Genomic DNA, 115,000 nt, shown 5'->3' on the forward strand with positions numbered 1-115,000 from the left:
AAATTGACATTAATTAAATCTTAATAATCTGTTGTCATTTCTGATATTTGGGATTTGGATTTAATGTAAGTAGAGCATTACAAACATTACAAACTAAGCTTATTAGATTCAAATAAGGTAGTGTAAAACCATTGTGAAACATCAATATCTGTGCATTGTCTATTAATAAAAAGGTTTTTACACTACTAGTACAGTATATAGTTTACCACGCTACTTTGAATATTCAATTGAGGTAAAGCTGGCTTTATATTCACACATTCAGACTTTCTTCTTAATAATATACAGTAGTTTCAGAAATCTGCAAATTCTAAATTGATAGTCGTTGGCTGCTAATATGATTTCTCTAAGTACAACATTGTTCAGTCAATTAAATAGTGCTGATGTTGTTTTGAAGTCACACTTGAATGCGATTTCAGACCCAATATTCAAAGTAGCATTGTAAACATAGGGACAGTGTCACAAGTTGACGAATATGCAAATATAAAAACAACTTCACCTCAATGAATATTCGGTCTGAATAGCATGTAAGTTTGACTTCAAAACAACATTAGCACTATTTAATTGACAGTGAACAATGGTATACTTTAATAGTTGGACATTCTAAAACGCTTAACGTGAAAAAAAAAAAAACTTAACAGGGCTTAATAAACCTAAACATCAACCATATAAAGCCAAATATCTGTAATTTTATCAACTTTACTTGTAATTAACACTAACTGTAAAACGAGTAGGCCCGAATTCCATAAATAAAGTGAAAAACATTACATGAAGTGTTTTCTCCCCATTGAAGTCCATTATAAAGAAAAAGCTTAACGTGGCTTAAATGTACCTTAACAACAAGCAGGGAAAATTTCTAATTTCTATCAAACACTGTGTTTTCTGCATAGTTGTAAGGCTTGAGACTTGATTTCTTAACATTATGCTCACCAACAGGGAAACATCGGAAGACGATTCTGGAGGAAAGTTCCCTCATGACGGGTGTTGTAAAATGGGAGAAGAAGTGATGACTCTTCAAATGCTCCCTGCAGATGCTAAATCAGAGAAAATACAGTAATATTCACTTTTTAATCAAAGTCTGTTAAGAGTAGCACTGCTCGACATTGGAAAATAACTGACTTAATATATTTTGTTTTACTTAAGTGATTTCTTTAAAAATGTCACATTTTTTTTCATGCAACATATATAGCAACAGGAGCAGAACTCCACAAGATGACTGTTATTTCAAGAGTTCACACTTAGCTGATGATTAATTATAAAGCTTGTTTGGCATGCTGTCCCGGGAGAGAGCCCTGAGCTCATAAGATCCTCGAGCCCGGGGCTCCCTCCCGTTGCAAGGCGAGAGGGGAGTTTGAGCTCAGGTAGATCTCGAGAACTCCCCCGCTGTAATAACCAATGAACAGCCAGTGATTGCTCTTGAGAGATAACCATTTACTAGGAGCATGTCTATAGTGCCGGTTTGGATTAGTCAATTAACTTATGTTGCATGTTTTTTGGACGGTGGGAGGAAACCGAGAAACCCGGGGGAAACCCACGTGAGCACGGGGAGAAAATGTAAACTCCGCTCAGAAATGAGAAATGTCTGCTGGTGTGGTAAAGCCTAGAACCAGAGACATTCTTGCTGTGAGGCAACAGTGCTAAGCACTGGGCCACCGTGTCACACATCTAGAAAAAAAGGAGGAGTAGGGGTGGATGGGGGGATTCTTCAAAACGAAGATAGTGGTGGTACGTTACCCAATGTATTTTAGTAGCTTAGGAGTTGTCTGATTGGTGCATTGAGAATTGGATAATTCAGATCCAGCCGCTAGCAATCATAAGCACGTGATCCTCTCGAAATTAGTTTATAACTAAACTTCACTTCATGATTTAACACTGATGGAATAATTTTGTAAGGGAGCGCATTTGCATAAAATCATTGGAGGACTGGAGATTTGGCAGTCTGTGAGCACGAGAGGCGGTGGACCAAGGGGAGGCAGAACACCTTTCTCCTGGCTGTGGTATAGCTAGCTCACAAACTGCCAGAATGATAGTATCCCCAGCATTCCCAACTCCCAGGCCTGATAGGGGTTGTTGAGTCCAGTGTTGAAGGCCTCCTTCAAGGTCATAAATTCAAGCCCCTCTGCTGCGTAGACAAACTGGTAGGCAAACTCCTTGATTGAAGATTCCCCTTGACAAGGTCTAAGTAGTTTGCCCAAACGCTACTGCTGGCATGCAGAGGGGCGAGAACTGGGAGATGGGAAAAGGAAGATACCCATTTGGCTGCTGAGTCCTGTTGGCCAATTTGTACAGTCACAGTTGTAGGTGGGGAAAGGACGAGGACTCAAATGCAGAACTAAAATGTGTATTTATTAAATAATAAAAGGAGGGTAAGACAACTACAGGTGTCAAAACAAAAAGAACACTAAACAGGTTGATCAACTACAGTAACTACGATAAACATTACACAACACAAAACTACACAATACTAAACTACACTACACAAAACTACACTAAACTACACTCCACAAAACTACACAACACTATACTACACTACACAAACTACACTACACAAAACTAAACTACACAAAACTACACTACACAAAACTACACAACACTAAACTACAATAAACTGCAGTACACTAAACTACACAAAACCACACAACACTAAACTACACTACAATAAACTACACTACACAAAACTACACTAAACTACACAAAACTACACTACACTAAACTACACAAAACTACACTACACAAAACTACACAACACTAAACTACAATAAACTACAGTACACTAAACTACACTACACAAAACCACACTACACAAAACAACACTACACTAAACTACACTACAGTAAACTACACTACAGTAAACTACATTACACAAAACAACACAACACTAAACTACACTACAGTAAACTACACTACAGTAAACTACATTGCACAAAACTACACAACACAAAAATACACTACACAAAACTACACAACACTAAACTACACTACACAAAACTACACTACACAAAACTACACAACACTAAACTACACTACACAAAACTACACTACACAAAACTAAACTACACTAAACTACACTACAATAAACTACACTACACAAAACTACACAACACTAAACTACACTACACAAAACTACACTACACAAAACTACACAACACTAAACTACACTACAATAAACTACACTACACAAAACTACACTACACTAAACTACACTACACTACACAAAACTACACTAAACTACACTACACAAAACTACACTAAACTACACTACACAAAACTACACAACACTAAACTACACTAAACTACTGTACACTAAACTACACTACACAAAACTACACAACAATAAACTACACTTCAATAAACTACACTACACAAAACTACACTACACTACACAAAACTACACAACAATAAACTACACTTCAATAAACTACACTACACAAAACTACACTACACTACACAAAACTACACAAAAATAAACTACACTTCAATAAACTACACTACACAAAACTACACTACAGTAAACTACACTACAGTAAACTACACTACACTAAACTACACAAACCTACACTACACTAAACTGCACAAAACTACACTAAACTACACTACACAACACTAAACTACACAAAACCACTAAACTACACAACACTAAACTACACTAAACAAAACCACAAAACTAAACTACACAAAACTAAACTACACTAAACTACACAAAACCACAAAACTACACTAAACTACACTACACAAAACTACACAACACTAAAATACACTACACTAAACTACACAACACCAAACTACACTAAACTACCTTAAACTACACAATACTAAACTACACTACACAAAACTACACTCCACAAAGCTACACAACACTAAACTACACTACACAAACTACACTACACAACACTAATCTACAATACACAAAACTACACTAAACTACACAAAACTACACTAAACTACACTACACAACACTAAACTACACTAAACTACACAAAACCACTAAACTACACAACACTAAACTACACTAAACAAAACCACAAAACTAAACTACACAAAACTAAACTACACTAAACTACACTACACAAACTACACTACACAACACTAAACTACACTACACAAAACTACACTACACTAAACTACATTAAACTACACTAAACTACACTACACAACACTAAACTACACTAAACTACACAAAACCACTAAACTACACAACACTAAACTACACTAAACAAAACCACAAAACTAAACTACACAAAACTAAACTACACTAAACTACACTACACAAACTACACTACACAACACTAAACTACACTACACAAAACTACACTACACTAAACTACATTAAACTACACTAAACTACACTACACTAAACTACACTAAACTACACAAAACCACTAAACTACACAACACTAAACTACACTAAACAAAACCACAAAACTAAACTACACAAAACGAAACTACACTAAACTACACAAAACCACAAAACTACACAAACTACACTAAACTACACAAAACTACACAAAACTAAACTACACTACACTAAACTACACAAAACTACACTACACTAAACTACACAACACAAAACTACACTACACAAAACTACACTACCCTAAACTACAGTACTCCACATTAAACTAAACTAGAGTACACAAAAAATGAGAATTGCTTTATTCCTGCTGAATATCAGCAAGTTTCTCCTTTAGCTTGTGCATGGCAGCCGGATAAAGATGACTTAAAGATTCCAAAGAAGTTTTGGAGAGAACAGCGACATCCACATAGTTAGCGGCGATGGCGGTGTCATGGCGGGTGTGTTCTATTACAATGCGGTCACCAAAAGCTGCTCCGCGAGACAGCCGCTGATAGACCTCATGACCTCTGGTGTCCAGGCACAGATTAACTTTGCCAATCAAAAGGAAGTAGATTTCAGTGCCGCTGTCTCCCTTTCTGTAAATGCATTCTCCTTAAAAAACAAAACAAAAGGAATCAATAAGCAACACTGTGTTTTCAGAAGAGTTGTAAGGCTTGATACGTGATTTCTTAACATTATGCTCACCAACAGGGAAACATCGGAAGGTGATTCTCACGGACAGTTCCCTCATAACGGGAATAGTAAAATGGGAGAAGAAGTGATGACTCTTCAAATGCTCCCCACAGATACTAAATCAGAGAAAATACAGTAATATTCACTTTTTAATCAAAGTCTGTTAAGAGTAGGACTGCACGATGTTGGAAAATAACTGATATTGTTTTTACTTAAGGCTGCATGGTGGCCCAGTGGCTAGCACGTTCGCCTCACAGCAAGAAGGTTGCTGATTCGAGGCTCAGCTGGGTCAGTTGACGTTTCTGTGTGGAGTTTGCATGTTCTCCCTGTGTTTGCGTGGGTTTCCTCCGGGTGCTTCGGTTTCCCCCACAAGTCCAAAGACATGTGGTGTAGGTGACTTGGGTAAGCTAAAATTGTCCGTGGTGTATGTGTGTGAATGAGTGTGTATGAATGTTTCCAAGTGATGGGTTGAAGCTGGAAGGGCATCCGCTGCGTACAATATATGCTAGATCAGTTGGTGGTTCATTCCGCTGTGGTACAAAAGGGACTAAGCCAAAAAGAAAATTAATGAATGAATGTTTCTACTTAAGTGATTTTTTAAAAAATGTCTTGTTTTTTCTGCAACATATATAACGATATGAGCAGAATTCCACAAGATGACTGTTATTTCACGATATAACACTGATCATTTTATAGGGGAGGGCATTTGCATAAAATATTCAAAACTACCCAAAAATATGTATTCATTCATTTTCCTTTGGCTTAGTGTCTATTTCAGAGGTCGCCACAGCGGAATGAACCACCAACTATTCCAGCATATGCTTTATGCAGTGGATGCCCTTCCAGTCGCAACCCAGTACTGGGAAACACCCATACACTCTCAACATTCACATACATACTCATAGACTACGGCCAATTTAGTTTACTCAATTCACCTATAGCACATGTGTTTGGACTGAGGAGGAAATCGTAGCATCCGGAGCAAACCCACGCCAACACGGCAAGAACATGCAAACTCCACACAGAAATGCCAACTGGTCCAGCCGGGACTTGAATCAGTTACCTTTTTGCTGTGAGGCAACAGTGCTAACCACTTAGCCACTGTGATTGGACGGGTCCTGGCCCGATTGGGCAGCTTTACGTGGACATAGGAAAATTAAGACCTGTTTAAAATTATTTACCTACAATACAATATTTCAGTAAATTTAAGACTTTTTAGGGACTAAAATTTTAGTTTTGCAATTTCAGACATTTTAAGACATCCCTACTCGCACATCCATTGCAAAATACTGGTGAATTCTGACATTATTAACAAGATATAAAATAAAAGGTGCTTGTAATTGTAAATGTTTTAGAACATCCAATTGAGTTGCCATTGGGAGAAATGGCTAGGAGTAACAAACGGTAGAGAACATTCATGACTAGTGAACATGTTCATGACTATACATAAAAAGAAGAAGAATATAATAATAAAATATCAATTTGCAACATCAAACAGAAGAACAAACAGTTTTTAACGTCTAAAAATCAATAGAAGTGAAAGAGACAGGAAGTCAAACAGTTTTTAACGTCTAAAAATCAATGCAAGAGAATGAGACAGGAAGTCAAACTGTTTTTTAACGTCTAAAAATCAATGCAAGAGAATGAGACAGGAAGTCAAACTGTTTTTAACATCTAAAAATCAATGCAAGAGAATGAGACAGGAAGTCAAACTGTTTTTAACATCTAAAAATCAATAGAAGTGAATGAGACAGGAAGTCAAGTCCTAGATTCTAATGGTTATGCCTGCTCGTACTTTAAGAATGCATTCAAAACCTCAAGAAAACAGCCCAAAAACCAAGGTAGGCTTGTTTACCTCATCAAAACGTCCATTTTCAAACAGCGCGGGACACCTCTGAACAATTCCTCGGTGCAAATCCCCTTGTTGCGGTTCCACTGATAGTTGTAAAAATGTGACACACGACTTTGTAATTGGCGTGGGATTCCTTCATGCTTCATGTACTCCAGAATGGTCTAGGAATAACAAGATCAGTCAATCATTACTAGAGTAAAAGTACACACTTAAAAGTAGTTCTGAAAGATGCGGGGCTTACAATTACCTGCAGTTTCGCCTCAAAGGCTACTTGTAGTGTGTTCTTGTTGGTTTGAGTAGCAATGAGAAGTCCCATTTTGTAAATCACTTGTATTTTGGACAGAATCATTATGACAGTACACGCCGTCACTTCTCCGAGGTTTAGAGACAATATATCACCGAAGCCGACTGTAGTGTATATCTGTACTATCCAATAAACAGCATATCTGTACATTTCAGTGAAGTCAGTGATCTCTGGAAAAGAATTTCAAAAGGGTTACTGAAATTACCATCATGACTGTAACAGTATGGAGACACAATTTACTGCAGACTCTTAAAACTCATCCTCAGGTCATTCTAAACCCATGAAAAACATTCATCTTTTGAAAGAAATATGAGAGATTTTTGTCCATCCAGTAAAAATCTATTCACTCAAGATTCTGCTGCTTCAAGACATTCATAAACAGATCAAAATATAAACCCTTAAGTGTTGAAGAGAGTGTTGAGGAGACACAATCACTATACCATCAACAGATTGAACTCTTTCATTTAGGCCCAGTTTACACTGTCAGGCCTAGATGCCCAATTCCGATTTGTTATATCTATATCTATATCTATAACCTATATCTGATTTCTGATTTTTGCATGTCCGTTTACATGTTCTTTTAAAAGTGATCGATATCCGATTCAGGTGTTTACGCTTGGTATTCAATTTACGACGTCGCGCATGCGTAAAGGCGGGTTCTTACATCGGTGCCACACTAGCCACAATGGAAGAAATTGTCTTGATTTTAGCTCTGCGAAAGATGCAAAGTTTGCCCAACTTTAAAATTATTTTGAGGTGGAGGAGAAAAAGGGACTTCATTGCAGCTTGCGCCTGGGGCATATATATGTGTCCTCCACCCTTTAGAGGAATTTGTGGGTACGAGAGAGGTCTCAGGTCTGGTGGGAGCAAATTGTGGCGACTGACCACTTTCCTCCTCCCTGTTTCCTCTGTTGTTGTTTACCACATCAGCGTCTCCACACACGCTCTTCCTTCTACGTCACCAAACAGCTGAGAAGTACCAAATTTTTGCAAGTTTAATGACGTACAAAATGGAATGCCTCTATACATTTGATCTGCCTGTTTACATGAAAGTCACATTGTCATATATCCAATTCATCAGATTTTTTCCACTTATGAAGGAGGCCTTAATATCCGAATGCATACGCTTTTTTTTTCATGTTTACACGGTCATAGAACAGATCCAATCTGTCACATATGACCAAAAAATCGGAATTGGGTCACATTTACTGTCAGTGTAAACGAGGGATATAAACACTGATAAGCATAAAAGGTTTACTACATTCACATTGTTGCTGTAACTCTTTGAAAAACTGTACAAAAGCACACACATCCCTCTTAACTGGGTGCTCAGCCAAAAAACGCAAAAGGTGCAAATTATATATTCAACAAATTCGGCAAAACCAAAGCTCCAAAAATGCAAAATGAATTAAAGTTATTAAACCATTTTAATTCCTCATGCTTTGACTCCAAAAAAATTTGTTTTTTCTCCCCTCACCTATTTCAGCAATCCAAGACATGACTCCATAAATCTCAACGAAAGAAACGCAAAGCATCGCTGCACAGTGGATAAAGAGGACAGAGTGGACAAAGAACTTGATCATCCTGATGCACAGAAGACTGAAATCACAAACAAAAAGACACATTTTACATTGTTCTGCAAATGAACACCTCAGTTCTTGAAATACATACGAGCAATTCCATGCAAATGCCAACCAAAGTTTTCACCAAAATAGAGAAACCGTTTCTACATTTTTTGTGTAAGCAAGTATTTTCCAGTACTTTAAAAATACTCAAAAATGTATCTGTCAGTGTTTTCAAACTATTATATTTGATTTCAAGAGTTCACACTTAGCTGATAATCAATAAAGCGTATTTGGCATGCTGTCCCGGGAGAGAGCCCTGAGCTCGTGATATCCTCGAGCCCGGGGCTCCCTCCCGTTAGAAGGGCGAGAGCGGAGTTCGAGCTCAGGTAGGTCTCGAGGACTCCCCTGCTTGTCGCCGCATGAGAAGTGTAAACTAGTGTTGTTTTCGGTGATAATTTGGTTTAGTTAATTGGCTATAGTTTATGTTTTTGGACGATGGGAGGAAACCGGGGGACCCGGGGGAAACCCACGTGAACACAGGGAGAACATGTAAACTCCACACAGAAACACCAACCAGCCCGATAGGAGGTTGGACCAGCGGTGTTCTTGCTGTGAGGCAACAGTGCTAGCCACTGGGCCACCGTGTCGCCCTATCGGAAAAAGGGGGAGGAAGTAGGGGTGGAAGGGGGGGAAGCTTCAGACGAAGATAACTGGAGTGAAAAACTCTGGTGGTTTATAATGCCTCCATAATCATCTACTGGGTCAGATTACGGAGCTAATGAAGAGCCAGCCGTGTTGATCATAAGCACGTGATCCTCTCGAAATTAGTTTATAAATAAACCACACTTAGCAAAGTCACACAAGTGGCAATGTCACATCTGTCACATCCATAACGGAAAAGTGTCACATCCATAACAAAGCTTTTCCTTCATAAATGCAAAAATGTCAAATAAAATCAAATCAATCATGTTTGTTCTATAGAGAGCTAATACTTATTCTTTAGATTGTCATTATTTATTTTGGGTTGTGCAGTTTAATTTACAGAATCTCTACACGTTAGGTTGTATACTGAAACTCATTCATTCATTTTCTTTTCAGCTTAGTCCCTTTTTTAATCTGGGGTCGCCACACTGGAATGAACCGCCAACTTATCCAGTATATGTTTTACGCAGTGGATGCCCTTCCAGCTGCAACCCATCTCTGGGAAACATCCACACATTCATTCACACTTATACACTACGGACAATTTTAGCTTACCCAAGTCACCTGTACCACATGTCTTTGGATTGTGGGGGAAAGCGGAGCACCTGGAGAAAACCCACGCGAACGCGGGGAGAACATGCAAACTTCACACAGAAATGCCAACTGATTTAGCCGAGGCTCAAACAAGCGACCTTCTTGCTGTGAGGCAACAGCACTACCTACTGCGCCACCGCGTCGCCTTTTTTTCCTCATTTAAAATATTTTTTTTTACAGATGGATATTTTTCTGCTCCTGTAACTCTGTGGTTGGTTGTTTTGGAAAATATAAACAGATGTTTCCATTTAATGTTAACATATACTTTCTATGTGAATTTACCTTTTGAGTTTTACTTCAAATGTCACATCAATAACGTTGGAATTGCTCATACACATTTTCAGTAAATGTAAGTAACATTCGATTTAAATGAAGTTAATTACAGCACTAAAAGACATACTTAGATGTGATTGATTGCTCTTCCTTCCACATAAACACTAAAAGTGAAATTATCCGTGGCAGGTGAGCAATACGGGCATAGATGACCATAACGGGCAGGAATAAGGGAGAATCCATTTCCACCAGACGAACAATTAGTAGTCCAAACGGAAATGCACAGGCCATGTCAAAGACAAATCCGAATTTTCTTGTCAGGTAGCTACGGGATGTTGATTTGTAGTCTGAAGCAAATGCTCTGTGGTCATCATAAGTAGAAATGTGGAACTTCAGGAAGATCTGAAAGAATATATCAGCATGGTATTGAATAGGCAGAATAATGCATCGGCCTAGCCCTAAAGTGCGGGAGTACCCCTGAGTTGCATGTAAATCAGTGAAATTCTTTAGCTTACCTCAAACATCTGAAAGACTTGAATGCACGTTGTAAGTAAGAGCAAATACATATTTACGTTATGCACAGAAGACTGCAGAGAAAGAGAGACAACAGAAAGCCAGCGATTAATGTATAACATGTTTAAAATAAACACCAATTCAAAGATTGAGTGAATAAAGCTCCCTCGGTTAATGTAAACCAAGAGGATGTATTTCCAATCGAAATTCACTCCATTATAACAAACTCAGTTGCCCTAAAAGTGTTTTGAGCACTTCAAGGGTTAGTTCATCCAAAAAAATTAATTCTGTAATCATATCTTCAGTGTTCAACGTAAGACAAAAACGTTTTTGCTGAGTTATCCTTTTAAAATACAGTTGAAAATGTGTGACTTATAATAACTAGAAAAACTGCTGAAATGCACAAGAGATGGATACACACCATTAATGTTATTGCCCAGAAGAGAACTGTGAAGAGTATACAGGCTGTGTACTGATAGACCACTCGAAAACTGTTGTCTGCGTCCATGGTTCTGTTGTTCGCCATTCTGATGAAGTTGAAAATCTTCAGCAAGAACCATATGAGCAATGGTGAGACTCTTGTCCATAATCTAACATGCAAAGGCTGTAAACGGAGTATAGCTCTCTCCTCGTTCTCAGCCATGTGATCCCTGTAGAGCTGTTCCCCTGTAGGAAAGTGAATGATTATCAATAAAAATGCAACCAAGAAAAAGGTGGCGGATGTACAGAGACTGTTCACCTGTTGTGTAAACAGTATAGTGTACTAGCCTCCCTGAGTTATTAGCCCCCCTGTTTATTTTTTACCCCAATTTCTGTTTAACAGAGAGATTTTTTAAACACATCTCCCCTAGAGTTAAACAGTTTCTCATTTTTGTCTTCATGTCTGCAGAAGCACTTATAGCTTAGCTTAGCAATTAGCATAGATCATTGAATTGAATTCGACAATTAGCATCTCGCTTAAAAATGAACAAAGATTTCCACTATTTTTCTTATTAAAAGCTTATTAAACATTTGACACTTCTTGGGGGGGAGGTTTTAAGACACTTTTCAGAGTGCTCAATCCCTGTGCTCTCTGTGCCAAACGCTATTTAGTCCCTAGCCTTGTTCTTATGTTTTCAATGTATTATTATTATTATTTTAAAGTACTTGCTGCATTTAGCTGCTCAAAGCTTTGAACCAAATGAACCAAAATTATTCACTGGTTTGAAGCACTCATAACTGGGCAATGCTAGTCAAAACTTGCTCTCTAGAAATGTATATAGGGGTACGCAATCAGAAAGAGCCTGGGTTGATCTTAAAAAGATGAAAACTATTTTAGTAAAGGTCATGTTGTGTGCCTGATCTTGCTTGAATTAAATGCAGTAGTTTAACATCAAAAAGGACTTCAAGCTGCTTACATCCAGCTCGACGGAAAGTTGTTGGTGCCGAGTCAGGTCTTGCAGGTGTGTTGATCTGATAATCTTCATGCAACAGATCTTTTATCTCATCTGCGGAGCTTTGCATTTGCTCGTGAATGTGGGGGTAATATTTCAAGATTTCATGAAGGCTTTTCTGTGACAGCACATACATCTCACAGTTGGTTGCAGCCCTGAAAGAGAAATTGGAAATGAATAAACCACACAAACAAGCATATTTAGCATTGTCTTAAACCTAGTGTGTCACCAGCCAATTCACAATTAGTAAGAGAGAGTTGAGAGAGTGAGAGGTTTAGTGCACACAAATGCTTGTTCTTAAAACATTGGGTCACAGTTTACAATAAGGTTCTATTAGTTAATGTTAGTTGATGCATTTCCTAACATGAACTAATAATGAACAACGCTTATACAGCATTTATGCATTATTAAAATCCAAATTCATGCTTGCTGACATTAGTTAATGCACTGTGAACTAACCATGAACAACGTTTCTATTAGCTACCATTAATACAGTACAATACATTACAGTAGTAAATGTAGTGTTTGTTCATGTGAGTAAACACATTAACTAACAGTGACTATTATGGCTCGTTTCCACTCACTGGTACGGTATGGTTCGGGTCGGTACGGGTCCCCTTTATCAGGCTTGCGTTTCCACTACCAAGTGTACCCTTTTGGTGGGCGTGGTGTATGACAGAAAGTTTCAGTCGACGTCATTCTCGCTCGAGGAAATGTCTCCAATAAAGCTGTACGGGTCGCTCACATATCATATGAGAAGCACTTCTCAAAACAGATGCTTTACACACATAAATACTTGTGTAGACATGTTTATTACTAACTTTTCTATGAACATGTGTTGATTATAACTGCAGATCAATGACAGTGCAAAATAGCCTACTGTAATGTCTGTAATTATATTAAATAAATAAACAAATGAACATATATAAACATACAGCCCCTTACAGTCTCCGATATGTTACCAAATACAGAAGAACTACACACAGCAGACATTTCATCCGTATTTAGGTTCAAAAACAACACAAAATACAGCCCACAGTCAGTGAAAACCTCTTATCTGTGTCTGTAATCTTCAGCAGCACATGTAGCCTCTGTTAGAGAGTAATTCCATCATTCCCAGTTCATATTAGTCTAAAAGTGAAGATAATAGTTATACATGGCATTTTGTTCATGTTTGCTGAAAAATAATGTGCTCCTTTTTTTCCAGCTTCTCCTTTGCTTTTTCGCGCTTCACTCTCGCGTTTGTCAGTGTCTGACAGGATCGGGTTATCATCATCAGCTCAAGAAGTTTGTTATTTCAGATATAGACGCGCCGCGAACTCAAGGAAGAAAGCGAAACTGCTCGCACTTCAGACTGCCTCGTAAAAAACTGTGAGGCACAGGGTAGATTCTGCTCTACTCCATGATTTTGTGGCTGTTCATCAAGACGACGACAAGGTTTGTTTGAGCCCAGATCGACCATGGCTCGTTATTATATCTATATATAATTCCACTGTAATCTCTCACTGTGTATTTTAAACATGGCAGGTTTTTTGTTTTCATTCTGGCTTGTTGCGGAAGCGAATGACGTATCTCTGTAAACCAATAGCGTTTAGCTGCGTGTCTAGCTCCGCCTTTTGGTACCCTTTCTCGTGTTTGGTACCCTTTCGAAAGGGTGCCGAAAAAGTGGTACGGTACGGTACGGTTCGGTACGCCTTTTGACAGTGGAAACAGCCATAAAAGCGTACCAAACCGAACCGTACCGTACCACTCAGTGGAAACGGACCATTACAAACTTATTGTAAAGGTTTCACAAAAATTGTTCTAAAATTCAGTTTATTTAATACCGATAATTTAAAAAGTATTTTTTTAACTGCTTGAGTTCTTTAACTGTTAAATTGATATTCTTTTTTTCCAATGTGTCTCAAAGTGCTTTTGCCTGTATTTCTGTGCTTTTAGGTGTTCTTGCTTATCAACAAATTCCTTGTGAAAATTGTTTCAGAGTTCCAGAGTTTGTTGTGGATTTCAAGCCAGCAACGCTTAAAGAGCCCCTATTATACATTAAAAAGGGTCATATGCATGCAAGGTCAAAAAAACACTTTCATTGTCTTATAATATGCATTTATTTTTACCTAATTATCGCAGTGACTCCCATATGATTTGTTCAGCAATTCATTCGTTCCCAAACTCCTCCTTAGCACAAAGCTATTCTGCACTGATTGGACCAGTGACAGCCTGTTGTGATTTGTCGACAGCATTTAGCGCGAGACAGAGTGAAATGCCCACCATGGCTTATCAACAATATTGAAGGAGTCAGAGTGCAGAGTATATGTGTAAGCATACCTGACAACAATCCTGTTTTTCCCGGGAGTCTCCCGTATTTCAGACCCATCTCCTGCCACCCTCCCGTTTTGTTATTTATCCCGGAAAACTCCCGTATTTTAAATACATAATTTGCAAGCTAGAGAAAACAAGGAGGCAACTATTTTAGTCGCACTTACTTATACTTGTGAAATGGAGGAAGAAACTGATCCATGTACTGATAAAGTTCTTGCCGAGCTCTAAGTAAGTTTCATACATCAGTAGTCTTTTCTGATCCTTCCTTTAACAAATGCCCGACGAATCCCTTGTTGTAAGTGTGTAGATTGCTGAAGCACTCGTCAGAAAAATGACGGGAACAGCACAAGGCTGGGGCTATAATGCTGAGGTATTTTTGCAAAAATAAACCTCAACCACTGATTCTTCACAGTTTCATCTTTGGGTAGGGAAAATAACAATAACTTTTCCCTCACACTTCCAGTAATATCCAGCTAAGCACAGCGTCTTCGCCACATGATTCAACCGGGATCTGCTACAGTGTTTGTGGGTGGGGCCGCAGGTTTCAATTTTCCCGAGTTTGCACACGCAACAATTGGATGGGGCTTAAGTTTCGTATCGATGTCACGCCGAAACGGCTAAAGACTCATTATCAAGACGATTCATTTGAAGCACTATGAGTCTTTGACTTTTTAGAAATGAATCAATAGTTTTAAACACTGTGTACTTTCAGATTTAAGCCTTTAGCTGGATATTTTACTTTACTTAGATCTGTTACACACTTCATGGAAGGGCATTTAAAAAAAACCATAATAGGGGCTCTTTAAATGTATTAACAACATCTGAGTTATATTATGAGTTATGGCTGTACTAGGTGATAAACAGTTACTTCTATTATTTACAGTATCATGCCAATATCTATCTAACTCCCCAAAATTCATTATACATACCTCATTACATACATGACGTATCATTAAAAAATGCTTACCTTATTGTTGCAGCTCTTGGTTCATGAAACAGCAAACTTCTCTCCCCAAAGTATTGTCCAGCACTTAGTTTGAACAAAACTTTGGATTCGTTGTTTGACAGAACCTCCACTTCTCCCTTCTCGACGAAATACACCTAGAAAATAAAGTGTAATTAAATTTTAAATAGCAATACAAAACATTACATTTATAAGAAACATGTTCTATTGACCTTTCAAACCTATATGTACATTCAGTATTTAAAAAATAAATAAATAAAAATATTTAATTTGTTATATTTGTTATGCATATTGTTTCCAAGTCCTGAATGTATTAAAGTCACTTTAAAGCAAGTCATTTCTCTTAGGCATTCTGCTGAAATGGGGAAACATCAAATTCTCCAAAAGTGTTTGCACAGCTTACGATTCAATTTCATATTTGGAACCGCCAATAAAGTTAAACATCCACTTATTCCATACATTTCTAAATGTCAAAATCACACAAAATCTGGCTTTTTTTTTCCAGGTCACCCAATCTAGTGAGCATTATGCACTTGAAGTGAAAAGAGATCACAACAGCAACCTGTTTAAATGTTACACATTATCATCCTCTGATTAATGCCTCCTCCAATCATGCTGGGGTGTGTTTCCCAAACAATGACGTAACTCGCGGCTGAACTATCATACTATGATGCAACGTTTGGGAAAAGAACGATGTAGTGATCAGTGTTTCCCAAAGCACGTATTTCTCTGTCGCAGATCCGTCGTTTGAACCACGTTAGTTATAACCTAAAACGCCCATAATGATGCTCTAAATAGGGTGGAGTAACAAATTCTTTAGAGAAGAACTCCATAATTTCTTTGTGCAAATTGTATTGTTTTACACAGACACGCATTTAAAATAAAATCATATATTAGTTTTGGTAAAAGCATGGACTCGTTTACCATATTAATTGAAATATATGTAAATGGCACATATAGGGCCTGTGTTTCCTTTACAAATATTATTGAGAACATTATATATTCTGTTCTAAAACAAAATCACTACAAAAGCAAACACGTATTCTAATCTCATATACAGTTGAAGTCAGAATTATTAGCCCCCCTGTTTATTTTTTCCCCCAATTTCTGTTTAACAGAGAGATTTTTTGAACACTTTTTTTAAACATAATAGTTTTAATAACTCATCTCTAATAACTGATTTATTTTATCTTTGCCATGATGACAGTAAATAATATTTGACTAGATTTTTTAAGACACTTTTATACAGCTTAAAGCGACATTTAAAGGCTTAACTAGGTTAATTAGGTTAACTTGGCAGGTTAGGGTAATTAGACAAATTCTTGTTCAACGATGGTTTGTTCTGTAGAGTATTGGAAAAAAATAGCTTAAAGAGGCTAATAATTTTGACCTTAAAATGGATTTTAAAAAATTAAAAACTGCTTTTATTTTAGCAGAAATAAAACAAATAAGACTTTCTCCAAAAGAAAAAAATATTATCATACTGTAAAAATTTCCTTGCTCTGGTAAACATAATTTGGGGAGCTAATAAAACTGACTTCAACTGTATAAATCATATAAAAATACATAACAAGGCTATTTATTAAAAAATTTAATTGAATATTATTTATTAGGAAATGGATAAAATCACACTTTAACAGTAATATTAATAATATTAATGATTATGATTATTATTTAGAAGGATATTGTTTATTTATTTTTTGAAAAGTCTACTTTTACAATTTGACACATGAAATCCACTGCAGAAATGTTCTAACCAACAGGCCCATGTCATATACAGTACAGGTACATTTCTTAATAAATAACCTATACTAAACTATAAATTAAAAGCATTAACGTATGATATGTTTTTTTTTTATTTCACAAGCTTTGAAGACGTAACATAAATTCCACTTTTAAATAATAGGTCACCTATAGCTTTCGCCATGAGGCTGAGTTCAAAATGACATCAATGTTTTCGAAGTGCACTGTGAAGGGAGCACAATTGTAAACATGAAGATCGCTAAAACTGAACTGTAAAAACACTTTAAAAGCAAATTACACCTAAGAGTGATGTTTTTAATGCTTATTTATTTTTAATCATTCCAAGTTTAAATGTCAGAATGTTCTAAATGAATAGGGCATAGGGGGGATAAGTGGGAATAGAACACAGCCAGGAACTATGCTTCTAACTACAGCTCCAAAGGTGTAGTTGCAAGTGTACAAGTTTGCGATGCAGTTTGCGAATGTTCGTTGGAACAATGGATTTGGGAAACGGCAAATCAACAAACTATATTTGTAACAACTGAACTTGCGACCTTAGTTGGCTAACGATGGTTTTGGGAAACGCACCTCAGGTTTTCTGAAATAATTCACAACTTGGTTTTGATGGCAGATCTCCCTAAGAACAGATTCGCTATTTACATAGCTGACTTTGTAAACAGAAAACTGAATCCTTCACCTGTGAGGAAATGAATCTGCTTGTGCACAAGGCTAAAGCATGACCATATATAATAATCATATATAATAATCTTTTCATACTTAAAGATATTTGTGTTGCTGTTGTGCATCCCTGTGCAATTTTGGACCCGCCCATCACTAACGCACTCTTTTAGTAACAAAAAACAACTACACCATTGGCTGTTTCTAGGCCTAACGGTTTGGGCTGCACATTCAGATTTAAGGCACAAGAATAATAATAGCAAGAAAAAAACCTTAACAAATACAATAGAGTTTCACTCAGTGCTGCATGCTTAAACCCCTAATAATAATGATAATAATCACCTCTGATCCACAGTCTCCTTTCTTGTATATGATATCACTGGCTCGGTACAGGCATTGTGAAACTCCTCCCGCTAGCAAGCGAATGAAGCATCCGTCATTTTCTAACTGCTCCAGCCACGTCTTTGGTAATGTCATCTCAAAAACTGGTAACTACAAAATACACATTGCGAGTCTAATTATGACATATAATGATTGATTATGATTACATATCAGTTATAACATATTTAGGGCTTTATTTTAACAATCTAATGGACTATATGCACAGCTAGTGTTTTTCAGCCAATGATAAACTCCCGGTGAAAGGTTAATGTGACTATTTTCAATGCAAATACAATCAGTTAAGTAGACTTAAGCATCCATTTAGTTGTTCAAGCGTAAAATGAGATGAAAGACTGTGTAAACAGAAGTGCCGTCAGTAGCAGCGGGCTAGCGCAGAAACTCCATTAAAAGTACTGGGGTCAAATAAATTTCCATATTTCTAACACATGGCAGGGAAAATTGGAATTTAAAGCAGTGCTTTTTCTGCGACATACTTTATATCGATTAAGGCAGTGAGGACCACTGATTTTTAAAGAAATCAGGTCTAAAGAAATCAGATTTAAAGAAATCAAAATGGTGGAGATTTTGTAATGGCAAGACAGTTCATTGAAAGTGCTTGGGGTGTCTGACTGAAAATTAAAAGTCTGTGTGCATATAGCCCATTGCATGGTCTAAAGTGCACAAAGCAGGTGCAATTGAGGTCCAAATTAGGCGTGGGATAATAACCGTTTTCAAGGTATACCACGGTTTGAAAAAGTCAAGGTTTTAAAACCGCCAAAATTTTCTGCTATACCGTTTCTAAAGTATATGTAAGATTTTTTATTTACTTTTTTTTGTTTTGTTTTTATCTCCAGCAGAAAAGATATCCAAAGATGCCATTTTAAATTGTAAAGAAATCTGTGTTTTTGAAACAAATGAATACAGCAGAAGTCAATGATTCATTTTCATTATTCAGCCTGACAGGTTTACTGTTCCAAAATAGTATAAATGTTTTTCAAAATTAAATATATTGTGTTCAAAGAGGAAAAATGTTTTAGTTTTTTCAGGGTGTCCAGGGGGTCTTAAAAAGTCTTAAAATGTCTTAAATTTCCAAAACTAAATTCATTCATTCATTCATTCATTTTCTTTTCGGCTTAGTCCCTTTGTTAATCTGGGGTCACTACAGCAGAATGAACCGCCACCAAAACTAAATTTAAGCCCTTAAAAAGTATTAAATTCACTGAAATATGCTGTTGTGGGTCTTAAATACTTTTAAATAGGTCTTAATTTTCACAAATTGTCCATGTAAAGCTATGGTCAATCGATAAAATCAACAAATCCATCTAAAGAAACTATTTAGCAGTATGGTTTAATTGTTTTCCTTACATCCTTACAATAACATTTGTTTAAGTTTATTAACTAGAGTTCATTTGTTTAAAACTAACTAAACTAGAGTTTGCTTGTTTTGACTCATTATTTAAAATATGTGGCTAAGAAATGACTGAGTTTTAATTTTAATGGGACATGTAAAAAAAATCCACTGGGTATTACTGAAAATTATTAGCGTTTTGCCATGTGAAAGTCTGAAATTTCATTTATATTGGTCTTTAAAAGTCTTAAATTTGATGTGATGAAACCTGCAGAAGCCCTGTTTTTACCCAGACATTTAAAAAGAATATATTTTAGAGTAGTGATCACAATACCATGAAACCTTGATATTTTTATCCAAGGTTATCATACCGTTAGAATCTTATACCGGCCCATGCCAAGTCCAAATACACTAAGCGTTTTTTTTTTTTTTTTTTTTAATGTAGACAATAATAATCTTTTAAATTTAAACGTGTATGTGTTGCTGCACATGTCTGTGTGTGTAATTAGCAATGTGTATGTGCACCGCCTATAGGCAGATATAACTAATGCTCTCTTAGCAGGGTTCATACACATTTTTACAACTAAAACTCCATGACTTTTCCAAGACTTTTCCAGAATTTTCAAGTACATTTTCATGACGTAATGTTTTATGTAATGTCTACATATACATGGTAAATAATAAGAAAAACAATGATGTTTAAATTTATTACAGCATATGATAAAACACGCAACAATCTATTCTGTTTAAATTTGTTTTTATATCGATGTAAAATTGATTTTGATAATGCTTACACAGCACTAATATTGTAAAAGCATGTTTTTGGCCAATGACAGAAAATAACTAAAGACAACTAAGCTATATTCAAGTTAGTGCTGCACAATATATCGTTTCAGCATCGATATCGCAATGTGTGCATCCGCAATAGTCACATCACAGGATATGCAATGTTGGGATTATAGTTTAATATAGAATTTAATCATAATGGAGTAAAAGTTTATCATCTGCATGCATTTTTAAAGAGATAGTTCACCCAAAAAATACTTACCATTTTCATTACACCCTTCACTTGTTTCAAACATTTATGAGTTTTCTTTTTTAAAATGAACACAAAAAGAATAACATTTTTGAATATAACTCCTATAGCATTGAAACAAGTGAAGTAATTAGTGAATACATTTTAATCTTTGAGTAAACTGTCCCTTTAAGGCCTGTGATTGTGATAACATTTAAATTTTTCAAAATTTAAAACATCCGGCCACAAGAAATTTTTTAGTAACTTTAATAAAGATTAAATAATATACAACTATGCAGTGTTGATTATTTAATATCTGTACCAGCATAGTGAATACTTGAAAACTATAATTCACTTTTTTCTTTTACTATATTTTATTTATCTATGCTTGTAATTTACTTGTTTTATATCATTTGAGATTCACTCCTCTACAAAATCCCCCCAATCAATCCAAATAATGTCAGATATTTTCAACATCCCGCAGCCCTAATTCAAGTATACAGATATTTGTTAAACTAATTTCCTTGACTATTCCAAAACTTTTCCAGACCTGGAACATGCCATGTCAAAATTCCAGGTTTTCCATGACCGTATGAACCCTGTCTTAGACAAGATTTTATCAAAGGCAGTATTTCAATTTCCTCAATATAGCAACATGTCAATAATGCGCCTTAACACACCTCCATTTCAGACCATCACAAAATTGAGCGTGAATGCATTTGCTATTTAAATAACATGGCACAGGACATGAAAATAATACCTGAAACTACAAAAAAACAATCGTGTCATGCTGCATTGAAAAGTTTAAGAAAGATCTAAGAAGCTTATCATTCATTACACTGAGTTTCCCTGCTTTGGTGATTTCCACAGTAGACAGGAGGTTTATCTCAGATTCTTGTGTTGTAGTCCTCTGGATGTTAAGACCAAACACCTACAAAACATATTATATATTATACATAATTAAGGTGCCATTCAACAGTCTTTTTAAAATGGGTAATATAAAGACTATATCTGACCTTGGCTATAAAATCAGCATAAAGAACTGTTGATAAATCACTGACGAGTGAAGAGGGCAAATATTCAGAAAGTTTATCCTGATCGAATCCTCTTGTGCACATCCATCGGAATTTGTAGAATCCGATTACCTGGTTATATAAAGCCCCAGTTAATCTGTGGCTCTTTAAAAAAAAAGGAGAAAAAAAGTTAGTATCATATGAATACCAATATCATAATCACTAAAAATAATATCAGAATCACAATATCAGAATCAAATCATATCTCACTCTGAGGCTATATTGAGTTGTTTAATAAACAGATCATCTGTGAGCCTGATCACAGTAAAAACCAAAATGCTAAAAAAAATCAATGGTGGCCTACCCACAGATTAATGGGAGTATGTTATGAAATATCACACCTGTAAAAGTGCATATACCATTCATTAATTTTCCTTCGGCTTCCTCTCTATTTCAGAGGTTGCCAAAGCGGAATGAACTGCCAACTATTCAAGCATATGTTTTACGCAGCAGATGCCCTTCTAGTCGCAACCCAGTATTGGGAAACATCCATACACACTCATTCACACACACACTCATACACTACGGCCATTTTAGTTTATTCAATTCATTTATAGCGCATTTTTTTGGACTTTGGGGGAAACCGGACCACCTGAGGAAACCCACGCCAACATGGGGAGAACATGCAAACTCCACATAGAAATGCCTCCTGGTACAGCTAGGACTCAAACCAGCAACCTTCTTACTGTGAGGCGACAATGCTAGCCAATGAGCCACCATGCCACAAAAGTGCATACATTTGAAAGTAAAAGCAAACCAGTAAAAAGAGTGTCAAAATAAATGATGTGAATAATATATATATATATATATATATATATATATATATATATATATATATATATATATATATATATATATATATATATATATATATATATAATGTGAATATATATATATAATGTGAATATATATATATAATGTGAATATATATATATATATATATATATATATATATATATATATATATATATATATATATATATATATATATATATATATATATATATATATATATATATATATGGGGGGTATATAAATAATGCATGAATTATGTATTATTACGAACTTATAATTTTTATGAAATACCTTCAGGAATAGTTTCATGCTCTCGGCCTTCTCTGTGTAAGCAGCTCTCAAGGCATCTGTGTTAGCCAGCATACCAGTAACACTGCCTGATAACCAGCCTACAAACATCACCCCTATAAGCATGATGAAAACCAGGCCTGCTCTCTGAAAGATCGCACAAGCAAGTGCAAAACACAAAATCAGTAAATGAGTTCAATGAAAATGGTATAAAATGATTAAAAAAGAACTCATTTAACATTAAAAGCTATATATTCATGCACTACAAGAAGGGCTGGGCGATTTGCCCTAAAATCAAAATCTTGATTAGCTGAACATTTTAACTCGATTATGATTAATGAACGATTATTTTATGTATTGCATTTGTTTTTTTGCTTTTATAGTTTACTGACAAGTTTTGTACAGAAAATGTGCTAACATATTAAAAGTGAGAGACTTCTAAATGAAGGGTGCATTACTTGATTTTAAAATAATTGAAGGAAACACACTATCTATGATTATTCATTGAACATCAACTGAAATTAAACAACTGAAATTAAAACATTGTCTCAAACCAACAGCCACTTTTTTTCTGATGAAAATTGAAAATAAATAACTTTTTATATTATTTATTTATTTAAAAATAAATAATTTTTAATGTTTTTCATATTAAAAGTAGAAAATAAGCAGCATCTCTTCTAAATAAAATAACTCCTGCATATGCTGTAAATAATAGTCTAAACAGTGCATTTCTTGCATCTTCTGAAAACAAATATTTTAATGTAATGGAAAATATGCCATCTTTCAGTCATCACTAATGTAGTGCAAAGTAAGGCTCAAGAATGGGTCCATCGTCGTACTTGACCAGAGTTCAGATGTGGCTGAAAAGCGGCGCAAAAGTATAAATCAGCCTCAGCATTTAAAGGCTGATCTATACATCTGCGTCGAGTGATCGCAGTGACCCACGTGCATTTATTTTTCTTTTTTCGTTTGTGTTGTTCTGCAATAACACTTCAAGAACGCTAGCTGACTGTAGGTTTTTATGTTCCTATGTGTTGAGTTTCTTTGCTGGGGTTTTATTTTTCTGAATGCTAACTTTGTGTACAAGAAGCTAAAACAAGCTCATTCAGTGGCAGGAAGCGCTGGACGTGCAACAACTTTAATTGTAAGGTAAACACAAAACAAAACTTTCCATCTGGAGCTCCTTCACAAGACTTGACACTTGTAAATACTCGCTCCAACGGGCTTGACCATGCTCATCACAGCTACCAAACCGACCAATCACAAAGCTTGTGATTAGTACATATTTTCTTGTACAGAGTTGCACGGCCGGCGTCGGTGTATAAATCAGCCTGGATCACATGACTTCACACGTGATAGCAAGGTAATAGAAAAAAATCGACATAGAAAAATGTAATTATAGTGTATATGTGATTATAGGTTCTGAATGTTGATTTTGATTTACTTTTCAATGAATCGTCCAGCATTAACTAAAATGTAGAATATTAGAAAACCTGCCAAGAACATGTCATGAGCTACAGTTCCATCTTCTTATTTTTATGTGCATTTTGATCAAAATAATTAGGAAAATGTAAAAATAAAAACATATGTGCAAAACTGAGAAGGATAAACTTATGCAGTAAGAAAAAAATAATAATTTACAGAATGAATTCCAGTAAATTCCAGTATAAAAGCTCATATAATGCTAAAAATGGGTGCAATGGACAACATAAATGGACAAACCAGCAGAGTTACCACAATGTTAAACATCTGAAAGTTTGTTTTGGTCATTCTAAAATGCTTCAACCATAGTGTGACTGTCATCACAGTTTTCCAGTGTCATTATATTATCGTTACCTCCAGAACTGCTTTGAGCGTTCACGCTCCCAAAAAGCTCACATGTCCAAAACCACTGTGTGTTCTTTGCAATTCGGTGAGTTTTTAAAAAAAAAGGTCCACAAAGGCTTCTACTACCACAGCAAATTCAGTTTTTCTTTTGATACCAGGTTGCACCAGGTTTTTAGAAAGTGGCAATTTTGTTCTTTTTTACTAATCACTACTTTATATGCAAATCTTTTATGTGATATTCCAGTTTCCTACTTCATCCCAAATTAAAAAAAGAATCTATCATGTGGCTTTTCAATTAATAAACGATCACATTTTTATAATGAACTACAACTTATTTCAACTACCATAAAGTAAACAAGAAAGAAAAAAATGGGTTTGAGAGAGGGATGAATTATTTTATTTAAGAAACCTAAAAATTTGTTCCTTATTCTTTTTTTTTTTTAAATAATCAAATGTAAACAATAATTTTTCTAAATTATGGTTCTCAGGGTTTTAGACACATTTTTAGTGAAATTAATCTCAAATGATAAACATTTAATACTTACTGATGCACTTATAGATGGATGAATGTCTCCAAATCCAACAGTACACAATGTTGAAGTTGCAAAGTAAAGGCTCATTAAATACACCTGCTGGAAAGTAGCAGTGTCTGAAAGGACATATAAAAAAACATATTATTCATTTACATACTGTATGTATGTATATATATATATATATATATATATATATATATATATATCTATCTATCTATCTATCTATCTATCTATCTATCTATCTATCTATCTATCTATCTATCTATCTATCTATCTATCTATCTATATATATATATATATATATATATATATATATATATATATATATATATATATATATATATATATATATATATATATATATATATTTGAAGTCAGAATTATTAGCCCCCCTGTTTATTTTCCCCCCAATTTCTGTTTAACGGAGAGATTTCTTCAACACATTTCTAAACATAAAATGGTTCTTAAAAAATTAAAAACTGCTTTTATTCTAGCCTTATTAAGACAAATAAGACTTTCTCCAGAAGAAAAAATATTATCAGACATACTGTGAAAATTCCCTTGCTCTGTTAAACATCATTTGGGAAATATTTGTAAAAGACAAAAAATTCAGAGGAGGGCAAATAATTTTGACTTCAACTGTATATTTAATAGTCAAAGCTCTGAAGGACAATACATACCAAAGTCAATATTAAACATTGTATCCAAGTGTGTCACCCATGACAGTGGTGTACAGTTGTGCTTAATCTCTGGAAGAAAATAATTAGTTGTGTTCTCATAAAGGCCTATTGCAGGGCATGAACTTGCAAAGAGAATGCAAGTGCAAAAGTTCAGAACAAGAGTAGAATATAAGAACAACTTAAAAGAAGTGATGGTGTTCGTGGCTGCAGCAATGTCAGCCTCCAGGTATGAAATCAGTAAAGGAAGGCGATATAACTGCAAAATATGTGGGATCCTCAGGTATGCATAAAAATGCAGAAATTCATTGCTGACAAGAAATCCATTCTCACTGAACGGTGGAATCACAATCCAACACACAAGTTCCCAGGGAAAGCAGGTTATGAAATCCAGAAGGAACCCGGTTTTGAAGTAATGACATGCTGTTTCCAGGGTGTCAACTTTGAGATCGTTGTCTTTATAGAAAGCAACGTGCATGCGGATGTACATGTCCACCCAACAAAACAATCCAAGTATGTAACAAACGATCCACAGCTCCATTTGGAAGTGTAAAAATGCAAAAAGCAAGGAAGAAGCGATGCTGACAGCAACGGCTATAATGCTTCGGAAAACTTCCCATTTGACATACCATGGACACCACGGCAAAATCGCACTCCTGTAATAAAATTAAAAAATAATCACATTTTAGGAATGAATGTTCAGGATCCTTATAAAATGATGGTGCTTAATAGGCTTGGGCGGTAATACGGTAATATGGTATCCCGCGGGATCTAAAAATAGCAACGGTGTCAGTTTCAATACCAATATACCGTCATAAAAAACAATGCACTTATATAGAAGACAAGTATTAAATATGATTTATTTAATGCCTAAAAATGTGTATGCGTGATTGGCATCACGGGACAGTGTGGAGGAGAGAGCGAGAAGTGAGGTAAGATGGCGAGTTGCGCACCAAGTGACCTGGTCTCGAAAAAGAACACAACATATTTCGGGTTTCGACCGAACGAGAAGGGAGATGTGGTAAATATGAACTAGAGGTCTGCATTCCTGCTGCTGTACAGCGGGACCCGACCAGATTTCTTGCGGTGTAATTTGAACAGGAGCGGGCACTCTAACAATATCGCTCCCAAGCGAGCCGTGTGGATGCCGTTTATGTGTGTGTGTGTATGTGTGTGAATGAGAGAGAGCATGATGCTGTGCGTCCGTTGCTGGCATGGTGCTGTCTATGTATGTGTGTGTGTGTGTCCCGCACAGATCACTAATACGAACAAGACAAACAGGTGACCGCGAACCTAGGGTCGCATATACGGTATTCAGTTTCTGAATGGTTTAGTCACAAGCCAACAGTTTGGTGAAGCTGTCTGAGCTTTACATCATACATTTTTTTATTATCCACAGTAATACCGGATACCGAGGTAAAATAGAAAGGAGGTTTGACGGTATCAAAATTTGGATACGGCCCAAGCCTAGTGCTTAATTTGCAAACGTTCAAATTATATGGTTAACAAAACTGTTGCACATTAAAAATTCAAAGCAAAATAAAACAGATTACATTTTATTCGATTCCTCCCAGATGTGGTCATAATTTGCACAGGGACAGTTTTAACACTGTTAATATATTGTTAAAATATTTACCTCATTAAGAAAACAGACTGAAATATCCTCAAGAAGAAATATACAGCACGCCCCATAACTGTGCTGTAGAGGGAAAAAAGAATACATTTTGATTTACATTCATTTATTTATGTCTACAGATTTTAATATGGGTAGGTCCAGTGCCCGGTTGCATAATTTTCCCTTAAGTATAACACTAAAGAGTTTATTTCATTATACCTAATAGAATAATTTAAGAGTGTTTTGCATATAATCCCTTAAACCGTTTTCTTACAGTTAGATAAGGTAAACCGTTAAATGTTTACGACATCGAAGTTTGTCGTTAAAATATATTGTTTCTATGGACACACTACTCTTATGAAAACATAAACTCAAAACCGTATGAACATGAACAGCAAGAAACACTCACAAGTCATCATAAACAGTGATTTTAATATGCGTGAGACATTAGGCAAGATTGATTGTTGCGCTTGTGTCACAGCAGCTAAAAATTGGCCACAATAATCACAAGTCGCTTGCACTGTGATTATACACAAATATTAGTAAACATTTTACAGCATGGACTCCTGTGAAATCATGTGAACTGCTTTGAAATGTGCATTTTTTATTCAATGTTTGACGTAATATCACCTAAAAAATGAAAAGAGGGGGCAGGACTCACAGTAGGTCCTCCCCTTTTAAAAAACAGCCAATAGTGTTTTGTTTTTATCACAGCTCTGCCAGTGAGAGTGGTTAAGCTCAAGCGCGTCAAATGTGTAGCAAATGAGAAGTGTCATGTTGGGGATGGGGCATGTCAGATACTAGAGAGCATTTGAAACTGAAGTATGTTGTGCACCTCTCTTACACATTGCTTAATACACACAGGATGTACAACAATACGCAAATATCTTTACAAATGAAAAAGAATTAAAGGAATAAAATATTGCAAAAATTATTATTTTCTACATAAATATAAAACCACTACCTCCATGCCTCCTTCATCTCGGGGGTGTTTTCAGTTTTTTCATGACAATTAGCTTTTGTATAATGTTATTATAATTAGTAGTAGTATTTATTATATGTATATTTATATTTGTTTTATTAAAAACAAGCTTAGATTTGCCCACCTGTCAGGTTTTGGACCATATGGGGCATTGCATGTGTATTTGGATATAATTTTTTTGGGGCTCAAACTATTTTTTGACCACACTTCGTTATTACTGTTCATTTATTCGTTTGCTGGAAATTAGAACTGAATTTAGAAATAGTTTTGATACAAATCTTTGCACTTAAATTAATTATGTAGGCTACTGGATGTCTGTGTGTACAATACGTTTCCTTATCTACGAAAGAGAGTGAAAGTGAAAGTAAAGAATGAGGAGGCTCATTCTCTCATTTTCGCACTGCAGATGGTCGGTTTCTCGATAGTGAAACCTTCAGTTTTTCCACTTACAAAGTCCACCATGTAAATAACAATTGTGCCATGGCTCAACGCAACTGACTCTTAAAGGGAAAGGGAGATAAGACTCTGATTGGTTTATTCTCAAAACACACCCATAACTCATTAGGAGAATAAGCTCAACCCTGTTAGACCATGCGCCACAGCGCAAAGTGGATTTTGCCATCCTTAAAATAGCAAAAGTGGATTCTGACACGCCCTTAATGCTATTGCACCATGCACTTTGGATTTGCGCCTAGATAGTCAAAATAGCTCTAGGTGATTTACAGGTCAAAAGAGTACAGAGTAAGGTGTAACTAAATGTAATACTAGAAATTTGTAGTAAATAGAAATGTTAAATTACCAAAATTAAAATCAAGGGTTACAAACTCATCAAACTTTTGCTTCAACTTTTTTAGTTCCTTTACTTAAATACCTTAATTCATTAATTCCTTTAAATCAGGGTTGTCAAACTCAAATAAGGTTTGAGGGATGAATTGAAATCCTCTTGTTCAGATCAAATTTGCTAATCCTCAGTTTACATTAATAACCATACTAAACATGCTTACCTTGGCCTTCGTTGACTGACGTCTTGCATACGGGTCATTTCTTCTTCTGATCCAGCATACATTAGAATGTTACCGAACTTCTCCACACCTAGAAATATATCCATATTTAATTTCTCAGTAGCTGGTTCCTTGCAGTCTTTTTTACACCAAAACCATCACAAATATGCATCATGCTAAATGAAAAAGACATTAATTCAAACTCAATAGTTTGGAGATAGAGAACTTCAATAGGTTTGTGAATGAAACACAGATTGCAGAAAATAATCAAGATGGTCTAAAATTAAAACAAAACTATTCTGCAAAAGAGGATTGTTCATTTTATTGAACATTAACATCTGCCAAATTGAATTGAAATAGGTTTAAGATAAATTGATTTACATTTTTTCTCTGCAAAATAGTTTATTACTATTATCTTAAAAATACAACTTTTGTTTCATCTTTTTTATTAATCAGAGATCAATCTAAAAATATTTTAAAATCTTTCACGTGTGGTATGCTAGACAATTCCATGGTACAGTTCACAATTGACGCAGTGTCAATTACTGGAACGAAATACTCACAGCATTTTGAATTGCTGGAATTTCTACTGCCTTGAAATCTCATTGACGCGCTGTGTGTTGGTGAGTCTTGGACGTCGCTTTGCCTTTCCTGTAGCTTCTTTGCATCATCCACCAATGTCGTGTAGCGTTGTGGATTCGCACAGGAATGCTTAATTTGGCTAGGATTGACAATGCAAACATATTTTTAGCTATATAGAAATATCTATCTAACTTGTCATTTGTTTCTTCTTCGTTTATGAAGAATACCTTTTAAGCCGGGGATGTTTCTCAAGAAGTACTTTGACCTTGTCAAAATCAATAACTACAATTTTACAGCATGTCATAGCACGTACAGTCAGTGTGGCTGGTTTGCCAAACAAAAAACCGGCCTGCAAGAAAAAATAACCATTTAAATTATGTATAAGCTGGGCTATTCAAACCAGAAACCTGACAGTGACAGACTTATATACATGTTGAGACACTGGCTGAAATGCCATTTAACAATTAAAAACTTCCTATAGTATTAGCCCCTGATGCAATGCAAGTGATTGATAGAGAATAACAGAAACATTACCTCTCCAAAAAACATTCCCTTATAATAATGTCCAACAACTTCTGAAAGGTCGTCTTTCAAAATCTAAACAATAGAAGCACAATTGATTAATCAACAGCGATAACGATAAAAAAAAAAACTATTATCAAATCGCTAGGTTATCTTGAGTTCTTCCCAGGTGCTTATAAAGTGTTGCAGAACAGAAATATTTGTTTCAATAATATCAATAAAGCATGTACATCACCTTATTTTTTTTTAATTCCAAGTTGTACATTTATAAAAAGCCACATTACCCATCATATGCTAGGTCATCTTGAAAACAAGTGTAATGGGAGACTTTACATTTAAAACAGTTGAAGTCAGGATTTTTACCCTTAGTTGGCATTTCTGTGTGGAGTTTGCATGTTCTCCCCGTGTTTGCGTGGGTTTCGTCTGGGTGCTCCGGTTTCGCCAAGTCGAAAGACATGCAGTATAGGTGAATTGGGTAAGCTTAATTGTCCGTAGTGTATGTGTGTGAATGAGAGTGTATGGATGTTTCCCAGTGATGGGCTGCAGCTGGAAGGGCATCCGCTATGTAAAACATATGCTGGATAAGTTGCTGGTTTATTTCAATGTGGCGACCCCAGATTAATAAAGGAACTAAACTGAAAAGAAAATTAATAAATGAATGAGGACCCTTTTGAAAGTTTGCTTTCATTTTCAAATCGCTGAAGCACACTTTTACAGTTGTGAAAAGAAACATCCCATTATGTCTCAAGCAGTCTCAAGATCGAACACTTAAAAATGCCTTTTGGGTAAAAAGATGATCGGCCTGATACAGTGTCATAAATGAAATAGGTATATAGTGGTAAGTAAGTGGATTTGCCGCAAATCAACCACTCATGTGCCCTGCAGGTAGGCTAACTGATAATCTTTTAAAAATTAGCAATTTAGGCTATACTGCTATTTGCTCAAGCAAAATTAAACACCAGAAAATATACTGTAGGCCTATTTTAACAGCTAAAATACAGTTAGCATGTCGATTTTATTGACTTGTAAGCTTATGGCCCTAAAAATGAAAATGTAACCTGAAAACAAGTTATTAAAATAGGCTAAATAAATAAATAAAATGACAAAATAGCCCCACTTATGATAGCCTAACATTAATTTTTATTTTTACCTTTAAAACTAAAATAAAAGTTATGCCTATTGAGTTGCGTGTTATCCATGGCAAAATGTAACAAATTTTCAATGTAATAACTGTGAATTTCTTTTTGTTTTTTAAGTAGGTAGACAGACTCTTTGTTTTGCTATAATGTCTTAAAATGTAACTACTATTTTATAAAAATGACATTAGATGATAACAAATTGATGAAGCCTGATGACTCAGTTATGCTGACTCAACTATATTTATTTACCGGTTATATGATTAAAACGCCTCCTCAGTTATGACTTCCTGGCGTCGGGCCTGAAATTCTTTATTGTTTGTAGTGAGAAGAAACAAAAGCGCAAACTGTAGGTGAAAAAAAAAACCTGGCTGGGGAGATGGCGATAATATGGATTATGTGTTCTTCAACGAAAAAAGATCGCAGACACACTACTGTGACGGCATTTATCATAAGAACACAGTTCGTGTTTATAATAATTAATTAATAATTATAAATATATTATAATAATATATTAATAACTCCTCTCTCTTTAGACTCGTAAATATTTAACGGTTTACCCTTATCTAACTGTAAGAAAACTGTTTAAGGGATTATATGCAAAACACCCTTAAAATAATCTATTAGGTATGGGGAAATAAACTCTTTAGTGTTATACTTAAGGGAAAATTACGCAACTGGGCACTGGACCTACCCATATTAAAATCCGTAGACATAAATAAATGAAGGTGATTCATTCAGAATCAACTGTAAATCAAAATGTATTCTTTTTTTCCTCTACAGCTTTAGGTTTTAGAGCTTGTTCTTGTCAGCGCAATATAGGTTTATTGCATATTCGAATCAGATTATGAAGAATGATTAAGAGCTTTTCCTTTATTGCATCCTTTCCACAAGGTATTTTATTTATTCATTTATTCTTTAAAGTGGTGAGGACAATATTAACTGCCGAAAATGTTCCTCCCTTACCACTAACAGATTCGACGTGTTTGCCCATTTAGCACAACAGGGTAGGCGACACCTAATGTAAATATCTATGGACGTCACTTACTACTGCTGGTGGCATGGACAACCATGGTGGCAACTGACCACTGCGATGACGCGGTTGTCACGGTGACCGTCACAGCCCTACTTAAGGGGGCTAATAATATTGACCTTAAAATGGTTAAAAAATTATTAAAAACTGCTTTTATTCTAGCCTAAATAAAACAAATAAGACTGTGGCAATTTCTCCACAAGAAAAAATATTGGCGGAAATACTGTGAAAAATTCCTTGCTCTGTTAAACATTGCTTGTGAAATATTTGAAAAAGAAAAAAAGGAATTCACAGGAGGGCGAATCCTTCTGACTTCAACTGTACGTGCCTACAACTGAGATATAAGATTATAGATTACTCTTAGATATAAGATTATAATGAAACAAACATTATGCTGACCTGACATGTTCCCTGCAGAATGCAAAAGAGCTCTGTGCTGAGAGTGTTACTGTACTGGATGATTTCACCTTCAGGAAATGAGTAAATAACTGAAGTTGAAGCAAGGTCCTGTACAAATGACTGTTCAGCTTCTGAGAAGAACGGAATCTGTAAAAAGTAATTAATGAGCCAGCTCTCATCATTCTGCAAACTTTTACAATTTATTTGGATTTAAGATAAAAAGTTAATGGATTTAAGAAACAAAAGATTTTTAAAAACACTGACCTGTGACAGAAGCTCCCCTCTCTCCGCCATGAGGACACTGTGTTTAAGTTCAATTGGCAAGTCATGCATTAGAAAGGGTCCTCCTGGGTAAGCCGCACCTCTGAATAAAATAATAATAATAATAATAAATTATTTACTGCAATCTACAGTACCTGCCTAACAATTGATTTATCAATTTAATACATTATAACACCCCACTGACACCCTGACTGAAACTAATTAAACATAGTTTGATAAAAAAATTCAAAACAATGGATAGACTGATAAGTATATTATATAGTATAGTAGATACTATACTAGTGTTGGATTACTAAAATGTATTTTTTTTCTTGGTTTTACTGATGCTAGTGACTGTACACATTCTTTAGTCAGTCTCTTCCCAATATGCTAATACGTATTATTTATTGCAATGATTTTTCTAGTTATTAGACATCAAAACTCTGAAACAAAAGCAAATATGGATGGACAAATGGACAAAACAAGATCAAAACATACTGATATTTGGTCCACAGGAGATTCATGTAGTTTTTGACTCTTATCTGTAGGGAAGCTGCGACGCCATGTCGCTCCATAAATTGACGCATTTCAGAAAAAACATTCTGGAAGTTCAACCTGATCAAAAAAAGGTGCATGAAATACTGCTGAATGGCTGAAAATGAATTTGCACATCTCTTTTATTACATTTTTCAGTTAAACAAAAGGAAGAAGATTATTGCTCTGGAAAAATTAAATTTTTTAGAATTTACTCAGAATTTCTGAATAGCAACTCAAGCTATCTGCACATACTTCAATTCTGATAATATCTGTAATGACTGTGTATTTTACTATGCTGAATGAGCTTTTTCAGAATATGTATTGTATAGGGCAGTGTTTCCCAGCCCTGTTCCTGAAGGCACACCAACAGTACACCTTTTCAACATCTCCCTAATCAAACACACCTGAATCAACTCATCAGAACATTAGAAGAGACTCCAAAACCTGAAGTTAATGGGTCAGATAAGGGAGACATAAAATATGTACTGCTGGTGTGCCTCTAGGAACAGGGTTGGGAATTGAGTGAATTCAGGTCAATTGGGGCACTTTTTCCCATTGAGATTGCCAAGGAAAAGTGTCCCAATTGACCTGAAGTCACCCTATATATTGAAAATTAGTAACGTTTTTTAAATACACTTACCTTTTGGCATTTCTGTCAGACACTGTGGCACACATCAGGCCAATAACATAGGTCAAAACCAGCATGCCAATAAGACCAACAATCGCTGCCAAACACTGTTCTATCAAAGAGCCAGGTACAATGTCTCCATATCCTGAAAAATAAATACTGCATCAGGTTTTAGTGCTTTAGTCCACATTGCTTTCTTCTTGGGGGAAAACTTTTAGAAGATAAGTGTACCTAAAATATTTAGTCAGAGAATTGGTGATGAAATATTTCTTTCTAACTTTTGAGTTTAAAGCAATTCGATGCAGTGTCACTTTTATAAACATACAAATGCATATAAAGTCCTTACCAACACTTGTGAAGGTCGTAGTTGTCCAATACAATGTAATTATATAATGTTCGAATGTGGACTGAGTAGGTTTAAGTCCAGCATTCCATGCCCACGATTCCTCTAGACAACTTAAAAGTAAATAAGAGGTTTGAATATCATTGAACTGTTACTAATTTATGGAATAATTGAACTATTGAATTGTACTATTACCTTTTGTTGTCGCAGGCTGACAGGTAAAGCACGCCAGCACAAAAATGCAAACAGAAAAAAAAGACAAAGAGGCATTTTGCTATCCGTTGCTCGTACAGGTTGCTGTACAGGTCACATTCGTTTTGTCTGAAATACAGATAGATCTGAAAACACAAGTTAAAAAAATTCACAATTCAATAAATCACCTGATCTCTAAATCTAACCCATTCATTCAATATATTATCACGACTACAAGTCATCTTTAAGGCACCGCAAGAATCATTTCCATTATTAGCGCTACAGCAATTTAAAATAAATAAATGACTATTTAAAAACATTCAGTATACCCTGCGAATCAAAAGAAGTCTGTTCAGCCTGACTAGGCATGAAACTGTCCAGGGTTCTGTACCGCCGTAGGCAAAAGAAATCAATTCCAAGGGTAACAATGCAAGAACATCGTAGTAAAAGTTCCACGACTTTCGATAGACTTGAAATATCACTGCTAAATCTGTTACATGTCCTGCAAACAAAACAAAAAACATAGTGAGCTTTATGCATCACTCATTAATATTACTATTGACCACATGCATGGAACATTCTTAAGCCAGTAGGAAAAAGTCTGATGAAAGTTTGGTGTGACTGTATCTTCAGTTTCCTGAGGCTTGTTTAACAGCATTTATGGTCTATATGCACAATTGTGTTTGGTGCAGTGCTTTTTGTTTGGCATGTGGACTAGATAAAAGACTAGTTTTAATATTTATTCATTCATTTTCTCTTCAGCTTAGTCCCTTTATTAATCTGGGTCGCCACAGCGGAATGAACCACCAACTTATCCAGCATATGTTTTACGCAGAGGATGCCCTTACAGCTGCAACCCATCACTGGGAAACATCCATACACTCTCATTCACAGCCCCTCTAAGCAAAATGCAAGCAGGTGTCCGTAGCTCCGGTCACGCTCCGCCTCTTTGCCCTTGTTTCGCTCGGTCGGTATGATGATGTGCAAACAAAATGGCGACAGTTGGCCACGCCTTCTTGTAGCTACTTTTGCATTCTTCAGAAACCTATGGGTGACACCACAGATACTACGTACATATCTTTTACAGTCTATGGTTTATACGCATCAAGCTGCTGACCGGAAGTTCAAAGCATCCTCTTTACGCATAATGGGCAATTACAGTAATAATAGGAATTACAGAAAAAGTTTTGTTTTTTTTGGCTTAAAAATGCTTTGATTGCAAAAATAAGAATGAACATAAAACATTACCGTCTTTTGTAAACACATCAGTGCGAAGGTTGACAAATATGTCAACTGCAGCGACAATGTAAATCAGGACTTTGAATACAAAGTAAAAGGCACCCCAGTCTTCAGTGAACAGTCCTTCACAAGCAAGAACAAAAACAGACAGCAAATATCAATCAAAACATTTCAAAACTTTAAGAAACTCTATTTTTTTGAGATGTTAAAGGGATAGTTCAACCAATAATAAAAATTCTATAATCATTTACTCTCCTTCGTGTGGTTTCATGGTTGTAATGAGTTTTAATAAACATATACAGTAGAAGTCAGAATTATTAGCCCCCCTATGAATATTTTTTATTTTTTAAATATTTCCCAAATTATGTTTAACAGAGCAAGGAAATTTTCACAGTATGTCTGATAATATTTTTTCTTATGGAGAAAGTCTTATTTGTTTTATTTCAGCTAGAATAAAAGCAGTTTTTAATTTTTTAAAAGCCATTTTAAGGTCAAAATTATTAGCCCCTTTAAGCTATATATTTTTTCAATAGTCTACAGAACCAGCCATCATTATACAATAACTTGCCTAATTACCATAACCTGCCTAGTTAACCTAATTAACCTAGTTAAGCCTTTAAATGTCACTTTAAGCTGTGTAGAAGTGTCTTGAAAAATACCTAGTAAAATATTATTTACTGTCATCATGGCAAAGATAAAATAAATCAGTTATTAGAAATGAGTTATTAAAACTATTATGTTTAGAAATGTGTTTAAAAAATCTTCTCTCTGTTAAACAGAAAGTGGGGAAAAAAACAGGGGGGCTAATAAATCTGACTTCAACTGTATATACTGTATTTTGAGGAATTCTGATTTCCTTTTTAGGGTAAAATAGCTATGGAATTCAATGGGTAGCATTTTTCAAAATAGTTTACTTTGTGTTCACATTAAAAGAAGAAAGAAACTCAAATATGTTTTACACAAGTGACAGAATACATTTTTGGGTCAACTATTAATTTAAGATATACAGCATATATCGGTTATAGGCTGCTGAAAACAGTAATATGACAAAAAAAAAACATTAATACATATGAATAAATAAATACAATAATAAAACAGTAATTCGTTTATTAGAAAGTGACGCATTTGATCTTAACATCGAGGATTTTGTAAGTGGAAAAACTGAAGGCTTTTAGTTAAACAGACCATCTGCAGCATGAGGATAAAGAATGTTATCTTAAACATTTTTAACATCTTTAACACTATATTTAAAGCTAATATGGCTAGGAACTATACTCTCATTCTGGTGTAATAAGGAAGGAACTTTGCTGCCAGACCATGGTTGCAGCAGGCGCAGTGATTACGCTGGAATGAATACAGCTACTAGCCATATCAGCTTAGAAAATAGCAACTTTTCATTTTCCGTCTGTTTTAGTGCACATTGAAGAGTAACGCTTTCAATAGGTAGAACAATACGAACTCACTGCAATAGGCCAAAAGACCAGCCAATTAATAGATTCATCCCTAATCATCTGAATGCAAATTTTGGACCGCACTTGCTTACAGAGGTCATCTGGACAAGAGTGTCAAGACCTGAAACACCCAGTGAACCCAGGATACATCACTGACAATTGTCTACTTTGCATTTAAGTGTTATTCGAATTAGATAACCCTAAAACTTAGGGCGTATTTACAATAGGTACAGTTGCCTTGAACTGTGCTGAAGCGCTTGTATAGCATAGCATAGTGTGAGTGCACTCTAAAATATTGATACTAAAAAATGATATTTTGATATTAGGAGACCTTTTAAAATCCTAAACTAAAGTCTTTGAGCTTAATATAATACAACAAAATCTGAGAAAAAAGTTTGTTCTACATTGCTAATATTTTAAATATTTTTATGGAAAAAATGCTTAGTTTTTTTAAAATGATTTCAACCTTTCAAAAATCAAAAATCAATGCTTTGAATCTAACCAAAACATACCTTTAGCATCTGCACTGTGAGTGAAAAAAAACACCCACGTCTCCAGAAAAACTGAAACGGTAAGGCACCAGCTAAAAAAATACCTCCAGGTCTTGATAAAAGCACTTTGAGGATGGAAAGTTGTCTTCCAAAAAGACTAAAGAAATTGATACAGTTGGTAAATATTAATCGGCACAAAAATGAAATAGACATGCAAACATGCACAAAACTCACATTCATTGGAGGAATCTGGTTCGATGCATATTCAAATGATGCTGCAAAAATCCTCTGTTCCCTTGGCTAAAACAAAAGTGTTACAGTCATCTAGGACAATTTTCCTATGCATTCTAGGTAATTAACTAAAATAAACACCATTTTAAAAGTATCCAAACCAAACCATTCAGTCACAAACCTGAAGGTTGATCCACTGCTCCCTTTCAAAAGCAACATTTTGTGGGATGGAGGCGAGTCCAAATGTGTACGCTTCTTCTATGGGACACCTTAGGTTTTGAAGACGTGTCTTGGCATCTCCAGAAATCTGAACAGCAGCTTCAGAAAAATATCCAAAACTCTATTAACGCACTATGAATGATTTTTTTCTATAGGAAAAACAAACCATCACAAATAACTAAGCATTTTAAAAAAGTTATTACCTTCAGGGAACTCATCGAAGAGTGAAAGCAAATCCTTGCGCTCCAAAATGGTAATTTCACACAGTGTTGATGCACGGATTGTGACATTTCTAGGAATCTCATACAGCAAATGGACCTGAAAAAGTAAATACAACTGAATTAGGTTTTGGAATCTTCAATAAAAAAGAAAGTGAATAGTAATCAAAGCTTAACAGGAACTCATAACAGAAACTATTGAGGAAATTGTAGATTGAACATGAACAAATGCTTATTATTCTTGATCAGTGCCTCAGCGAGCTCTGTGGGGGGTCGCGTCATATTTTAAAAAGTTTTTAGCAGTGGATAATTAGGAGAATGATCATGTTGGCTTAGCCTGGCTGACCAAAAAATTTGACAAATTTGTAATTCGTCCTCCACAAAAACGACTGATTCACTGATTCGCCTTAAGCAGCTAATACTTATGACCCAAGCACGCTGGACCCAGGTGAAGAAGCTCCAAACATTTCAAGTCGCGGTGCTAGCAATACTGGAAACTCGAAATGCAGGAAACACCAAGATACTTACCTGAACTATGGTTTTATTCAATTTTTATCTAAGCAAAAAGTCCCTGACCCCACTACAGTGTATTATCTGCGGTAAAGTTCTTGCTAATGCATGATGCCATCCAAATTAATAAGACATTTGCAGACGACTCATCCCCAATACCACGACAAGCCCCAGAACATTATTAGGGCAAGGCAAAAGAATTGACACACAACCAAAATAAGATGATGAACGTCACAGCTACTGACAAGAAACCTTTTTAAAAATTGTCAACTAATTGGCAACTAATATAGGGCCAATTTAAAGGTCAAAGGCTTATGTTTTTCAGTTACAAATGGTCTACTGATGTTTTGCTTTTATATTTTACATTAGGCTATTTGTGCATATTTGTATCTAGATATAGTAAAAAAAACATACCGTTTACACTTACATTTACATTACATTTAGTCGTTTAGCAGACGCTTTTATCCAAAGCGACTTACAAATGAGGACAAGGAAGCAATTTACACAACTATAAGAGCAGCAGTGAACAAGTGCTATAGACAAGTTTCATGTGTGTAAAGTCTAAGAAGCAAAGCATTAAAAAATTTTACTTTTTTTTTTTTTGTTTGTTTTTTTTTGGAGAGAGAGTACAGTTAGTGGTATAGCCAGAGAGGCAATCACAGATTAGGAAGGAAAGTGGAGACTAAAAAGTTGAGTTTAGTCGTTTCTTGAAGACAGCAAGTGACTCTGCTGTTCTGATGTAGTTAGGGAGTTCATTCCACCAACTGGGCAGATTGAATGCGAGAGTTCGGGAAAGTGATTTCTTCCCTCTTAGGGATGGAACCTTGAGGCGACGTTCATTCACAGAACGCAAGTTTCTGGAGGGCACATAAATCTGCAGAAATGAGAGCAGATAAGAAGGAGCAAAGCCAGAGGTCGCTTTGTAAGCAAACATCAGAGCTTTGAATTTGATGCGAGCAGCAACTGGCAGCCAGTGCAAACGGGTGAGTAGCGGAGTGACATGTGCTCTTTTGGGTTCATCAAAGACCACTCGTGCTGCTGCATTCTGGAGCAGCTGAAGAGGTTTGATAGAACTAGTAGAGAGTTGCAATAATCCATTTTGGAGAGAACAAGAGCTTGAACAATAAGTTGAGCTGCATGTTCAGATATGAAGGGTCGGACCTTTCTGATGTTATAGAGTGCGAATCCATACATTCGAATCCATAGAATGCGAATCCATAGAGTGCGAATTCATACGTTTGTTTGAAAACAACATTTTTTGTCATCCTTACTGCAAACTTATATGAGTGATAATATCATTAAATGTTGAGGGGGCCTTACAATATTTATTTAGGGAAAAGGGGGTCTCAGACGCTTTGGATGCATCTTGGAGCCCACTTCAAATGTGTTAATGTATAGTCAACTAAAGCCTGTTCACACCAAGCATGGTATAGCAATAAATTCATTTGCATTAACACTGAAAAAGGAAAAAAAATTATAAACTATTTTTTTTAGTTTGAGCTTTTCATTTGGCATCAGTGTGCTATTAGTGCATCTGACCAGTGAATCTTTATTACAAAAATATATTCATCCATTCAAATTAATCTAGCAATCGCAGTCAGTATAGTGGAATAAAAACCATTTTACAGATATTCTATATTCTGTTTATGTTTATTTTGTTCCAAGTGTGTTGCAGTTATAAAATATAGCTTATGTATACAAAACAGTTGATTTGGCTAGTAAAAAGATTGTGAATTATCTTTTTTAATACATAACTAATTCTTGCATCTTTCAATTTATTTCTGATTTAAAGTTGTAGATCAGAGCAACATACCTCTCCAAATAATGTGCCAGGTAGCAGCGTTGCAATCTCAACCTCAGGATTCTGACTGAAAACCTAAAAATCAGAGCAAATGAATTTCAAAACGTCCCGTACTTTAAAACACTAAATAAATTACAGTTATGCTCAAAGACTTGAGTTAGGCATACCTGTACATGGCCGTGCTTAATGTAATACAGGTTTTGATTAATTTCTCCAGCTTTGGCCAAAGTTTGTCCAGGAATGTATGTGTAGGTCTTCAATTTCAGGGACAATGCCATTTTAAAGCCATTTGCTGTGTTTCTGAACAGCTTAGCCTAGAAAAAAAAAATATATATATATATCCTCTTTAAAATATACATTAAATTATTCATTCTTGAGATGTTATCAAGAATAAATGGTTTAAGGCCTCAGCCACTTTATTAATAACTCACTTTTTTAATCAGAGATCTGTAACAGCTACTTGAAATATCTTCACGCAGTACATTTGGAAGATCGTCCATGAGTCCTGTGATGTTGCGGCCCTTCTGATGCAACCAAAGGTAGTAGTAATAGTGGTGCACCATCGTCTGGATTTCCATGGGTAAGTCCATATGCATCTTTGATTAAAAGAGTTCAATTACAGTTTAAATAAACAGTAGACATGACAAATGGATAACAAAAATCTCCTTATTACAAACCATATAATGAAGAACAGCCTCTATTCTATGGTGGAACCTTCCTCTTAGTGAAGCCATGTTGCTTATGACTGTGCTCAAACTAGACATGCTGAATCCGAAGGCCAGCAATCCGAGAAGCATCACAACAGATGCAACTGTGGCCTCTTCTAAATTTGTGGCATGTATATCTCCATAGCTGTTCAATGTAATTTGTTAAACAATATGATAAAAAACAACATTTTATGACCAGCAAATAATATATAAGGCAATGTATTTATCACATATGCGCCAAAATTGTATCTATGCGATAGGAGCATTTGTGCGATTGCAAAATTGTTGCCGTGCGACCTGTTTTGACTGCAGAATGTGCACATGCATGCACAGACTTAGGAGACATTTGGAGACTTAGGAGATTTGAAATATATTAGTTATTTCCCCTCCAATCATCAAGTTACATTTTGGTCATTTTCCCTCTAATAAAATTTGCCCAGAGCCGCACAACATATGACATCTAAATAAGTAAGGGTGCTGTGATTTGTAGCTATATTTAGCACCCCTATACAAGAGAGTGGCATAACAGTGTTTAGTCACGCGGTTGCTTTCGCTTTTACACATGAACATGAAAAAAACTTTCTACTTTTATTAAAATTTAAATGAACAAAGGGAGCCGTGTACATTGCTTTACCAAGGCAACTACTGACGCATTTTGTGTAATGTTCCAAAGAGCTCTGTTGCAGCAGGACAGTGGAAAACTAAATCGTATCCGTGTTGTATGGCCCGGTTTGGCATGGAATGGAATGGTTCAGCATAAATAAGGTCATGAATCTTGGTGTGACTCTGGAGTCAGATATGAGTTTCAACAGTCATGTCAAAGCAGTGAGTAAATCAGCATACTATCATCTCAAACACAAGAATTGCAGGAATTAGATGCTTTGTTTCCAGTGAAGACTTAGAGAAACTTGTTCATGCTTTTATCAGCAGCAGGGCAGATTACTGTAACGGCCTCCTCAGGGGGCTTCCCTAAAAGACAGTCAGACAGTTGCAGCTCATCCAGAACGCTGCGGCCAGAATTCTGACCAGAACCAGGAAATCACAAATACACTGGCTCCCAGTTACATTCAGAAAAGATTTTAAAGTATTATTACTTGTCTATAAATCACTAAATGGCCTAGGATCTCAATACATTTCAGATATGCTCACTGAAAACAAACCTAATAGATCCCTCAGTTCTTTAGGATCATATAAACTAGAAATTCCAAGAGTTCAGTCAAAGCAGGGTGAATCGGCTTCAGTTACTGCACCCCCCGCTGCTGGAATCAGCTTCCAGAAATGATCAGAAGTGCTCCAACATTAGGCACATTCAAATCAAGACTGAAAACACATCTGTTTAGCTGTGCCTTTACTGAATGAGCACTGTGCTACATCCGACAGATCACACTATTATGTCTTTCTTTTCTTCTTAATTCTTTTATAACCAGTTTTAACTCATTTTAATCTGTTTTTATCTGTTTTTAATCTTTTTTATTATTTGTTTTTTATTTTCTTATACTTGTCTCTTTTATTCTTGTTCATGTAAAGCACTTTGAATTGCCAATGTGTATGAAATGTGCTATATAAATAAACTTGCCTTGCCTTGCCTAAAGAACGATTCAGCACGATAGTGGAAATGCGGCTAATGTCTCCTAAATTCGTGCATATGGAGCACATTTTGCTGTGAAAATGAGTCGCACAGAAACAATTTATGCAATACCACAAATGCTCCCAAATACATTTTGATGCAGATTTAATGTAGATATATATTGATGCATGCATATTTTTTTGGTTTGTTAGTTTAGATTAGTGTTGATTCCAAATGCCTTAAATCTGTTTATATAAATCTTTTAGAAAGGGTGCTCTTAATTTTGGGTGGATTTGCCTAAATTTGGCTGGTGCGCCTACATTTTTGAAGTTACGAGCTACCAAGCAAAAAGGATCATTTCGAGCCTTGCATCATGATATTTTGTATCATGTTCAGTAGCAAAAAATTTAATGCATCTTCATAAGGAATGTGTGTGTGTGTGTGTGTGTGTGTGTGTGTGTGTGTGTGTGTGTGTGTGTGTGTGTGTGTGTGTGTGCGTGTACGTGCGTGCGTGCGTGCGTGCGTTTCAGCTCTGCTTTTATATAGGAATAAATGTGGTACTGCAAAATAAAAGATATTTAAAAGAAAGAATTTTTGAACAACATTAAATTATGACCTAAGTCCATTCATCCATTTTAAAAACGTGGCTGCATATATTTTAGTTAGAAATCTTCTTTTTTTCACCGATTTACAGTCAACAAGACGGTATGTAGTGAAACTGCAAATCTTGCAGAGAGAAAACAAACAATTTTAGAAAATATATAAGGAAAAATAGTAAGCACTACTGTGACAAATAGCAATGAGTGTACTTACCCTATGGTGCATAGTGTGATCACCGACCAGTAAACTGAAGTAGCATACCACTCCACATCTGAAATGCCTGTCAGATTGGCTGAAATTAAACACAAAAAATTATTCTGAAACATGCTGTAATACAAGTGTGTTTTAAAACCTAACACACTGCAAAAATAAACCTCTGAAAAGAGAAATAACTTGATTTTTAATTCACCCAATGACTTTAAAGATATAAAGCTTGATCAGGTCAGGTGTACACTAACATAAATGGAACCACTTTAACAACTCAGATCTGTGGAAATAACTAATAGTATTAAACGGCAGTAAATGGTCAAACTGCTTTCTTGACAGTGCCAAAGAACTGATCTGAACACAAATACTCCTACTGCGAAGCCATTTTGTCATTATATATCACAGCCCCACACTGTCTGATGATGCATTGCATGCCTGATGTACATTATTTGAATACAAGAACACAAAAGTGCTTTCTATCAATAAGATTTGAAGGGCTCTAATTTTGTAATTACGAATAAACCAGACCCAAAAATCCTGTTATTTTGGTGCTTTCCTTTGTTGTTATTTCATTTTTATTTAAAATTTCATCATCAGACAGTGTGGGGCTTTGATATATAATGACAAATGTGTTTGGGGTAGTTGTATTTGTATTCAGATCAGTTCTTTGGCGCTGTATTGAAATACCAGGGTATATGCAGGAATCCTAAAAGAAATTTCAATACCTTTTTAGGACTTTTTAAAGACCTTCTTAGAATATTTTAAGACCTCGTCGAAACTTCAAGTTCTAATCAGTATTAAATTTAATTCAATTCACCTTTATTTGTATAGTGCTTTTGCAATGTAAATTGTGTCAAAGCAGCTTCACATAGAAGATCATAGTAAATTGAAACAGTGTAGTCCAGTTTTTTAGTGTTTAAGTTCAGTTCAGATTAGCTCAGTTCAGTGTGGTTTAATAATCACTACTGAAAGTCCAAACACTGAAGAGCAAATCCATCGAGCTCTACAGATCCCGAACCATGCAAGCCAGTGGCGACAGCGGTGAGGAAAAAACTTCACCAATTGGCGAAAGTGAAGTATTAAAAAACCTCGAGAGAAACCAGGCTCAGATGAGCATGACCATTTCTATTATAGCCAAACGTCTTGTGCAGAGCTGCAGTCTAGGCGCCAGAGGCTGGAGAATGCTGACCCTAAGCGAAGACTCGTCTGTCCCTGGAGCGTCACAGGAATCAGTCTGCGAGAACTGCGAGAGTGTGTCTGAGCCTCGGACATTATCAGGAAGGCTATTACAGAGTTTAGGAGCCATAAATGAGAAGGCTCGATCTCCTTTACTCGACTTTGCTATTCTAGGTACTACCAGAAGCCCTGAGTTGAGTCTAGATTATTTAAAGCTTTATAGGTAAGAACCAATATTTTAAAATCAACACGAAACTTAGCAGGCAGCCAGTGTAAGGAGGATAAAATTGAGGTGATATGATCATATTTTCTAGACATGGTAAGAACTCTGACAGCTGCATTTTGTACTAGCTGAAGTTTGTTAATAGAGGATGCTGGGCAGTCAGCAAACAGAGCATTACAGTAATACAGTCTAGAAGTCATAAAAGCATGAACTAGCCTTTCTGCATCTGATATGGATAGCATACTTGGTAACTTAGCAATCTCAGATGAAAGAAGGCAGTTTTTGTGACATGGGAGATATGAATTTCAAAAGTTAAATTGCTGTCTAATATGACACCCAGATCTTTTATAGTAGAGCTAATGCTAATTCTGTATCCTTCTAATTGCAGGTCGAGTTGTGAGATCTGCTGTGTACAGGATTTAGGCCCAATAAGTAATAATTCTGTTTTGTCTGAGTTTAAGAGAAGAAAATTGTTGGTCATCCAGTCCAGTATCAAACCTATAGCTTAATAAACAGTTGCTAATAAACAGTTGCTAATAAACAGTTGTAGTGAAATAAATCAATGGAGCACAACCATGAAACAGAACTCAAATAAGCTCGGAAGAAACAAACCTAGAAAGAATTAATCACGCAGTTGTTTTCAGCCACTGTTTAAACTCGTTTTTTCTCCAACCAGGAGTACGCAAAGTTACATTTTCCCATTTTGCCATCTGTTTAGCTCTATGTTTCGCTGCATGTGGAGAGCGTCACATCATCTTCCACGTTTATCTCAAGTTACATGACATCACCCGGACAGAGGTTCTTGGCTGGAAGCACCCGGCCCGAACCAATCGAGGAAAAAATATATATTATATATTAAATATATTTATGCTTTTTTGGAGTCAAACACATTGGACAATGCTTTAACTAAATTTAAGACCTAGTAAAAACTGGATAAAAACTTTCAATACATTGAGGCCCTTTATTTTCTCATAATTAATTTATCAACTTTTAATACTTTTTAAGACCCCATGGACACCCTGAATACGAAGTTTATGAGCGACTAAAAAATAACATTTTTATAGACCATTTCAATGTGGTCATGTCATCGGCCCATGAACATTTCCCGCTTGTTATTAAACTATTTCATAATTGTAACGAGGCAATTCAATCATGACTTAAATGTTAAAACAGCTATCATAACATTATTTATCAATATGTGGCTAATTTTGGATTCTCAGAAGCTATAGAAATTAAAAATGTAAAACAGGAAATGCGTAGGGACAATTGTTTTTGTTTACATTCCTCAAAATGGTCTATAAAGACAGTGATAATCCAGATGAGAATTTATTTAACAGAAATCAGCTAAAGCTAATAAATCATCCACAAACCGTCTCCAAACACATTCAGAGTGCCCTGACATTTGAGTCGCTTCGCTGATCTTTAAACTCCTGCCAAAATCAACTATAGTTTTCTTTTTGTCCAATGACAGTGACTTGAAGCGAAAGTTGATTGGTTGCATCCACGTGTGGACTGTCCAATGGCATTTTTTAACTCGATTTATTTTCAACTCAAGAAAAGCAAGTGACAAATAGAGAGAAAAAAGCATAAGCCAAATGCCTTTTTAAAAAGCTATTTAAATTGTGCATTTAAATGCATTTAAAATGATCTATAAATAGGCTTTTCTATTGTTTGTATACATTTGATTAATCAGCGTTTAAAAACATGAATTAAATAAACACTGATAAAATTGCCTATTTATTTATACATTTAAAACTTATTTTTTACTTATTTATTAAAACTTATTTATTTGTCCATGTAAATTGTGATTTATTTATACACATTATAAGGCTTCAATTATTAATTTGATAATTGATTTTTCTTTTTATTTCTAAATGGCACTCCATACACAACAAATTGTTTTTTTAATCGCTAAAAATCAATGACAGTGAATAAGACTGACATCTTGAGCCAATAAGATTAAAATAGTAGCACCACTCATATGTGAATGAATAAGGTCAATATTACAATATTGGCATTACAAGAAGATTTTTGACATTGTTTTGGCTCTCAGTGGTGCATGCTGTGCAGTGCTACCCATGGTAAATGCTAAACAATGGCTGCATTTTTATCTAGCCTATCTTGCATTTTTATCTTGTAATCTATGCCTTGAATCTAATGACATTTTTAACCAAAATCTTTCATAGAGCAGTTCTCTCAAAAACAGTGACCACTTATGTGTTATTGGAAAATGAATGAAAAAAAATTACATTCAGAAAGTAGCTGCAACCAGTTGTCGCCTTTAGCGCAAACCTTGCCATGACCTTCATAACCTGCATCACACACCTGATTAAACCTGAAATGACAAGACATCATTACTTTTAGCAATGCAATTTTTGGTCTTTATTTTAAAGTACATTTCACACAATTAACAAACCCTTAACTATTAATTTTACCTCAATAAACTACTAATTAGCTGCTTATTAATAGTTAGTACTGTAGTAGGTAGTAGGTTGGTTTAGGTTTTGGGTAGAATTAGAGATGTAAAATAAGATTGTATTCTGTATGTGCTAATATCTTAATATTAGACAGGTAATTATCCAATATTAAATAGTGTGAATTGTTTCTTAAACTATATATCTTGGAATTAACAATAATAATTGATTGCTATTTTAACATTAAGCGGTAAAAAAAGAGAAGCCTATTTTTCTGTAGAATAAAAATAAAATTGATTCAAGGCCAATGTCTTAGGAAAACACAAATTATAGTGAAAAGGACCCTAATAAGGGTATGACATCTGTCCATTTTTTCAGGCTTACCAAAGACAGGCTGAGAATTGAACAGACAGGGCCATAATGGAAAACATCCTGAATGCAGTGAGTAGGACCTTGTTGGTGTCTGGTTCCTTACTGAAATAGGCTACAAGCAAGAAAAAAAGAACAATTACTTGATGTATCATAGTAACGGTAAATTTTGTAAAAATAATAAAGTCACTTACAAATGATACTAAACAATCTGAACACTCTCAGACATCTACTGGCCTCCAAAAACCTCATATATGAGTGAACATGCTTAAAAGCTTGGAAGGGTAAAACACACAAAAGATCAAATAAAAACCAAGTCCTAAGGTATTTTTTCCAGACTTTTTTGGGGTCTGTAATAACAACCCCGTGGACTTCGTATCCGATGAAAAAGCGCGAAACGATGTTGATGAAAAAGATTACATCCAGAATGTATCTCATGAAGCTGAGCCCTGAGATGTCAGAGTTGAAAAACAGCTGAAAAAAAAAAAACAGGTAAAACTTTAGTTTAGTAACAATTCACAGCATTTACTACTGGCTTTTTACCGGCTTTTCATTATGATATGAATTGTTTATTATACCATATAATATATATATATATATATATATATATATATATATATATATATATATATATATATATATATATATATATATATATATATATATCCCTACCCAATACATAAACTCAACTACTACATAACTACTAATAAGCATCTAATTACTAGTTTATTGAGATAAAAGTCATTGTATTAGTTAATGGTTTATTAATAGAGTGAATTGTACATTGCATGACCAAAAATCAATGGGTGATGTTGTTTAATATGCATTAAGAACTGATTCATTGAGAATCATTCTCTGCATCTTAACACTAGAACCACCACGGGGTAAATTTTACCCTTAAATTTTACCCATAGGTAAGCAAATACTATAAAAGTCAATGGTTACCAGTTTCTAGCATTTCCATTTCCAGTGAATTTTCTTTTGTGTTCAACAGAAGAGAGAAACTCAAAACGGTTTGAACAAGTGGAGGATGAGTAAATGATGACAGAATGTCTTGTATTGCCATCTAGATAATTGTTTCTATAACTGTAATGCCTTAATTACCATGTACAGGATGTTTACTCACAGCACGCTCTGCCAAAAGATTTCCCAACATCAATGAACAAGATACATGGAGTAAACATTACATTTTTACTACATCCTTCAAATAAAAGTCTTACTTCGAACAGACACTCCAATACTGCTGCCAGGCATGTCAAGGAAAAAAATCCATTCCATACGCGAACATTTCGCTGCTTGGGAGAACGAATGGATGCCTCGTCCTTCATTGCTCTGGTGTCTTGCATCTGCAACAAAATTTGACTTAATGAACTATGGGTGATCTATCCCTTTAACTTGCACAAATTGTTTTCTTAAGACTAACAATGTGCGCTATCAAATCAGACAATCAAAATTTTGATTTCATGTGGACTTTAAGAGGAACACTGGCTGCAAACTGCTAAATTATTTAGCTTACATTACCATTAAATCTCTGACATCCTTGATAAGTTCATCAGCATAATGCTAATGAAATATACTTTCCTCTTGGACTGTCTTGAAAAAATAATAATGATTTTGGTTAATGTTAGAACATACACACTCAATCTGAAGGCTAAAGTTTAATCAAACATTACTTCAAAAAAAAAAAAATGGCTAACTGGACTCTGATGTGAAAAAGGTTACAAAAGACTCATCCCTGGCCACCCTTTACCACCGTATTAAAATTAAGTTAATGATGAAAATTGAGGTAAAATAAAAAAAATTTAAATAGTGTATCCTCTCTGCCATCTAGTGGATTTTTTTTAATTACCTATCTTTTTTTGCTGTTTGTACTTGTAATTAGAGGCTTCATATTCTACAGGGTTCACACACATTTTTACTACTAAAATTCCATGACTTTTCCAAGACTTTTCCAGAACTTTCTAGTAAATTTTCATGACCTATTTATTGATGTAATGTCTACGTATACATGGCTAATAATAAAAAAAAACAATGATGTTCAAATTTATTACAGCATATCATAAAACATGCAACAATCTATTTTGTTTAAATTTGTTTTTATATCGATGTAAAATTGATGTTGATAATGCTTAAACAGCACTAATAACGTGAAAGCATTTCAAGGACAGAAAAGAAGTAAAGACAACTAACCTATATTCAAATTAGGGCTGCACAATATATCGTTTCAGCATTGATATTGCAATGTGTGCATCCGCAATAGTCACATCGCAGGAGATGCAATGCTAAATTGGGATTATAATTTAATATGGAGTTTAATCAATGGATTAAAAGTTTATCATCTCCATGCATTTTTAAAGAGATCCCCTAAAACTTACCATTTTCATTACCTACACTTCACTTTTTTTAAATAGAATAAAAAAAGAAGACAATTTAATAACTCCTATTCTACTGAAACAAGTGAAGTGTGAGTAACTAGTGAGTACATTTTAAACTTTGAACGAACTGTTCCTTTAAGGCCTGTGACTGTGTGAATATTTATATTTCAGAGTTTAAAACAACTGGCCACAAGTAATTTTTTTGTAGCTTTAATAAAGATTAAATAATATACAATGAAGACTGTGCAGTGTTGATTCTTCAATATCTGTACCAGAATAGTGAATAATATTATTCGAGATTCACTCCCCTATAACCCCCCCCCACACACACACACACACACCACCACCACACACCCCCAATCAATCCAAATAAACCTGTTAAATCATCTGGTGAACTTGTTTTCACATCGCAATGTGAATATGATATACATCACAGAAATACAAAATATGGTAATATCAGATTTTCCAATATCGTGCAGTCCTCATTCAAGTATACAGATAATTATTAAACTAATTCCCATGACTTTTCCAAAACTTTGTGGGTTTTTCTGTTTTTCCAAAACTTTTCCAGGCCTGGAAAATCCCATGTCAAAATTCCATGACTTTTCCAGGTTTTCGATGGCCGTATGAACCCTGATTCTAGCAAAACTTTAACCATTGTGTCAGGACTGTACTCTGACTTTACACCACAACACAACCGTGGTATATTAATGTATTACTACTAATGTATAATAACTTAATATTAATGTAAATTATCGACTTATAAAATAAAATCCAAGCAGTCTCAATCGCTCAAACATCCAAGCATTTTTTTAAATCAAAACGGACATTCAACGGTATTTCCAGCCTCACGCCATCTTCATGATGTAACTTATTTCACACATATAACACATTTGACGTTACAAAACGTTAAATGCTTTACTAAAGATGTAGTCTAATATGAAATACGGTAACGTAAAAGCTCTAGCAGTTACGGTCACCACCGTTATTTTAATTACGAAAATAATATTGCCGGTGACACATCCGGTCGGTTTTCTAATTTTCAATTTAGTAAACGACACCTTACATACATCTCAGAATCATGTAAAGACAAAATACATGTATATAGCAACGATTGTTATGATAATTTTGATGTATTTTATCAATTTTATTTACCTTGTATGCTCGATAATCATCCACTTCACTTCACCTTCGTCGAAGTTCGTTATGACCTTTTGAGTTTGTTGCCTTTTGAATGCAGAATAAACGTCAGCGCTTCACACACAACAGTGCTCGTAAAAAAATGCAGACGTGTTTATTATTATTTTTTATTTATTTGTTTATTTATTTATTCAAAAGTTTTACTTTATTTTTTTCTTATTCTTTTTATATATATATATATATATATATATATATATATATATATATATATATATATATATATATATATATATATATATATATATATATATATATATATATATATATATATATTTCATTCTCAAAAGTCACCCAGTGATATATTTTTATTCAATTAAAATCTATTCAAGTTTATTTGAATAGCGCTTTTTACAATAATTATTGTTTCAAAGCAGTTTTACAAAATGCACATTATTGCATTACATTCATCCATTCATTCATTTTCTTTTTCAGCTTAGTCGGTTGCCACAGCAGAATGAACCGCCAACTTATCCAGCGTATAGGCTATTGTAAAAAAATGTAGACTTTCACACAATTCATTCATGTTGTCCCAACACAAATCGTTTAAGTTAACTTAACACTTTTAACAAATCTATGTGGATTTAACATAAAAATTAAGTTGTTCCAATGCAATCTCAAGAATTGTGTTGTTTAAGCTCTAATTTTAAATAAGTAGTTTGAACAAGCAAAAAATTATAGATATTTATTGAATGTTTCAGGCAGTTTATGCCCTTCCAGCTACAACCCATCACTGGGAATTATTGCATTACAATCAAACTAAGTTAAGGTTATAATCAAATATATATGTCATAATATACAGGCATCATTAACATTCAGTTTTATAGCATAGATGATGTCTATGTATGTGTACATGTTTAACAAAGTGTATTTGTGTATTATATGTTGTCCTTGAAGTCCTCGATGGTTGGCATCTTCTCTTCCCTGGTCTTGTATCCCATCAATGCCGCTGCAGTCTCTAGAATCCTCAGGATGGGCAAAAATGAAGCGCTATGGTATCAGTATGGTATCATATCCCATATAATTTGTTCAAAAAAAATTGGTGGCCTTGAATTTGTATTAAGATGTATTAATCACTTCTATGTATTAAAAAGTGATTATGATTGTTCAAAATTTCCTTTAAAGCTGTCTAATTTTCATAAGCAAGCACTACTTTTTTGGAAAATTATATTTACCCATAATTTTCCCCCTCATAAATCCACTTTTTGGAATAGGGCTGTTATTATTAACAGAAAATCATTGTTTAAAAGTGACTGGTACAGTTAAGGCATTATATTTATTAATGATTTGTTAGATAAAAATGGACTGCTATCTCATAACAATTAAAAAAAAAATAAATATAGAGTTAGAGTCACAGATAAAGGTTATACTAAAATTTGTGAGGCTATACCTATTGCTTTGTTTAGGTTAATTCAAAGTAATTATTTTGATTCCCCATGTACAAATGTAACTTCTCTTCTGTCTTGAGAAATATCAGGAGTTATTGAATCCTAAGTAGAGGACAAATCTTTTACCTTTTATCTGAAATATCCTGTAGCACCTAAGGTTCAGGAAACTCATTACATAATTTTATTCAGGATATATCCTGTGAATGAGTTTATTTAAAAAAGATTTAACTTTGATGTTGACATGTGTAGCTTCTACTCAAATCTTCCAGAAACACTCGATCACTTTCTTGTGAATTTACTTTTAAATTCTGGTTTGACATCATGATTTCAGTCCCCCCTATTGTTCTAGAAGATATTTTATTTTACAAATGTGATTTACATTTTTCTTTCTCTGATGTTGCGAACTTTATTTTACTAATGGGTAAATATCATATGCATTGTTGTAAATGGAAAAAGTGCAGGCCCTTATTTAGATATTTTCTTTCTGAGGTGTGGAAAGTGGCTCAAGGCTTCAAATACTTCAGAAAGCCAAAATAAAACAACTGTAGCTCTCTGTACTTTATTTTCAGAATATTTATTGTTATAGTGTTTTTTTTCCCTTTGATATGGGTATTTTGTACTGCTCCTTGCTCGTTGTTGCAATTGTAACTATTTTAATTTATTTAATTTATTTCAATGGTAAACATGCCTTGCGATGTTGATTGTTTCCTATTTTATGATGTAAACTTTTTGCAACAATAAAAAAAACTATATTTTAATTGGCTTGAAAATAAGTACGACACTGTTGAAAGTATCAAAGTGCAAGTATGTGGGAATGGTATGGTGATAAGTTGGCAAAAAAGAGGTTGTAAATGACACTAATTCAATCTGAAAAAAAAAAAAAAATCACTATAGTATAGCAGTTCTCTTACTTGACCACTAGGTGAAAATCTTATGCTGTGCTTTGGAAAACTTTACCAGATAGATTCTATGGACGTCTCTATATTAAACAATACATTTAAAATCAGCTGGATTAGACAACTTGTTATCTATTTGAAATATGATTCCTCTTCATATTTTAGTTTGGGTGGTATAAATGGTATTAAATTTTGATATTAACAAAATACCTGTGAAACTTTCATCATTTCACCGTAAAGCTGTTTTAATTTACAAGCACAATTTTTCACCACACCGTTACTTAATTTGGAATAACAAGGACATTTTATAAGAACAAAAATCTTTTTATACATCTGGTTTAAAAATAACATTGCATTGGTAAACCAATTATTTAATTCAGATGGTCTTCTTTTCATACATGAGGAATTCTTGACAAAATATAATTTTCCCATAATACCAAAGGAATTTACAACAGTTTTTGGTGCAATCTCTCCTAAAATACAGTTGAAGTCAGAATTATTCTGGGGCTCCCTGTTTATTTTCCCCCCAATTTCTGTTTAACAGAGAAAAGATTTTTTAACACATTTCTAAACATAATAGTTTTAGTAACTCAACAGATTTATTGTATCTTTGCCATAATGACAGGAAAAATATTTGACTAGATATTTTTCAAGACACTTCTATACAGCGTGATTTAAAGGCTTAACTAGGTAAATTAGGTTAACTAGGCAGGTTAGGGTAATTAGGCAATTTATTGTATAACGATGGTTTCTGTAGACTATCGAAAAAATATATAGCTTAAAGGGGATTATAATTTTGACCTTAAAATGTTTTTTTTTTATGTCAAAATGGCTTTTATTCTAGCCGAAATAAAACAAAAAAGACTTTCTCCAGAAGAAAAAATATTATCAGACATCTGTGAAAATCTCCTTGCTCTGTTAAATATAATTTGGGAAATATATATACGAATTCGTATATATATATATATATATATATATATATATATATATATATATATATATATATATATATATATATATATATATATATATATATATATATATATATACGAAAAAAATCAAAGGGGGCTAACAATTCTTCAGATTAAATTCTGCTAAGATCAGTAACAACATTGTCTGTTTAGCTCATGGAGATCCTCTGGTTTAGCCTGTTAGACAAATGGCTTGCGTGTGGGAGTAAGTTTGCTTTTCGCATTACATCATCACCAACCCTTTCGTTTATTGAGATGCCTCCTGTGCAGCAGTGCTGACACGTTTGCACGATACTGCAACATGACCTACCGTGTTTGTGTTGGCTCAAATTTAAAAAAGGCACTACTCCACTTTCAATTTCACATTCTCTGAATCGGAACTGAACCTTCAGCCACTAATGTAGGCTATATACACTGTCATTCTCTTATAAAAAATATACCCAAACGGGTTTAATGTAATTTATTTATGTAATTACGGTCAAGATGATCTTCTGAAACCTCTTTAAGCCTCCGTAACCCGCATAAAATTACCATAGTAATTTATAGTAAATAGGGTGTGTTTGAACCATTCTACAGTAAAGTACTTGAATTGTGGTAATATACAACTAATATAAACAAATACCTTTACACGTTTTCTCATATTACAGTAAAATACACAACAGATTACATGTAGTAAATATAAAAGTATACTTTTAGTTTTTACTACAGTTACAGTTAATACTATTCATTATGATACACTTTATTATAGTGTGCTTAAAAGACATAGTACAACTTATTACCATAGTAATTTTTCATGTGTGATTTCAAGAGTTCACACTTAGCTGATGATTGGATCTCAGAACTCCCCGTCTGCAGTTAAGGGAACACGTGAGGAAAAAAGGAGGCTAGACAAATGTTTCATTGTTATGCATGATGTATATATTTGGATGGTGGGAGGAAACCGGAGAACCCGGGGAAAACCCACGCGGACAAGGGGAGAACATACAAATTCCTCACAGAAACACCTACCGACCTGGCAGGACCAGGGTTGGCAGTGTTCTTGCTGTGGGGTTAACAGTGCTAACCACTGGGCCTCCGTGCAGCCCGATCTAAAGTGAAGGAGGAGAATGGGGAGGAAGGGGGGTTTCTTCCAAACGAAGATAAAGTGGACTGAAAACTGTGGTTATTTATAGTAGCTTATGGCTCATATGATTGGATGATACTGATTAGCTTAATACGAGACCGGCTGTGATAAATCATAAGCACATGATCCTCTCGAAATTAGTTTATTAATAAACCTCACTTAATGCTTTTATTGAATGGGACGATGAAGCTTTTGACAGAAAAGCACAGGCTATTGTCATCCACCTGTCTGACTATTGATTATATCCGTGTGTCACATTGAGTCAATAATGTTGTTGTGGTTCCCATTTTATGATCCATATCCAACAGATAATGTGACATGTCAGAAATTGTTTCACAAACAGCCTCCACAGTCACCAGATTTCAGATCACCATAAAAAATCCAAAGTTGGTTCTGAATGCAAACTGGGGTCTGACCTGATGCAAGCAAGATGTACCTAATAAAGTGTCCGGAGAGTGTTTTAAAATTACATTTAAACTACAGTATAACTTAACTGTTGTATTTTTACTATCAGAGTAAAGTCAAATATGTGTTGTTTCTGTTTATATTTGAATTAGGATTAAGGTGACACACCCCCTTTTGCCCATGGTTTCACTTTCATTTATTCTTAGGTTGTGAACAGTATCCATCAAGTCCAGTCAAGTAGGATGAGGTTTGAGGAAAGTACCAAGCAACCAAGCTGCAAACCCATTGGATATTCATTCATGGAAACTCCCAGATAACTGATTTAAGATCAACACTTCACCATTCATTCTGATGCACTGCTGAACAGCAAGTTCAGTTTTTCAGTCAAGCATGGGCTTTGAACAAAAAAATATGTTTTGGAGGTTCGGAAAAAAGAAAAAGAATGAGAATGAGAAGAAGTCTTTATTGAAAAGCATAGAGCAAACAGAAGGTAAGATTATTATTTTTAACAGCCACTGGTAGCATGTTATGAAAAGTAGGGTCTTTGCAATGTGTATTGTTTGAAGTTTTGCAACAGTATTTGGCATTATGGCTTAATAAATCATATTAAGTTTAGGATTAAACAGTGATTTTAACAGGATTAAATTTTGGATTGGATTCATTTAACTGCTTTTTGTTCATGTGACATTTTTTGTTTATTAAAATAAAAAAATATAATGCAGTTCCTGCTAACATTGATTTCATATGTTTAATGAACTTTGTTTATTTTACATTTCTAAGAATTAAAAAAGTGAAATTTTTGATTTTATAAAGTAAAAAATATCTAAGTTACACAGTTACTCTGATAGCATGTAATTTATTTTTATTTATTATTATTATTAATATTATTATATATATTTTTTTACCTTTTATGACTGCACAAAGTTACTTGTAAAATGTTATGTGATGCAAATCCTCAGAAAGCTAAATTATATTCATAAATCAATAATGATCTAATTAGTGAAATAATGTTTAGTTTGGGGTGACACAGTGGCTCAGTGGTTAGCACTGTCGCCTCAGAGCAAGAAAGTTGCTGGTTCGAGTCCCAGCTGGGCCTCCCTGTTCTCTCTGTGTTGGCGTCGGTTTTGTCAGGGTGCTCTGGTTTCCCCCAATTAAATAAACTAAATTGACCGTAGTGTATGTGTGTGAATGTGTGTGTATGGGTGTTTCCCAGTACTGGGTTGCGACTGGAAGGAAATCCGCTGAACTTGTCAAACATATGCTGGATAAGTTAGCGGTTCATTCTGCTGTGGCGACCCCTGATGAATAGGGACGAAGGAAAATGAATGAATAAATGTTTGTGAATATAGGCTAAAAAAGTATCAACTTAATGAAAAGTTTAATACATTAATTCATTCATTTTCTTTTTTCGGCCTAGTTCCTTTATTATCTGGGGTCGCCACAGCGGAATGAATCGCCAAATTATCCAGCATATTTTACACAGCGGAAATCCTTTCAGCTGCAACCAATCACTGGGAAACCTCCATACACATCTTACATCTTTTACACTCATACACTACGGACAATTTAGCTTACCCAATTCACCTGTACCGCATGTTTTTGGATTGTGGGAGAAACCGGAGCCAACACGGAGAGAACAAGCCAACTACACACAGAAACGCCAACTGACCCAGCCGGGGCTCGAACCAGCGACCTTCTTGCTGTGAGGCGATTGTGCTACCTAATGTATTAACGTAATAGGAAGACATTTGGTTAGCTTACACTACAAATTTTCAGAACCTACACAACTGAAATGAATGTGAAATTGACATTTCTTGGAATTTGACATCTCTGTATTTTGTCTTTCAATTTATTTTATTTTACCATGTAACAGGAGGACAGGTATTTGAAAACATGTCTGGTGGGTTTCCTGATCTAATAACTGCTGATTCGCTCAATAGCCTCAAAAATATTCTGAGTGAGACGTCAAACCCCGAGAGCATTGACAATGAGGTGGTGGACGGCTTCCCTCAAAAAACCCACTTTGAGGTAATCGATAAATTTGTGGAAAGGAGATTTCCAGTGCTGCCAGAAGAGGGAACCAAAGGATCTCAATTCAAGCAGTTGCGGGAATTTCTGAAGAGCGCAGAGAGCCAGATTTACAATGATGTGCTTCGCTTAACACCCTCTCTGAAGGACACTGTACTGCTGGATCATCTGATAAACAGTTACTTCTGTCTACTATTAACCAAGTTAGACCTCCTCTTAAACCGAAATCTTTCAGGGGAAGAGACGTTCTGGCTTCTTCGGTGGGGAAAGGATGTTTTCTTCAGGTATTAAGCTTGTCATTTAACCCACCTTTGTGCTTTTAATTACCACAAAGCATGACGGAAATATATGCTCGTCTATGTTTCAGTTCAGACTCTACGGTTGACTTCAGAGTTTGTGACCCTCTGCTGTTGACGGGATGGTTTGAGAGAGCAAAAGTGAAACTCCTGCCCGAACTACAGGTTGTTTGCTTCAAATTTTTTTCCAATGTCCTCCCTTAAAAAAAGAAATGTGTGAAATAACAGAAAATGTGTAGGCTACTGGAATCTTTATGCATGTTTTTTTTTTTTTGGTACTGTAATTTATGTGGCCAGCCTAGACAATATATATGATTTCATACTCAAAAAAATATTTTGCAGAAAAATTAAAAGGAACAGTTCACTTTTTTTTTTGGAAATAGGCTCATTTTACAAGTCACCTAGAGTTAAAAAGTTTAGTTTTAGCATTTTTTAAAATCCATTCAGGCAATCTCCGGGTCTGGCGGGCAATTTTAGCGTAGCTTAGCATAAATCATTGATTCGCATTAGACCGTTAGCATCAAAAATTTTTTTTTTTGATAATTAAAAAAAGTTGCTACTTTCTGGTCCTATTAATTAAAAACTTAGCATAAGTAAAATCACTGTGTAATATGATTACTCAGCAGCAAAGTTCTTTTATGCTGGAATGAGAGTATAGTGCCAAGCCATACTTACCTAGAAAATAGTAACTTGTCATTTTCTACAAGATGTAAATACAGGGGTTGGACGATGAAACTGAAATTCCTGTTTTTAGAACACAATAGTTCATTAGTATGGTGTAGGGCCTCCTTTTGCGGCCAGTACAGCATCAGTTCGTCTTGGGAATGACAGATACAAGTCCTGCACAGTGGTCAAAGGGATTTTGAGCCATTTTCTTGCAGAATAGTAGTGTACATGATGTTAGTGGAGGAAGATGTTTCCTGACTCGCTCGTCCAAAACACCCCAAAGTGACTTAATAATATTTAAATCAGGTGAATGTGCAGGCCAGTGAGATTTTAGACTTAACTTTCATGTTGATAAAAACCACTCCAGTTTAGCTGTGTGTATTGGCTGTGTACATTTAATTCTGCTTTGAGTTGAGCAGCTGTGTTGTGTTGTTTTTATTTATTTTTTTAAATACAATCTGGGTAAGCACCCGGACATCCCTTTCAGACAGCTCCTCTTGCATCCATAGTTACTCCTGTTGGATGTGGTTTGTCCTTGCTGCTGGTATGTTGACATTACCCTGGAGTCTGTGGCTCTTGATGCATCACAAAGACTTGCTGTCTTGGTCACAGATGCACCCGAACAGTTTGTCCTCTTTTGAACTCACCCATAATGTTGTGTTCATTTTTAATATTTCAAGAAAACCTGTGCTATTACTCTGCTAATTAAACCTGCACACTCTCTTACTGGTGGAATGTGCGATCAATGAAGATTGACCACCAGGTTGCTCTTATTTAGCCATGAATCATTCAACACTACATTGGCCCACAGTGTTTCAGTGTCATTGTCTAGCCCCTGTACAGAGGAGTCAAAATTTAAATAATGAAATTAACACTCTATTATTTGTGAGATGCTAACAGTCTAATCCAATTCATGGATTTATGCTAAGCTAAGCTAAACGTTTTCTACCTTACCCAGAGATCAGCTGAATGAATTAAAAAATGGTTAAACAACTGTTTAACCGTAGGAAATTTGTAAAATAAACCTATTTGCCCAAAATGGGAGTGTAAAAAACACATGAGCACAAGTTAATGTTAATTAGCACATGTTAGCACATGTTAATTAGCACATGTTAATTAGCAGATATTTTACAGTGTATTTTGCTATCAAATAGGACCCAAGCTACTCCAGCTAAATATCTAGGAAGGACATAATACATGTGTCTCTGTCTCATTTTAATTGCCACAGAATGAAATCTCTAGGTGTCTGCAGAATATCCTGGATTATGATCAGCATAATAGGAATCAAGTGGATGAAGAGACTTTTATCAGGGTGCACTTAGATGTCAGTCAGGTAAAGGAAACAATGTACAATTCTTACATTTTCCTCAGTTATTGAAAATATGAATTTTAATTTTTGATAAATATTGTCCTTTACAGTGTCTCAATGCCGTTATTAAAAATGCTAAAGAATTTAGTGACACACTGATGTGTATGGCACAAAACATCTGTCTTCAAGAGCTTCATCATTTTGTTGGGATGTAAGTGTCTAAAATATGCTCGTCCTCATATTATCAAATGTTGTGCTCTTTTTTACTTACAGTTGAAGTCTGAATTATTAGCCCCCCTTTGTATTTTTCTTCCAATTTCTGTTTAATTAAAAGATTTTTTCAAAATATTTCTAAACATTTCTAATAACAGATTACTTTCTTCTTTGTCATGATGACAGTGCATAATTATTTACCTGATAATTTTCAATAAAGTCAATAAAATGATATTTAAAGGCAAGTTAGGCTAATTAGGTAAATTATTGGTTTGTTTTGTAGACAATCGAAAAAAATGCTTAAGGAGGCTAATCATATTGACTAATATATATATTAAAATGAAAACTGCTTATATTTTAGCCTAAATAAAAAACTGTGAAAATGTCCTTGTTCTGTTAAACCTCATTTGGGAAATATTTAAAAAAGAAAAAACATCCACAAAAGGGCTAATAATTTTGTAACTGTATATTCTAAAATAATTTCAGCGTGTCCGCAGGGTCTTAAAGGGGTTTTAAACCCCTGTCTTTTGGTTCTAGTCTACCTCAGAATTTTTTTCGAGATGGGCGTGGAGCGCTGAGAGCAGAGGGAGGGGTGGACATGACCAGCAGAGCAAGGGAGAAAGAGGGGAGCGAAGAACAACTGTTGTCAGTTGGCTCACAAAATGAGACACAAAGCGTGAGGAGACCCATGATTTTATAGTTTACAGCTTTAAAATGCAAAGAAAATAAACTGTAAGTTAATGCCCTGCTACATTTGTTATTCATAATTTCATATACACATAACCACAATTTGTTATATCATTATAAAGATAATTGTGTTTATATAAACACTATAAATGAGGAGGACTTCTCTCCTCCTCAATCCCCGGGTCTGAATGTAGACACAGTGGATAGCAGTGCAGCAGATCTCTTTCCCTGTCAATTCCAACCATTAACCCTGCCGGTAATCTGGAGGATTTTAACATATGGCGAACACAGCAACACGGATAGGTGATGTGTCTGTATGGTAATGAACTCAACTGATAAAAGACAAAGTCTGCCATTCTCCATTTCTCATACAGCTCTTCCGACAAAAATGCTTGCTGCAAACCAACAGCTTTGCTGTATCTGCCCTGACAGCATCGTGGGGACAAACATTCAACAAACCTCATGAATCATGGAAACAAACACATACAACCCTTTATAAACAGCTAAATACTGCGAGCCGTGCGCGAACGTGGCCTCACCCAGACATTGGGTCACAGCTTGGCAGGTCTGCCTTGAATTGGACATGCTCTCATGAATAATTAAGAATCAGGTTCTTCTCATAAGATAAGAAAACTCTGCTATGAATGATAATGAGAAACTGACGCGTCATCACTTCACTAGCAGTATAGGGTCATATACGTCACCAGTTTTGATCCCGCCCCAAAAATTATTTTAAACCCGTAAGATGAAATCAGCTGATAAAAGCTCAAAATTATCCAGTTTTCCCCACATTTAAAGCAGACAGCTGCTAACTTTGTCTTAACTGATCCTCAACACAGACAAATCTGTTATAATTAAAAAAAAAGTACTCCAGGGTATCTTGAATCTTTAAAAGTCTTATTGTCTTGTTGAAATATTGTCTCGTAGGTCTTAAATCATTGTAAACAGGTCTTAATTTTCCTTTGTTTATGTAAAGCTACCCAATCGATCCAACAAAGATCCAATCACCAACAATACATCTCAATAAAACTTTCAGCAAAACTCTGTTTATAACTAATATTATTTTATTTATTGCTTATTTGACGTAAACATTACAATGACACTGGACAAACCAAATGCATTTCTTCAAGTGATTTAGCAGACTTGATAATTCTCAACACCTTTCCAAGGGTGGCTCGATATAAAATAAAAGCCAAATAAATACATATACACAACATTATACTTATTTACAAAAAATTGCTATAAAGATAAATACAAAAAGCTTTTAAGTTGAAAACAATTTGCATGTGTGGGTCTGCTTGATTTGACACATTATTTAAAATATGTGACCAAAAAATTACTAATTAGAATTAGTTTCTTGATGGAGCAAGTATTTTTTTAGCATGTAGCCCTATATAAGTCTGACATTTCATTCTTGATGGTCTTAAAAAGGCCTTTAAAAGCCTTAAACTTGACTTGGTGAAACCTGCAGAAACCCTGTAATATGAACTTTCACTTCAAAACCAATGTTTATCTTCCTAGGTATGTGCATTCAGAGAAAAAACACATTGAAAAACTGCAACCCCTCAGCACAAAGCACTCTGTACATCTGCTTCGGGTCATCAGCACCTGTAGGCAACTCAGGTCAGTTTAATGTCATAAATGACAATAAACATGTTTACTGTACAATTAACTAGCCACACAACTGTAATTCTGTCATAACACCAGCACATGTATTTATTTTGCTGTAGATTTTTGGCTCCCCAGTTCTATAATCAGGATACAAATAGGAGGGAGGACCTCTTAAGCATCATCTGCATGCTACAGAAGATGGAGGATCAGGTGTTGTCTTTTGTGCAAAAGATGATGAAAGAGTTCGCACAGGTGTTTCATCATATTGTTTTCATTAGTTTAAGCATAGAAAGTTTGGGGATTTCCCAGATTAGTTCTGGTTCAATGCTTGTTGATGTGACTGTTTGTTCATGAGGTTAATGACCTTTTACTGTACATACCTATTAGGTTTTTTGTTTGTTTGTTTTTTTAATATGAAGAAGTTACACTTCACTTTACACTGCAGTATTTAATATGAACTATCAATTAACAGTTCATATAACAAGTTTGCGTTTCAAACTTGATTTAAAAGAAAACATGTATGAATTTACACTAGCCTAGCATAATAATTATGTTGTTTGTTGCCCCTATTTTGCCTTCAGTAATTCAGATTTAATTTTTTCCATATGCCAATTTCGGAGTGTCTGTTTAGGCTGAGTGTATGTAGTGCACCTCATTGAAATAAGCTATTTCAAACTATCAGTGTCTGGTTGACATAGACAACATAAGAGTGCAGCTAACAACAGCGTGGGTGATGTAGCTCATAAAGCGCAGAGCAACATGTTTTGACATGTGGTTGATCATCAACACAGTTCGAATGCACCATCTGCTGAACCTTCTTTTTCACCCCATTACATATCAGATTGGAAATACATTTATTTTTAATAGGATATTTAGTGCATCCAGAAAGTATTCACAGCGCTTCACTTTTTCCACATTTTTTTATGTTACAGCCTTATTTCAAAATGGATTAAATTAATTTATTTCCTCAAAATTCTCCACACAATACCCCATAATGACAATGTGAAAAAAGTTTTTAAAATTGTTGCAAATTTATTAAAAATAAAAAACCTGAAAAATCACATGTACATAAGTATTCACAGCTTTTGCTTGATACTTTGTTGATGCACCTTTGGCAGCAATTACAGCCTCAAGTCTTTTTGAAGATGATGCCACAAGCTTGGCACACCTGTCTTTGGGAATTTTTACCCATTCCTCTTTGCAGTACCTCTCAAGTTCTACCAGGTTGGATGGTAAGCGACAGTGTACAGCCATTTTTAGATCTCTCTAGAGATGTTCAATAGGATTTAGGTCTGGGCTCTGGCTGGGCCACTCAAGGACATTCACCGAGTTGTTGTGAAGCCACTTCGTTGATATTTTGGCGGTGTGCTTGTTCTGCTGGAAGATGAACCGTTGCCCCAGTCTGAGGTCAAGAGCACTCTAAAGCAGGTTTTCATTCAAGAAGTCTCTTTACATTGCTGCATTCATCTTTCCCTCTATCTTGCTTTGTCTTCCAATTCCTGCTGCTGAAAAACATCCCCACAGCATGATGCTGCCACCACCATGCTTCACTTTTAGTCTCATCAGACCAGAGAATTTAGTTTTTTATGGTCTGAGAGTCCTTCAGATGCCTTTTGGCAAATTCCAGGCGGGAGTGGCTTCTGTCTGGCCACTCTACCATACAGGTCTGATTGGTGGATTGCTGCTCAGATGGTTGTTCTTCGGTAAGGTTCTCCTCTCTCCACAAAACAACATCGGGTTATTGATCACCTCCCTGACTAAGGCACTTCTCCCCCGATCACTCAGCTTAGATGGCTGGCCAGCTCTAGGAAGAGTCCTGGTGGTTCTAAACATCTTCCATTTATGGATGATGGAGGCCACTGTGCTCATTGGAACTTTCAGAGCAGCAGAAATTTTTTTGTAACCTTCCTCAGCCTTGTGCCTCGAGATAATCCTGTCTCTGAGGTCTACGGACAACTCCTTTGTCTTCATGCTTGGTTTGTGCTTTGACATGCACTGTCAATCCTGGTACCTTATATAGACAGGTGTATGCCTTTTCAAATCATGTCCAATCAACTGAATTTATCACAGGTGAACTCCAATTAAGCTGCTGAAACATCTCCAGAATAATCAGTGGAAACAGAATGACCTGAGCACAATTTAGAGTTTCATGGCAAAGGCTGTGAATACTGATGTACATGTGATTTTTCAGTTTTTATTTTTATAAATTTACAACAATTTCAAAGAATTTTTTTCGCATTGTCATTATTGGGTATTGTGTGTAGAATTTTGAGGAAATAAATGAATTTAATCCATTTTGGAATAAGGCTGTAACATAAAAAATGTGGAAAAAGTGGAGAGCTATGAACACTTTCCGGATGCACTGTACATATATTCTTATACTGTGTATATATATATATATATATATATATATATATATATATATATATATATATATATATATATATATATATATATATATTACTGAAAACAATTGTTTTTATTATACATGTATATTTTCAGGCCACTTTAAGACGGTATTTCAAACATGGGGATAAGCACATTTATATCTTGACAGAAGAAATCAGAAATCATTGTGCGTCTCTGCCTCAGACTGATGTGGGAAAGGAGATTCAGGAGGTCAGTTCTGTCAAGTCTTCTGTTGTTTCCTCCAAAACAGAAATCATCTTTACATCAATTTTTCACACATATCCTCTGCCTCTCTGTTCTGCTTTTTTTCTGATAGATCTTTGTGAATGTAGTCTATGACTGTGTTTCACGTGTGTATCTTGATTGCCTGATGAGGAGCAAGAGGAAACATCTAGAGAAGAGATGGGGAGATGTTGGAGAAAGGATAAAAGAAGACGCTGCCCATTTTCACACAACATTCACTCAACTGGTAAAAAAATACGTTGTGGTGTTTAGTTAAATTATAGGAACAATCCACTGTTTTTGAAAAAGGCTTATTTTACCAGTCTCCTAGAGTTTGATTCAAGTTGACTTGAATCATTTTTAATCCATTCAGCCTATCTCTTGTTCTGGAGGGGTCACTTTTAGCTTAGCTTAGCATAATGAATTGAATCAGATTTGACCATTAGCATTTTGTTACAAAAATGTAAAAAGAGTTTTGATAATTTTCCTATTTAAAGCTTGAGTCTTCTGTAGTGACATTGTGTAAAAAAATTAAGGGAAAAAGAAAAATTGAAATTTTCTAATATTACTAGAGACTATACCCTTATTTTGGCTTGAATCAAGAAACCCTGCTGCTGTATGGCTGAAAAAAAAAATCATAAAAGTCAACTGTTTAATTTTAGAAGACTTGTAAAATTAGCCTTTTTCAGAAAAGGTGAAGTGTGCCTTTAAAACTGAATGTCTCAAAAGAAGATTTCAAACAGAAGAACTGTTTTGGGCCCCCAATTAATATGTCAGTTAACTGTTCTGAAAATTACCATGTTTTTTTCTTGTAATTTTGCTATAAATTTAACTATACACACAGAGTTATAAAGATATTGTATATATACACTCACCGGCCACTTTATTAGGTCCAATTCGCCTATAGGCATGCTGACTGATTCATCCACATAACAAACATAATACGCCCACAAAATGGCTGTAAGGACATTATTATATTAACATTGCAGTAGATTACTTAGTTATGTTATAGCTTGTATTGTTTAAAATGCACAATTACATTGACATTGTTTTCAGTTTTGTTTTCAACTGTTATGACTTTGCCTCCCAATTATTTTTGTGGCTATAAAAATGTGACTAATAAATGTGATTAATAATTGTCATTCCAGCCAGTAAACTCAAAGTGTATCTATTTACTACAGAATGGCGGTAATGACCAGAACAACCAGCTCCTTCAGAGAATGAGTGACATTTTGTGTTGTGATGATTTAGAAGCACTGAAGCTCGACTGTGGGAGTTTGTTTAAAGACTTCCCTGATGACAGGTAAACTGAGTCATGATGTAGTCATTCTGTTAATGTTTGTGAAAGTATGAGTGATTCTGAATGTTTTGCAGTCAGCAGTTTGTTCCTGGTCTGCTGCGCTGGAAGGGGGCTTTATCAAAGTGGCAGGTGAGGAAAGTGCTGAAAGTTCGGGATCTCGACCTGGATGCAAATTCCAGACGTGTCGCCTGTCATCCTTTGAAGGGCCTGTGCTGTTGTATTTAACAGCAAAAAACACCATCAATCAGAATGATCAAACTGTTTACAAGTGTACAGGGTTCCCGATGCTTATGGACGTTATGGAATATCTTTATTTCTATAGCGCTTTTACAATGTAGATTGTGTCAAAGCAGCTTAACAGAAGTTCTAGTAAATTGAAACTGTGTCATCCAGTTTTCAGAGTTGAAGTTCAGTTTAGTTCAGTTCAGTGTGGTTCAATTTTCACTGCTGAAAGTTGAAACACTGAAGAGCAAATCTATCGATGCGCAGCTCCACTAGTCCCAAACCAAGCAAGCCAGTGGCGACCCTGGCGAGGAACCAAACTTCACCAATTGACGAAAGTGAAGGGAAAAAACCTTGAGATAAACCAGGCTCTGTTGGGAATGACTATTTATATCAAAATATCGTGGAATTCTCAAAGCTCTATTCCAAAAATTGAAAGTAATGGATTTTTTCAAACAATTTTTTTATCTGAGTCATGGAATTTTTTATTTTTTTTATTGTCATGTAAACTTTTTGTCTCCAATTATCAAAATGTTTTTTTTCTAAACCACATTTTTTAATGGATTGTTTCATGCTATTTTTCAGCTTTATTTTATTCCTTGTATGCTCATCGAGTGGCAGTCTTTAAAGTCAGGTGCAGTCTCCAGACTGAATCCGTTAAACAGAAAACCGTGGCTCTCCTTGCTTTCATGCAGATTTAAGCAACTGAGAGTATTTGTTTTACATTTGAGTTAATAACATTTAACATTTAAAAGCAGACATGCTAAGCTTTTAGCAGACTCAAGTGTCAAATTTGTTACATTTTCTGATGCATTTCAGATTGGACCAACACAACGCAGTTCGTAACTTTTTGATTTAGTGGCTACTAAATTGGGCGGGCTTAGAGATTTGGGGGCCCTAAGCAATACCAGTTATGGGGCCCTAGCGTTGAAACTCAGAACATTCTTTTTCTCTATAGATATTTTTTACCCTGTAGATTAGATCAGCCAGTGCTTGTTATCTGACAGCTGTTTCAGCCAGAAAGCAGGATCGCGGAGGTAAAAATTTCAAATTTTTTCCCCCCAAAATTTGCACACTTTACCTGCCTCTATCTCAGCTCTACTCTGATGATCACTGGCAAACCGGCAGTGTCTTTGAACCGCTCACACCTCACGCAGGTGCAGTACGGAAGGAACGTTCCATTATTCATGGGGGCCTCTGTTTTTTAAAAGAGGTAATAACGTTAAAATCCTAAGGGTCATAGACAGATTTTACAACATAGAAAATTTATAAAAGAGCTACAGTTGAAGTCAGAATTATTAGCCCTCTTGAATTATTAGCCCCCATGTTAATTTTTTCGCCCAATTTCTGTTTACGGAGAGCATACTATTTCAACACATTTCTAAACATAATAGTTTTAATAACTCATTTCTAATAACTGATTTATTTTATCTTTGCCATAATGACAGTAAATAATATTTTACTAGATATTTTTCAAGACACTTCTATACAGCTTAAAGTAATTACGTTAATATGGTAATTAGTAATAGGGTAATTACGCAAGTTATTGTATAACAATGGTTTGTTTTGTAGACTATTGAAAAAAAATTAGCTTGAAGGGGCTAATAATTTTGTCCTTAAAATGGTGTTTAAAAAAATTAATAAATTTTATTCTAGCCGAAATAAAACAAATAAGACTTTCTCCAGAAGAAAGAAAAAAATTATCAGACATACTGTGAAAATTCCCTTGCCGTGTTAAACATCATTTGTTAAATATTAAAAAATAAATAAAAAAATTCAAAGGGGTACTAATAATTCTGACTCTAACTGTATATGATTAATTTAGGCTTCTTGGCATTGGTTGGGGCCCCCTAATTCCTCAGGGCCCTAAGCAGCTGCTTACCTGGCTTATTGGTTAAGTCCACCCCTGAGTGGCTAATTTGTATGAATTCATACAATCTCATTCGTACAATTCAGTATGATATGCTTTTCCCTCAATGACAGTTGGGTTTAGGGGCGGGGTTGGGTGCCACGCCTCCTTTTTAAAATGGTAAATTTTTATATAACTGAACTCATACGATTTTGTACGAATTAGCCACTAAACTGTAAAATCTTTACATTTCCTCGTGAGATCAGGCTGGATTGGACTTCAATGAGAGAGCATGATGGCAGACGCACATCCTTATTTAATTCCTTATTTCAACAAAAAAAAATGTTAAACTTTTTTTATTACTAGCTCACACAAATAATAAAAACTCTTTACATTATCTCAGTGTAAAGTTAAAAAGCAATAAAGATATTTTAAAAGAATGCAAGTGTCAATTGACTACCTTCATGTCAAAATGCCTCATATTGGCATCAAAAAACACATCAAAAAGTGATCTCATTACTGTCCTGGAATCAGATTTTGACATGTTTTTTTGAATCCAAAGCCTTTTTGTAGTGATTTTGACATTACGGCAGTTTACATCAGGGGCACCCCCACGGCCACCCCTGTGTAAACTCTGGCCACCCCTGTGGCCACCCCAATATGACTTTGCTGTTGATATTATTAATTTAAATGTACTTGCGTAAATTCACAATATTTCAATACATAGATAAATACATAGCAGCCACTAACTTATTGTGGACTGACTGGTACCACTGATGTAGCTGATTCACTGCCCCTCCCGATCACTGTTGACAGCACGCTCACACCTTCAATAGACAGCAATGGCAATTTAATATTTACCTTAAGGTACATTAATAAAAAAACTGTATCAATAATATTGTGGCTCAAAAAGGAATCTGGATAAATTATATTATTAGAGTCTGTTTAGTGAGTGTGTGTGTGTGTGTGTGTATAGTAATGCCTTTTGTTCATTTGTTTCTTTTATTAATTAATTTATTATTCTCATTAATTTTAGACATGGCACATACTGTATGCTGTACAATAAAAGTATGTGAAGAATCACAGAAAAAATATTCATATATATGAAAAGTGCTTTTAAACTAAATATTAAGTTTTTATTTTATTGAAATTGAATTTATAGTTTTTTTTAGGAATTAATTGCGATATTTTAAGAGTAATTAATTAAATTAATTAAAACCACATTATTTAATTTACCAGAAACAAAAATATAACATTACACTGAATTCATAATTTTTTTGTGTGTGTGCCACCCCAAAATTTGGTGCAGCCTCTTCTGGCACCCTTAAGAACATTTTCTGGGGTCACCACTGGTTTACATGCACTGTAGCAATACAAAATCCAGTGTGCATTTGTCATTTTAAGCTTAAAGATTAATAAAGCCTTCCTTTTATTATAAACAAAGCACTTTACACTTAAAAATATGTTTAACACTTACACGTATTCCAAAAATACAGTTTCTTTTGCACTGACATAAAAAAGGGCTTGTTTCACCTACGTTACAGCCATGTCTCCCTTCAGAACCAAGACCAGTTACTCACTGAAGCTAAGCAAGGCTGAGCCTGTTCAGTGCCTAGATGGGAGACCACATTGGAAAAATAAGTTGCGGTTGGAAGTGGTGTTAGTGAGACCAGCAGGGGGCGCTCAACCTGTGGTCTGTGTAGTACCCAGAATATTGATAGTGACTCTATAGTGCTCTATAGTCTTTTGGATGAGACGTTAAACAGGTCCTGACTCTTAGTGGTCATTAAAAATCCCATGGCACTTCTAGTAAAGAGTAGGGGTGTAACCCTGGTGTCCTGGCCAAATTCCCTCCATCAACCCTTACCGGCCTCCCAATCATCCCCATCCACAGAATTGGCTCTAACACTGTCTCAACACTCCACCAAAATAGCTGGTGTGTGATGCTAGCGCTGTTGTCCTGTGGCTGCTGTCGCATTTTCTAAGTGGATGCTGCACACTGGTGGTGGTGTGGAGAGACCCCCTCCCCCCTCACGTTTGTGAAGCTTTTTGGGTGTATGACCATACATGATAAATACACACATTACATTCACATTGTGGTACAGTAAACATTAGAGAGTTCATTAAGGCTGACATGTCAGGATAATATAAATTCAACGATTGGGGGTCTTCAAAGACTGGCTGTTCAAATAGATGGTATAAACACTAAATGTAAAGATTGGAGATGTATGTAGAGAGCGCTTCACAGCCGCACAAACAGTAAAAGCCTCTTGACACAAAATGACATTCCATTTTTATATTATGCAAAGCACAGCATCGACCTGTTTTTTCCGTGGTGGGGCATGGAAATTCAGCTGTTTGGTCAGTGAAAGTCAGGGAAAAGTAAGGGAATTTAATAGCTGGCTTGGAGTAGGAACCCTCAATAGGATGACGGTTTGAAATCCAGTTAATGTACGAACTTAGTTTATTGTTGTTTATAATTGTTTATATGCCTGTGTTTTTCTATTAGATATTCTAAATACATTTTGACTGATGACCAAATATTTCACTTGAAAAATAGAGCGTAATCTATTTATGAGACAACCGGCGAATGTACTGTTTACATGCACAAGCATTATTGAATCAAGGATCGCTCCGCTGCTTGATTCTAATTGGTTCAGCTGCATTCAAAGACGTTACTAATGACCATATAAACATACACCAGTGACCTCATTACATCAGTATCATTGAGCCAGTCTTAATGTTGTTCCAGAAATGACATATTTCTGCACATTATCTGTGTATTATATACAGTGTATAATGATGCATGAGTCCCTAGTGTTTTGTTGCTTTCATTCCCCTTTAATTCTAACACAGTTCCTCCAGAGAAATGTTTCTTATGTGGACGTTGCACTGGTGTGTGAATGTGTAATCAATTAAAGGGAATGTTATTTGAAAATGTCCAATATTACTGTATGTTCATTATTTGCACAGTTTGATGACACTTAGTGTAATGTAGTTTGCGCTATGCAACAAACCGATTTGCTGTAAAGGTGCACTTATAAAAAAGCAGGTGTATGTATGTGAGAAAATGTTATGTTAATAAATAAAAAGCATGCAAAAGGCTCTGAGTTTCTCATTTATTTGAGCTCCGTCAGACTATAACACCTATTGCTGTTTACATGGGCAGAGATCGTTTATTCTACTGGAAGGATGGGTTTAATGTTTTAACTTTTAAAAAGTAACATTCTTTCATTTTCCTTCGGCTTAGTCCTTAGGTGCTCCAGGATTGGCCAGCCCAGACATGAACATTACTGAGCATGTCTGGGGTAAGATGGAGGAGGAGGCATTGAAAATGAATCAAAAGAATCTTGATGAGCTCTGGGAGTCCTGCAAGAACGCTTTCTTTGTCATTCCAGATGACTTAATTAATGAGTTATTTCAGTCATTGCAGAGATGTATGGATGCAGTCCTCCAAGCTCATGGGAGTCATACACATACATGACTTTATATTCTATCTTGTACATTATTTCTGTTAAGTGACTTTTGCCTAAGCAAAGTCTGACCTTACTGTCCTAATTGAATAATAAAAAATCAAGGCATGATCATATTTTATTTTGGTAAAATAAGCGAAATCTAGAGGCTTTTGACTTTCATATAAGACACATGATACCAAATGATAAACTAGAGGTTAAGTTATTATTTGTTGTTCCTAAAACTTGGATAGGTGACACGTTTTTTTTTATAAGGTAGTGTATACACTACATTATATAATTTCCCTTGCCAAAACATTTTAAATATATGTTAGATATATGTTGTATCTGTGTTTTTGAAACTGAAATTGATTTTTTTAAAATTGAGAATATACTTCTGTTCAACCAAAGTGTATTTTTAAATATATTTTGGTGTGAAGAAATACATTTAGCACCTTACAGTACACTAAAGGTATGCGAGCTGTCACTGGGGTGGTACCTTTTCAAAAGTAACAAATAAAGGGTCCATATTATTTCCTCATAGGTACATATTACAACCTAAAAAGTACAAAATTGTTCCCCTTAAAATTTGCAGGTATTAATATGTACTTTTGAGGGACCAATATGGACCCTTTTAGTACAAATGTGTACCTTTTGAAAAGGTACCACCCCCAGTGACAGCTCGTGTCCCTTTATTTCTGAGAGTGTAGAATGTATATGGAGATCAAAATATCAATGATTTAAAGATATCTAATGGAATTATTATTTAATATTATTAATAATAATAACAACAGTAATGATATGAATCGTATGTATCATCAAAAACAGTTGGGTAGAAATAAAATATATTTCAAATTTTAAAACAATTTCATATTAAAAATTGAAATGTGGTCGTATTTTGTTTATTACCAGTGTGATAATCAGCTGACAGAGAGAGCTGTGAAAAACTTTGTTGCTGAATTACCGCATTGACTTTTTTTTTTAATGTAATTTACATAATTTCAGAGGGGTTTGAGTAGCGAGTAAATGGTGACAATGAGGACATCTAGTGGTGATAATACAAAGGTACTGTTCAACATGTTGGTAAACTCGAATCAGTGTCATTAGACATTAGAACGAGTCATAGCTTAGACTTTATAACCTCACAGGGCCAGATATTATTTTTAGATATAACCTTTATGTGAAATACACATAGAAAATCAAACAAACACATTAAAATAAAAACAGCTTCCACTGTGTTCACTAATAAATTTAGGTCTTAATACAACTTTTATTCAAACAAACGCTTACTAAATATATTCTACTGTTTCAATGCTGTGGTGAAGCTCAACAAAGAACATACTTGCACAACATCTTTAAACACCACATTCCAGGGATTGGCTTGTCGGACCTTCACACAAACTTTTCAAGGGAGGTCACAAGCCAGCACTTTCAGAAAGCCTCACTGTTCACTCAGACACAAGATGTATAAATATCCACAGCACGTCAACAATAAAAAATAGTAGAAAAATTCAGCACAAATCAGACAATGATGCTTTTCTTTTAGGACAGAAAAAAATGATTTCACATTGTGTGAGATACCAAGCATAGCTGCAGACTCTGCTGTTGATTCCTTGATTTGTTAAACTCAAAGCTAATACATTAATCAATGACGTTGTTCCTTTTAGATTTAATTTAGGTTTATTATTGTTTCAAAACAGCTTTACAAACATTATTGCATTACAATAAAATTGCGTTAAAGTTAAACCCAACCGTCATTGGGGGATGAGCAAATCGTACTAAATTGTACGAATTAGATCATACAAAATCATACTCTCCCCTGCACTGTGCACACTCAAGCATCATACTGTTATGTGATGCATGCTAAAAAGAAAGGTCAGTACCTTTTAAAGAATGGGTCTTTAATAAGTTAAAGAATATGTTTAGGAGTTTAGGAGCCATAAATGAGAAGGCTTGACCTCCTTTAGTAGACTCTGCTACTAAAATCAGAAAGTCAGGGGGAAAAAAAAGAACAAAAAGCACCTTGGAAAAAATCAACAGCAGTACAAAATATGAAAAATTCAGTGCAGAAAAGTTAAGCTCATGTGGTGGAAGATGAAACTTGTAGTCCATTATAATATTTTTTTATTTATTTTTTATTTAAAAATTTTTAGGGGTTTTCACCTTTAATGTGATAGGACAGTGAAGGACAGACAGGAAAGCATTGGGAGCAGAGAGAGGGGAAGGATTGGCATGGGACCTCAAGCCGGGAATCAAACTCGAGTTGCTGTGAGCACCTTGGTGCTATATGTCAGTGCACATAACCACTAGGTTATTGGCGCCGACATCATAACATTTATAAAGATATTGCTAGACAAACTGTTTTTTGAAATTATATGAACAGAAACTTAAATAACACCTGTACTGTTTTTGCAACTCACAAACCCCCATGGTAGGTGAACCAGTGAACTTCTGTCTAAAAGTAAACTCATTACGCAATGCGTTTACTCATGTCTTTACTATTCTATAAGATCAATAATATCAGAAAGGAAGTCAGCTCAGCTAACTAGCCAAGTTGTACTGTCAGACAGATAGATAAATGTTTGAATTGGAGTGTGTTTCATTGTTTGCCAGCACTGAGGGTTATACTCTTAGTGTAGGATTGTGGCCGGAAGGGCATACGCTGTGTAAGACATATGCCAGAGTAATAGGCAAATCATTCTACTATAAGCTGAAGTAAAGTGAGTATATATTCAGTAGATATCTTATGTTTTCCCTGTAGTAGCCAGATAATATTAAATGTATAGTAAAGAAAATCAAATACAGGTGGTTCAATGATTAGCATTGTCGCCTCACAGCAAGAAGGTCGTTGGTTCGAGTTTAGGCTGGGTGAGTTGGCATTTCTGTGTGGAGTTTCTTCCTGTGTTTGCATGAGTTTCCTCAGAGTGCTCCGATATCCCCCACAGTCCAAAGACATGCGCTATAGGTGAATTGAATAAACTAAATTGGCTGTAGTGTATGTGTGAGAGTGTATTGGTGTTTCCCAGTATTGGGTTTCAGCTGGAAGGGCATTTGCTGTGTAAAAAATACGATGAATAAGTTGGCGCTTCATTCTGCTTTGGCAACCCCTGAAGGACTAAGCTAAAGGAAAATTAATCAATGAATAAAAATCAAATACAGCTCTGAACTTCACTTTCAGTTATGTTAGCTAAACGGTATGGCTTACTTGGTGAGTTTAAATTAAAATAAACATTTGTAAAATAATATGCCTAACTTCCTTCAATGAAAGCAACAGAAATGGTTAATATTTCTGTACTGTGAGTGGTTTTGTGTGTATATGTAAACTTCCCAGTTCTTACCACACGTTGGTTTGTGGGTTCTTTGATTTGGTTGCAAGGAAGACACCAGCACAGAGCTCTTGCAGCAGGAGAACAGGCAGGTTGGGGAAAAGAATGACAATTTCTAAACAGTAAGGGCCGGAAGGGAGACTGGTGGAGGAATGGGGAACTCAGTAACTAACAAGGTGCCTGAGGCTTGACGCAAAATGACTATATAGGAGCAGGATACAGGAAACAGAGCAGGGACCAACTCTAGATGTGGACACAAAAGACAAAATAGAAGAAAACAGACACCGGGAAGCAAAGTAAACAAATGCATTTAAGTGAAGTTTCATAAACTAATTTTGAGAGGAGCAAGGGATATGATTGACTGCAGCTGGTCTATCATCTGCAATCAGTGATTAGCCTATCAGATTAATCCAAACTTACCATACTGTAAGTAGCCCGGCTAAAACTACTCCTTTATCTTCATTTTCTGAAGAAACCTCTCATCCACCCCATCTCCTCCTTTCTTCCTTCCTTGCTCTCGAGAACTACCTAATGTCGTACTCCCCTTACATGCTCATCGACCAGGCAGGAGTCCTTGGCTCAAATATCTCAGAGCTCAGGGTTCTCTCCAGGGACAGCAATTATTATCAAACAATATCTAAGTGTGAACTCTTGAAAATAGAATAAAAAACGAAACTAGTAAAATGTTAAATGTAAAACGATAGAAACTAGCAATTGTTTAAATAAGACAACAAAGACCAACTAACAGTCATTTTTAACAAGAAATAAACATTCATTCATTCATTTTCCTTCAGTTTAGTCTTTATTTCAGAGGTCGTCGCAGCGGAATAAACAGCCTGATCTCACGAGAAAACGTAAGTATTTTACGTTTTGTCAGTTTAGTGAGTTCAGTCATATGAATTGTACGATTTTAAAAAGAAGGCGTGGCACCTAACCCCACCCCTAAACCCAACTGTCATTGGGGGATGAGTAAATCGTACTAAATTGTACAAATTATATCGTACGAATTCATACGAATTAGCCACTAAATCAAAAAGTTACGAATAGCTGTGAGATTGTGTTGGAATAAACCACCAAGCCTTCTGGCATTCCGGTTTGACATAACGGATGCCCTTTCAGCCGCAACCCAATACTGGGAAACACCTATACACACTCATTCACTATGGCCAATTTAGTTTATTCAATTCACCTATAGCACGTTTTTGGACTGTGGGGAAACCGGAGCACCCGGAGGAAACCAACGCCAACACAGGGAGAACATGCAAACTCCACACAGAAATGCCAACTGGCCAAGCCAGGACTCGAACCAGCTTGTTCTTGCTGTGAGGTGACAGTGAATTACATTTATTGTGCGTGAATTTCATCTTTGGGGTGAACTATCCTCTTAAGTAATCATGTGTTATGATTTGCTTGAGAGCTGCATTTCCCTAAATATGAATCACAAATTGATGTATGTGAAAGTTACACGTCTATTAACATTTAAATAACATGATTTATTACCATCAAGTAATCCAGTGGTGGTGACACAGTGGCGCAGAAGGTAGTGCTTTAATCTCACAACAAGAAGGTCGCTGGTTCGAGCCTCGGCTGGGTCAGTTGGCATATCTGTGTGGAGTTTGCATGTTCTCCCTGCGTTCGCATGGGTTTCTTCCTGGTGCTCCGATTTCCCCCACAGTCCAAAGACATGTGGTACAGGTGAATTGAGTAAGCTAAATTGTCCCTAGTGTATAAGTGTGAATGAGTGTGTATGGATGTTTCCCAGAAATGGGTTGCAGCTTGAAGGGCATTTGCTGTGTAAAAACATATGCTGGATAAGTAGGCGGTTCATTCCGCTGTGGCGACCCCAGATTAATAAAGGGACTAAGCCGAAAAGAAAATGAATGAATGAATGAATAATCCAGGGGTAGGGAACCGATGGCTCGGGAGCAACATATGGCTCTTTGACCAAAAATATGTGGCTCTTCAGCTGTCTACCTTCAGTAAAAAATGATAACTGTCACTTAAAATCCGTTTCCTCTTGAAAACACAATTAAAATGACCCTTTTATTGCATATTTTTACAGCAAAATGAATAAGAATAAGAATAAAATGATGTTTCAAACAATGCGTGTGTGCAGAGCTGTGGATTAACCTGAATCGTGACACCAATAAAGGGCATGCAATTTATATTTCAATATTAACCTTACGCACATAAATTCAAATAATATTCATGAGTGGTGTTGGCAAAAAGAAATAAATTCTGTATATTGTCCTTTCTTAATACATGGACTCAGCATGTGATGCTATATATACAGTTGAAGCCAGAATTATTAGCCCCCCTTTGAATTTTTTAAATGTTTCCCAAATGATGTTTAACAGAGCAAGGAAATTTTCACAGTATGTCTGATAATATTTTTTCTTCTGGAGAAAGTTTTATTTGTTTAATTTCGGCTAGAATTAAAAAACAGTTTTTAATTTTTTAAGCACAAAATTATTAGTCCCTTTAATCTATATATTTTTTCGATAGTCTACAGCAGTGTTTCCCAACCCTGTTCCTGAAGGCACACCAACAGTACACATTTTCAACCTCTCCCTCATCAAACACACCTGAATCAACTTATCATAACATCAGAAGAGACTCCAACACCTGAAGTTAATGGGTCAGAAAAGGGAGACATCCAAAATATGTACTGTTGGTGTGCCTCTAGGAACAGGGTTGGGAAACATTGGTCTACAGAACAAACCATCATTATATAATAACTTGCCTAATTACCCTAATCAGCCTAGTTAACCTAATTAACCTAGTTAAGCCTTTAAATGTCACTTTAAGCTGTATAGAAGTGTTTTGAAAAATATCTAGTAAAGTATTATTTACTGTCATCATGGCAAAGATAAAATAAATCTGTTATTAGAAATGAGTTAATAAAACTATTATGTGTAGAAATGGGTTGAATTTTTTTTTTCTCTGTTAAACAGAAATTGGGTAAGAAAATAAACAGGTGGGCTAATAATTCTGACTTCAACTATATATATGGCTCTTTAAAAAAAAAAAATCAGAAATGGCCCCTGATGTAATCTATAAAAGGCAGCTGTAATCATATTATGAACATTTCAAGATGTAATATACATGCATATAATAATAAAAAATAGAGATAATTAATAATAATAATTAATAAAATAACTGTAAAAATTTAACAAAGTAATTGGAATGATATCAGTTCCTATACTCTAAAATGCATGGTAATCTAAACCCAAGACGAGACCTCAGTTGAAGACAAATTTCCTTTTTGAGTCTTTGAACGTCTATTTATATCCATTACCACTATATTTGTTTAGGTAGTAGTACGTATGTTTGATTGACAGTTAGTTTTCAAGGATATAGGAAGGAGAAGTTAAAACATGTGTACACTGCAACTACATCCTTTGTTCATGTGGAGGATACAGCCTGTCAGGAAATCTTCATTACAAGAGTTCTGCAGGAATTGCACCCATTGTGATGGAAGGTGTGTTTCCTTTGACTACCAGTAACTTGTAGCACCACTTGAACCAATCACACCATATCCTGTTCGCAGACAGCTTTTACAGGCTTTCCCATAATCCAGAGTTTCCCTTCATCACTCATAACCGCAATTCAGATTCACTGGAATTATCTGATATTAATAACATGAGACTATTGCCGTAAATTCCCTGAGGTTTATTTTTCTTGATCACATTACAATGGTATCACAGAGCAGGATATTTTAATAAACAAAAATTGAAGTAAATATACATATATAATTGGTGATTTGCCATTTTTAGTTCCACATAAAAAAACATAAATATTTACAAAAAAGGTACAAGCAATTATACAATAGCAGGCAAACTTACAAAAGCAATGTTTTTTTATGAAGCGCAATTCATTTAATCCTCACAATGGAAAAAAAGCTCCTGCTAAAATCAAGCAAGTCCTGATTTCCACTCATCTCCTCTTGGCTGCAAGCGACACTTTTCAGGATCATCTTCAGGTCTGACGAAGAAAGATTTCCTTTGAGTTTCAGCCAAGCAGAAATATGACGCTCACTGTAAAAAAAAAGATCAGAAATTAGGAAAAATGCAGCATTTCCATGTTTACATACATACACTCACCGGCCACTTTATTAGGTACACCTTACTAGTACCGGGTTGGACCCCCTTTTGCCTTTAGAACTGCTTTAATATTTCATGGCATAGATTCAACAAGGTACTGGAAATATTCCTTAGAGATTTTGGTCCTTATTGACATGATAGCATCACACAGTTGCTACAGATTTGTCAGATGCACATCCATGATGCGAATCTCCTGTTCCACCACATCTTAAAAGGTGCTCTATTGGATTGTGTTCTGGTGACTGTGTCAGGTGTGCCAAGAAAACATCCTCCACACCATTACACCACCACCGCCAGCCTGAACTGTTGATACTAGGCAGGATGGATCCATGCTTTCATGTTGTTGACCCTACCATCTGAATGTCACAGCAGAAATCGAGACTCATCAGACCAGGCAATGTTTATCCAAACTTCTATTGTCCAATTTTGGTGAGCCTGTGCAAATTGCAGCCTCAGTTTTCTGTTCTTAACTGACAGGAGAGGCACCCGGTGTGGTCTTCTGCTGCTGTAGCCCATCTGCCTCAAGGTTGGACGTGTTGTGCGTTCAGAGATGCTCTTCTGCATACCTCAGTTGTAGCAAGTGGTTATTTGACTTACTGTTGCCTTTCTATCAGCTGGAACCAGTCTGCCCATTCTCCTGACCTCTGGCATCAGCAAGGCATTTGCACCCACAGAACTGCCGCTTACTGGATATTTTCTCTTTTTCTGACCATTCTCTGTAAACCCTAGAGATGGTTGTGCGTGAAAATCCCAGTAGATCAGCAGTTTCTGAAATACTCAGACCAGCCCGTCAGGGACCAACAACCATGCCACATTCAAAGTCACTTAAATCACCTTTCTTCCCCATTCTGATGCTCGGTTTGAACTGCAGCAGGTCGTCTTGACCATGTCTACATGCCTAAATACATTACAGTTGCTGTCATGTGATTGGCTGATTATAAATGTTGTGTTAACAAGCAGTTGGACAGGTGTTCCTAATAAAGTAGCCGGTGAGTGTATATACACTGTAAAATATATCTGTAAGTGACCAGTTTTCCATATTTTGTGATTCATGTTTTTATTTTGTATTTTTTTCCAGTCTATTTATGCTTTTGAAACGCTTTTTGGCACCCTGATCTTTTTTCCAATAACTTTTAACCTTAAAAAGTTTGAAAAAGTGACATTTTTAATGGTTTAAATTGATGAATTGTCTGTTGTGGTGTTGTATATTATGATACAAAAACTGCCAGTACATTTTTTGTTATTTTACAGACATGTCTCTACATTGTAAAAAAATTATATGATCGATTAGTCCTGATAGCATATGTTTTTAGGTTAATCATGTTCTAATTTCATTTTATAAGTTACACAAGCTGTTTTACATCAGTTTAACATAGATAAGTTCAATAGACTCATACGGTTGATTTGATTTAGCTTAAAATTTCAAGCCAAGTAGCATTAAGTAGTAAAATGTCAATAAAAGTCCCTTTGATATACTGTAGAGTAGAATTTTTGACAAAAAGTCGACAGAACAGAGATCAAGTTCCCATAACCCAACATAAAATCACTTTGTGAATCAAAAAAATACAGAAACTGTTAACTAACAGATATTTGTTTTACTGTGGCACAACAGAATCTGACATACCTGAGGTCAGGGTAAGCTCTCATCAGATTCACCAGCTCTAACTTCACGCTGTCTGGATCCTGAAGTTTCAGCAGTCCTGCTAACTTTGGAAGAATGTCTTTCAACCAGTCCATGTCTGAACCCTGGAAATAAAGCATTTGAATAATGTCATGATGTAAATGATATATTTGTTTCTTAGGTCATTATTTCTGTAATTTATCAATGCTTAACTGTTATTTTAATGACACATGGCATTTCTAATGCACTTGTTTCTGTGAGTACTTACAGCTGAAGTGAGGAAAGCATGTATGCATTCACTGTTGAAGCAGAGTGCTGATGCTGCCGCCTGTTGCTGTACTTTATTGGAAAGTTTGATCTTTTGCTTCATCATTTTCCGTATATATTCAGCTAGAAACTCCTTATGTATTCCACCCAGCAGCTCCTAATCAACAATTGAACAAACAAATAAATCAATCAACCAACTAATCAATCACTCAATCAATCACTATGAAATGGAGTTAATATTATTATTATTAGCAAATATGTCAACTTTTGTCTGACTAATGCCACAGTCACGTTAGAGTTTGAGCTTGCAAAACTCTGTCATATGGTGCTGCGAAAAGGGGCTGGAAGAAACTAGACGATTAGACATTAAAAGAAGCAAGCTATTGGTCCATATTTTACATTTCTGTACAGAGAGGTCATGTTTTGATCTTCGATTGATCTCATGCAGACACGTGATGCGATTTCACAGGTCAAAGTTCACCAAGCTTGAACTTTGCAATGCAGAGAACTGTGATACTCGTTTCATAAGTTTGCATGTCTGCCGTATGAATCATAGTCTATGGGGAAAATAGTGCAGTGTGACCGCAGCTTTATCCTTACCAAATTGATCAATCAATCAATATGATGAGTTATTATTCAGTAAATATATACATTTTGACTGAATTATACTGATCTCACTCACTTTCTGACTTAAAGAAATCAATCTTTAACCTATTTTTTTTTCATACCTGGCAACATGTTTTGTCCAAGTTGTTGAATTTCTGAATATGTCTGCCCAGCTTTGCAAGCAGCTCCTCACATACGCCTTCGCTGTTCTTGAGCCACTCGTTGGAGCCCACCTTCTTGTACAAGTCCTGCAGGAACAGATTTATTAAAAATATATATATTTAATGTATATAAGATTGCGATGCAGTGGCACAGTAGGTAGTGCTGTCGCCTCACAGCAAGAAGGTCGCTGGTTCAAGCCTCGGCTGAGTCAATTGGTGTTTCTGTGTGGAGTTTGCATGTAGCCCTTTCATATGAACTTGGCTAGTAGTTAATAAACGGTAATACTGCAGCTTATTTATACAATGGAAAAATGCAATGCTGCTCAGATGAGTGTATTTCCTGCCAAAATAAAATCACCTCACAGCAGGTTTTCCTAAACAATAAAAATGCTGTGGTCTTGGATCGAGGCCATTTTAAGCCATAAGTAGCATAATGCAGCTTAATATTTGTCTTGTTTTTAATCAGAGCATGAAAGATTCTAGTTCAAATGACATTTTATGCTAATAGTTTAAAGGTGCCATAGAATGAAAATCTGGATATACCTAGGCAAAGCTGAATGATAAGAGTTTAGTACAACTCCTGTAAAAAAATATAGATTTAAGTTATTTTTTAAGTTTATCTAAGCTTGTTTTATACTATGTGGGACTCTTATTTTGAAAATGACTGTAAGGAAGAGTAAGGGCCACCGAACGCGCATGTATGTTCCAAAAGCGTGAGGCGCACCGCATAGCATTTTTTGTTGACAAGAAAAAAAGAAGCGCGTGCGATTTTTTTTTATGTCAGAGTGTTGCTGTTGATATTAATATAACTTTAATATTTAATAATATTGTGATATTCACGATTTGTGAAGTCATACAGTGCCAGATAACTCAAAACAGCAACCACAAGTCTCTCCTCCATCTTCGAAATTCTCTGTTGTTGTCTTGACTGCACAAACACTGCAGGTGCCTCAACGGAAACCCCGCCTCTGCTTTCATGTGATTGGAGAATGAAAAAGACGCGAGTAATGTAACACGCTTTTTCCGCTTAGAGTTGACTTTTTCCAACTGCAGGTGCACAGAGGCGGTTAAAATGTGAGGCTCGCGGGGCGCATAAGCAGCGCACAAAACGCTCGCAACTGCCTCTCAACGCAAAAAGCCCAGGATCAGGAGCAGTTTTGTGAATGAGGCAGTCGAGCATGACCACAGCTCATCAGAATGCAAAATGTGAGATTTACCAATTTTAAATGTATTTAATTGAACCTTTTGTTGGTTTAATGTGTATATTGTGAAATTTGCTGTACAGTATGTTCGTAATGAGGCAATAGACACATGTGCACAATTGTAATGTGCACATGTAAACTTCTGAATATAAGTCTTAAATGCATGTTTGTGCAGCATGTCAAATCCCTCAGCACTGGGATTTTTCTGAACCAATATGCCACCAAATATATATTTGTTAAAATATTAAAAAATTCAATTAAAGCATGATTATTTTGCAGGTGCGTAGTTTGTATTGTAGGGTACATGTGTATTTTTGTGTGTGCGTCAGACACCAACATGAGCTGCTGGAGCATCAGAGCAGAGCTCATTAATATTCACGATCCTTCCAAATAAGGTCAAAACACAACCATACACTGTATTTATTTATTCATTCATTTTCTTTTCAGCGTAGTCCCTTTATTAATCTGGGGTCGCCACAACGGAATGAACCGCCAACTTATCCAGCATATGTTTTACGCAGCGGATGCCCTTCCAACTGCAACCCATCACTGGGAAACATCCATACTTATTCATTACGGTCAATTTTAGCTGAGGCTTGAACCAGCGACCTCCTTGCTGTGAGGCGAATGTGCTACCCACTGCACCACCGCGTTGCCCACACAGTATTTATTTGTAGTATAAACTGTATTTTACCATAGGACAGTTATGCAGTAGGTTACTGTATTTTAAAGTTGCAATGTGAAAATTACTGTGTATTTTTCAGTAAAGATATACAACGCTGTAATATACAGCAAGTATAGATTCTCTGCCCAAACCAGAGCCCAGACTTAACCTGACACAACCTGCAGCCTTCAATCACTTGTGTGTTTATTTAGTCATTACTTAAGTAGCCTAATTTGGTGAAAAGCTATGCCATAATTAGAAATATTATACGAATATTTTAAAGTTGCACAATTCGCGATGTGCGCAGCAACGCTCTACGTCCAGCCACGCATTTCCTCCTCTGACACACATTCACACCGCATGTATAAGCAGAGCTGAAACGCGTGCACAGCGCATACGTAGAGCAGAAACAGTCCATAAAAATCAGTGGATCTTATCAATGCATTTATTGGGTTAAATTGCTACTTTTTACTGTCATTCAATGTGTTTTTGGTCATTATCAAGGCACTGTCACTTTAATTGAGCGTGAAAAAAAGGCCCAGAACCGAAATGATCACAGCACTGCTGCTTCAGCTCTGCTGCTTCAGCTCTGCTCACGCTACACACTGATGCGCAGCTTTTGCTAAATCTCTAAACTGTTTAACATGACGCTGAAAATAAACATACGCTGCTCAGGCTCTGTGTGCGCATACGGTGTGAAAAACAGGGACTTCCACAATGAACAGACACATGGAGCAGGCTTGCCATGGCAGAAAGAATGATAGTCAGCCTTCAGTGTCCTCTTTTGTTACGATTCATTCTGAATAAACAAACAGTGCAGTTTACATGCTTCATCCTTGCTGCATTACTCATTAAGATAAATCTAAACTAATTTCTGTAATACAAACAACTCAGAATTGTATTTGAGAATGTCTGTTATAACAGCCCACATATTAAAAAATAGTCTGGTTTAAATCAGGCTCGGGCTCTGGCTCATATTTACAGTTAATGTGTTGGACCAGACTGATCTCACGAGAAAACGTATTTTACGTTTTGTCAGTTTAGTGGCTAATTCAGACGAATTCGTACGAGTTCAATCGTACGAAATTGTACGATTTTAAAAAGGAGGCGTGGCACCTAACCCCACCCCTAAACCCAACCGTCATTGGGGGATGAGCAAATCATACTAAATTGTACGAATTACATCGTATGAATTCGTACGAATTAGCCACTAAATCAAAAAGTTGCGAGTTGCCGTGAGATTGTGTTGGTTGGACTGGATTGGGACACAAGGTGCACGGGCTTGGGTTGGGTCAGGTTTAATTTTTTGTGCCCGATCTAAGCTCGAACAGCAAGATAAATGGTGCTTTAAATGTAAATACAGTATTTTTGCTCTAATTGATTTACAGTAAGTTACTGGCAAACTGCTGCCAGTAGGTTACTGTAGATTTTACAGGAAATTATAAACAGTGTTTTATATTAGGGTCAATTCCTTGGGTTGAAAATAGACTTTAGACCATTTTTAAAAAAATTTTACACTGACCTAAGCAACATGCATCTATGTAGATATCTGAGAACAAGTTAATACAATGTGTTGATGCATTCTATGACACCTTTAAGAAAAAAAATTGAACTCATTTACCTTCATCTCCCTGTGCATGTTAGAAGTGAAGTAACAGAGGCTGCTTTCTGTCATACTTGTCAGTAAAGACAGGCAATCTGTTTTGACATCTTCAGGGAACAGATGTGCATTCCTTATGTAGTCCCTGTTGAGGGGGAAAACTCCTTCAGCACATTCAAAAAGGGTCGATTTGATTTTTCAGTTGAATATAGATGATACGTACCTGCACTGTATAAGGTATGAGAGGTTGACCATCAAAACGGCCTCAGTGTTGGGCTGCTTGCTCTTAATGACTTTTGCATGAAAAGCTCTATAACTGTATGGACATAAATTGAGTTGATTATAGTCATTTTGTCCACAGACTTGTTTATAAATTATATTCAGAAATTAATATGAAACTAAACAGCTTCATTAAATGGTTTAAAGTTACTCACTCTTTCAGAAAATTGCTCATCTGGCAAGTGATCCTCCGTGCTTTTGTCTTATCGCCAAGCAGCTGTTCAGTCAACTCTACATGTCTATGAAAGCACTAGGAAGAAATTTTAAAAATATTACTCCACAAATTCACTATAGAATGAAACGAAATGATTGCTTGTCAGTTTTCCTAATTACCTGGATCACATCGATGGCCTGAGGACAACAGTACACCTGGTCCATCAACTGTGGAAGATCTCCATCCTTCCAGGCTGTTTCTTCTCTTTGCAGAATATTGTGGAGGCATGTGCTCACTTCCCTCTAGACAAATTAAAATTGAAACTTTGAAGTGGCTATTTGGAGAAATGTGATGTAATTATCAGTTTTTATTGCCAATGTGTGAACCAATGTTACACAGGACATTTAAAGTGATAGTTCACGCAAAACAAATGAATATTTGATTATTTACCTCACCTTTGACTTATTCATAAGACTTATTCTTAAGTTTTTTGTTCTGAGCACAAGAGAGGACATACTGAAAAATGTTGAAAACCTGTAACCATTGACTTCCATAGTGCTTGTTTTTCCTATTACAGAAGTCAAAGTTTACCGGTTTCCTACATTCTTCAAAATATCCTCTTTTGTGCTCAACAGAATAAAGTGAGTAAATGATCACAGAATATAAATTTTTGGGTGAACTTTCCCTTTAAATAAACAAGACCTTCCTGATCTTTTAATGTACTTATTTAGCTATGAAATATGTGAAAAATATCTGCCTGTTTATCAGAAACATTCCTTAAATAGGTTTATGAAGGAAATTATAAAGCATCAAACCTCCTCGTTGGATAAAAACTGCTGTTCCAGTGGTGCAAGCAAGTCTTCGGGAAGCAGCGGATCAAGCTTTGTTTGATCGATCATTTCTTTTATTTCTCTGATATTTAGAATGCTGCAGACAAAGAAAAACAAAATAGAACTTGAAACTATATCATTACCTGCACTGTAAAAAAAGTCAATAATTTTAACAGCTAAAAAAAAAGTAAATAAATATCTGTTAGCCAGTTTACACTAAGCTTCCTTAATATACACAGTGAATAATCGTAAATTGACTTCCCCAAAATTCCCTGCATGACTCTTTTTATATATTTATTTTTATCGTTGACATTATTACATGGTTCCTCTATTTTTTTTATAATTACTTTTTACTTTATAGTGTAATGTTACATCTAATGTTGATAAATAATGTTTATCGCATTACTTTATTTTAAAATTATTTTTAATGATTAAATGCCATTTTTTTACTTCAAATTTTACAGATTTAGTTTTATTTATTTATTTATAAAAATGTAGTGTAAATTGTTTATTGATGATTAAATGCTATTTTACAGATTTTGATTTATTTATTTGAGTTCAGATGCAAAAACCTCTAAAAGCCTTTTGATATTTTCTTCTAAAATTAAGATTTTTCTTCAACTCCTATATGTAGGCTCAGTAATTTTACTTTTGTAGTGATGGATAAGATATTTTCATGGACTTTCAAGAGAAATAACTGAACAAACATGAACAGGAGGCTGAAAAAAATGCACATTTTACTGATGACATTTAGAGGTTTTTGCATCTGAACTCTTTATTTATTTATTTATTTATTTATTTATTTATTTATTTATTTATTTATTTATTTATTTATTTATTTATTTATTTATTTATTTATTTATAACAATGTAGTGTAAATTATTTTTAATGATTAAATGCCATTTTTACCTCAAATTTTACAGATTTTGATTTATTTATTTATTTATTTATTCATTTATTTATTTATAACACAGAAGTGTAAATTATTTTTAATGATTAAATGCCATTTTTACTTCAAATTTTACAGATTTTGATTTATTTATTTATTTATTCATTTATTTATTCATAACACAGAAGTGTAAATATTTTTAATGATTAAATGCCATTTTTAGCTCAAATTTTACAGATTTTTATTTATTTATATTTTATTTATTTATTTATTTATAACAATTTAGTGTAAATTATTTTTAATGATTAAATGCCATTTTTAGCTCAAATTTTACAGATTTTGATTTATTTATTTTTTATTTATTTATTTATTTATAACACAGTAGTGTAAATTATTTTTAATGATTAAATGCCATTTTACAGATTTTGATTTATTTATTTATAAATGTAGTGTAAATAATTTTAATGATTAATTTTTCCTTTAAATTGTACAGATTTTGATTTATTTATTTATATATTTATTCATTTATTTATAACAATGTAGTGTAAATTATTTTTTAATGACTAAATGCCATTTCTACTTCAAACTTGACAGATTTTGATTTATTTATTCATTTATTTATTTATAACAATGTAGTGTAAATTATTTTTAATGATTAAACACCATTTTTACTTTAAATTTTACAGATTTTGATTTATTTATTTATATATTTATTTATTTATAACACAGTAGTGTAAATTATTTTTAATGATTAAATGCCATTTTTACTTCAAATTTTACAGATTTATTTATTTATAACACAGTACTGTAAATTACTTTTTGATGACTAAATGCCATTTTTACTTCAAACTTGACAGATTTTGATTTATTTATTTATTTATTTATTTATAACCATGTAGTGTAAATTATTTTTAATGATTAAATACCATTGTTACTTTAAATTTGACAGATTTTGGTTTATTTATTTATTTGTTTATTTATTTATTTATTTTTTTATTCATTTATAACAATGTAGTGTTCCTAGTAATTATGATATTATTAATTAACTATCATGGCTTTTCAAACCTGTAATGGATTCTTAATTCTGCCATCCATTATATGGACACAATCATATAAAAAGCTTCTTTGTGTTTTCAGGCTTACAAAACACATAAGCATTGGTAAGACGTAAGAGACTAAATGAAATGGAACTCATGTCTGCTTTACTTTTATTTTTTTATGTCAGAATATCTGTGTCAGTCAGTTTTAATTCTATTTCAAGGTTAGTTAAAATAAATATCTTATATTTAAAATGTAAGTAAAACGTGACTGTGCTTTGCAAAAAAAAAGTCTTCATTATCACGTTGTTCCACTCAACAAAGATGCATGCAGTGTTACGATGTGTACATATTATTACACATGCACCATAACCATGTGTTTCTCTTACCTGGGGTAATCCTGGTTCACCCACTGCAATATTAGCACACAGTCTTTGTCACACAATGTGTACTCTGCCACTTCCCTCAGTCTGGCAGCGAAGGCCTTATGATACAGTGTGGCATAAAACTGGCACACATTCTCCTGTTCCGGATAGCAGCCGCTCACCCACGTCACAACTTTCAGCAAGTCTTCTTTCAGTCGTTTTGCTTTGCAGATGATCGCCTGCTGCATTGAGTCTACCGGTGCATCCTCCATGCGCCTCTCAACCAGCTTCTCCAGGAGAGCCTCGTGGATCTGTTTACATCTTCTAGGCCTCCATGATGGTCGTTGCTTTTCCTGAAAGCCCTCCCAGCGAATGTCCTGCTTCTCCTCCTCCAGGACGGCATGCACAGCTTCTTTCAACATCTCCTGCTCCTCTTTGCTCTGGAGCTCCAGGGAGTTTTCCAGCGTCTGCCTCACACGCTCCAGCAAGTCCTCATAGTCTTTTACTAGCCTTGCTTCGGAATCTTCCTCTTCCTCCACCAGCTCCATTTTGGATCCAATCCCATCCTGTTTCAGTACAAACAGGCGGTCTTCTCTGAGAATCAGCTGCTTGCATGCATCCACAAAACGATGAGCTTTCAGATTCTGCTTAAAAGTGGGAATCTCTGTAGAACACAGAATAATGTGTCATTTTTTGTGTATCAACGATGTTTAAAACCCAACAGTCAACTTTATCAAATGAAATGAGTGTAGTTAACTCAAAATTTACTGAAAGTTAATTCTACTTATTTGAAAAGAGTTTTAAACTCAGTGTTAAAGGTAATGAGTTAATTAAATATCTCATTACTTCAACTTAAATGAAGTAAGTTCACTGTACTCAAATAGATTCGTTTTTTTTAACTCAAATGGTTTGTTGCAATCGGTTTCCTCAAATGGTTTGAGTTGTCTTAACTTATTGGGTTTTACAGTACTCAGTTGGTTTGAGTTATCTTCATTTATTGGGTTTAACTGTGCTTAAATTTCTTCGTTTACTCAAGTGGATTAAGTTCACAGTACTCATTAGAATTAGTTTTTGACCTTAAATGATTTGAGTTACCTTATTGGGTTTTACAGTGTAGAGTAAACATAGGTAAATAAATAGAGTAAAACAAGAGTAAACAGCAAAGTTATAAATTTTACTTACATCATTTTAACTTTACACAATTTATTTTTGTATAGCGACTTTAAAACTTAATTTTCAAAGTACTTCACATTAAAAAAATACAAAGATGGAAGAAAAAATAGTTATGCAGAAGATTATATATATATATATATATATATATATATATATATATATATATATATATATATATATATATATATATATATATATATATATATATATATATATATATATATATATATATATACAGTGTCGGAAACACTGTAAATATAATACTGAATGAAAAATTAAATGAAAAATGAAAAATACACATACATCTCACAAATAGGCAGGTCTTAAAATGTGAGTGTTTTTAATTATTGCACTTTATGTGTTTAATTTCAGATGGTTTACAAATAAAATGTCACATTTCTAATAAAATTTGCATCATTTGAGTAATGTTATTTAGCATGCACTCACTGTAAGGTCTAGGTTTGGTTACACTGTAAAACAGTCAAAATCACTAAATGAAATAAGTTAGTTTAACTTATAATTTTTTTAAAGATTAATTTCACTGAGTGAAAAAGTTATCATAACTTATGAATGGATATTATTTATCAGAGCTCAAAACTAATGAGTTATGGATGAATGAATTATAATCTTTGTCTTAACCTAACTCTAAACCTAGGAGCTATACTAAATCATTCATAGCGATTTGATAACTGAACTTAAAATGTTTAAGATACTAATACTGAGAGTTTGACAACACAAATGATCAACACAAATAATATGTACATGACTCTATAATCATAGTCATTCGGTACTCATACTCATAATGTTTTAAAATTTAAATGGTTTGCCTTAATTGGTTTCCTCAAACAGTTTGAGTTAACTTCTGGGGTTTTGCAGTGTAGGGTCATTGCAGATATGTGTAATTTACTGTTATTAGCCTACTAAAACCAGGATAGTTAATATAAATGTAAAACAAAATGTTTCCTAAACACTTCATATATTACAATTTTGATAACTTTTAAAATAGTGGATAATTATTTTATATATTTACTCAAATTTAGCTAAGTATAAACAATAGCTGTGCAGCATTTATTAAAGTTAAACGTTTACTATAAGGCGTTATTAAAATCTTAATTGCCAATACACTGTGAGGTAACGTGAACGAACTTTATTTTCATTAACTAACGTTATCAAAGGTGAATAAATACTGTAATACTGTTATAAATGTATTGTTTAACATTTAAAAAACATTATCTAACATTAACTAATGTACTATAGTTTAAAATTGCTACTATTTTATCTACTATGCATCTTTAAAATAAATCCAAGCAGACTTTGCATAAATCTACAAAATAAGGATACATTTTATAACACAGTATGCCATAATATGATAGGTTATTAAACAATCCTAAGGCGTTTCATATCTTACAGGAGACCCAATGAAAATGTAAGTCGTCTTACCTGGAGAATGGCTCTTTTTGGCATTCTTTTTAAAAATGTTTAACACTCCGTGCTTTTTCGTCATCGTTTCTTTGATGAAGAAAACAAACAACGCGTTATCAGGCTAGGAGGAAAGGCAGTTCAGATCTTCTTATATTTATCTACAGCAAGGTAAAGGCTTTGTGGAAATAACGGGCTTTTTATAGGCTTCATCTGCGAGAGAGAGGCGGAGCAAAACATCATCAAGCTTCATCCTTGTTGGGAGTTTTCATGCGCGTCTGTTTATCACACTTAAGAAAAGGAAGACCCCGTTTATTCACAGCACAGACGGGTAAATAAACAGACATAAATACTAAGTATACAGTCAATCTGAAAGTGAGAGAAATGTCAAGAGCCTATTTTAAGAAGTCTTCTCAGCGATTTCATCTCAAAGATCAAGGTTCCTGATTCAAAACAAACACATTAAAACATTCAACTGTTTTAATAATCTTTAGTAAAACGGCGAATAATTAATAAAGTAGTCTTAATCTGCTAATTTATGACTAATACGTTCAAGATTAAGTTATTATCAAAATATGACAAACACAAATCTGACAGCAGTGTTTGTTTTACACAATTCCCTATTGGTAATGTACGTATGTAGTCTATATTAACCCATTCAGACATGAATTATGTTCCTATTTACAGAAAAAAAAAGTACAAAAGCATATATTACCTGTTCTTAAAGCTTCTATAGGCCTAAATGAGATCAAATTAAATCATTATAAAATAATACATATATTATAATCTTTTTTTTTTTGTCCATTTCACTGGACATCGGGTCAGTTGTAGCCTACTTCAAAACATGAAATTCAAAATAAAATAATACAAATTGTTGATCTTAAAGTTTCTACTGAAGGTTAAAAACTTGAACAATATAATATTTTAACCTCGTTAGTTTCTTTGTTTGTTTGCTTGTTTGTTTATTGACTGCATGTTAAAACCCACTATTATAATGTGAAGACATTCAAAGCTTGAATACACCCAAACATAAAAATGCTGTTATCATTTACTCATACTTTACTTGTTTCAAACCTTTATGAGTTTTCTGTTGAACACAAAAGATGATATTTTGAAGAAATCTGGAAATCTGTAGCCATTGACTCCAACAGCATTTTTTTCTATTGAAATCAATTTTAATTTTTGGGTGATCTATCCCTTTCACGTCTAAACCTACTGTACATTATAATCAACAGACTTTATTTGATGTTTTTACATCTAAGCAAAGTCAATTATAATAGATGTTTTTTTTTAATCCTGACTTAAAACTTGCAATTCTACAATCTATGTTTAACTTGTATTAGTAAATGCTCTTTTTTTCTACATATAATCTAAATATTGACAAACATATAAATAAATGTGAATAAAAACATTAAACATTTTGCTTACTTCTGTTTGGAACAAATTGCTTTCATGCTTTTTTCACCCTAGTGGATATTTTTCATGACTAAAGCACAATATAATAAACAGCAGATTTTAATGTGGTAAAACGGTCTAGAACAAAGAAAGAAAGAAAGAAAGAAAGAAAGAAAGAAAGAAAGAAAGAAAGAAAGAAAGAAAGAAAGAAAGGGCCAATAGGCTACCTTAGCAGCTTGAAGCATGCCCCTATTACATTGCATTTAGTTAAAAAAAAAAGTGGATGCAGCAAATGAGTGCCATTATTATGCCATTATTATCAAGCCCGTGGCCAGGGGGGTTCGGACGTGGTTTGAAAGACCTGCCAGCCACTGACAAAGGTCTAGAATTTCCAATTGGTCCAGAATTTTTGGCACTTTTTTCTGATTTGTCCCAGTTTGACTGCTTTGCCATCATAAATTGAGGAAATAAACCATCGAAGGTCCATATGAAGGAAGTAAAGTCAAATTTTGCTATTGACCTACTGTTGTTAAATAGAAAAAAATAACATTTTACAAGTAACTTTTATTGTAATCTTCTAAATTCTTTTTCTTTTTATTCTTATATTAAAATAATTTTATTATAAATAAAATTATCATAGAATAAAATCTAATAAAATAACCAATAACAAAATTGGCCAGTTTTAAAGTTAATCTTAATACTAATTAGTCTGTTGTTGTTATCCATGAATTGTAACATTTTTCAAGAGAGGCTAGAAAAAAATCGTGAAGCTCTACCTTATTATTATTATTATTATTATTATTATTATTATTATTATTATTATTATTATTATTATTATTATTATTGTTGTTTTAATTGTTTTTTATTCAAATGGGCAAATTCTGAGGAAAGTTGAATGTGATGACCAGTTTGTCTAATAACTGACAACAAGCTATATATTTTCTAATAATATATAATGTAAATTTGTATTTTAAAAATTCTTTTTTTTTCCATATTTATTTATTTAACATTTTTAGGAAATATTTTCGATACATCAAACATTGTGAAAATTAATTAACATCAGAAATTAATTAAATAAGCAAATAACTGCAAAAAAAAAAAAAAAAAAAAAAAAAAAAAAAAACACCCTTTCAGGTGACTTGTCAATAAAAATGCACAGGACATACTGTAAATAAAAAGTCAAATAAAACCTTTCTTGACACGAATTATTCCATAAAGAACATATAAAGAGCTCTTATTGCACAAAAGGTTTTAAAAGCACATGGCTTAATAAATGTTCCTCATACTACGAAATAAACATATATTTTTAAAAAAAGTTTAATACTAAAGCTCTTTGGGGAACCAAATATAGCTCATTTGGCACAACTTTTAAATCATTTCCCCATGTAGCCATATGCATTATTTGCGTGATTTTAAATATGTTCCAACATATTTGGTGAAACATGTCAGTTAAAATATGGCCTTAAGTTTTATTTCTGTTTGACTTGAGCAAATTAAATGTAAAAAACTAAATAAATCAACAGACCATATTCTAATTTAATTATTTATTTTGACGAAATATTTAAAATACCTCACTATATACTGTAGATACCCATTTTAATTCTATTTTACTCCCGAAATATGGCATTGAACTGAAAGTATAGTGAGATTAATTGCTTATGTTTCTAATTTTTACGAAAAAAAACACCTCCTAAATGTATTTATTTATTTTTGTTTAATGCAAGCAGCAGTGCTTTGATTGTGTGCAGATATCCTGTCAACATATCCTCCTTTCTATATGTCCATACCTGTAAAATCCACAGTCACAATCACAGTCTGGAGCACTGCTTTATTGGAAATTCCCAATGAAGGGAAAGTACACTCCTCTTTTGAAACCATTTAATGGACCGAGCTGAAACAGTGAGTAACTTTAGACTGGAAAAAGTATTAATTAAATTCTTGACCTCTCTTTATCTCTGAATGAATGAGTTTGACCTGGTTTAAATCTTATGATGGCTGAAACAATAACAAGCTATTAACCGGTACTGGGGGGAAAAAAAGCTGACTAAAGGATTTGTCATTATATATTTGACAAAGTTCAAATGTCTGTTTATGATTAGTGAATAGATACCAACTAATACAATAATGAGCTTGTCGGAATCATTTCCTAATTATTTATCATTTAAAAGAATTAGTAAAATAAATATTATTTGTTTGAAATAAACAAAACATATATTATTCATGCATGAATAGTATGTTGAAGTCAGAATTATTAGCCCGCCTTTTAATTTTTCTTCTTTAAATATTTCCCAAATTATGTTTCAAGAGTTCCCACTTAGATATGCTTGGCGTTTAAAGCAGGTTTGGCATGCTGTCCCAGGAGAGAACCCTGAGCTTGGAGATATTTGAGCCCAGGGCTCCCGCCCGGTCAATCAGGACATCCGTGATCAGGTAGGTCTCGATAGCTCCCCCTTTAGAAAATGGAGGAAAAGGAGGAGATGGGGTGGAAGGGGGGATTCTTCCAAACGAAGATAGAGCAGTAGGAAGAAAATGATCCATTTATAGTAAACTAGGATTACTCTGATTGGATTATTACTGATTACAGATGAGCGGCCAGTCGTGCTCAATCATATCACGTGCTCCTCTCGAAATTAGTTTATGAAACTTCACTTAACAGAGGAAGGAAATTTTCAAAATGTGTCTGATAATATTTTTTTCTTCTGGAGAAAGTCTTATTTAATTTATTTGGGCTAGAATAAAAGCAGTTATTCATTTTTAAGAAACCATTTTAAGGTCAAAATTATTAGCCCCTTTAAGCTATTTTTTTTCTGATAGTCTACAGAACAAACCATCATTATACAATAACTTGCCTAGTTACCCTAAGCTGCATATAATTAACCAAGTTAAGCCTTTATATGTCACTTTAAGCTGGATAGAAGTGTCTTGAAAAAGATCTAGTAAAATATTATTTACTGTCATCATGGCAAAGATAAAATAAATCAGTTATTAGAGATGAGTTATTAAAACTATTATGATTAAACAGAAATTGGGGAAGAAAATAAACAGGGGGGCTAATAATTCAGGGGGACTAATAATTCTGACTTCAACTGTATGTTTAGGTATTTTTAGTATATTTTAAATTTACATTCATAAATTTGTCTCCACTAAGAACACAAATGTTTATTTTCTGGATGTTACTTTTGTGATCAATAAATAATTGGTTATTCTTTATTGATTGGTCATAGTTTGCACACAGTTCCCAATGACAATATTTTTCTTTATAAAGATTACTATAGCAATGATCAAATACAGAGCTGTAGCCAGCCTGGTGAAAGGGGTGGTTAATTTTTTTCTCAAAAAGTGAACCTTTTTGCAGTTATAGGCCTCATTAAGCTACTGTTTAATTATGAGATGTAAATACTTGCATTTATTCTCCGGTCAAACTTTCTTTGTTTGTCTCTTCACCGGAGACTGGAGAACTCTGGATGTCCATCATAGAGAAGCTGCAGGTGTGAGGAGACACTGCTCGCTGCAGAGCCACTTGAGCTCCAGCGAGGGGGAGCTTGAGCTCCAACTCCTCCTCCTAGAAGCTGTTCTAATGTGTTCACCCACCCCACCCCTAACCCCAACCCCCAGTGACATCACTTGTAAAAGAAGTCAAGGAAGGAGGAGCTGGAGCTCAAGCTCCCCCTTGCTGGAGCTCAGCTTTGTCCTAGTGGCTCTGCAGTAAGTACCTCTTGGGGGTGTGAGTAGGTCCCCAGCGGGTGACTCGAGATGCAGATATGAGTTAACAGCGACGACTGGGTTCGAGTCTTATAAAGAGCGGCTCCAAAAAGAGGGTAAGATAAAAACATAAACCAAAAAATAAAATTATAAAAATAAAAAGTAAATAACAGGGTGAGTATGTGGTAAAATCTGAAAACGTGATAAACACCAGGGGACTTTTCTTTTTTTGGCTTGCTTTTCAAAACACTATTGGAGGGGTTTAGGAAAGGGGGTGGGTCGGGTAATGTCAGTCAACAGCGGCCTCTGGTGGATTTACGTGAGAAGAGCAGGCGCGAATGGCTCTATCTAGAGATATTTGAAATCTGAGAAAGCAAACCGCCAACTTATCCAGCATATGTTTTTACGCAGCGGATGCCCTTCCAGCCACAATCCAGTACTGGGAAACACCCATACACACTCATTCACACACACTACGGATAATTTAGTTCATCAAATTCACCTGTATCACATGTCTTTGGATTGTGGTGGAAACCGGAGCACCCAGAGGAAACCCACGCCAACACGGGGAGAACATGCAGACTCCACAAAGAAATGCCAACTGACCCAGCCGACACTCGAACCAGTGACCTTCTTGCTGTGAGGCGACCGAGCCACAGTGCCACCCCATGTTAAAAACTACATCAGTTATTTGAACATTTAAACGATTTCAAACTTTCAGAGGAGGCTTTCTCAAGCCACCATAAAGTTTGTCTACGAACTTTACTGTTCTAGTTTTAGATTAATAATGGATTCAGTTTACTGTAAATTAGGCTATTTGTCGATTGTATGTCATTCCAATTTAAGCAAAATGAATGGGAAATGACTGAAATGAACCTACAATTCTGGAATGAACTGCGTATTTAATTACTTTATTGAGCTTTGTGTTTTTATAAATTATCGTGAAGCCTTTAGTTGATGCAGGAAGCGCAGACTTCTTCAAAATATCATTTGTTCTTTTCAGACATTCAGTATTGCATGCTTGTGGCTAAAAGAGAAGTAAAACAAGGAACACGATTTTTTAAATTTTAGTAAAGCCACAACATCTTAATATGAACATGTGAATCAATGTTGTGAAAGTGGTCATTTGACTCATCTATTATTAAAGTTGCTTACTTTAGCTGTTACTGTGCACACGATTCAGACGAAACAATTAAAAACAATAAGCCATAATTGTTTATTTTGGATGCACAAGGATTAATGTTCATTTTTTATACATTTTGAATATCTATACAATGTAAATAGATGTTCCAACACCATTCACTTTAGCTGATTGTATCAGCTTATAAAACTGTTTCCCTTTTATATGAGAGTCAGAAAACCCCATGGTGAATTAAATCTGGACTGGGTTATGCAATTGCCTGGGCAGGGGGGTCATGCTTTAACAGAAGTGGTCATTTATTTTTTACTTTTGACTGTATTTCCCAAACTTTAATATCTATCTATCTATCTATCTATCTATCTATCTATCTATCTATCTATCTATCTATCTATCTATCTATCTATCTATCTATCTATCTATCTATCTATCTATCTATCTATCTATCTATCAAGAGTGTAATGGTACACTGAAGTCATGGTTCGGTACATACCTCAGTTTTGGAGTCACATTTCGATATGGGTTTTGTACAAATAAGCATCAAATCGTGAGTGCTCTTGTTTTTGAATAGGCAAGTGTTTTGTCCAACGCAATCTCACGGCAATTTGTAACTTTTTGATTTAGTGGCTAATTTGTATGAATTTGTACAATATAATATCTACATTTTAGTACGATTTGCTCATCACCCAATGACGGTTGGGTTTAGGAGTGGGTTGGGTGCCACGCTTCCTTTTTAAAATCATATTTTCACGTGACTGAACTCTATGAATTAGCCAATAAACTGACAAAACGTAAAATACTTACGTTTTCTCGTGAGATCATGCTGGTTTTGTCACAATCAGCTAGAGACCTGAAAAGCTTCCAGTGATGCAAAAGTACAAAATGAACACAATAAAGAAAAAGAAAAAACTTTATAATTAGAAACACAGTTGAAGTCAGAATTAGTAGCCTCCCTGAATTATTAGCCCCCCTGTTTATTTTTTTCCCCAATTTCTGTTTAACGGAGAGAAGATTTTTTTTCAACACATTTCTAAACATAATAGTTTTAATAACTCATCTCTAATAACTGATTTATTTTATCTTTGCTCTGATGACAGTAGATAATATTTGACTAGATATTTTTCAAAACACTTCTATACAGGTTAAAGTGACATTTAAAGGCTTAACTTGGTTAATTAGGTTAACTAGGCAGGTTAGGGTAATTAGGCAAGTTATTGTATAAAGATGGTTTGTTCTGTAGACCTTCAAAAAAGAATATAGCTTAAAGGGGCTAATAATTTTGTCCATAAAATGGCTTTTAAAAAATTTAAAGACTGCTTTTATCCTAACCGAAATAAAACAAATAAGACTTTCTCCAGAAGAAAAAATATTATCAGACATACTGTGAAAATTTCCTTGCTCTGTTAAACATCATTTGCGAAATATTTAGAAAGAAGAAAGAAAAAAAAAATCAAAGGGGGCTAATAATTCTGACTTTAACTGTATATGGGCCTAATAATTTATTAATTATTAATATCATTAATAATTAGGCCCAAAATGTGGACCTTTAGAATCGTCCTAACTTCTGCATGTATGGCTGCATTTCGTCTTTAAACGAATGCTATGGAGCGGTATGATGCTGTTTCTTTTCACACTAGCAGCCGTATAGACGGCTTTTTCGCTGTTACCAGTTTTTTCCAGTAGCTTGCCATGTATGTTGGTGGACTTGAGATGCAGAGAGGAGTTGACCACAACGTCAGGGTTCGAGTGCTTCCACAAAACGAGTAAGACAAAAGCCAAAAAGAAAAAATTTAAATAAACAGGGTGAGAATGTGGTAAAATCTGAAAACGACGTAAAAATCAGGAGGCTTTTCTTTTTCTCGATTGCTTTACAAAACACTGTCGGTTGCGTTTAGGGAAGGGAGTGGGTTAGTGAATCTGTCAGTCAAACAGCGGCCTTTGGTGGATTTACACAAGAACAGAAGGCGTGAATGGCACTCGTGAGAGAAAATTACGATCTGAAAAAGCGTACACAGCGGCCTCTGGTGGTTTTGCAAAAGTAAAAACTGCAAAAAAATTTAGCTTCTGGGACATATTTGGTGCTCTCCAGAAATGATGTATATGGCTATGTTTTCAGAATAAGCCTGGGTTGCAACTGTGACCCCCATACCGTTTCTTTCTTTCTTTCTTTCTTTCTTTCTTTCTTTCTTTCTTTCTTTCTTTCTTTCTTTCTTTCTTTCTTTCTTTCTTTCTTTCTTTCTTTCTTTCTTTCTTTCTTTCTTCTGCAAAATGCATGCAAAAATTAACATTGCCTTATTGTTTTTAGACAAAACTGTGAGCACAGAGTTGTGGTGCATACTCTTACAACTAAAATAACCCCGTTTGATTGATCTCCTCTACATCTTACTGACATACTCCCACAAGAATATGAACAGTCGTGCTGTCTGGGTCAGTGCAGTTCAGTGTTCACACTTCAGGTCTCACTGAGAAAAAAAATAACATGTCTAATCTTTTGCTGAGATTCCTTAAACATGGACTTTGTAACAGTAGGGAATTACGATCGAGTATTTTTGGCCTTGTTTGTAAGGAGCACAGTGGTTATCTTTTGGTTAGTGTTTTAAATAAATTGTAACTCACATGTAACTTTCCTGAGATACAGTATCTTGCAGTTAGTCGTTTTCTTTGAAGACAAGCACATTAAAAATCACATAAGCTGCTGTGGAGTTGGCTATGTTTAGACTTGTTAATGACCGACTGACATTTGAGGAGACCCAGATTGAGGGGTTTTCCTGTCAGCTGCAGACTACTCTATGTTCCTCCTTTAAATCACGTGATTTTTAAAATATATTTGTAATTTATTTTAGTTTAGTTTTAGTATTCAAAATTAAATACAGTTAAAATGTAAAATAACCTAATGTAAATAACGCTGTTTTGCACGAAATTAACCAGCATGGATAGTTGTGCACTGTCATCAGATCTTATCTGCGTAAATGTTTGTGTTTGTGAGATAATGGGTTTATTTTTCTGCAATGAACACATGAGCTGGCTTCAAACGATTTTCACTTGCTCTAGATTCACGTGTAAAGAAAACAGCACCAATACAAATAAGGCTTCACTGTAAAAAAAAAAAAAAAAACTTGCTGCCTTATTTAATTTTTTTGTTGAATATTTTTTCTAATCATCTCACTTCAAACAGACTAAAAATATTAAGTTGAATATTAATTTAAAAGAGTTGAAATTTTAATAAAATAAAATAAGTTAAAGTATCGAATATATTTGATGTCATTAATTGGGTTTGTGGGTGCTGTTTATGTTAAAGAGCACTTCTCTGTGAAACTCTGTGAGGAAGGGAAAGTTCAAAATTAATAATTCCTCAAATTCATCTTTTGTTGGTTAGCTCACCATAAGCATGGATGATGAAAAATTAATCATTTCTGATAAATAAAACTCGGAGGGTTCTTCCAATAGAGCAGGAGGCATGATTTGCAAAAAAATAAATTTCTTTTTCAATGCTGCGCAAACCAAAATAAACACTTGGCCATGCAAAAAAAGAAAAGAAACTATGATTAAATTAAATTAAATTAAATTAAATTAAATTAAATTAAATTAAATTAAATTAAATTAAATTAAATTAAATTAAAGTTAATTTAATTTAATTATTGCGGTGCAGATGCAATAAGAAACACACACACAAACCAAAACCTGGCCTTTAAATTAACGAAACCGCACCAGTTCGAAACTTAAAGGGGATAATTCACACACAAATAAAATAAAGAAACAGAATTACAGGGGATAGTGGGGAAAATAAGAAAAATAAGACAAACTGTAATTTTTCCTATGTTGTATGGTATACAGTGATGTATTGTCTTGTTAAACACCAATAAAAAAAAAAAAAAGCGAATAAATATCATTTAAAAACAGTTACAAAATACTATGAATGTGTTGTGTTTACGTACACTGTCAAAAATGCTGACTTCCAACATAAATTAAGTTAACTTAATTGTGTTTCACAAATTTAAGTAAACTGAACATTAACAATTTAATTGTCACAAAAAAAACAATTGTGTTGATTCAGCTCATTTTAAGTACATTTTTTTGAGCGTACTTTAAAATAAACATTTGAACTCTTGCTCGCTGTTATTAGTAATTCGCTTGCGTGCACTCAAGCTAATAGAATGTTACACTGCTCTCTTGTGCACTTAAAGAGAGAACATAAACTACCTAACTTAAAGCATAAACAAATCAACAAAAGAAAATTCATCTTTACCACACTCAAAAAATGACATTTGCTATTTGTTAAAAGTAATGACTTAGTGAAGGTTATTTATAAACTAATTTCGAGAGGTGCTTATGATTGTCCACAGCTGGTCCTGCATTAGCTAACACATGATTTACCAATCAGATAAATTCCTAACTCACTAAAGATAACCAGGGTTTCTTAAGCTGCAGTCACACTGGGCTTTGTGTGTGCGAAATTCTGTCGTACTGCGCTGCGAAAGGGGGCAGGATTAAACAAGATGATTAGACATTTTAAAAAAAGCGAGCGATTGCTCCATGTTTTAAATTTCTGTCCAGAGAGGTCCTGTTTTGATCCTCTATTGGTCTCACGCAGTCAAGTGATGCGATTTCGCAGGTCAGAGTTTACCAAGCTTAAACTTTGCACCGCAGCGAACTGCGAAACTTAACGCATGACCCTGCGTTTCCGGTCTGACGCATTCGCGTGCGTATGAATGGAAGTCAATGGGAGGAAAAGCCCAGTGTGACCGAAGCTTTACCTCAGTGTCTTGAAGAATCTCCCCTCCCACCCCTACTCCTACTCCTTTCTTGATTGGACAACACGGCAACCCAGTGATTAACATTATTGTCTCACAGCAAGAATGTCACTGGTTAAAGTCCCTACTAAACCAGTCTACATTTTTTGTTTGCTTGGGTCACACTTTATTTTGATGGTCCGTTTGTTGAATTTAAGTTACATTGCATCTACATGCTGACTAATTCTCATTAGATTATAAGTAGACTGTTAGGTTGGGGTTAGGGTTAGTGTAAGTTAACAAATACTTGTAGAGTTTCATATAGTCAGTTAAATGTCTGTTGAAGGAGCAGTATCAACAGCTATTAAGCAGACAGTCTACTACTTAAATGGACAATCAAAATGAATCTTTATCTTTGCTTGTTCTCCCCATGCTTGCGTGGGTTTCCTCCAAGTTCCCCTGTTTCCTCCCACAGTCTAAAAACAAGCCACCTAGTAAATTGAACATTCCAAATTGACATCATAGTCAAGCCTCTAGTAAGCCCCTATATATGTCAATAGCCAGAAATAAGTTGGGGGAGTTCATTGAGATTTACCCGAGCTCAAACCCCCCTCCTGCCCTGCTAGAGCGGAGTGTCCAGTTCCCAGGGCTCAAAGATCTTATAAGCTCAGGGCTAACTCCAGAGACAGCATGCCAAACAAAGCTCCATTATCAATCACAGGTTAAGTGTGAACTCTTGAATTAAAATTGAGCAGATTATTTATTTATTTATTTATTTATTTTTGCAGGGGAAGGACAACTTCATTGTTTTATGTTCAAGCCACTTAAATGTGTAAAAAACAATAAGTTAACTTAATTCCTTCATGTTGTCCCAATACAAATCGATAGTGTGGAACCCAGCATTTTGTGTAAAGGAAAAATAAACAGAAAATGAATACATAAAAACATCAAAACAAACAACCTGACTGAATAAACCCTTTAAATTAAATTGATTTAAACCAGTATTTATATGTATACAGAGCTCAACATGTATGAGAACACCTCTCACAAATCTCTCACTTACATTAATAATTCCTATGGGAAGCTTTACAATACTAAATTTATGCATATACATTAGATTAGTCAGTACTGAAGCCAAATCTAGAGCTAATCTAACAAAAAAAAAAACATTCGTACACCCAAATTTATAAGTTAGGGAAAAATATTACATAAAAAATTGAAACAGCAAAATTCATGAGGAAACAAAAAATGTATACAATTCTTGTTGAAAATTTGTAGTTTGTAATTTTGTTTTTGCATGAATTTACAGTTTTTCTCAATTTCTTTGGCTCAATTCTTGATTGAGATTTGTATTTTTCAAAACAATAAGTTTAGATCACTAAACAATAAGCTTATTGTTCACTTCACATTGGCATTTCTTATTGATTTAAGCAAATTGCAAATGCTTTGGCACATGTGGCGCAAAACTAATTGCATATGGTTTGTTGATGAAAACGAATGAGTCAATTCTCGTTCATTCATTCATTCATTCATTCATTCATTCATTTTCTTTTTAGCTTAGTCCCTTTATTAATCTAGGGGCCGCCACAGAGGTATGAACCGCCAACTTATCCAGCGTATGTTTTTACACAGCAGATGCCCTTCCAGCTGCAACCCATCACTGGGAAACATTTATACACACTCATTCGCACACACACTCATAAAATACTGTCAATTTTAGCATACCCAATTCAGCTGTACCACACGTCTTTGGACTGTGGGGGAAACCGGAGCACCCGGTGGAAACCCACGTGAACACGGAAAGAACATGCAAACTCCACACAGAAATGCCAACTGACCCAGACGAGGCTCGAACCAGCGGCCTTCTTGCTGTGAGGTGAATGTGCTATGCACTGCGCCACCGCGTCACCTCAATTCTCATTTAAATTGTCAAACTCTTTACAACCTTTCGATAATTTTTCATAGTGTGAGCCATCACACTCAAAACTGTTCATTCAATTATCAAACATTTGAAAACGCACATGATTGCACCATATATATCTAATGTTGACATTGTTTGTAATGTCTGCTAAACTGCCATTATTTTTTAATCAAGTTTGGTAGTATTTAATATATTTGGTAGTATTTAATATATTTGGTTTGGTATATATATATATATGTATACATAGGATGTCCACCAAGAATAAAATTTCTCGCTTTGGCACATTTTTCGAAACAGACTTAACATTCTCTTGAAGTTACATTGCATCTACATGCCCACTAATTCTTATTAGGTAAGTAGACTGTTTGGTTGGGGTTAGGGTTGGGGTGAGGGTTAGGGTTAGTGTAAGTTAACAGGTACTTGCAAAGTTTCTTACAGTGAGTTAAATGTCTGTTGAAGGAGCAGTATCAGCAGATAGTAAGCAGACAGTCTACTAATACTCAAATAGAACATCAAAGTAAAGTGTTACCCAAAATAAACATCCATGAAAACTCTTTTTGGTCAGGCCAGAGATTACAAGTCTTTCAATTGCTCTTTCACAAGCATGATGCTGCAGTACAGGACTGTGGAAGTTCTCAATCAATCAATCAATCAATCAATCAATCAATCAAATGTAGTGATTGTACCTACAAATAAAGTAGTCAATATTTGAAGTGGATCAAAATTGTTGCTGAATAGTTTTGGACAACTTTGATGAAACGTTTTGATCCACTTCAGATCCAAAGTTTATTCAAATTGTATAGTAACTAGAGGTCATTTACCAATTTAGTAGACATTATAAACAATGTTAATATCAGATATTTATGGGGTAAACGTGCGTATACAAATGTTAATGATCATTGAATAAACAGTTTTGAGTGTGATGGCTCACACAATGAAAAATGATTGAGAAGTTGTGAAGAGTTTGAATGTTAAAATGAAAATTGACTCATCAGTTTTGATCAACAAAGCCATGTAATTAGTTTCTGTCCAAACTACAGACAATTGTACTTACTGTTTGCACACACTGCACACTTCAAGTAAACAACAAGTTGTTCAGAGATGTAAACTTGTTGTGAAATATCTAAATTTCAATTGAAAATTCAGCCAAAACGATTAAGAAACACCAGGGGCATCGCTAGACCCAAATTACTGGGGCACGTGCCCCAGTAAAAATCTCCAGTGCCCCAGTAAATGCTTTGAGATATGACTTACCTCATATGCAAGTGTATTTATTAAGAGTGGTAATTCCAAAATAAAGACCCTATTCTCTATGTGCAACCGAACCAAGGCTGGTGAAAGCAATGTATCAAAAAGCAAACTGACGCATCTCTGCGTGTGCGCAGAGAACCCGCGCACCTCTCGCACGCGCTGCTCTTCTGCCATTGCGAGTCCCGGTAGTTAAGATGCGCGCCAAAAAAGCAAGCTACTTGCTTGTTACACGCCGCTCATGCGTTGTAAAACCGGCGTAATAGCCTTTTTTGTTTCGCAAGTCGACAAAACGAAAGCTTAAACAATATGATGGTGATCTTACTAAGCATGCCTCCTGATAGATTTTTTTTGTATGAAGCAAAAAAGGAGGGATGACGAGTCAGGGAGGTAACCTAATTCTCTGCCATGTGTCAAGTAAACAGATAATCTGATTTCAGAAAATAAATCGGATAATTACACATCTTTTTTTTTATTTATTGAATTGTCAATAGAATTTCATTCAAATGAAATTAATATTTATGCAAAAGATTTCTTAAATGATCTTAGCATCACTCTAGTTGTCTTAACATTGTTTTCCAGTTACATTTAAGATGATTTAGAATAATAATTTTATAATAATAAGAATACTTTTATTTATAATAATTATATATATATATATATATATATATATATATATATATATATATATATATATATATATATATATATATATATATATATATATATATATATATATATATATATATATAAATATATATATATATATATATATAGTGTGTGTGGTGGGGGGGGGGAAGAGGGTGCGTGCCCCAGTAGAGCTTTATGTCTAGCAACACCCCTGAGAAACACTAATCTTTTTAACAAGAAATATGAAGTGTACAATACAGTAATTGGACAAGCAAGATTGCACTTTGCATGTAATACATTTGTACACAAATACATGTACTGTATAAATATGAATGTTATTTTTTTCTATGCACTGTTCATTCTTCTCAACAAATATAATTTTTTTATGTAAACCTTTTAACTTCCATGGTTGACTGTCCTAATGAAAAAACAACTGATGATTTTAAGCAGTGTGGCTCACACAATGACAAATACACTAGTTTTGGTGGCCTTCGCCAAATTACTGACACAATAACTAGGCTTTGAAGTAGGTTATGAAATGTTTTGGGGGAGAAACTACATTTTGCAGACAGGTAATAAAGTTCTAGAGTTCCAGCAAACAGTTTTGAGATTTGCACTCACAGTTCAGAGATTGTTAAGTCTGTTTCGAAAAATTTTGATTAGATTAGATTCAATTTATTGTCATCACACATGTACAAGTACAAGGCAAAGAAATGCAGGGAAATGGAACCCCCCGACCGTGCACAGACATCACAACTCCAGGGAAGACAGGTCACAGGAGGTGGAAAAGGAAATAAAATACAATCAGGAGAGAGAGGCAAAAAAAAAACTCCCTCTCACCTTGCTCTTAAGTTAGAGCAATGTGAGATCAGGGAGAAGAAAAAGCCCCAGCAATCTTGCACAAAAACACACCGACAAGACATAACATTGCCACAGGGGATGGGAACAGGGGGTGTGGATATAGTCCGGTAAGGGTGGGCAGCCATCAGGTCCTGCAGCCATGGAGGCGCTGGTCACAGACCTGCCTACCCCCTCCAGTGGGTGAAAGCATACAAAGGCGTTGGATTGGGGCCAGGAAGTGCCGTGCTGTGTGCCAAAGCAATTGAGAAAAACTATAAATATGTTATCCTTCTATTTATAAAGATGTTAAAGATTTTGATAAATATATCAGTTTAATAAATAGGTGTTGTTCAAAAAGCACTAAAATATATTACATCACTTAGAGATGGATAAAAATATTAATTTTCGAATTGGGGTGTATTCATTAATGTTGAGCACTGTATTTGATCCTGTATGTGACCTCAGTCTTCACAGAAACTATAAAACCCGATTTGAAGCCCGATGTCATTAAAAAAAGTTCTCTTGTTTAGCTTTTAAATGTTTTCAAAGTGAATCAGAAAGTGTTTAGAGTGTTTGAAAACAGCACTCTATATCTCTGATCATTTTCAGGACTCAGTTTGGACCAAAGACCTTAAAGGCTTAAGCCACAAGAGAAAGTAAAACATGAGACTTCCTATTTAAATAAAAAAATGAGGACTTTACCTTATTATTAATGTAAGAATCTCTTCTCTAATGGTCAGTATTGACGCCTGAAATAACCATTAATGATCTTGGGTTTGTTCCTTTCTTTCCACATACCTTCATTTTCAGGTCAGTGTTTTTGAAAAAAAAAAAAAAAAAAAAAAAAAAAAAAAGATGTTCTCGTGTCTATTAAAACCTTTCTTGAAGTAATTCTGAAACTCTGAGCAGAAGTGTCATGCGGTTAAAGCACATGCTCCACAAAAATCATCCTACGCCCATACATTATTTATGTTATATCACAGTAAGTCATACATAGTCCTAAACCCTAGTTCCCTTTTAGCCAATTTTCAACAGAAAGAATCATGCACTGAATGATACGAAAATATATACAGTTGAAGTCAGAATTATTAGCATCTTTGCTTATTTTTCCCCCCAATTTCTGTTTAACAGAGACAAGACTTTTTTCAAACACATTTCTAAACATAATAGTTTTAATAACTGATTTATTTTATCTTTGCCATGATGACAGTAAATAACATTAGATTTTTTTCAAGACACTTTCTATACAGCTTAATGTGACATTTCAGACTCAGAATCAGAAAGGGCTTTATTGCAGGTATGTTCACACATATGAGGAATTTATTTTCATGACAGAGCTTCTACAGTGCAACAGGATTACAGACACAGGACAAAAAACAGATAATAAATATATTTAAAAAAATAGAAGTAGTAAATGCAAATATACAAATTGACAAGTGTATGTAGAGCTCTATTACTATACAACGTTATATGTGCAGCTGTTATATGCAAATTGGCATGTAAGGTGTGTTGTTAAGCAAGTGTATATGTGTATAAAAGTGTATAGCAAGTAGTGATGTTGGTTCCGCAATTATTATCATCAAGTGTTCATGAGATGGATTGCCTGAGGGAAGAAACTGTTTCTGTGTCGGGCTGTTCTGGTGCGCAGTGCTCTGTAGCGTCGACCAGAAGGTGAAAGTTCAAAGAGGCAGTGTGCTGGGTGTGAGGGGTCCAGAGTGATTTTGGCAGCGTTTTTGCTCGCTTTGGATAAGTACAGTTCTTTGGGAGTAGGAAGGGTTGTACCGGTGATTCGCTCCGCAGTCCGAACTATTCGACGTAGTCTTTGGAGATCGTATTTAGTAGCTGAGCTAAACCAGAGAGTTATTGATGTGCAGATGTATTAAAGGTCATCTGGCAGATGACTTAAAGGTCAAGACAGATTTAAAGGCTTAAGTAGGTTAATTAGGTTAACTAGGCAGGTTAGAGTAATTAGGCAAGTTATTGTATAACGATGGTTTGTTCTGTAGACTACTGAAAAAATATATAACTTAAAGGGGTTAATAATTTTGACCCTAAAATGTTTTTGAAAAATTAAAAAACTTCTTTTATTGTAGCCGAAATAACAAATAAGACTTTCTCCAGAAGAAAAAATATTATCAGACATACTGTGAAAATTTCCTTGCTCTGTTAAACATCATTTGGGAAATATTTAAAAAAGAAAAAAATTCAAAGGAGGCTAATAATTCTGACTTGAACTGTATGTGTGTATATTATGGACACAAAATGAATTGTTCTGAAAGGCAAAAAAAGTTTAGTCTATGAAGTCAAGAAATGTAATAATTACCCTCAAGGGTGTAGGTTTGCTCTTGACATTGGTGGGGACTGGTGAATTCACCCCCCAAATTATATAATGATAATGCTATTAAAATACATTATTAATTAATCCTCTCTTCATACAATTTATAAAATTAAATTAAATAGTGTAATGTTAAAGGAATGTTTATTAACTGATAAAAAGAGTTTAATAAAGACTTATTAAAGAGTTTAATAAAGACTTATGTTTATTTTAGCCATAGAGCAACTGAAACATGTCTCATATATAGGTATTAATAAAAAAGAATGTGATTTAACCCTTTTTGATGTCTATGTTAATAATGACAGCGCAAATTAAATTATTGGTGGGGACATTTCAATCGGTGGATATTGGTGAGGACGCATCCCCTCGATGCATGCTAAATCTATGCCCTCGATTGCTCTATTCTTCAATCATTAAACAATTATTTTCTAGTAACAAAATCAGCATACTACCATCTCAAAAACATTGCAGGGATTAGATGCTTTGTTTCCAGTGAAGACTGAGGGAAACTTGTTCATGTTTTTATCAGCAGCAGGGTGGATAACTGTAATTGACTCCCTCCTTTCCCCAAAAGACAGTCAGACAGTTGCAGCTTATCCAGAACACTGCTGCCAGGATTCTGACCAGAACCAGAAAATTAGAGCATCACACCTGTCCTCAGGTCTTTACACTGGCTAGTTATATTTAGAATAGATTTTAAATGATTACTTCTTGTCTACAAATCACTAAATGGCCTAGGATCTCAATACATTACAGATATGCTCACCGAATACAAAAAGTTCACCCAGATCCTAAATTAGAAATTTTAAGAGTTCATTCAAAGCAGGGTGAATCTCCTTTGCAGCTACTGCACCCCCCGCTGCTGGAATCAGCTTCCAGAAATGATCTGATGTGCTCCAACATTAGGTACTTTCAAATCAAGACTGAAAACACATCTATTTAGCTGTGCCTTGACTGAATGAGCACTAGTGTTACGTCTGACAGATCACATGCACTATCATGTCTTTTTTTTCCATTCCATTAAAATCTGTTTTTACACATTTTAATCTGTTTTTACCATTTTTTTAATAATTTCTTTTCTTTGTTGTTTTTATTTCTTATACTTGTTTATTTTATTCCTGTTTAGGTCTACTCCGGTTAAGCACAGTTGTAGTCCTGTTTAGCTCTTAAATCAAAGTTTGTTAATTAATTGAGAATAACAGTTTTTCAATACAAACACCAGTCTCTCAAAGTATTTACAGCTGCAGATTACTTTTGCCTATTTTTGAACTAGAAAATGCACAAAATTTAATTAAAATAAATAAACCCTTATGTCTTATTCTGTACACATATATTTTTGGGAATGCTCAACACTGTGAATGGGTCAAAATGATAAACGTTCATTTGTTGCCCAAAATCATTTGATTGTTAAAGAATGGTCATATTTTATGAAGATATTTTGTAAATTTCCTATTGTAAATATATCAAAACTTACTTTTTGATTAGTAATGTGCATCGCAGGAACCTAATTTGTTCAAATATAAAGGTGATTTTCTCAATATTTAGATTTTTTGAACCCTCAGATTACAGATTTTCAGATATCTCAGTCAAATATTGTCAAATCCTAACACCCAAAAGCTAAACCTGAATCATTTCTATCTCTGAAAATATTATTGATGATGTATAAATCCCAATAAAAAAAAAAAAAAAAGACACTTATGACCTGTGATGGGGCTAACACATTACAAGTATCAATTAAGTAAAGTAAGTCAAGTAAAAAATTAAGTAATAATATCTGAGTGACTTTTCTAAAAATGTTACTTGGGTTAGTTTTTAGATGAATTAATATGGTTTTAAAAAATAGTTTGGTCATTTTAAATTTGTGTAATCATGTTGAATCACACTCAATGAGAAAATGAGCTTCCCGCGAGAACAGACAAAAACCAAGATGGCAGAGCCTTACATTTCTGTGACGGAAGTATTTTCATTATTTTGAACACATAGAAGAAAAAGGGGATTGTAGTCTCAATCTACAGTGATTTTACTGAACTAATAATACAAAAATACAAAAGTAGCAAACACATTGCTTTCAACTTTCATTGATCTGTATAAACGGCATGTATATCTATATTATACAGTTGAATGCAGAGCTTCTTAAAGAATGCAGAGCTTTTTAAAAAACAAAATAATAACATGCAAGATCTGAAAGAGATCAAGTAACTCAAAAGTAATGTAACAATTGTAACTCAAATTGTAATGCAATTTGTATTAATAATTCAATTGTAATGCATTACTTTCAAATGTAATTTTCCCCAACATTGCAAATGACAGGTTTTGTGGTCCAGTGTCACATATGAAAGCGTTTAATTAAAATACTGCCCATGAATGTACTTCAAACTAACTCTGAAAGAACATTTTCATGACAATGAACTGTTAAAAAACCTGCATCCACATTGGAAAAATTTTTTTATAAAATTGTTATACAGCTCTTGTAAACGTACCATGAAAAGTGCAGCTAAAGTGCAGTCAGAGCAATATATTTCAGGATTTGCAGGGCATTTCCAATGTGGCTAGTGTCGCAACGTATGAAAGTGTTTGTTATTTCCGTTTTTGGACAAAATAATAACCGCTGGTTCAAAGTAAAAGTGATGAAATGTAAGCATCATCATCATGTTTCCATTTTAAATCTATTAAAGTTCCATGAAATGTTAGTTTCAGCAAAGAGTAGAGAATCACCAAGAGGCGACACTCTAGTGCAATTTAGGAAACAGCCACTAGATGGCGCGGCGGCCATTTTTGGAATGTAAACTCCATTAGAACAACAGCATATTATAAGTCTGTAAAATAAACTATTAAAAGTGCTGAGGATTGTGATAGTAAGTATTGTATTGTCGTCTTTCAGGTTGTATCTCAGCTTTAATGTGCTTTTTAAATAAATAAATAAAAAACAAAGCAGCTGCTTGCCATCGCGACAGTAATAAGATCCAATGGACAGCCGATCAGTTCACTCCAAAAGGGTGGAATCCGGGGCTATTTCTGGGCGCTGCTGTTGCAATGGAACGTTCTATTGAGTGTCGCCTCTTGGTCATTCTAAGCTCTTTGGTTTCAGTCTGTTAGTTTTAAAGGGCACCCATTTTACCCCTTTTTCAAGATTTAAGATAAATATTGTGTCTCCAGAATGTGTCTGTAAAGTTTCAGCTCAAAATACCCATGAGATTATTTATTATACCTTTCTTAATCTGGGAAATTTGAGCTGTTAGCAGCTGTTTTTGTTGCCTGTGCCTTTAATGCAAATGAGCAGCTCCCTACACACCATTCCCATGTGCCTGTCCGACCCACAGAGATCCCTCTGATGGGTGTAGCCTTCACCTGCTATGTCTCATGTAAATAAACAGCACAGTGACAGACAGCAATGAAGCAGATCTCCCTTACTTATTATTTAATGGATTTGTTGTGGAGTTAATTCAAGCCTTTTTGCAATGATGAGTCTCACACAATGTCATTCTAAAGAGCACACAAACACACACGTTTAGCTTTGCACTGTTTTAGTACTGTTTTTGCTCTTCTACGTCACGTTGCGGTGGGCCTCAAAATTGCAGGGATTTGGATCTTATTTTCTCGTCAGGAAATTTAAGAGGCTTATTGTGTTTATATCACTCCAGTATGACTGTGGACACACTATACCTACACACCGTTCTGTCCAAAGTTGATTTTCATCATAGGTGCCTTTAAGGATATCTGTTACTATAGTGTGCTCCAAAACAGTGACAAAATTTGCGTTTAGAAAATATAAAACTGATTAACATACAAGCTCTGCAGTTTGTCACTTCGGTAATGATGAACCAACTGTTTTTATTCATGTCACCTCATACTTCAGTTTCTCCTCAAATCTTGACCAATCAAACGCTCTCTAGTATCCAACATGTCCCGCCCCCCTTCAAGACACTTCTCATTTGATGCTCTCACTGGCAGAGCCATTATAAACAAAACGCTATTGGCTGTTTTTTTAAAGGGAGGAGCTACTCTATATGCCACTCGCTCTTCCTTTTTCAGTTGAGATTACTTCAACATCAAATAAATAAATGCACATTCAATCAGTTGTTTGGTCAAGATTTAATGGGAAAGTATTATGTGTGACGTTAAAAAAATTGTTGATCCATTTAGAAGGAGGTGACAAACTGCAAGCTTTGGATGTTTATATTTTGTAAACTTTGTC

The 115,000-nt window shown here is 34.8% G+C and overlaps 3 protein-coding genes across 3 annotated transcripts; 1 reads left to right on the forward strand and 2 right to left on the reverse strand.

Annotated features, from left to right (window-relative positions):
• Positions 1-4,649: 4,649 nt before the first annotated feature.
• On the reverse strand, positions 4,650-49,897 carry LOC130239988 (uncharacterized). Its single transcript, XM_056471395.1, has 42 exons — positions 49,772-49,897; positions 48,746-49,025; positions 48,567-48,666; positions 48,018-48,103; positions 44,376-44,454; positions 41,966-42,140; positions 41,720-41,884; positions 41,456-41,602; positions 41,301-41,363; positions 38,963-39,077; positions 38,722-38,858; positions 38,544-38,609; positions 38,331-38,466; positions 36,377-36,490; positions 35,458-35,630; positions 35,132-35,274; positions 34,940-35,049; positions 34,606-34,738; positions 33,927-34,043; positions 33,432-33,531; positions 33,168-33,314; positions 30,612-30,674; positions 30,305-30,426; positions 30,059-30,216; positions 29,499-29,586; positions 27,534-27,596; positions 25,901-26,553; positions 25,233-25,336; positions 22,864-23,007; positions 21,721-21,882; positions 21,543-21,635; positions 18,303-18,452; positions 15,543-15,676; positions 12,224-12,414; positions 11,248-11,492; positions 10,829-10,900; positions 10,441-10,715; positions 8,657-8,778; positions 7,123-7,349; positions 6,879-7,036; positions 5,036-5,139; positions 4,650-4,942 (listed from the first exon to the last, which is right to left on the reverse strand). Exons 1-42 carry the CDS (start codon positions 49,895-49,897, stop codon positions 4,650-4,652), a joined length of 6,333 nt encoding a protein of 2,110 aa, XP_056327370.1.
• An 8,886-nt stretch (positions 49,898-58,783) lies between these two features.
• Positions 58,784-69,201, forward strand: si:dkey-196h17.9 (uncharacterized). The gene is made up of 10 exons (XM_056471113.1): positions 58,784-59,218; positions 59,302-59,395; positions 61,125-61,229; positions 61,316-61,416; positions 63,627-63,728; positions 63,836-63,968; positions 66,219-66,335; positions 66,442-66,594; positions 67,529-67,650; positions 67,722-69,201. Exons 1-10 carry the CDS (start codon positions 58,800-58,802, stop codon positions 67,870-67,872), a joined length of 1,497 nt encoding a protein of 498 aa, XP_056327088.1. The 5' UTR covers positions 58,784-58,799; the 3' UTR covers positions 67,873-69,201.
• Positions 69,202-80,153: 10,952 nt separating this feature from the next.
• tnfaip2b (tumor necrosis factor, alpha-induced protein 2b) lies at positions 80,154-93,085 on the reverse strand. Its single transcript, XM_056470888.1, has 11 exons — positions 92,888-93,085; positions 90,299-90,938; positions 87,969-88,080; positions 87,333-87,455; positions 87,155-87,249; positions 86,944-87,036; positions 86,742-86,865; positions 83,216-83,341; positions 82,489-82,644; positions 82,224-82,345; positions 80,154-80,533 (listed from the first exon to the last, which is right to left on the reverse strand). The coding sequence occupies exons 1-11, from the start codon at positions 92,949-92,951 to the stop codon at positions 80,371-80,373; spliced, it is 1,818 nt and encodes a 605-aa protein (XP_056326863.1). The 5' UTR covers positions 92,952-93,085; the 3' UTR covers positions 80,154-80,370.
• Positions 93,086-115,000: the final 21,915 nt, after the last annotated feature.

Source organism: Danio aesculapii, chromosome 13, assembly GCF_903798145.1.
Source record: "Danio aesculapii chromosome 13, fDanAes4.1, whole genome shotgun sequence".
Classification (NCBI taxonomy): domain Eukaryota; kingdom Metazoa; phylum Chordata; class Actinopteri; order Cypriniformes; family Danionidae; genus Danio; species Danio aesculapii.

Excerpts from the sequence above, each read along its gene's own strand:
- LOC130239988 (XM_056471395.1), bottom strand. The coding sequence starts at position 49,897 with ATGCAAGACACCAGAGCAATGAAGGACGAGGCATCCATTCGTTCTCCC. Across the intron at positions 48,667-48,745 it reads CAGATTGTTTAGTATCATTT|CCTATTTCAGTAAGGAACCA; the intron begins GTAAGTGACTTT and ends TCTTGCTTGTAG. Across the intron at positions 33,532-33,926 it reads CTCCTGTGGACCAAATATCA|AGGTGCGGCTTACCCAGGAG; the intron begins GTATGTTTTGAT and ends TATTTTATTCAG.
- si:dkey-196h17.9 (XM_056471113.1), top strand. The coding sequence starts at position 58,800 with ATGTCTGGTGGGTTTCCTGATCTAATAACTGCTGATTCGCTCAATAGC. Across the intron at positions 61,230-61,315 it reads TGCACTTAGATGTCAGTCAG|TGTCTCAATGCCGTTATTAA; the intron begins GTAAAGGAAACA and ends TGTCCTTTACAG. Across the intron at positions 66,336-66,441 it reads TGGGAAAGGAGATTCAGGAG|ATCTTTGTGAATGTAGTCTA; the intron begins GTCAGTTCTGTC and ends TTTTTCTGATAG.
- tnfaip2b (XM_056470888.1), bottom strand. The coding sequence starts at position 92,951 with ATGACGAAAAAGCACGGAGTGTTAAACATTTTTAAAAAGAATGCCAAA. Across the intron at positions 90,939-92,887 it reads CAAAAAGAGCCATTCTCCAG|AGATTCCCACTTTTAAGCAG; the intron begins GTAAGACGACTT and ends TGTGTTCTACAG. Across the intron at positions 87,250-87,332 it reads AGGCCATCGATGTGATCCAG|TGCTTTCATAGACATGTAGA; the intron begins GTAATTAGGAAA and ends ATTTCTTCCTAG.